At 48.8% G+C, this 142,857-nt stretch overlaps 3 protein-coding genes across 5 annotated transcripts; all 3 read right to left on the bottom strand.

Annotated features, from left to right (window-relative positions):
- Positions 1–10,794: 10,794 nt before the first annotated feature.
- On the bottom strand, positions 10,795–40,207 carry LOC132070517 (interferon-induced very large GTPase 1-like). The gene is made up of 3 exons (XM_059467300.1): positions 40,116–40,207; positions 37,002–37,190; positions 10,795–21,281 (listed from the first exon to the last, which is right to left on the bottom strand). The coding sequence occupies exon 3, from the start codon at positions 21,277–21,279 to the stop codon at positions 13,948–13,950; it is 7,332 nt and encodes a 2,443-aa protein (XP_059323283.1). The 5' UTR covers positions 21,280–21,281; positions 37,002–37,190; positions 40,116–40,207; the 3' UTR covers positions 10,795–13,947.
- Positions 40,208–54,690: 14,483 nt separating this feature from the next.
- LOC132071869 (interferon-induced very large GTPase 1-like) lies at positions 54,691–80,901 on the bottom strand. Its single transcript, XM_059469694.1, has 3 exons — positions 80,810–80,901; positions 77,701–77,889; positions 54,691–61,982 (listed from the first exon to the last, which is right to left on the bottom strand). The coding sequence occupies exon 3, from the start codon at positions 61,978–61,980 to the stop codon at positions 54,691–54,693; it is 7,290 nt and encodes a 2,429-aa protein (XP_059325677.1). The 5' UTR covers positions 61,981–61,982; positions 77,701–77,889; positions 80,810–80,901.
- A 14,483-nt stretch (positions 80,902–95,384) lies between these two features.
- On the bottom strand, positions 95,385–141,035 carry LOC132070913 (interferon-induced very large GTPase 1-like). 3 transcript variants are annotated; one of them, XM_059468107.1, is made up of 2 exons: positions 140,845–141,035; positions 95,385–102,688 (listed from the first exon to the last, which is right to left on the bottom strand). In XM_059468107.1, the coding sequence occupies exon 2, from the start codon at positions 102,684–102,686 to the stop codon at positions 95,385–95,387; it is 7,302 nt and encodes a 2,433-aa protein (XP_059324090.1). In that variant the 5' UTR covers positions 102,687–102,688; positions 140,845–141,035. The 3 variants fall into 3 exon arrangements, with proteins under 3 accessions (XP_059324090.1, XP_059324089.1, XP_059324088.1); XM_059468106.1 differs by lacking the exon at positions 95,385–102,688 and adding an exon at positions 129,161–139,619 and having other exon boundaries at positions 140,845–141,029; XM_059468105.1 differs by lacking the exon at positions 95,385–102,688 and adding an exon at positions 129,161–139,798 and having other exon boundaries at positions 140,845–141,029.
- Positions 141,036–142,857: the final 1,822 nt, after the last annotated feature.

Consider the following 142,857-nt stretch of genomic DNA (forward strand, 5'->3'; position numbering starts at 1 on the left):
CTCCTCAGTGTCCCTTCAGGAGCAGCCAGAGAACCGTTCCCTCTCTGTCCCTGCCAGCCTGGCACAGCAGGAGCACACTCCTGCCTCGCCCCCAGCCAGCAGGAACGTGCACATTGCAAACTGAAACCATCTGCACTCCTGACTCCATGGCAGGAGTGACCCAGCCAGGGATGGAGAGGGCTGTATGAAGCTCCTCTGCTCCTTCTCTGTCAGCCCCAGGGACACCAGCTACTCTTCAAGGTCAGACTCCTTCTCTGTTGGGGACATGCTGTCTCCTGCACATCCCCCCAAATCCACTGTCTCTTCTCCAAATCAATGGTGTGTGGCCAGAGAGCCTCTGCCAGGCACAGCTCACAGGCTGAGGCACAGCCAGGGAATGGCACAGGTTTCTCGGAGGTGCTGTGACTGCCCCTGGATCCCTGGAAGTGTTCCAGACCAGGTTGGACTAGGCTTGCAGCAACCTGAGACAGTGGAATGTGTCCCTGCCTGTAGCAGCATCGTGATTTAGATGATGGATGCTGCTGGCAATTTCCCAATAAGCATCTCCTGTGGAAAGGCCTCTTGCAGAGGCATTCAGGCAAAGCAGTCAAGTGCACACACCACACTCAGACTTGACTCTCAGTGACAAGAGGCAGAAGGGCCTTTTGTATGATAAATTCCAGTGAAGGTCTATTCTAGCACGCCAAAGGGAAATCAGGGACAAAAGACTTGGCCATGTGGTGTGCACAAGGTTAAGTGGGGGTCAGCAGCCCATGATCTGAGGGCATGGGGGTGTTACAAAGGGCAGGACAAAGGCATTGCCCTATAGGGAAGACAGGACCAGCCTCCAGGGATACCATAACCAATGAGGAAACAGGGAAAGGACAAACCATGATAATTTGGGACACATGGGGAAAGTAACTGGGTGAATCATAGTGTTGGGAAGTCTCCATGGGGGAAGTCTTTCCTTTTAGCCTAGGTGGAGACTCTGTGGTATATTCTTGCAAGGCAAGGCCCAGGGGATTTCCCTGAGGAGTTCAAAGGATTCCACAAGGGCGATAGCAAGGACAGCAGGTTTTCATCCATATAAGAAGCTGTATGATTTTTCACTCCTGAATTTTGAAACAGTTTTCTCTCGCTATATGCAATCAACAGTCTTTAAAGAAAGCTTCCAGTTTACTTATATTGGTGTCCATCTTATGGGGAAATTTCCCATCCGCTCACAAGGCTAGCCTGTTCCTTAGCCAGTGGTGATAGGACTTCCTCAATGATCCCTGATGCCCACCTTCAGGGTATGGTTGAGATGTATTGCAGGTCTAGGATTGTTTTAGGAGATTGTAAGTCCCTGTTTGGGCACCGTTTCCAATGTATAAATGATGCACAGACCCAGATGTAGTGCATTCATAAACATTTATTAAATGCATACATGGCTTTAATAATATTTTCACTATCAGGTTAGAATAATGTGAGCCTGGATAGCCAATAGCATGAACATACAAATGTCTGCTAACCAACAATATCCATGATCAATTCCTTAGTAGCAACATCAGCTCTTTTTTCCATATGACAAGTGCTTGCATAAAAACTTTGTCTGAAAAACTACCCTGCTTCTGCTACTTGTTCCATTTCAGAAACTTGATTAAGTCTTTCCTGCCGTGACTAAAGAGTTCATTGTTTCCTAGCTAAAAGCTCTTTGTTCTCTTATTTTCCTTTTCCCACAGCCCTCCATACCACAGAGCTTCCAGGCTGGGAGAAGCCCATCCCAGCCCCTCTTTTTCCAGCCCTGGCTCTCGGGTGGTTGTGGGGTTCTCACCTCTGTTCCAGAGGCAGTGGGGTAATTCCAGGGAATCAGGTGTTTTACTTCAGCAGAATGCGAAAGTGGAACCGCTCTTTTGGGGTCAGATAATTGAATTAGGGTCAAAATTCCAAACCAGCTCACAGTCAGCACTCTTTTGTTGCAGACCTCTGACCCTTAACTACGTGCTGATTGCTGGTAATAATATTGTAAACTCTGATAGTGTGATTTGCATACATGTACAAAAAAGCAGGAGAGGGACTTTGGAGAAAGGCCTGGAGGGGTAGGACAATGGGGAATGGCTTTCCACTGCCACAGGGCAGGGATAGATGAAATATTGAGAACGAATTCATTCCTGGGAGAATAGTTAGGGTCTGGGGCAGAATTTCCATAGAAGCAGTGGCTGCCCCATTCCAAGACAGGAACACCTTCCACTGTCCCAGCTTGCTCCAGGCACTGTCCAATCCAGCCTTCCTTGGAAACGTCTCCAGCAGAGGAAGCAAAGCAGGAACAGGGCCTGGCTGCAGCTTTCTTGGCAGGGGACACCCCACACCTGACAGTAACAGTGCTGGGGTTTGGCAGAGGACATTCAACACCCAAGCAGAGCAGGGGGCCTGGATTGCTTTTCCCTGGGCGTGTGGACACACAAATGCTGCTCCATGGCCACAAAGCAAGCACTGGAGTTTGGATACTGAGACCTCCAGCCTGCCAGGAGCAGCCATCACCTGCCCCAGGCTGACAAGTCACAAGTGCTGGAGCAGACACAGCTGGCATTTGTCCGGCCTCAGGGGAAGCCCCAGCAGCTGCCAGGCAGGGCTGGGACACATCACCTACAGAGCATGGATTTGGTCCCTCTGTTCCCAGCTCAGCTGAGCCTGTCTCCAGAGGGATATTTCCTCCAGCCAAAGAATTCCCTGCTGCAGGAGTGTTACAGGCACAGAACCCCGGGATCACTGAGGTTGGAAAAGACCTCCCAGACCCACGAGTTCAACCTGTGCCTGATCCCCACCTTGTCCCCAGCCCAGAGCACCGAGTGCCTTGTCTAAGCATTCCTTAGACACCTCTGGGTATGAGATTCCACCATGTCCCTGGGCAGCCCCTGCCAAGGCCTGAGCACCCTTTCCATGCAGAAATTCCTCCTGATGTCCACCCTGAGCCTGCTCTGGCCCAGTCTGAGGCCATTTCCCCTTGTCCTGTCCCTGTTCCCTGGCAGCAGAGCCTGATCCCCCCGGCTGTGCCCTCCTGTCAGGGACTTGTGCAGAGCCACAAGGTCCCCCCGAGCCTCCTTTTCTCCAGGCTGAGCCCCTTCCCAGCTCCCTCAGCCTCTCCTGGGGCTCCATTCCCTTCCCAGCTCCCTCAGCCTCTCCTGGGGCTCCATTCCCTTCCCAGCTCCATTCCCTTCTCTGGACACGCCCCAGCCCCTCCAGGTCTCTCCTGTCAGAAGGGGCCCAGAGCTGCCCCCAGCACTGGAGGTGCCCCAGCAGTGCCAGCACAGGGGACGGGCACTGCCCTGGCCCTGCTGCCACCCCAGACCTGGAACAGCCCAGAGGGCTTTTGGCCACTGGCACACCTGGCAGACCTGAGCTCATGTCCACCACTGGCACCAGGAACCCCAGGAAATCTTACCCAGCACCATTAAACCATGACCCCCTCTCTGCCAGCACTGCACCTTGTGCTGGACGGCTTCCTCAGGCTCAGGAGCTCCTCAGTGTCCCTTCAGGAGCAGCCAGAGAACCGTTCCCTCTCTGTCCCTGCCAGCCTGGCACAGCAGGAACACACTCCTATTTCACCCCCAACCTGCAGGAACGTGCACACTGCAAACTGAAACCATCTGCACTCCTGACTCCATGGCAGCAGTGACCCAGCCAGGGCTGGAGAAGGCTGGGGATCATCCTGCATGAAGCTCCTCTGCTCCTGCTCTGTCAGCTCCAGGGACACCAGCTCCTCTCCAAGGACAGGCTCCTTCCCTTCTGGGGACATGATGCCTCCTCCACTGCCCCCCCAAATCCATTGTCTCTTCTCCAAATCCATGGTGTGTGGCCAGAGAGCTTTTTCCAGGCATATCTTACAGGCTGGAGCACAGCCAGGGACTGGCACAGGCTGCCCAGAGAAGCTGTGGCTGCCCCTGGAACCCTGGAAGTGTTCCAGACCAGGCTGCACTGGGCTTGGAGCAACCTGGGACAGTAGAAGGTGTCCCTGCCCATGGCAGGGGATGGCACTGGATGAGCTTTAAGGTCTCTTCCAGCCCCATTTGTGAGTCTGACAAGGTAACCCAGCTTTGGAAGCTGGAAAGGGTGAACACATCATGCCTCAATGCCTAAATCAAGGCTGGAATATCTGACTCAGTACCAAGATTTGTGCTGGATCAGCCACTTTCCCAAGGCTAAAATTGCCCGAACAAGATCTGGTTTGGCACAAGGAGACAGGAACAATGTGGGTCCCATGGATATGACTGTATGGAGCGGCCATGGGGCAGGAGAATGGCAGTTCTGAGGCCCATGGAGGCAGTTCCTGGGCTGGCCCTGCCCCAGGAAACCCAGAGCTCCCTCTGCAGTACTTTCATTTGAGGAACATCCCCAGAGCTCACTGTATGCATCAACAAGTGACCACTGTCTCCCTGGATCCCAGCCCAGGAGGAGGAGAAGCTCCCAGTGACACTGTGGCCCCATAAGAAAGGGTAGTGTTCCATGTTTCACATGGTCCCACCATTACCACACTGGTCCTTGCTGCACCCACAGCCCTCCCAATCCCAGGTTTCAATTCAAGCCTTTGCCACAAAATCCTGGTTCTCTCTGCAGTCCCCCCAACCCACAAACCTCGGGTCTCACTGCCGCTATCCTCCTAAACCCTGTGTTTTCCTGATACCACCCCTAATCTGGGGTCTCACAGCAGAACTCTCCATACCCTGAAACCCCAATGTCTCACTGGAATCTCGCACCAAAACCCTGGCTTTCTTGCAACCCCCTGCCATGGTTTGACACTGGCCAAAAACCAGGATACCCACGAAGAAAACTGCACTCATGCTCTTCTGCTGTAGTTGAGCAGAGGAGGGGGAAATGCGGAGGCTGGTCAATTGGCTGAGGAGAATCTTACCACACTCCCCTTGAGGGACAACCCTTAAGCAACAACCTCTCTAGTCATGGTGAGGACAAAAAGCTTCCCCCAGAAAGCATCGTTACTGTATGTTGGTTCTATTTATCCTATTGGTCCTTCCCCTTTGTTCCACCCCTGTGCCCTCATCTCATCCATTCTGATGTTCTGTCCCCTGCTTGCTATCCCTATATAAATCCCTGCTCTCTCTGCCTGGAGAGTTCTTAATCAGGACCCCTTTGCTGTAGGAGCTCCTTAAAGACCCTCTGTGGAACCCCATATGAAGACTCCGTCCCTTCCTTCTGTGCCGCTCTGGCTGAAATCACCCAAGAGCTGAAATCACTCAGCAAGAGCAAGATGTGTCTGTGCACCTAGGGCATCTTTTTTAAACATGCTTCTCTACCGTTTCCACCTGCCGTGACAAGTGGCGCCCGAACAGGGACCCTGTTTAGGGGGTCTCTGGAGAAGCATCTCCACCAGCCTTGTGCTGCTGGACACAAGCTGCTTTCAGGACAAGTCACTTCCTTAAAAAGAACCACTCACATTCTAGGGAGTGTTATCCGAAGGATGACCAGGACCCTCCAAAGAAGCTAGGAAAATCCTGAAAGCTGGTCAACAAGTGGCCACCCACCCAGTGGGTTTAGTTTGACCTGAAGAAAGACAGTGAGTTTCATATACATATATATTGGGGTCACCTTTTTCAATTTTTCCTTCTCCCCTTTTACTTCTGGGTGTGGGAGAGAAGCGTGAGTATGTGAAACCAACTTACCTGTCCTAAACTTACCCTTTCTTGAAGGGACATTTATCTCCAAGTTGTGGGTGCCCTTGTAGCAGGGAAATTCAAGTTTTCTAAGAGGAATCCTAAGAGATTTATATCCTTAACCATAAGTGTCTTCTTTCTAATTTGTTTGGGGAAGTTTTACTCTTTGTTTCACATTATTGTTAAGTCAATGGTAAAAATGGGGAATGATTCAGGGAATGATTTGGGAAAAGTTTCAGGTCTAGTTCAAAATTCCTTCCCCTCCATCCTCTTCCCAAGCCCCCAAACCCCCTTGCCCTCAAGAGGGGTAATCAGCTAGAGGGTCTTGCTACTCTGCACAGGCTTGCTACTGTCTCCCTGATGCTCCCCCATCCCTACTAGCCCATTGCCAGGACGACACTGGCCATGCCATCTTGTACCTTCCCCTCAACTTTGTCCCTATGCCCATGTACCTTGTTTCATCTCCCCATGCTGCTGTTATCCCACAAAATGGTGCTGGGAACACGGCCAACCTCACCATCTTGTCTTCTTCTCTTCCAAGTTTTCCCGCCCTCGTGTGTCAAAATGGCCCCTCTTATGCCTTTTCCATTCCTCTCCATGGCACTCGGCTCCTCCTTTCCCCCTGAGTCAACAGGTGTAACCATGTCAGGACCCTCCTGTCATGGTTTCAGTTCAAAACCAGACAGAAACAGTAATTTTGCATAGTGGTTTTGGTTTGCTAATGTCAGATTTCCCCAATTTTGAGATTTCCTAACTAATGAGTCCATGAGTGTGGTGGGCTTCAGTACTGGTTAATCACCAGTGCACTTATTTCCTGCTGTGAGACAGTAGTAGGAAAAAAAAGGCGAAATAGGCTCCAAACTTTAAAAGGGTGAAAAGAAAATTTTATTAAGAGTAACTAAAAGAAAAAAAAAAGTAGTAAGAATCAAAACAAACCCTTCAGAACATTTCTCCTCCCCCGGCAACCTCTTATTTTTCACTGATAATGTAAAGAAACAAAACTTAAAATTTCCAGTCAGTTTACCACCTTGAAAATAGTCTTTTTTCAGTTCATTTAGGGATAGAAGTCTCTCTTGTTAAGGTTATGGAGACTTCTCCACAAGAGGAAAAAACAGTTCTCTCATGGTTCTCAATTTCATCACAAACAACAGCCACCCAGAAAACCCTGCCATCAGGAAATCCTTCCCATTTTCACAAGCCTCCCCACAGCTTGTTGATGGGCCATGTCAACTTATGGAGTATTGTTTTAAAGATGAGCTGTTCAAAGGAAAAATTCTCATTATCTATCTCTAAAATAATCTCCATCCTTGGGAACAGAAATCTCCAGGAAGCACAGGTTTACTCTTCTCTCTCCATTTAAACTTCTCATGGGATCACTGCTATTTCAACATCTGTTTATCTTAGAATGGAGGCCTTTGCTCGATATCAATTTGAACACTTTCATCTCCCCATAGTTTCATACATTATAAGAAAAAAGAAGAGACTTTTCTCCGTAGTTTACAAGAGAATTTCAGCTCCAAAAACAAGGCATCTCCTCACCCCTTCCATCTGGGACTTAACTTCTCTTCACTGACCTCGATGTATTCATGCTGTTCCTTCACATGCTTGCATCTTGTTCTTTTCTCTCACTCAAAGGAGGATTGAAGCACTGAAAGGGTTAACATCACACCTGGGCTCTTCAAATGGCCACCTGAGACAGTTCCCAAGTTTTTTCATCTTTAACATGTGTGTTTGACAGAGGCATGTCCAGCTTCTTGGTGCTTCAACAGACTGTCAGTTACACAAAAATCTTTGCATCACTTCCCTGAATTTCCTCCCATTTCAAACCAGGACAGGGGCTAAACTGTGGCAGGATCCCCGGAGCAGTGGGCTGAAGCAGTGGAGTTGGGCAGACCCAGGGCAGAAAGCTAAATTGTAGCAATGTTCCTGCAGGAGCCAAATGCTGTCGATAGCATACACGACCACTATCCTCAACCGCTGAGCCAAAAAAGCGGCCATAAACCAGCCCCCACATCCCAGACAGAGTCCCAGAGTCCACCCCAGTACAACTCATGGTATTATGCCACCACTTCTGAAGAACCTACTCCTCCTTCCCCTGGCATGACTCCCAAACTCTTGTTCCCCTGGCCAAGCCACTACAGTGGTATGTGAGTGCTTGGCCATTTTTTTCTTTTTTAATTGCCCCCAATTTGTCTTCTGGATAACCTCCTTCCCTCACAGTGTCTTTCTTCCACATAACAAATGGGAGAAAATGCCCTGAAAAAACCCAAACCCACAACAGGAGAGGAAGAGGATTTCAAAATGTTGGTAGTTCCCCAATCCTGTGGATGAAGAGGAAGGAGGGCAGACACAGATTTAGAGGAATTTAGGCCAGTGGCAGGGACAATATGCTCAGGAGGAGAGAGAAAAAATGAGGAAAGGGGGAAATTCAAGCCCCTCTCAGGCAGGTACAGATGGACTGGTCCTGGTAACGATGCCTTTTTCAGAACCAAGTTGAGGTCCCGGAAGGACTTGGTAGGGACTTGCAGGGAAAATCCTCAGAAGGCAAGTAAGGCATTTGAGACCATTTTAAGGAACCAGGGTCCCGATTGGAATGATATTCAGGTGGTTTTAGATACACTGCTGAATGTACATGAGAAGACAGTGGTGGTAGCAAAGTCAAAGGAAGAAGTAGAATGAGTTCATGCTCAAAATGTGCAACCAGGAAAAGCAGATCAATGTTTTCCACCTGGTGATCCAAGACTGGATCCCAACTGTCATGAAAAATTAATCCACAAACATCAGATGTTCATGTCCAAAAAGGAGACAGAGGAGTCCAGCGGCTTTATTTGAATAAAGAGAAAGGTCACAGGTGTTGTATTGCACTAAACAGTTTATTTAGTAGTTGTTTTGCACTGGGTGATGGGAAGTTTGTACTGAGTATGGTATGTCATGTAGATTATTCTCCCTTTCTCATCACATGGTCTCTCCCCCATGAACCCCTTTCTACACACCTGGTGGTCTGTCCCATGCATACCCCTCCCCTTGCCCCTCCCCATTGTTATCCCATTGGCTGGGTCCTCTTTCCCCGCCCCCATCCTCGGGTATAAAACCCCACTGCAGGTGTGGTTCGCTCTCTTTTCTACCTGGGTGGTTGCCGGAAGCGGAGCATCCCATCCCAAGCCAATAAACAGGACTCTTGTCCCCACATGAAGAAGAGCGTCTCTTACTTTCTATCCATGCAAGGCCGTGTGGGCTTGGGTTCGAGCTAGCTGGAAAGAACCCATAGAAAGCCCAGAGAGCCACAGATTACTGCACATAGGCATTTCCCATGGGGTCTCTCAAGTTGTTGGAGGTTGCAGCCTCCTTTTTATCCTCATTTCCTGGCTTCATTTCCTTCTCTCTTTTCCCATTGGCTGAGATACTTGACAGGTACAGACTTCCAACATCACCTACTACAGAACCCCTTCTAATGTGTTCCTGCCCCTGCTTTCCTTCTTCCTTGTGTCCCTGTTATTTTTCTTTAAGTCCAGGGATTTAGTACAGCCTTCAGTGAATAACAGTCTGTGTCAATTAGTGGAATTCCTCTGGAATTTATGATTCACTGCATTGCTTCCTAAACCCTCTCAGTATCTGGCTTTATTCACCAGCAGGCCCAAAGTTTGTTTGTAAAGACACCTCCTTCTCATTCCTTTCACAACCAACCAGGACACAGGGATCTTCTGACTAGATATCAGAAATTGCATCAATTCATTGTGAACGACCCGCCATAATTTACCTAACTTCTTGGCAGTTTTATCACCATCTAAAGTAGCCTGCCATAATTCATCACCGAATTTACGCCACTCCGTTAACTCATGAACCGTATGGGGGTTAAGGAAAACCCCTCTATCATAACCATAAGATAAAAGTCCCAGTAAATCCTTCTGCAAATCTATCCCCTTAACCTGCCTTTTCTGCAAAAAAGCAATAAATAAATCATATGCTGCTTGCCTCTCCATACCTAAATCGTAAGCACTTTTGCAGCTCCTCGAGGTCGCGGCAGGACGTCTCGGCCAGGCTCGTCTTTACGATCACCTAGAGCACGGCGCATCTCGGCTTCTTTTTTATCCGCTTTTTTTTTCTTCGCGCTTTTGCTGTCCCGGCTGCTACGGAACCCGACCCGTTTCTTCACTCCCCGTGGTGCGTCGCAGTATCCCAATCAGGTGTCACCATTTGATGAAGTGAAGGGAGACGACCCATCCTCTGATCAGCATCAAACTCCGATTTATTGATCAACCATGCACATTTTATAACGGTGTTAATTAAGTTCATACATATTGCAAAACCCAAGCTCATCATACGTTACAGATTAGACATCAACCTCTCCTTTTGTTTTCAATACCTGTGGTTTGTTATTGAAACCAAGATTTGTCTTCTCACCCTGATATGAATGGTTCTCAAGGCCTTCATGTTTGTCACTTTTGCTTTCCCATACCTTATCCAAGGACAAGGAATTTACTTGTTATTGAAGACAGGCTTGAGAACTCTTGCTGTTTACAGAAACGTGCCTGAGAAACAGGCTTGAGAATTAGCTGCTTACAGCTGCCTTTCACTTTTCCATCAGCTGTATATTTTCAAGCCTTTTTTCCTTCAAGCCATGTCTGAGCAAAAATCTCCAACACTCTGCCTGGCCACAGACCTCAGAAAAAGCTGAACCAAGAAGAGAAAGGACCCTGAATCCGAGAGCTGCTGCAGAAGGTGCTTGTTGTCATTATATTACAAAGGTTCTATTGCCATTATACTGCAAGGGGTCCATATTGCTAGAGTTTTGTACCTCCTTGATGTTTCTTGAAGGCACCTCCTCTAGGCATTGACTCTTCCTTGTCCTTGCAGTTTCCAGCTGATGCCAGTTCTCTCTCAGCCAACCAATCTACTCTTTTATAACACTCTTCTTCTTATTTGCTACAGCTGCGGCCTGTTAAAATCAGGCCTGCTCCTAATCTTTATTAATTGGCTCAGCTGCCACTCTTTTGGGGGTAAGATTACTTTCTATACTACTTTTATTTACTTATATTCTATCCCACTTCAATTCCCCTTTTTTCTTTTAATTACAGAGTTTCTAGAAGGACATGTTCAAATACATTGACATTATGAGACATTTATACATTTCATTCGGAACTAATAGTTGTACAAATCTTCAGACAACATATTATAGTACAAATACATATACATATATATTTCTGAGTGTTGGTTCAGATTTGCAGCTTTTCTCAGTTTACAAAATACTTATCTTCAAAATCATTTATACTTACGTTTAACAAACATTAATAGCTGCAATTGATATATTTTACCAATAGTTAATAGTTTAATATTCAAGTCCTTTTCCCCGAATCCACAGGGTTATATAGTCGAGTCCTGTTTCTCTGAATCCACGGGGTTATATAGTCAAATCCTGTTTCCCCGAATCCACAGGGTTCCCAAATCCACAGGGTCATATAGCTTAGTGTTGGAGAGTTTTGTTCAGACATGGCTTGAAGAAAAAGGCCATGATCATATACAGCTGGTTAAGCAGTAAAAAGCAGCTGTAAGTAGTAAGTTCTCAGCCTTTTTCCTTATGAGAAAAACAACAACACTGCGTCCTTGATCAAATGCTGAGAAAAACAAGGTGAAAAACATGGAGTCCTTGAATGTAGTCAATAACAGTCAACAGCAGGATATAAAAACAAGTATTAGCCTCAACAAGGAAACCACAGGTATTAGCAACAAAGGAGGGGTTGGCATGTAATCTGTAACCAATGATGAGCTCGGTTTTTGCAATATGTATGAGCTTAATTAACACTACTATAGAAGTATGTAAGCTGGATCAATAAAGCGGAGACCAATGATCATCAATAGGATGTGCACGTCTCCCTTCACTTTCCTCAGCTTAGTCCTGAATCCATGGAGTCATCCCGAATCCATGTGGTTATATAGTTTAGCATTCAGATCCCTTTTCCCGACTCATGTCGGGGTCACCATTGGTTATCATTATATTACAAAGGTTCTATTGTCATTATATTGCAAAGGTTCCATATTGCTAGAGTTTCATACCTCCTTGATGTTTCTTGTAGGCACCTCCTCTAGGCACTAACTCTTCCTTGTCCTCACCGTAGTCACCTGACTCTAGTTCTCTCTCAGCCAACCAATCTACTCTTTTATAACACTCTTCTTCTTATTGGCTGCAGCTGTGGCCTGTTAAAATCAGGCCTGCTCCTGATCTTTAATAATTGGCTCAGCTGCAACTCTTTCAGGGGTAAGATTACTTTCTATACTACATTTATTTATGTGTATTCTATCCCCCTACAGGCGATGGCAGACATGATTCTCCACATGGGACATTCCAAAGACTTTGCTCAACAGTGAGGCCAAGGGCAGGAGCAGCTCTTGCTGGGGCTGAGGGCTGGAGGGAAGGGCAGCAGCCCCAGGCACCCGAGCAGGAGCAGCTTCCCTGGACAGAGACACAGCACCCCTGAGACAGGGAGTGAAAGCACTGCCTGAGCCTGGGGCGGTCGTGTCACTGCTTTCCTGAGCCTGCAGGCACAACAGCTCCTGCTGGGAGAACGGCCTCAGTTGATCCAGGAGGCTGCAATGAGGGAGGGAAGGATGACACCCAAAAGCCAAGCAGCCCAGCTTGCAGGCCACATGGAGCTGGCCTCAGGCCCTGCAGCCCCTTCTCCAAGCAGGACAGTTCCTTGCTGCAGGAAAACTGCCTCTGGGGTATCGGATATTAACCCTTCTCTCACCCAGAGAATGGGGCAAGTGAGCAGTGTTTTAAAAAGTTTTCATTCTATTTATCAGTCTCATATGAAGGATGAGACAGTACAGATGTTACAATTCATGCTATCACGATTAGAATCTGACTTTTTCCTAATTACAAAACATTATAAATGTTTCTTGCCTTATTAGTTTTTGCTACACCATGGTGTAGATGCCTTAAAGCCAATTATTTAAAACTACCTGTCATGGGTGCTCTTACAATGTATTGTTTATTGTTCTGTTTCTCTAAAGTATCTAATCTTATTTGCAAGGCCATCTTTCAAAACTTTTTTCTAGCTTTATTTCTCTCTCAACTATATCTGTCTTATTCTATGGCATTTCTAAGTCAGCATTTCTTATCTCAAAGTTTGCATGCAGATGCTTACTGTGCGGGTCTTTTGTCAGGCCTTGAGAACTCTCCACAAATCTATTTCTCACATCTCCCCTCTCTCTTGGATAGACAAAACTTTTTTGATGGCCTTGTTCATCATTTTTCATGCACAGTGAAGTACACAAGGCACTACCACTAACATTGCTATGATAACAATTAACATGTGTAAACCTATTTGGCCAAGTTCTTTTGTCTAAGTTGTAAAACTCATCCTTCAAACAAGGCGTCTAACTATGATCTATCATTTGTTTTCGTTTGATTTGTACAATCTCTCAGTTTTTGAAGTTGTTTGTGGATGGACTCTGAATGGTCAGACAAGTCCATACAACACAGTCCTTCCAAATCCTCCCAACTATGTTTACGTGCCAGTAAAGGAAGATCCATGGCAGCTCTGTTCTGTAAGGTTGCATTTTGACAGCACTAACATCTGTCATCAAATTACTAATTGCAATGGAAGTACTATTGACTTCTTTGCTCAGCCAACACCACAATTAGTTTAATTGTTTTAATGCCTCACCTGAGGGCATTAAAACTGAGGGAAGTTAAGGTAGAAATAAAGCTGATGTAACTCATTTTGCAGGGCTCTAGGGTTTGAAATTGCAGTTTTCTTAATAATGCTGGGTAAATCCTTTTTCTCTATGTTTTCTCTTGATGACTTTTTTTAACATTAGCTGTTATCATAGCAAAATGTCCAATGCTACATTGGCCATTTTAAACAAATGAGCTAATATCTTTTTGGCAACTGCTGTGGGGACTCATCTAGGTCTGCCATTTCACACTAAAGGGCACTGGGGTAGTACAATTGCACCACAACTTTGAGTTTCTGTACACAGGATAATGGGGGGTAACATTTAATTGTGGATCTCCCTGGTATTGAAACTCAGCACAAAATTCCATTGCTAATGAAACAAGAATTTCTATTTCATGAGGTTCAGAAGGTGCTTTAAGAAGATCAGGCAAGAAGGCAAGAGCAATTTGGCTTTCTCATGAAGTGAGGCATTGCTGAGCAACGGCCACAATAACTTGCCTTATTTCACCAAATTTGGGAAATTTAGATGCCATTAGGTGAACATGGTTTGAGAGCGTCATCATTGTAACTGCATTTTGTTGAGAGCCTGGTACAAAGTTCTCCTAAACCACAAAGCTGTTGTGGTTCTTCCTCCCCACAGACGTGGCCTAACGCTTCTCCAGCTCAGACAGTGCTTCCTGCTTGGTAACTCTCAGCCACCCCTCCGGGATTTCTCCTTTGCCCTGAAATTTCCCATTGTACAAAGCTTCCAGCTGTGTCCTGAAATGAGACACAAACCATTTCCAGTACGCCTGCATGGATGAATCAGGAAGAATGTTCCAAGTGGAAACAGGAGGTCCAGCATTACGGTATGTTTTGTAAGGGATCCATGGGCCACCACCAAATCTGAATGTGCAGTCACTTGCAACAAGGCTGGAACAAATATCAATGATCAGTTCATGTGTATTATACTCAATGCCAGGGGAAACTTTCCACCATGTAGATCCCTTCAGAGCTTGTGGGCGATGGAAGACCAGCTGATGGTCTCCATCGTGATTCTGCATGGTGTTTGTGCAGACAGCCCCACAAAAGGGACACTGTGCCCAGCACCCTGCAAAGTGCTCTGCCAGGATGGTGTGAGGTTGCCTTGGAAACAAGCTCAGGTCAGCCCCAGCCAATTCTTTCATGAGCCTTTCCTTCAGGTCATCCAGAGCTTTTGTCATGGCACTGCTCAGAAACTCAATGTCTGTGACCTCCAGGTGCTCAATGCCCTTCAGGTCACTTCTGGGCAAGTTGATCACCTCTGTTAGTTCCCTGCAAAATTCATCCAACCAGAGAGAGACTTTGTCTTCTCTGTCTTTTCTGTCCTTGACAGTTTGGGTTGATAAAGAAACAGCTGAAAGGATGTTTTTATAGAGAATATCAAGGGAGGAATCTAAAAACACCCTGAGCCTCCTACTCCCATCTAAACAGTGACTCCTCACTCGTGTCTCAATGTAACTCTCACAAAACTGTTTGGGAAACCAAAGGTACTCCTTGAAATACTCAAAATTTTCCTGTTCTGCCAGGTATCTCAGGATGCAAACTTCCAGATTGGCTCTGTTACCCTGGAAATCTGGGAATTTGCCCTGCATGTCCTCAGCGATGGCTTTAGCTGTCCTCTTACAGACTGCCTGGTAAAGAGGTGAATCAATCCTGTGACAAAGGAAACCAGCAAAAGTTGTGACAGAAGTGGCTCCTTGGCAGGAAATCTGGAAACATTGGAAGAAATCTTCTCTCTTGCTACTCAGGTACACAACGGGGTCATTTGCCTTTCGGAATGCTTCGTGCATAGTTTTAAACCTTTCTGCTGCCATTGTGCACAGATACAGAGACAAATCTATGCTGTAATCTCTGTTAAAACTACATTTCGTATTGCTGGGGACAGAGTTCACACCTTTCTGTACTTCACTGAGTATTTCATGAATAAAATTTCTATTGTAATCGCGTTTCTCCTCTTCCTTCTTAGCAATGTTTGTCTTCACACATGCTATGATGTTGTCTGTGATGCACTGAAAGTTGATCACATCAGCATTGGAAATGCTCCTGGGATCTGAGATAAAGCCTAAATACTTTTTCTTCATGATGTGTTTCTCAGGATCAAAAGAAAACCCTCTGCCTCTGGGAAATGACCTGATCCGTGCATGGATACCCGGCTCCTTAAAGTGCTCTACAAGGACATCTTCAATTTCTGCATCAATATCCACCCGTTCCAGAGGACGAGCAGCACGGGAGACTTCGGCAATCCACTGGGTCCAGACAAGAGTGAAGTTGTCCTTCAGTTCTCTCTCACTGATGCTCTTCCCTTTTAGAGTCACAGCCAGTTCCCGACTCCTTGTCAGAAGCTCATCTTCATACTCCAACTTCCTCGCATCCAGTTTCCTCTGCTCCTTCTGCAGCTCAATAAGATTCTCACATTTCTTTTTTGTTTCATGAAGAAGAGTCTCTTTCAGTTCTTTCAGCTTCAGCTCCGTGCTTGATTTCCACTGGACCAGTGTCTCACGGTCTTTGTCCTCCCTGAAATACTTTTCCACTTCTTTCTCAATGGCATCACTTGTCTCTTGCACCAGCCCTTCAAGGTGCTGTCTGGTGACATTCTGCCAGTCCCCATTCCGAATTTTGTTGTCGAGTCTCATCTGCACATCTAAGATATGACTCCTCAGCCTCCAGGTCCACTGACTAAAGGCAGTTTCCAGTTTCCTGTACACAGCGATCTCCAGGGAATTCTTGAAGCTGAACACAAAGTTTTCATTCAGCAAAGCATTCCAGAGGTCACCAATACGATCTTTCAGGCTCGAGAACCTCAAAATGCTGCGCTGCGACTGCTTCTTGGCAGCCTGGAGGATTTTGCTCTTGAGTTGCTGGACATTCTGGCTGTATTTGGGATTTGGTGGTGCCATTGGGGGGTTTCCTTCCCACAGGTGAGCAAAGTAGTGAATGTGGGTGTTCACATCAAAGCCAATGACATCGCTGAAGGAGGAGACATCACAGAATTCCTGCTGAGCAGCTACCACAGTCATTTCATCCAGCTTTTCCTGCAAACGCCTTCGTCCTTCCATGTTCTGCTCCTTGGCAGTTGCTTCTCCCACGTTTTGGTGGACAAAGAGGCAGCTTGGGGAAAGATTGACTTGCTTCATCCTCAGGAAAGCCTGCACAGCGATCTGGAGAACATCTTGCATTTCTGATGGATTTTCTCCAAAGATATTGATCACAGTCAAGTTGCCAACACCAATGACAAAGGTGGCCAGCTCGTTGTCATGGTTCAGAGAGTGTTTATTTGCCATCTCGATGGCACGAAGTCCCTCAGTGTCAACCACCAGCACAAAATCAAAGCCCAAGTCTTGCTGCAGCTCCTCGGCCACTGGGATGAGCTGCATGAAGGCTCCGCGGGTGCATCTCCCTGCGCTGACGTTGAACTGCAGACCAAACATGGCATTCAGCAGGGTGGACTTGCCTGTGCTCTGGATGCCGAGCACGGAGAGCACAAACACTCGTTTGTCCCCCAGCCTCTCAATTAAGCTGTCAAAGATTGCTCCCACCCAGCGCAAGGGCAGGTAAGAAGAGTCCCCATCCATCAGCTCCACGGAGTGCCCTGAAACCATCAGATCTGCTGCAATTTTCACCAATTTGACAAAATTGTCTTTCTCGCAGTTCAGTAATTCCAGAGCTTCATAAATCTGCCCTACCTCTCTCAGAAGGTGCTCCAGGCCGATGGATGAATCGTTGATTTCATCAGAGAGGGCATCCAAGCGACTCAGCAACTCATTATTGCCACTGTTTTTTTTCTTGCTTTTCTTTCTTGATAGGATTTCAGACCATAATTTGTGATAGTCCTTCCTCAGTTCTTCAAGGAGACCACAAGACAGCTCATCCATAAAGACCTTCATCCAGTGCAGGAAGTATTTCTTGGTATCTGCTGGCTGGGCCTGGAGAAAGCCAAGGAATGATTTCATCAGTGTGTTGAGAGGGAAAGCTTGGTCAAGTTGCTTTTTTCTTATTGCTTTCTTCTCATATTCAATTTGGCTCCGATGATGCTCAATGCTCTTGTTCCTCTTCTCCTGCAAGCGAGTGAGTTCTTTGTCCTTTTGGCACCACTGGTACCACAGTTTTCCTTGAAGTGGCAGCAGCTTGGATTTGATCTCAGACAGCTTCTCTTTCTTCAGAAGCTCCACCAGCTCCTTTGCCTTTGCTTTGGCTGTCACACACGCATCTCGATCTGCATCCACTATGAATCCGTGCTGGCGAGCTTTGTCCACGCAGGCCTCCAGGCTAAAACATGGATTAGAACCTTCCAGGAGATCCCCAATTGTCTTGGTCAGTTGGTCCATCATTTCTGCTTCATTTCTGTTCTTGATCCCTATTGTTATGTTTTTGTTTGCTTGTCCAGCTGCAACGTTCTCTTTTTCTGTGAGAAGACAAATGAAAGGCCTTTGTGACTGCCACAGGTCCTGCAGAAGCTTTCTCCCCCTGTTGTCCATGTGCTCCCAATCAGACACAAGAGCCACATTGACAGCAGATATCTCCTGCAGGAACTGCAGCTGTGCTCCGTGATCCCTGGCATCTCCATGCAGGTTACAGAAAGCCACGCAGCGCTCAAAGGTGTCATTGGGGCTTCCACCAGGGCAGTACCAGGCGATCTCCACCAGCCCTTCCATCAGCAAACGCTCTCTGGTGCTGCCTCTGCAGTGGCGGTGGAAGAAAGTGTCGTGTTTGTGTTTGCTGAGCAGAGCATTGAGGATCTGGGACTTGGAATAGGAGGCCGAGCTGCCAATGCGGATGAAGGACACAATGGGTGTGTGTGCCTGAAAGATGAGTTTGTTGCTGAAACTCTTTGTTTGGGCCTGCTTTCCTGACTTGTCCACCTCTTTCCAGCTCCTTTGGATTTGACTGAAGGTGTAAAATGGGAACTCGATGCGTGAAGTGCTCGGGTTGGGCACCAGCAGAGGCAGCGCCAGTTGGCAGAACGCCAGCTTGGTTGCCAGGGTCTGTCTCAGGAAGTCATCAGCACAATGGAAAATGGCCATCTGCAGGTCCATAGGGTGCACATGGCTTTCCCTGCTTGCACATATAGGAGCTGCTTCCATCAGCTTATCAAGAAAGTTTTGAAAGGAATCTGATTGTTGGAGTTCTTGCTCTCTGCTTTGTGGCATGGGTACAAGGCCGGGATTTCTCCTTTCCCAGCAAGTCAGGTACCTCACCTGGTAATCCACCATTAATAGTTTTTTTAAGAAGTAAAATGGCAGTTCCTTGTCCTGGCTGGGCTGGCCGTCCTGCAGAGATGTCTTGCAGATGGTGCGGAAATCTCCCATCCCCATTTTCCTTGGATAGTGACTTTCCAGTCCAAGGCGCTTGAGCAGCTGGAGGAACTCTTGGTTTGCAATGTCTTCATTTTCTTTGGACTTGCTGCTGTCTGACTCGGACTGGGACTGACTGGGGAACTCAGGTGTTGGAAAAGTGTCTTCCAGGTCTCTGTGTATATTCAGCATCCTCTGTTCATCCCATTTTTCATCCAAGCCCCCACTGATCAAAGAGTCCAAGTCGTGTTCCAGCCTCTCCCAGTCTTCATCTCCACTGTGCTTTTGGAGGAGATTCTTTATCCGTGGGGACCATAAGCCTTTCATGTGATCTTCCATGAAAACCAAACGCTCCCTCTTCTGCTCAGGGGACAGCTCTTGACATTCTGGTGTCACAGTCAGACCCGTCAGCAGGAGGGAGGCCTCAGCTCTGTCAGCATCTTGCTCCTTCAGGTTCATGTACTCTGCATGTGCCGCTTCCATTTCCTTGGCCATGTAGTGAATTTCTGGGTGTCCAAGGAGGTGCTGAAAAGTGCTGCTTTCCACCTGGTATCCTGTGCTGGTCACAATCAAGAGCACCAACAGCTCCATGTCCTTCTGAGCCTGTTCCTGGAGAGACTGGAGTAAGGAATAAATGGCCAGGCTGCTGGTCTGGGTGGCTTCTATCTTTGCTTCATGAACATCAGAAGCAGAGCTTCCTGGTGTGTAGGTGACAGCATGGATGTGCTCCTGCATTTGCTGCAGTGTTTTGATGAGCTCTTGAAGCTCAGAGACTTTGGGAGATCTGGGAAGTGGGTGCTCAGTCTGGAAGACCCATTGCATAATGAAGGAAGCCTCAGGGAAGTCCTTGACAGAGTAGATATGAGGATTCAGGAGACTCCTCAACATTGCCTTGATGGAGGTGGTGTTTTCTGGAGGTGACTCCTGGCAGCTTCGCACGGTGTTCACCAGGAAGTCCTGCAGGGCTTTGTCTGACAGGCACACGTTGATCCACACACTGGGGTTTTTGGTTTTTTCATTCAGATCATCTTTAAGATCCATCAGCATGAGCAGCTTCTTGTCATCCACTTTCGTCACCTCCCAGGCCTTCACAGATGCCATGAAGTCTCTGGCCTCTTGCACTGCACTGCCCAGTTCCTGTCCAAAAACAGTGCCAATGCTCTGATTTGTCAGCTCTTTGTACCCAGCCCTGAGTGCTCTGCTCATCTTATCTACGGATTTAAAATCCTTGCAGTGATTGCGCAGGATGATATCCCACACTGGGATCAGCTCAAAGCCACGGTCGATAACGCACCACGTTGTGTTATCAGACACAAGCCCCGTTTTCCACTGAGGAAGGGAAGATGTGTCTGCTGGGCCCCCTGTGTTGACCACGTAGAGCTGAATTCCTGTATGAGAACTCTCTCTGTCTCTCCCCAGGACAGAAGCCTTTGAGCTGGATTTGGAAACATCCAGGGTCCCTCCTACACTGGCCCCGAAGCCACCCCAGCTGGCCCCAACAAAGCTGTTCAGTGCTTCAGATGTTTGTCGTTTCACCTCTTCCCGCTGCTCAGCTCGGAATCCTTCTGTAGATGCCTTCCACCAGAATATGCCCCCAAAGTGGAGGGGACCCTGGTTTATGTGGGACCCAAACCTGCTGAAGAAGCTCTCACACATCTTCACCAAGGTGGGGTTGTCTTCTTCCCAGCTGAAGCTCAAAAGCTGCTCCATTTCTTGCAGCTCCCGCAGAGCCGCATCGGAGAGGCGAAGCTGATGCCTTTGGAAGTAGCAGGAGGCCAGAGGGATGTACTGGTACTTGGTGGTGCAAAAGTAGCTCTGCTCAGAGTGGGACTGGTGGGTGTCCTCTGACTGTGAGGAGCTGCTGTGATCTACACTCCCTCCCAGATTAATCCCCCAGAATGAGGATTTGGCAGAAACGCTCACACTGAAGCCCAGCTGCTCCATGGACTTGGTGAAAGTGGATTCTGCTGCAGAGGAGGAGAACTCCTTCCTCTCAAGCAGCGATCCTTGCTCTGGACCAGCAAGTTGGAACCCCTCAGGAACCCTGAGGAGCTGCTCTCGCTTTGCCAGCACATCTTCAGGTCTGCTGGTTCTGTAGATGCCCTGCAGGGCCAATCCCCCTGACGCCTGCCTCAGCACCTCCGTGTCAGGGATGTTCTCCCCACTGCCTCCTGACTGCTCCTGCTGCTCCAGCTGCTTCTGGATGCTCTCCAGCATATCTGCCAAGGGTTTCTTTGGCGGTGGCCAGAACTCTTTGGGAATCTCCATGGCTTGCCGCAGAGTCTCTGATTTCTCCCTCAGAGCATCCTGGCTGTGACTGTGGCTGTTGAGCATTTCTGTCAGATCCTTCAGAGCTTGTTTGGCCATATTTTGTCTCTGCTTTGTCTTCTCCATGCATTGTTCCTGCAGATCTTTAGCGGCTGTTTTGTCATCTGTTATGTTCAGGAGTTTCTGGAGTGCCTTTTTCTCCCAGGGGTGCTGTACCTCACACTCCAGCCTGAGGTAATCTTTATATTCCAGATGTTGCAGGGCTTCTCGGCACTTGATTCCCAGGATCTGTGAAGCTTTGGGCAGCCAGTATCCAGCATCCAGTCCTTCCTTCTCAAATGCCTCTGCCAAGAGCTGTGTCTTTGCATCCTCCTCCTGTGTGTCCTCCTGCAAAGCCATGGCTGTGGAGGAAGAAAAGAGACATTCCCTAAGGTGTTGTCAGAGGCCCCAGGCTCCTGGCAGAGGCTGTGCAGCAGCAGCAGCCCTGGGGATTGCTCCCACCTGGCTGCTGCATCCCTGCCTCGGGTGGCACAGGAGCCAGGGTCTCCTTCCCAGCACCCTGGATGTGCCTGTTGCTTTCCTGTTTGCAGGATCAACCCTGAAGCTGAGTGTGTATCCCAGAGACAGCAATGACACACAGAGACACAAACACAGACGCACACAGACTCACCCAGCCACACAACCTACCCTGGACAAGGTGCTGCCTTCACCATCACCCACATCCTCCCAGCACAACTCCTCCATCCACAAGTGCAGACAGCCGGGGCCATTCCTGGCTCCCTGGAGCACTGGCACAGCCCTTCTGCCCATCCAACAGCCCTGCCTGCATCCTGCACCCTCTGCCCAACCCACGGCTGCCCTGCTCGCTCCCTGGCCCAGCCTGCTGCTCCCAGCACCCGGAGGCAGCGCTCACACACTCCCCCCATGGCACCCAACACTCCCCAGACACACTCCCCCCATGCCCCCCAGGGGCTCTGAGCTGTGCTCCTGCTCCAGCTGCCAGCGCAGCCCCTCCCTCACCCCTCTCTGGCCTCTTCCCAGGAGCTGCTTCCTGGAACCCTCAGGGGCCCACCCCAGTGCAGGGGAAAATCCACCTTGTCCCCGCTCACAGCTGTGGCTGGAACATCCTGGTGGCCCTTCAGGAGAGATTGGAGATGCTGGGAGCAGACTCAGAGAGGTGCCCTCTGTGATCTGCTGCTCATTAGCACAGATGATCTTGTCAGCCAAGTGCTCATTTGATTTAGTCTTGGCTTCAGCCACCACAGAGCCACTGAGCTTAAAATCTCTAGTTGCAGGAGGAAAAGTGCCAGCAAACCTTCAATCCTGGCCTTGAGGGGAGCAGACTTCAGGCTGCTCCGGGGCAAGTTACAGAGGGCCCCAGGGAAACGGCTCTGGAAGGTGCTCGGGTCCTGTCTGGGGGTTTGTTCTTATCCCATAGCCAGTTTGGTTTTTAATTTGGTTTGTGTCTGGAGATTTTACTGTCCCCCCTCTGATTCAGGAGTATCACAATGCATGAAGGGTGGCCCAGGTTTCTGTGTGGGGTTGGAGACCAGGGGCTGCTCTTCCTTCCAGCAGGGGTGATCAACACAGGGGCCATGCAATACAGTTGGTCTGACCTGAGATCTAGTTGCCCTATGTTTTTTTCCTTTCTTTCCCCTCTTCCTTTTATCTTGTTTCAACACTGCGACCAGGGCTTGCCAGCTTGCTTCTCTGCTCCTCTGCTGCTTGGGACCTGGGAGCACCCCCAGCCCCAACAAGCCCAACCTTAGGCCCAGCCATCACTGTTAGGCTGTGCAAAGGAGGGATCACCAGCCAGCCCCTACTGCTTTGGGGTTTTTTGCTACACTTCGATTCGCCACCCCAGGTGTGCAGTGCCATTGAGAGCAGCTGCTCCCTGTGGGCTCTCCAGGGGAAGCCAACTCTCCTGTCCCCTGTCGCCAGAGCCGCCATTGCCAGCAGAAAGGCGGCCTAGCTTGTGCCATAGTGCCCCCTGCAGCCGCGGGGTAATCATCGCACCCACACGGCCCGGCCGGTAGCCAGCAATGCCCCTGCTGGCTGTGCCCGGAACTGCACTGCAGGGGCGGTGCCTGACAGGTGAGACAAGGCTGGGATTGGGTTTCTGCTTTTGGTTGTTTGTTTATTGCTGCTGCTCTTTGTTTCTCTTAGTATATATATATATATATATATGTATATGTATATATATACACACACATACTCTAGTAAATACCTGTTATTCCTTTCCCTGTATCTTTGCCTAAAAGCCCCATAATTTCAAAGTTACAATAAAATGGAGAGAAGGCAGTCATATTCTCTATTCCAGGAATGTTCCCACCTTCCTTGACAGACACCTGTCTTTTAAACCAGTACAGGTCCATCTCTCCTGGTCAACTTTTATTGAAAAATCCCTGAAGCACAAGACAGTCATGGGTCACAGTCACTATGGACTTGTAAGTCTCTGTCCAAAGTTTCTCTCATCAGCCTCAGGATCGTCATGAAAGGACAGAAACTGGGACCACCGAAAAGACCCTAGTCGGAATTCTGGACTTGTTTGAGATGGTTGCTCACCATCCTGACAACCCTGCTGGTTTGCCAAGCTCTTGTTTGCGGGTGTGTTTGCTGCTGTGGAACACTGAGCCTGGTGAAAAGAGGAGGGGTAGCTCGCCCTACGTGCTTGCACCTGCTTCACAACAATAGCCCAGGAATTCCCCCACCTCTTGGACTGGTTGGACTTTTCTGGGGTCACCATTGGTGGTCCCCAAGGAAGACCCTTCATCTGCTTCACAGCCACTGTGATGGATGGACTGAGGTGGGAGAAGCCTCTCTCTCAAGGACTGAGACATGAAACCCCTATATGGAAAAGCTCCCCCCTCCCAAGGACTGAGACTGAAACCCCATGGGGGAGGTATGTGGGGGAGCCAACCTGAAAAAAGTGAGATGTTTGCCTGTGGGTGTGTTCACTGGGCCCAGACTGGTTTCCCCTAGAAACCAGTCCTGAAACAATGGGTCCCGCTCACTGCCGATACTGATTTATCCTGCTGAGAACATGGAATGTCTGTACCTATCTCCAATGCCTTCTTTCCCCTCAGTAATTTCAATAGACATATTCTTTACTGTATCTGTTCTCCCTCAGTGACTTCAAGACTTGTTCTGCCCTCAGTAATGGACCATAATAAAACCTTGAGTTGACCAGGACTTCAAGATCTCCCCCTACGTGACTAGGCAAACTCCATCAACTGGACTTTGAGGACTTTGTTTTTCAATGTTTGGTAGCTTCACTCACTTTCTTTTTCTCCCTTTCTTTCCCTGTTCTTTTCCTTTTCACCCAATTCCTGCAACACATTAGCTGTGGTCATTCAATAAAGGTGCATTCGTTTTGACTGATACTGCAATCCCCTTTCCGTGTTGGTTTTTTGCACTCTGACATCAGCAAAACGATCCATCATGACTCTCATTCATAGAGAGGATCGTTGAGACAGAGTAGAAATTCTCCAGAGTAGAAATCCATTTTGATTTAGGTGAAATGTACATCTTTGAGTCTGTGGTTAGAAAACATAGCTATGTAGCCTGACTGCAAAGCCTAGGCTCAGGGAAACTGATTCAGTGAAGGACAGAGATAAGGGGGGGAGAGACAGAGGGTGATAAAGAGAGACAGAGAGACTGCTGTGAAAGCAGGTCAACCTGACCTAGGAGTTCTTTCTGATAAAGAAAATGTCATGTGAAATTTGTAAAAATGAATATGTATGAACCTATTGTGAAATTCTATGTATATGTATTTGAGAGGGGGATAAAAAGGAACCTGAAGTTCCCAGAGGTACGCATGTCTTTTAAGGAGAGTAATCTCCACATGTGCCTGGCGCTGTAATAAACATACCGGCTTTACAACTTTCACAAAGTTGTGGAGGTTTTGGCTATCTCCGCAAAACATTCTGGCGAAGCCAGCCAGAAGGAACTGTCTCTGTCTCTGCAGAGGCAGGGGAGAACAGATGGACTCCTAGGCACGCCCCGGGATTTTCCTGGAGAGCTCCGCTCGTCTCAGCTTGCCTCCTGCAGAGACAGACAAGGACCTGCTGGCATGCGGAGGATACGGTATGTATTGAGGGACCCCCGGGGGAAAAGAGAGATAGGATGGCTGAGTAAGTCACTCAGAGACATCTGAGTGCTTGGCCCGTGGTTGCAGCCAATAGAGCAGTTAAACTGGAGACAGGGGTTCACTGTCTGGTAGAGTGGACCACTAGTGACTCTGGGGGTGGATCAAGTTAACATGTGTGTGTGTATGTGTGTCCGGTGGTGGTGTCCGGACACTGTATCATTGTATGGTTAATGCATTTGTAATTGTGAAAGTGCATGGTGTACAAAAGAGAGTATATCTACAGTGCGGGGTGGTTTCTACCCGCAACTGAAGGGGCCAAGTGAGGCCTGAGGCGCTGGTGGGGCAGGCTGTGGGCGCAGGGAGTGCCTGGCAGAGTAGAGCAATTAGTGGAGGAGCGTGGGTGAGGACGTTCATTGAGTAAAGGTGGTGAATTGTGGTGTGGACTGTGCACACTCCTACTGTGGCTAGATGAACCCAAGGGGTTCCTTTGCCCCGGTGGTTTGGACTCGACCCCTGGGAGTTTGTGAATCCTGTGAATTATTGGATAGATAGAGGAGACGAACGAGTTCATTTAGAGGGGCTTTACTGGACTTCAGCTGGTACAACAGTAAGTCTGGACTGGGAAAAACCTGCCATAGAGGATTTAGAGTTCCCTGTAATAAATGGAATAGCCTGCCTTTGCAGGCAAATCCTGAGAGCCTTTGGTGCATCAAGAGGCTGGCACGCTGCATGGGTATTATTGCAGTGTGGAGTTTGTGAGAGACGCTGGTATTGCTGTTCTAATAAGTGACAGGGCACATGTCCCGAGTGTAAATTAAAGTTTCCTGATCAAGATGATTCAGAACCTAAGATCTTAAAGCTTGTCTGTGAGAAATCACATCTGATACCTGCCACCTGGAGCTGTGTGTGGGAGGAAGATTTGGAAACGACTGTGAAGTTCTGTGAAGAGAGGTTTGGGTGGAAGTGAGATAGCGCAAGGAGAAGGAGATAATGGGAACTAACCAGAGCAAGGAAGTTCCTCGGGCTAGCCCCTTGGGGTGCATCTTGGCCCACCGGAAAGAAGTCACCAGTAGGGGGCCTCTGAGAATAAAAAGGATCTAATCCCATATTGCACATGCTGGTGGACATTGTACAGGTTAGAGGACGGAGAGAAGTGGCCGCCCACTGGAACTTAAGATTACAATACTTTACTGCAGTTAATGCTGTTTTTAAGATGGGAAGTTAAATGGGATGAGGCTTCGTATGCTGATATGTTTTTTGTTTTAAGAAATAACCAAGAATGGCAAAAGGACTGTGAGCTCAGACCACCTTCAGATCCACTGGTCTTAGCCCTTGAAAAGGAAAACAAGGCAAAGAGAGGGCAAATCAACTGTTGCTATTCAGCATGCAGTATAGGACAACAGTGTATGAGATCAGACAAGGTTTATTATTCTGAGGAGCAAGAACAAGAGACATTTGAGTGGATGAAAGCTCCTCCTAGGAGGAGGGACGTTGAGGATTAGGATGAAGAGGAAAGGGACTTCCCCAAAAAGGAGGAGGACTCAGGCTGGGAAGGCACATCCACTAGAATCTACCCGCCCCCCGACAGTCCAGTTGCATCTAGAACTGGGAGGCAAGCAGTGTTACAGGCCCCTCTACGAGAGGCAATGGGACCAGAAGGAGGGAGATTAATGATTAAAGTGCCATTTACCACTCTTGATTTAGAGGCATGGGAAAGGATTGCTAGGAATTATCGTATCGATCCGATAGTTACTGCCAAATATCTACGATATGTTATCAAGCAACACAGTTCAGATTGGGCTGGCATCCAGTTACTACTGGATGCTTTCACTGAAACGGAAAAACAGCTGATCTTAAAGACAGCAGGGACTTTGGCAGAGGATTACTGCAAGAGCAAGCAGCTAGATGTAAAAGAATATTTCCCCCTACAAGACCCAGAATGGGATCCTAATGTATCAGCAGGGGTAAAGAAATAGCAGAGTATCAAGAGTGGATAGAAACAGGGGTGGAAAGAGATGTTCCAAAAACCATAAATTGGTCTGCCTTAGATTCACTTAAGCAGGGGCCTTCTGAGACTCCATCTGAGTTTCTAGAGCGTTTAAGGAATGCTATGCATCATCATACATCATTAGATCCGGGGTCTGAGATAGGGATGAATCAACTAGTTAATTCATTTTTGGGGCAGTCTGCTGGAGATATTTGACGTAAACTTCAGAAAATCCGGGGACCAGAAGGGGGAAATCTCAAAGTCTTGGTAGAGGAGGCCTGGAGGGCATTCAGTAACCAGGAAGAAGGATATAAACAAGGAATGAAAAAGTTGGTGGCAGTGGTACAGGAGAAAAGGCAAAGAAAACGCAACCAGGGACCACCCAGACAAGGACCACCTCGGCTTGGCAGGAAGCAGTGTGCAATCTGCAAAAGAATTGGTCACTGGAAAGATCAATGCCTAGAACGGAGAAGGGATGACCAACAAATGGCTGCACACGTACAAAACAACTGAGGAGGACCGGGGGATTCTGCCCCAGCGGATCCACTGGTTATAACAATGAGGCTGGGGGAAGAAGGGAAAAGGGGGGGATTTTTGGTAATACAGGGGCTACATATTCACTTTTAAATAAAGCTTAGTACCTGTGGAAAATGATTATGTTGTAGTGCAGGGGGCAACTGGCCAGTCTGAAAGGGCATATTTTTGCAAACCTTTGAGGTATAATTTGGGAAAAAAATGGGGTATTCATAAATTCTTGTACATGCCCAATTCACCAAAGGCACTTTCAGGCAGAGATTTATTGGAACAGTTACAAGCAGCCATTACATTCAAAAACGGAGAGGTTACTCTGGAGGTGAATGACAAAAAGTGCATAGAGGTATTAAGTTTAACCTTAACAGCTACTGAAATCGAGGAGGAAATTGATGAAGAGATACTAAGTCAAGTATTTCCCAGGTTGTGGATCTCTGATGTACCAGGGACGGCAAAAAACACCTCCCCTACAGTAATTAAACTCAAGGAAGGGACACAACCAGTGGGAATTAAGCAGTACCCCCTAAAGAAAGAAGACAGGGAAGGAATCAGCCCAATAATTGAAAATTTTCTGCGGTTAGGGTTACTGAAAGAATGCCAATCTGATTTCATTACTCCCATTTTACCTGTTCAGAAATCTGATGGGTCATACCGGATAGTACAGAATTTGAGGGCTGTCAATAAAGTAACAGAAGATTTGTATCCGGTGGTAGCCAATCCATATACTTTATAAACTTGTCTAACACCTGCACTAACCTGGTTTACTGATTTAGACCTAAAAGATGCCTTCTTTTGCCTCCCCATCCATGAAGCCAGCCAGAAAATTTTTGCATTTGAATGGGAAAGCCCTAAAAGTGGGTGCAAAACCCAGCTCACATGGTCGAGATTGCCCCAAGTCTTCAAAAATTCCCCCACTCTGTTTGGGGAACAACTTGCAAAAGATCTGGAGTCCTGGGAAGCTCCACAGGAGGAAGGAAGGCTTTTGCAGTATGTGGATGATCTTCTAGTGGCCACTCGATGAGAGAAGCATGTGTGGCCTGGACAGTAAGCCTTTTGAATTTCCTAGGACTCCAAGGACACAGAGTATCAAAGAAAAGGCACAGGCAGTGAAAGAGAAAGTAATCTACCTGGGGTACCAGGTGAGTGCTAGGCAATGGACTTTAGGGCAGGCTCGCAAGGAAGCCATATGCCAAACTCCAAAACCCCAGACAATAAAGGAACTCCAAACCTTCTTAGGCATGGCAGGCTGGTGCCGGCTGTGGGTTTATAATTATGGACTGCTTGTCAGACCCCTCTATGCTCTTATTGCTGATGGAAACAGAGATCTCCAGTGGGCAAAAGAAGCCACAGGGGCCTTTCACCAGCTAAAGAGTGCTCTCATGTCAGCTCCAGCTTTGGGACTTCCAGATGTAAGTAAACCATTCTTTCTATTTTCCCATGAAAGACAGGGAATTGCCCTGGGAATACTGGCTCAGGACTTGGGTCCATATGGGAGGGCAGTTGCTTACTTCTCCGAGCAACTAGATGCAACAACCAAGGGATGGCCAGGTTGCCTCAGAGCGGTAGCAGCAGTTGTGCTGAATATTCAAGAGGCACGCAAGTTTACCCTCAGACAGAAAATGACTGTACTGGTATCCCACACAGTGTCCGCAGTACTGGAAGTAAAGGGTGGCCACTGACTTTTACCACAGAAGTTTCTGAAATACCAGGCCATCATGGTAGAGCAAGATGATGTAGAGATAGTGGTGACTAATATTGTCAACCCAGCTTCTTTTCTCATTGGAAATCAAGGAGAAGCGGTACACCACGATTGCCTAGAGACCATTGAAGCTACCTACTCCAGCCGCCCAGACTAAAAGGACACTCCTTTGCATGATGCAGAGACCTGGTTCACTGATGGAAGGAGCTACGTTGCCAACAGAAAGCGACATGCTGGGTATGCAGTAACCACCTGCAGAGAGGTAATCGATTCTAGACCCTTACCAACAGGTACATCTGTGCAGAAGTCTGAGATAATTGCCCTCACCTGTGCCTTGGAAATGGCAAAAGGAAACAGAATAAACATCTACATAGACTCGAGGTATGCATTCGGAGTCGTACATGCACATGGAGCCATCTGGAAAGAGAGGGGACTGCTAACCTCACAGAGAAAGAACATCAAACCTGTACAAGAGATAATCCGGCTGCTGGAAGCAGTTCAGCTGCCTGAAAAGGTAGCGATTATGCATATTAAGGCACACCACAGAGTGAGCTCAGAATTGGAGGAAGGAAATGAGCTGGCGGATGGAAAGGCAAAGAAAGCAGCAAAAGGTGAGGTAATTATGGGCAGATTTCCCTTGAAGGTAAGCCAGAATATAATAATACTAATCAAAAGGGACATACAACCACGTACCATTGAAAGGGAGCTGGTAATCCCTTTCCATTTGCATGGTCACTAGTAAGGAGGAGCACCAGAAAACACACTGGGGCCTAACTACTTAAAAGCTTTTATAAAGTGTGGCTCCTTTCCCAGAATGACCAAGACTGCCAGTGTTACAGAGTGCATTGAAATGAAGTGTTGACTTTTAAGCAGTAGTTTCCACAGGCTTTCTAGAACACATATCTGATTGAAAGAATCATTGACAGGAATTTATATGCCACTATTACTCAGATAAACTGACAGTGAGATCCTTGCCTCCAGACTAACCCCAAAAATACCCTCAGACCAAAACTAGGTCAGATTGGGAAGGGTCATGGAACCGGACAGCAGTGGCAAATTGACTTTTCAGAATTCCCATGGAAAGGGGGGTTGTCAGTATTTATGAGTATTGACAAATACATTTTAAGGGTGGCCAGAAGTGTTCCCCTCCAGAACTGCCAAGGCTTGAGAAGTGACCAGAGTAAACAATACTGCTTTCAGAGTTCCAGCCACAATACCTATATGGTGGCTTTAAGTAGACAGCTCAGAGAAAATGGAAAACATGTGACTGGAACTCGGAGAAGGGAGCTAGATGGACCAGTACATAACATACAGCCTGGGGATTATGTATATGCTAAGTCTCTTACAGAAAAATTTTGGAACCACAGTGGGATGGACCATTCCGGGTGCCCCTCACCACCTTCACCGCAATCAAGATCAAGGAGCAGAATGCCTGGATTCATCACTCTCGAGTGAAGAAGGCCCGAGAAGCCCCTTAGAGAGTGACATCAGGAGACAATGAACTGAGACTAAAACTTACTCAGGCAAAATGAGTATATTGCAGCTGGGAGTAGTTTGTAATTTCATTTACAGAATTGTTTTGTATATAATTATAACTGGAGTCTTAGAATTAGAGAGTACCTCTATCCAAAGCAGTGCTGAATAGCTTTGGTCCCAGGCTTTTTATCAGTATACTGGATCCATGGGAGAACTTTCTGAGATAAAAGATTTAAACCTATCCACTGTAGAAATTCATGGGGATCAGGTATATGAGGACCAGGTCTGGCTGGAACGGGAACTGTGGACACTTCAAGGGATCAGAGGAGAAGAAATCAAGGTAGTGTGCTGGGTAGTCAATGAGAAGGCTCATGAGAGATCAGATGCTGTTTAGTGTCTCAACCTGTCTACAAGCACCAGGAAGTTTGTGATAGCCCAAGCGAATCAGACTGTTGGTGTAATTTCACCTTAATACAGCCTGTAGAAGTGACTTGCCTTTGGGCTCATGATGCTATCGGGTTTTCATTTAAATTTAAAATAGATACTATACTTTTTACAATATATACAGCTTATACAACTCACACCAGTACTCAAGCAGTTCAGACCCAACCCAAACTTGAACCTGAAGTGTATGAAATAGGCCCATACGTAGTAAGGAATATGGGTGAACAACAAATGTTGTTCAATCGAGAATGGTCTCTCAAACTTGTTGAGTTGCTAATGCAAATTAACATGTCAGAAATCCAACCAGCCTGCTCCTCTTTCCTAACAACATCCTTTGAGAACTGGACAACATGGTTACAAAGACAAGTATACCTCAGGAGCAGAATAAGAAAGGATCTAACTGGGATATTAGGGACACGATTGAGAGTTTTAAATGGAAATGATTCAAAAATATTGATGAATAAGCTGGCCACTTCAACAGGTGGCCTACCAAAATTGAATCAGCCTTTACAGTCATCTCTATTGGCATTAGGAACTAGCCAGCGGCAGATTACAAAAGTACTGCCAAAGTGGGAAAAGGCCAGGGACCAAGACCACAAGTTAATAGAAGAAGCACTTACTGCAGTTCAAGATAACGTGTCTTTAGTTTTCAGTTGTATACAAGCACAGTTATGGATGCAAGCAACAGCAGCTCTGATCATATGGGAAGGGGGTGAAGGTAATTTTCCAAATGAAATTAAGAAAATTGTCTGGGATAATGTGATTGATTTTGAAAGGAAGTTTCAATCCTGGTGGACTATGGTAAATTTCACCTATGATTCTGCTTCTAATGTGGCCACTGTCTTTGTGCTTACCATACCTAATGCCAGTGTTTACGTTATCCACTCCATCATTGCACTAGGATTAAACCATGAAAAAACAGTGCTCTACCCTTCAGAACATAGAGTGTGGGCACAAAAGGTGAATGAAAAGTGGCAAACAGTAACTAAGAATCCTGCATTACTAGAGAACAGATGGGATTCATTTGTGAAAGCAATACTATTAATGCTCAGGATGTGTGTTTCGATGGTGAACAGAGTATTTGCCACTTCCAAGTTCATCCAGTCACTGACCAGAAAACTGTGCTCATATACACTGGAAAAGGCTGTGTGTGCTTGAGAACTGCTTGTGCTGCTGTAAAAATTTATAACAACGATGTTATTTTGTCTAGTAGAAATCATTCTAATTTTTGTATTTGTAATTTTGTTAAGATTATCAAGTGTGATTATTCGTACATGGCCCCAGTGACATCTCACCAGTTGATTAAAACCAGTTATACAATGTATCACAGACTATCACCTACTCCTATTGGAATGGACCTCACATTGCTAAAACAATTAATTAAACACCAAGGCCTACTGGAAATCTTGAAGAAAATCCAAAAAAGCGGAGAGAAAATCCTAATTACTGTCCAACATGATACAAAAGAAATAACCAGAATTCTGCAAAGAATAAAACAAAGTGCAGATCATCACTGGTTGGATGTAATCTTTGGGTGGTCACCAACTGCAAATGGAAACTTTAATAAGTTGTGTCATCCCATTGTAGTTTTTTTAATATTAGTTGGAGTAAGTTTAGGGTTATCCTTTATATTGTTAATTTGGAATTGGAAAATACTACAGCGAGTAGCTGTGTTAACCTCCTGTGAGACTGTTTGAAGTTCTTCTCATCTGCCTCTTGATCGTCATTGGGGACCACTGAAGAAAAAGACCCCAATCTGAAATGGTTGGAATCCATAAAGTTAGAGGATTTTTAGGAAATGGTTAAAAAAAGTATGTAGGCCTCAGACTGAAGTTCTGTTAGCATTGCAGATACAGCAGAAAAGTTTCCCAAGCAAGCAGAAAAGTTTCCCAAGCAGTAGAGCATACGTGACAAATAACAATAGGCCTCTGTAGAATTGGCTTTAGGATGGCAACAAGGTTATTTAATGTATATCTTTAGAAGGTTAGCATGAATAGAGCTCTGTTCTTTGTCTCTTATGAACCAGTCTTTGTTTTAACTACCATTACGTGTGTTTTATAAGATTAGATAGAACGCTTGTCAATATGTGTTTTTCTATGTATGATTGGCTGAAATCTAGACTGAGATGATTTTATGTCTTTCTGTATCACCCCACCCTTGGGGGACATTTTGTGTGGATCAGTCAGCTGTTAACATCATGTCTCCATTGTATTTCTTGAGACTGATGTGCTGGAAATAAAAGCAAAAATCTCTTCACTGGTCTGGTTCCAACGTTGTCCATATCTGGACGTTGTTACAGCGGTCCATGGTTTCCTTGGTAATGCGTGGGTTCCTGACACAATTGGACCTATATCTACCCTTTAACCCGATAGAAATCTCTAGCCCTGTTGAAGAAAGTTACATGCCAAAGGCCCCAAGACCTGAGCACATTGCTAAGCTATTGTTCACAGGTGTGTTTGCTGTAGGCTACACTGAACCCAATGAAAAGGAGAAGGGGCCACCTTGCCCTTTTTGCTACAATAGCCTTGGAAGTTGTCCCACCTCAGAGCCTGGCTGAACCTCTCCTGAGTTTTGGGTGGTCCCCCACAGAAGACCCCTCTCACTCGTTTGCAACCACCATGACAGACAGACTGAAATGTAAGAAGACTCTCCATCGAAAACCAAGACATGAAATCCCTATGTGAAAAGGTCTCCCCCTACTCTTTCCAAGGACTGGGACTGAAACCCCCAACCCACGGGAGGTGTGTGGGGCGAGCCAAGCTGACCAAAGCAAGATGGATGTTGCAGGCGTGAGCAGTGGACCAAGAAGACAATGGTTCTTGCCCACTGCTGAGAACATGGACTGTGTGTACCCTTCTTAAACACCATTCTTTCCCCGCAAAGATACAATAGACTACCTTTGATTTGCTTTCAAGATTCATCCCCTTCCCCCACCAAAAAAGAGTATAATAAGATTTCAGATGAACTGCACTCCTGAGATCTCCCTGGACATGACGTGGTGAACTACATCAGTTGAACATCGAAGGGCTTCGCCGTTCTATATTTGGTAACGATATACCTTCCTTTTTCTCTTCCTCCCTCTTTTCCTTATTTTTCCTTTTTTCCCCAATTCCTCCCTAATTTGCGGTGGTTATTCAATAAAGATGCATTTGTTTTGATTATCACTGCAAACCCTCTTGTGCCGTGTTGATTTTTTGCACCCTGAGATCTAATCCACGAACCATCATGCAACCCATCTGTAAGGATGGATCGTGACATCTCCTTATCAAATGTACAAGGTAAAGCACTAAGGCCCACTTATTGTCATAGGAATTTGCATGAAGTAAAAGAATTTACTTTTTCCTTGTAGGAAAGGGGGAAATGAGAAAGAGCGGAAATTTTCCAGAGTAGAAATCCATTTTGATTTAGGTGAAATGTACATCTTTAAGTCAAGTCTGTAGCTTGCAGTTTAGTCTGACTGCCTGTTCTCTTAAAGAGCCTGTGTTTGGAGGAACTGCTTTAGCCAAAGAATTCGAGGCAAGTACCATGTGAAATCAGTGGAATGAATATGTATGAACCTATTGTGAAATTGCATTCGTATGTATTTGAGAGGGAGATAAAAGGGGATCTGGAGTTCCCAGAGGTACTCATGTCATTTTAGGGGAATGATTCCCACATGCGTCCAGCCCTGTAATGAACCTACCAGTTTCACAACTTCCACAAAAGTTGTGGAGTTGTTTGTTTCCACAGATCAACACACTCCCCCCGCAAAGGCACACCACACTCCCCAGACACACTCCCCCCACGGGCTCTGAGCTTTGCTCCTGCTCCAGCTGTTAGTGCAGCCCCTCCCTCGCCCCTCTCTGGCCTCTTCCCAGGAGCTGCTTCCTGGCACACTCAGGGGCCCACCCCAGTGCAGGGGGAAAATCCACCTTGTCCCTGCCCACAGCTGTGCCTGGGACATCCTGGTGGCCCTTCAGGGGAGACTGAAGATGCTGCGAGCCAACTCAGAGAGGTGCCCTCTGTGATCTTCTGCTCGTTAGCACAGAGGGTCTCATCAGGCAGGTGCCCATTGGTGGCAGTCTTGGCTTCAGCCACCACAGAAGCACCAAGTTCAAAATCTCTGGTGACAGGAGGAAAAGTGCCTGCGAACCTTCAGCTGGGCACCTGCCCTTAAACCTTTGGGGGTATTACGGGCACTGTCACACAACTCTGAAGATTGTCCCAGTCTCAGTTCACTTGGATGTACTGGATGAGAGATTTATTCCCTGCAAAAAATTCTTCTGAGCATTCAGCTTCTGTCCTGTTGCAGTACAAGTTGATTTGTATGGCATTTTAATCAAGTTTTAAATAAGAAACCCAGCCCAGTTCCATAAACCAGCCTCCAGACTGACTGACAGAGGTTTCAACAAATAACAAGTCTCCTCAAGTACCGCCATTTGACTGGTTCAGAGTCTAGGTGGCATGGAGATTAGACCAAGGGCTGTTTCAAGCAGGGAGCTTTGAACTTCTTATAAAAGCCAGCCCTGAACAATAAAACAGGCTGTTTGGCTGATGAACAATGGAGGTCTGTCATGTGTCACATCTCAGACACACAAACAGCACGTGTCACAGTCCCACAAAGGTCACAAAACTGTCACCAGTACAGGGACTGACCCAGGGGCTTGGACTGGACTCCTGCACCCTTCCAGAGCCTTCAGGGGCAGCTTTTCTGCTGCAGTTAGTGTTTGAGTTAACCCAATTTTCATTTTTGTAATCAGGATTCTATGATAATGGTTGCTTCCAAAGCCATCCCTATGTTGTTCCAAGTTGGTATCTCCCGAAATTGTATCTACCCCGATGTAAACCACACCCTTTTCTCCTCCCCTTTGCTCTCATTGGAACTGCCTCTATAAACCACTCCACTTACTCCTCCTCTATGGTTATCCCACTGGCTGGCTGTTTGTATCTGCCCACCAGTTTTGGCCTGTATATAAACCACTGCAGATCTTTGCTCCTTCTCTTTTACTTCTGAATCTCTGGATTAAAGACTTTCTGCACTATCAGGCAGAGAGCATCTGTCAACTCCTTTACTTTTCTCCCTGACACTGGAACAGCTAATCCCTCTGTAGAGCCACAGCTCTAAAGTTCAGCTCCTGGTGAATTCATCCGGTGAGTTGTTCCAGACACCTTGGCATGGCTGCTGGTGTTCTAAAAGAGCTAGCTAAAGACTCCAGTGGTTGCGTCACTTTCCCTAGGAAGTCCATGCATGTGAGAAATGAAACCCTGACAATGGGAGCTCTTTTTCAGAGTGGAAACTGCTAGTTGATGTTGATGAAGTTGATAGGGTCTTAATTTGAAGTGTTGGTCTGTTGTTGAATATTGAATGTTAGAGTTCTGGGATTTGCCTTTGGTTGCCACTGTTAAGTGTTACTATCTTACCCTGTATTTGTATCCCTTTCCATAGGGAAGCCCTTCACCTGCTCCCAGAAGGACTCACACCCGGACTGAATTTAATGAGGGGCTGCTGGTACTATATGGACCCTCTCAAAAACATCAAACCAGCACATAAATTATGATTTTAACCTGAAAGAACCACAGAAATCACCCAGCATTGACCAGAGCTGGATTACATCCTATCACCATAAGTTTAATGGCACTCAGTTTAGATGACTAGATGACACCCCTAACCTACGAGCCAACTTTGTCTTCCGAAGGACTCCTATGAGTACGGAAGCTCCAGCTCTGCCAATAGACAAAGCTGCACTCCTCCTCCTCAGTGGTGTGGTGTGGTGTGCACAACCGCTCAGGTTCCCCATACAGGGCTGTTTTTAATAAAGGCCTTTTTAAAGGAGCTGGTATCCTGGCCCTGTCTATTACAGTGCAGATTTGGGCAATGCGTGCAAGGGCTGTGGGCTCTGATTCCCCTCACCCACCTCACAGCAGATGCTCCTGTTGCTCCCAGCCTTGGCTTCCCAGCAGACACCAGCAGCTGAGGGCCCAAGCTCAGGGGGCACAGCACAGCACCAGGGGCAGGCCTGGGGTACACGGTGGGTGTGGAGAAGAAGATGAGAAGCCCTTGAGAACGCAGGAGAAAGAACACCAGGAATGACAAGCCCAAAGTCCTAAAGGAATAGAGCAGACAGTCAGGAGAAAGCAACCCACGGAGGATTCATTCCAGGGAGCACTGGAAGCCAACCCTTCTCTGTAGCAGGCACAGGGACTGCAATGCCTCCATGGCGTTCAGCAGCCTAAGAAATGCCGAGTCATGATGACTGGACCTTAGAAGCCCCTCTTCTGCCTCCGGACGCTTACTTGTCTCTCTGTAAGTTTATGGGTTACTTGACCTTTGACCCTTACAACTGGACAATTTATAAAACTCCTGTACTCTATATAAAGACCTACTTTTGCCCAGTTTGACAGAAGTATTGTCACCAAGAACCTTTGCAGAAGACAACAATAAAGGACATCTCTGTGGAACCTCATACAACCTCCTCCTCTCCCTGCGTCTGCCAAAGGAATTTAGCAAGCAAAGAGCTACAATTCACTAAAGAGGTGAACTGCTTCCTAAGGTTGCCTGCGGCTGGGAGCTGCCTGGGAGCTCAATCAGGCTGTGCTGAACAGGACTAAATGAGCCTTGCTTGGTCTTATCCTATGCAAGGTGTTACAGCTCCAGAGCTCAGTCCCCAAGGGGACTGGGTGCCAGAAGCCAGCTCGCTCTCAGACCAAGGCCGCGGGACAGCCCTAGCAAGCAGGGAATATTCAGCTCTTAGTGATTAGGCAGCTCTTATGATTTCAGCTTTGCTTGCTAGGTAGCTTTTCCCTTAGCCTAAGGCTCCAGCAGACAGTAGAGAGAGGAGAAGCAGAAGACGCCAGCTGTTCCACGAGTTTGGCTTTATTGGAGGGTCTGTGAAGGGTCTCAGCTCTTCTTCTTCCAAGTTAGTAGGGATACAGTATGCTACTTTTATACCCTTGGCCCGGATCCAATCCTGACCAATGGCAAAGGTGTTAGAGTGATCATAAGTGACCAATAGTAGGGTTAACAACATATTGCCTTACATGGCTATAGGGATAAGGTACAAGGCGGATGTCCCTGGAGACAGGAAACTTCTTTGCCGCTGTGTCAGCATTCTATTCTCCAAGGGGCCCTGGCTAAACCTGAGGGGTTTACTACACAGGACAGCACTTTTGGACTAGAGGCAGCCAGCCGGGGATACCCTGAAACCCAGCTGAGGTATGCCCTATATTTCTCCTCCCCTATCAACTCCCCAGGCAGCAAAGACTCCTCAGGGCTCTTCTGGGGAGGTGACCAGAGCAGGGTTTCACCTGCAACCTACATCCATGTTCCCCCCACCAGAAGGAAGCTGGACATGCTGGAGAGGTGGGACAGAGCAAAGCCCCTGAAGGTCACCAAGGCCAAGTGCAGGTGCTGCCCCTGGGTCTGGGCAATTCCAGGCCCAGACACAAGCTGGGAAGAGACTGAATTGAGAGCAGCCCTGAGGAGAAGGGCGTGAGGGTGATGATGGGTGAGAGGCTGTGTGGGAACATCTGTGCTCTGGGGGCAGCAGACAAGGTGAGGAGGGGGCAGAGCCAGGGGAACAGCACTGCCAGTGGGGCAGCAGGGCCCTGTCCCACCCCTGCCCACATCACGCAGCTGCTGCTGGGGGGAAGCTCAGGGCCCCGCAGAGGGGGGAGAAGCAGCGCTGGGCTCGGATCCCAGCAGGCACTGAGCCCCCCCAGCAGCTCCTGTGCTCCCACCAGCATGATGGGGACAGGATGGGGACAGCACAAACAGGAAAAGCCTCTGGCTCGAGATAAGGGCAGTTCAGCAGCAGAGGAAAGCTGGGTGTGCTTGCAGAGCACAGGAGAATTTCAGACACCAATTGATTTCTGTGGGCACATGTCCAGCTGCTCCCTGGGCAGGAGAGCCTCAGTGCAGGACAGCTCTGCTGGCTCAGGGTCACAGCTGGAGCTTGTCCTCTTGAGCCATTTGTCCCAGCCCTCTCCTCTCCCACATTCTCTCCCACTGGAGCACTGCCAGCGCTGGTTCAGGCTCAGGAGCCAGAGGCTGCCCTGGACAGCATCAACTCCAGCCCAGCCACACCCCGAACCTGCCCCCAGGCACCCTTGGCAGTCCCTGCACGGCTTCCCAGTGCTTCAGGAATAGGGGAAAAGCCCCATGCGACTGTGTCAGTGCTCGCAGAGAGACACTGAGCATATTCAGGGCATAACTCGGGACCGAGTTCCTCCTTGGAAGCACAGGAGGGAAGCGGCAAGGCTGGTACCAGGACCTGCCATGGGAATGCCTGCACCCCGTTTCACAGGAACAGCCCCCCGAGAGTGTTTTCCGCAGCCCTGGCCCAGGGAAAGGGGCTCTGGGAACACTGCTGCCTTTGTGGGGCTGTCCCATGGACCAGAGCGCTCGGGGTGGTGATGCTTAGACTGCAAGAGAGGAGAATCCCACCCTCCCTGCAGGGGCAGGAAAAGGAATGATCCCCCCGGCTCCTGCCCTCAGGGGAGCGCAGCCATCCGGCCCCGCCGCGGGGCTGGGGCTGCCCGGGCCGGGCAGGGTCGGCCCCGCCTGCGGGGAGCGTTTCCCGGCCGGGCACGGGCTGGCGGCAGGGAAGGGGCTCCGCTCGCCATCTGTGCCCGGCCAGCCCCGCTGCCGGCTCTCGGGACAGCCTTTGGCCTCTGCAGCCTTCCCTGTGCCCCTCCATCCCCGCATCCATCCCTCCTCCTTCCCCCGCCGCTCCGCTCCCACCGCTCTGAGCCCGGGGCCCTCCCAGCTCAGCCCCCGCAGCGCACACGGCTCCCCCGAGCTGCCCAAAGCGGTGCCAGCAAAGGCGGCTCCCTGCAGCCCACGCTCGGAGCGCACAGCGCCCGCCCGTGCCCTCAGCCCCCTCTGCTCCTGCCCTGCCATCTCCCCATCCCTGGCAAAGCACAGGGAACAGGAGGCAGGAGAGCAACAAGATCCCGCTCCCACCTGCTCCCGGCTCCCAGCCCCACAGCTCATCCCCATCCCCATCCCCATCCCCATCCCCATGCCCTACCTTCTCCCTCCGGCCCCGTAGCTCCCAGGCTGGCAGAAGCCCATTCCCAGGCCCTGTTTTTATAGCCCTGGCTCTCGGGTGGGTGTGGGGTTCCCACCTCTGTTACATACCAGTGGAGTAATTCCTGGAAATCAGGCTTTTTACTGCTGCAGAGAGTGAAAGTGAAACCATCCTTTCGGAGTCAGATAATTAATATAGGCTAAAAATTCCACACCAATTCACAGTCTACATTTGTCTGTTGCAGATCACTGACCCTTAACTCCTGTGCTGACTGCTGGTAATAATATTGTAAACTGTGAGAGTTGGATATTCACACATGTGAAAAAAGGACGAGAGGGACTTTGTAGAAAGACCTGAAAGGATGGGAAAAGGGGGAATGTCTTTCCGCTGCCACAGGGCAGGGATAGATGAGACATTTGAAAGGAATTCTACCCTGGGAGAGTTGCAAGGGGCTGGGATGCTATTCCCAGATAAGCAGTGGTGGCCCGATTCCAAGACAGGGACACCTTCCACTGTCCCAGATTGCTCCAGGCACCATCCAACCTGGCCTTCTTGGAAACCTCTCCAGCAGAGGAAGCAAAGCAGGAACAGGGCCTGGCTGCAGCTTTCTTGGCAGGGGACACCCCACACCTGACAGTAACAGTGCTGGGGTTTGGCAGAGGACATTCAACACCCAAGCAGAGCAGGGGGCCTGGATTGCTTTTTCCTGGGCATGTGGACACACAAATCCTGCTCCACAGCCGCAAAACAACCACTGCAGTTTGGATACTGAGACCTCCAGCCTGCCAGGACCAGCCATCACCTGCCCCAGGCTGACAAGTCACAAGTGCTGGAGCAGACACAGGTGGCATTTGTCCGGCCTCAGGGGAAGCCTCAGCAGCTGCCAGGCAGGGCTGGGACACATCACCTACAGAGCATGGATTTGGTCCCTCTGTTCCCAGCTCAGCTGAGCCTGTCTCCAGAGGGATATTTCCTCCAGCCAAAGAATTCCCTCCTGCAGGAGGGTTACAGGCACAGAACCCCAGGATCACTGAGGTTGGAAAAGACCTCCCAGACCCACGTGTGCCTGATCCTGATCAACCTGTGCCTGATCCCCACCTTGTCCCCAGCCCAGAGCACCGAGTGCTGTGTCTAAGCATTCCTTAGACACCTCTGGGTATGAGATTCCACCATGTCCCTGGGCAGCCCCTGCCAAGGCCTGAGCACCCATTCCATGCAGAAGTTCCTCCTGATGTCCACCCTGAGCCTGCCCTGGCCCAGCCTGAGGCCATTTCCCCTTGTCCTGTCCCTGTTCCCTGGCAGCAGAGCCTGATCCTCCCGGCTGTGCCCTCCTTTCAGGGACTTGTGCAGAGCCACAAGGTCCCCCCGAGCCTCCTTTTCTCCAGGCTGAGCCCCTTCCCAGCTCCCTCAGCCCCTCCTGGGGCTCCATTCCCTTCCCAGCTCCATTCCCTTCTCTGGACACGCTCCAGCCCCTCCAGGTCTCTCCTGTCAGAAGGGGCCCAGAGCTGCCTCCAGCACTGGAGGTGCCCCAGCAGTGCCAGCACAGGGGACGGGCACTGCCCTGGCCCTGCTGCCACCCCAGACCTGGAACAGCCCAGAGGGCTTTTGGCCACTGGCACACCTGGCACACCTGTGCTCATGTCCACCACTGGCACCAGCACCCCCAGGAAATCTTACCCAGCGCCATGAAACCATGACCCCCTCTTTGCCAGCACTGCACCTTGTGCTGGACGGCTTCCTCAGGGTCAGGAGCTCCTCAGTGTCCCTTCAGGAGCAGCCAGAGAACCATTCCCTCTCTGCCCCTGCCAGCCTGGCACAGCAGGAGCACACTCCTGCCTCACCCCAGCCAGCAGGAACCTGCACACTGCAAACTGAAACCATCTGCACTCCTGACTCCATGGCAGCAGTGACCCAGCCAGGGATGGAGAGGGCTGGGGATCATCCTGCATGAAGCTCCTCTGCTCCTGCTCTGTCAGCTCCAGGGACACCAGCTCCTCTCCAAGGACAGACTCCTTCCCTTCTGGGGACATGTTGCCTCCTCCACTGCCCCCCCAAATCCATTGTCTCTTCTCCAAATCCATGGTGTGTGGCCAGAGAGCTTTTTCCAGGCATATCTTACAGGCTGGAGCACAGCCAGGGACTGGCACAGGCTGCCCAGAGAAGCTGTGGCTGCCCCTGGAACCCTGGAAGTGTTCCAGACCAGGCTGCACTGGGCTTGGAGCAACCTGGGACAGTAGAAGGTGTCCCTGCCCATGGCAGGGCATGGCACTGGATGAGCTTTAAGGTCTCTTCCAGCCCCATTTGTGAGTCTGACAAGGTAACCCAGCTTTGGAAGCTTGAAAGGGTGCACACATCAAGCCTCAATGCCTAAATCAAGGCTGGAATATCTGACTCAGTACCAAGATTTGTGCTGGATCAGCCACTTTCCCCAGGCTAAAATTGCCCGAACAATATCTGGTTTGGCACAAGGAGACAGGAATTATGTGGGTCCCATGGATATGACTGTATGGAGCAGCCATGGGGCAGGAGAATGGCAGTCCTGAGGTCCATGGCGGCAGTTCCTGGGCTGGCCCTGCCCCCAGGAAACCCAGAGCTCCCTCTGCAGTACTTTCATTTGAGGGACATCCCCAGAGCTCACTGGATGCATCAACAAGTGACCACTGTCTCCCTGGATCCCAGCCCAGGAGGAGGAGAAGCTCCCAGTGACACTGTGGCCCCATAAGAAAGGGTAGTGTTCCATGTTTCACATGGTCCCACCATTACCACACTGGTCCTTGCTGCACCCACAGCCCTCCCAATCCCAGGTTTCAATTCAAGCCTTTGCCACAAAATCCTGGTTCTCTCTGCAGTCCCCCCAACCCACAAACCTCGGGTCTCACTGCCGCTATCCTCCTAAACCCTGTGTTTTCCTGATACCACCCCTAATCTGGGGTCTCACAGCAGAACTCTCCATACCCTGAAACCCCAATGTCTAGCTGGAGCCTCGAACCAAAACCCTGGCTTTCTTGCAACCCCCTGCCATGGTTTGACACTGGCCAAAAACCAGGATACCCATGAAGAAAACTGCACTCATGCTCTTCTGCTGTAGTTGAGCAGAGGAGGGGGAAATGCGAAGGCTGGTCAATTGGCTGAGGAGAATCTTACCACACTCCCCTTGAGGGACAACCCTTAAGCAACAACCTCTCTAGTCATGGTGAGGACAAAAAGCTTCCCCCAGAATGCATCGTTACTGTATGTTGGTTCTATTTATCCTATTGGTCCTTCCCCTTTGTTCCACCCCTGTGCCCTCATCTCATCCATTCTGATGTTCTGTCCCCTGCTTGCTATCCCTATATAAATCCCTGCTCTCTCTGCCTGGAGAGTTCTTAATCAGGACCCCTTTGCTGTAGGAGCTCCTTAAAGACCCTCTGTGGAACCCCATATGAAGACTCCGTCCCTTCCTTCTGTGCCGCTCTGGCTGAAATCACCCAAGAGCTGAAATCACTCAGCAAGAGCAAGATGTGTCTGTGCACCTAGGGCATCTTTTTTAAACATGCTTCTCTACCGTTTCCACCTGCCGTGACAAGTGGCGCCCGAACAGGGACCCTGTTTAGGGGGTCCCTGGAGAAGCATCTCCACCAGCCTTGTGCTGCTGGACACAAGCTGCTTTCAGAACAGCCACTTCCTTGAGACGAACCACTTATGTTCTAAGGAGTGTTATCCGAAGGGTGACCAGGACCCTCCAAAGAAGCTAGGAAAATCCCGAAAGCTGGTCAACAAGTGACCACCCACCCAGTGGGTTTAGTTTGACCTGAAGAAAGACAGTGAGTTTCATACATATACATACATATATACACACACACACACACACACACACACACACACACACACACACACACATATATATATATATATATATATATATTGGGGTCACCTTTTTCAAGTTTTCTTTCTCCCCTTTTACTTCTGGTTGTGGGAGAGAAGCCTGAGTACGTGAAACCAACTTACCTGTCCTAAACTTAGTCTTCCTTGAAGGGACATTCATCTCCAAGTTGTGAGTGCTCTTGTAGCAGGGAAATTCAAGTTTTCTAAGGGGAATCCTAAGAGGTTTATATCCTTAACCATAAGTGTCTTCTTTCTAATTTGTTTGGGGAAGTTTTACTCTTTGTTTCACATTATTGTTAAGTCAATGGTAAAAATGGGGAATGATTCAGGGAATGATTTGGGAAAAGTTTCAGGTCTCTCGTTCAAAATTCCTTCCCCTCCATCCTCTTCCCAAGCCCCCAAACCCCCTTTCCCTCAAGAGGGGTAATCAGCTAGAGGGTCTTGCTACTCTGCACAGGCTTGCTACTGTCTCCCTGATGCTCCCCCATCCCCTCTATCCCATTGCCAGGACAACACTGGCCATGCCATCTTGGACCTTCCCCTCAACCTTGTCCCTATGCCCATGTACCTTGTTCCATCTCCCCATTCTGCTGTTATCCCACAAAATGGTGCTGGCAACACGGCCAACCTCGCCATCTTGTCTTCTTCTCTTCCAAGTTTTCCTGCCCTCGTGTGTCAAAATGGCCCCTCTTATGCCTTTTCCATTCCTCTCCATGGCGCTCGGCTCCCCCCTTCCCTCTGAGTCAACAGGTGTAACCATGTCTGAACCCTCCTGTCATGGTTTCAGTTCAAAACCAGACAGAAACAGTAATTTTGCATAGTGGTTTTGGTTTGCTAATGTCAGATTTCCCCAATTTTGAGATTTCCTAACTAATGAGTCCATGAGTGTGGTGGGCTTCAGAACTGGTTAATCACCAGTGCACTCATTTCCTGCTGTGAGACAGTATTAGGGAAAAAAAGGCAAAGTAGGCTCCAAACTTTAAAAGGGTAAAAAGAAAATTTTATTAATAGTTACTAAAAGGAAAAAAAAAGTAGTGAGAATCAAAACAAACCCTTCAGAACATTTCTCCTCCCCCGACAACCTCTTATTTTTCACTGATAATGTAAAGAAACAAAACTTAAAATTTCCAGTCAGTTTACCACCTTGAAAATAGTCTTTTTTCAGTTCATTTAGGGATAGAAGTCTCTCTTGTTAAGGTTATGGAGACTTCTCCACTAGAGGAAAAAACAGTTCTCTCGTGGTTCTCAATTTCATCCCAAACAACAGCCGCCTAGGAAACCCTGCCATCAGGAAATCCTTCCCATTTTCACAAGCCTCCCCACAGCTTGTTGATGGGCCATGTCAACTTATGGAGTATTGTTTTAAAGATGAGCTGTTCAAAGGAAAAATTCTCATTATCTATCTCTAAAATAATCTCCATCCTTGGGAACAGAAATCTCCAGGAAGCACAGGTCTACTCTTCTCTCTCCATTTAAACTTCTCATGGGATCACTGCTATTTCAACATCTGCTTATCTTAGGATGGAGGCCTTTGCTTGATATCAATTTGAACACTTTCATCTCCCCATAGTTTCATACATTATAAAAAAAAAAAAAGAGTCTTTTCTCCATAGTTTACAAGAGAATTTCAGCTCCAAAAACAAGGCATCTCCTCACCCCTTCCATCTGGGACTTAACTTCTTCTTCACTGACCTCGATGTATTCATGCTGTTCCTTTACATGCTTGCATCTTGTTCTTTTCTCTCACTCAAAGGAGGATTGAAACACTGAAAGGGTTAACATCACACCTGGGCTCTTCAAATGGCCACCTGAGACAGTTCCCGAGTTTTTTCATCTTTAACATGTGTGTTTGACAGAGGCATGTCCAGCTTCTTGGTGCTTCAACAGACTGTCAGTTACACAAAAATCTTTGCATCACTTCCCTGAATTTCCTCCCATTTCAAACCAGGACAGGGGCTAAACTGTGGCAGGATCCCCGGAGCAGTGGGCTGAAGCAGTGGAGTTGGGCAGACCCAGGGCAGAAAGCTAAATTGTAGCAATGTTCCTGCAGGAGCCAAATGCTGTCGATAGCATACACGACCACTATCCTCAACCGCTGAGCCAAAAAAGCGGCCATAAACCAGCCCCCACATCCCAGACAGAGTCCCAGACTCCATCCCAGTACAACTCATGGTGTTATGCCACCACTCCTGAAGAACCTACTCCCCCTTCCCCTGGCATGACTCCCAAACTCTTGTTCCCCTGGCCAAGCCACTACAGTGGTATGTGAGTGCTTGGCCATTTTTTTCTTTTTTAATTGCCCCCAATTTGTCTTCTGGATAACCTCCTTCCCTCACAGTGTCTTTCTTCCACATAACAAATGGGAGAAAATGCCCTGAAAAAACCCAAACCCACAACAGGAGAGGAAGAGGATTTCAAAATGTTGGTAGCTCCCCAATCCTGTGGATGAAGAGGAAGGACGGCAGACACAGATTTAGAGGAATTTAGGCCAGTGGCAGGGACAATATGCTCAGGAGAAGAGAGAAAAAATGAGGAAAGGGGGAAATTCAAGCCCCTCTCAGGCAGGTACAGATGGACTGGTCCTGGTAACGATGCCTTTTTCAGAACCAAGTTGAGGTCCCGGAAGGACTTGGTAGGGACTTGCAGGGAAAATCCTCAGAAGGCAAGTAAGGCATTTGAGACCATTTTAAGGAACCAGGGTCCCGATTGGAATGATATTCAGGTGGTTTTAGATACACTGCTGAACATAGATGAGAAGACAGTGGTGGTAGCAAAGTCAAAGGAAGAGGTAGAATGAGTTTATGCTCAAAATGTGCAACCAGGAAAAGCAGATCAACGTTTTCCACCTGGTGATCCAAGACTGGATCCCAACTGTCACGAAAATTAATCCACAAACACCAGATGTTCATGTCCAAAAAGGAGACAGAGGAGTCCAGCTGCTTTATTTGAATAAAGAGAAAGGTCATAGGTGTTGTATTGCACTAAACAGTTTATTTAGTAGTTGTTTTGCACCGGGCGATGGGAAGTTTGTACTGAGTATGGTATGTCATGTAGATTATTCCCCCTTTCTCATCACGTGGTCTCTCCCCATGAACCCCTTTCTACACACCTGGTGGTTTGTCCCATGGATACCCCTCCCCTCACCCTCCCCAGTGTTATCCCATTGGCTGGGTCCTCTTTCCCCGCCCCCATCCTCGGTTATAAAACCCCACTGCAGGCATTGTTAGCTCTCTTTTCTACCTGGTGGTTGCTGGAAGCGGAGCGTCCCATCCCAAGCCAATAAACAGGACTCTTGTCCCCACGTGAAGAAGAGCGCTTCTCGTCTCTTACTTTCTGTCCATGCAAGGCCGTGTGGGCTTGGGTTCGAGCTAGCTGGAAAGAACCCATAGAAAGCCCAGAGAGCCACAGATTACTGCACATAGGAATTTCCCATGGGGTGTCTCAAGTTGTTGGAGGTTGCAGCCTGTCGCAGACATTTTTTCATAGAAATTCTTTCCTTTGGGATTTGTGCATCTTCTGGGAAGCAAGGGCCCCAGAAGAGGAATGTAAACAATTGTTGTCGGCTGCTGTGGCATGCAATAGGATGCACCTTTGATTGGTTCATGTTCCGTGTTTATAGTTGAGGGCTAATCACAGGAGCAAGCTGGGGATGGAGTCCCCTGACACAGAACTTTGTTATAGATTCTTTCTATTCTATTCTTAGCTTAGCAAGCCTCTTCAACTTCTCTCTTTACTCCTATTAGTATAGTAATAATGTATTATATAGCATATATCAATAAATCCAGCCTTCTGATCATCAAACAAGATTCTTGTCCTTCTCTCTCACCCCAGTGACCTCCTCAGATCACTGTAATAGTTGGTGACCCCTCGTGTCAGAGCAAAAATTAATTTGATAAGACCAGAGGAGCAAATTGCTGCACTGGGTAAAATCCTGTATGTGTAGCATTTGATGGTTGCTTTGAAGTGACCACAGAAGTGGATTCAAGCCAGGAGCTGAAGAACTGAAGATCCTGATTTGGACAGAGTTCACAGCCAAGGCTGACCACAAGTGAACCTTCTTCGGGAAAACCTTCAGGAAACACGGTAGACAAGAGCAGCATACCCGCGGAGCTGACCAGAGCAATCTGGACTCTTTCAAAAGGTACTGTTCGTTTTTCTATCCCTCAGGATTCAGCCCTTCGTAGTTTGTGGCTGTTCGTATGGCAGACACATGCCTTGCAGGAAGAGGTTCGTTTTTCTCCTTCAGAGGAGAACCTTATTGCCCTCTGGCAAGAATGGTGTAGAGAAGATGATTTTTTTCTGTCAGAAATAGATCTCTATGAGTTCTTTCGATGGGCAGAGCTTTTTGGGTTCTTTACTGATGCCCTATACGCTTTGGATGTTTTCGTCTGGGAGTGCATGAATTCCATCTTTTATTTCGTCGACAGTCAGGGACGTCTTTTGCCTCCTGTATACCCAGCATTTATAAAGCTCTTCCCAGTTTTGAAAAGGAGAGCAGCTGTTTTTCCATGGATTTCTAACTGCTATGGGCAGACCTCGTTTCCACCGTCCCCAGTGGGAGAAGACCTGGTGGGGGATGAGATTCTGCTTCCCAGCCCCCCCTGCTTCTCGGCGGGGGGGGGAACGAAACTTTGCCGCGCGAAGAAGTTTTTTTTACTCTTTCTCCAGAGCCTGCACAGATGGAGCCTTCTCTTCCCCCCCCCTTCTCCCCTGCAGGGGGGATGGGAGTGGACGGTGCTCCCCCAGCCGGCTTCTTGGACCCTGCCCCGCTCAGAGATGGGGGTGGTACCGGTCCCAAAGGCCCCCCCGCCCCTGCCAGTGCCGCCTCTCTGCGTGATCCCATCTCCGCCTCTCCAAGCAGTCCAGCCCATGGCTTCACAGGCCTACCTGCCCCTGCCAGCACCTGCGTCTGAGAATGCAGGAGCAGCACTTCCTGTGCCTGAGTTGCTAGACGACGACAACGCGTCTCCAGCTTCCGACTCAGCGGAGGAGTTCTCTGCAGCCCCTTCAGCCCCCCCCGCCGCTTCCATCGGCCTACTCTGTGTGAGGGCGTACGTCGCCCTGAGGTCCGGCTGGCTTGGGTGAAGGCGGCCGACGCCTCCGCGCATCTGAGGTCCAGCCCCCCTCGGCGTCCTGGCCTCGGGCTGGGCTGGATTGCGGACGTGGATGGAATCGCGCCTATGAGCCGAGGAAAGGAGGCGGCCACTTGCTGGGGTGAAAACGTAGGTTTATTGAAGGTGGACAGAACCAACCACAGGGAGGGCACTGACCAGCAAATGGCGAGGAACAGGGGGTGCAACAAGGTTTTAAAGAAGAGGGGTGGGGAAAGGAGGGACGCCCAGCTAGCCAATAACAGAAAAACGTGGGAGGTACAGAACTTAATGGACATACAAGAACAACCAATAAATACAAAGTATAGGAGGGGTCCTGGGACCACAGCCACCACAACCCCCGGAGAGAAGAAGCCTCTAGAACTGAGGGAGGAGCAGGGGTGATTGACTGGGCACAGGGAGGAGAAAAACTTGACTTATAAGGATAGGAAGGGGGAGGAGAAATTACATAACCTAGGAGCTTCACAGCTAAGGGGGAGGGGGTAACCATGGAAACTAAACTGGCAGGAGAACAGTGGCGGGAAAACTGTGAGGGGAAGAACCTCACAAGAACTTTTACAAGAACATAGGGGGGGATACACCAACTGGGGGAGCAAGCAGAAAAACTTAAAAAACACACCACAACACTACTCACTGCCTCAAGCCAAGATGGTCCCTGTTCAGGATGGTGTTGAAGATGGCGCCGAACCTGCGGGAACCTTGGAGCAGCCCACGGCTGCTCCTACATCTAGCATGATTCCCTCCCCGGTTCTGGCTTGCCCCCCGCTGCCTTCACAGGCTGCCCCAGCAGTTCTGCCGCTGTCGGAGACTCTGTCCTCCGTGTCGGCATCAGAGACTGCCCTGGAACCGGTGGCTTGTTCGAGCTCAGGTCATACCGGTCCAGTTGCCTCTGTAGCAGCGGCCCCGGAGGCTGGCCTCCCTTTCCGTGGAGTGGGGAGTACTCGACAGCTGACTGTTGAGGCAGTCCGGCTGCCTGCTTTCAAGATCAGCGTTCTCGGCGGGTTGGGGGGTGTTTTTTCCGGGATTGTCCCATGGAGGCTGCCATCTCTGCCACCTCTCTTGCGCCCTAGTGGCGGGGGGTGGGTGCATCCCGAGAGCTCTGCCTCTGATCCCCAGCCCAGAGGGGGTGGGATGAAGCCATGGGGCAGATGAGAGACAAACCCAATGCATTATTTGCATTGCAGGCGAAGAGGGCACAGATGAGGAGACCATAGCTGGTTTGCTGTGGGAAACAAACATCTCCAGACCCCAGATGGGATTTCTGGGGAAGGCTTCTATTTCCCTGCTGCTGGCATGCCTCAGTGGTTTTGGGAAAAGGAAGCGTGTCACCACCTGTGCTGCCATTGCACTGGCAGCAGGGTGCAGGCCTGTGGGAATGCAGAGCCTGCCTCATGGGTTTGGCCTGGGCTGTTGGGCTCAGGAAGTTCCTGGGCCAGGCCCACTGCTTGGCCTCTTGATGTTTCTGGGAGTTGTGGTTTCTCCTACTGGTCCTGGTCCCCCTTTTTGGGCCAGTTTTGGGGTTCCTGGTCCATCATGGGCCAGGACCCCCCAGGGCCTTACCTTCTCTAGCACTGCTCTGCTCGGTGCTGCTCTTTTCCTTTTCAATCAAAAAAAAAAAAAAAAAATTAAATAAAAAAGATTGAAAATAGTGGGCAGCAGCTCTGAAGCACTGAAGCAGCAGCTCTGAAGCACTGAAGCATTGAAGGGCCAGAAAAGGACATTCTAAAAGTTGTTCACATTGTTTGAAATTGTTGTAAGACTGTCAATGGTTTGTGATAACTATTGATGGGACCTTTGCAGAAGTCTGTTTTCAGGACCAAAAAGGATTCTCAGATATCCCAAGAGAAACAACTTCAGCTCATGGACTGTTCCTGAAACTCAGCGGCTTGGACTTGAACTTTCTTTGCATTGTTTTTTGCATTTTCTTAGATTGTAGGATTGTTTTAGTGATTTGTTAGTATGGTATATTTTACAGGTGAAGAAATTTCCTGTTCATTTCACATCAGCATTTTTCTTTTCATTTATACAATTTAGAAAGGTGAGATGTCGCAGACATTTTTTCACAGAAATCCTTTCTTTGGGATTTGTGCATCTTCTGGGAAGCAAAGGCCCCAGAGGAAGAATGTAAACAATTGTTATCGGCTGCTGTGAAATGTAGCAGGTGCTCCTGTGATTGGATCATGTTCCGTGTTTACAGTTGAGGGCCAATCACAGAACCAAGCTTGGGGACAGACTCCCTGGATACAGAACTTTGTTATTCATTCTTTAATATTCTATTCTTAGCTTAGCAGCCTCTGCAACTTCTCTCCTTATTCTTTGTAGTATAGTAATAATGTATTATATATCATATATCAATAAATCCAGCCTTCTGATCATGAACTAAGATTCTCGTCCTTCTCTCTCACCATGAAGACCTCATCGCTGTAATAGGATCCCAAAAGCACACCAATTAACTGAAAACAATTTTCATATATACTTTTTCATTACATTGGTCAAGTTCATATTCATGAGGATTATACATATTCAAACATTCCTTTGAGTTTACATGTTCCAGGAATTCTCGTGCTTGGTTCGACACTTGATCCATCTTCTTAAAGCATGTGTCACTCTGCAGATGAAATTTTTATTTTATTTCCTCACCAGACACCCTGTTCCATGGTTTGACAGTTCTTGATAGCCTGGTTCTTTTCAGTGGTATCTTATCATATGGATAAGATACTCCACAAGTACATGAAATCAATATTATCTGTTTCACACTGTTATCTGAGTTATACTCACCACTGTCAGTTAGTTACACCAAAAAAATAAAAACCTGTCGCTACTTCAGCGTCCCCAACATCTTTTCATAAAAATCCTTTCTTTGGGATTTTTCCCCCTTCTGAGAAGCTGTGGCCTCAGCAACAAAATGTAAACAACGCTTATATGTTGGTGTGGAATGCAACAGGTGGATCCGTGATTGGTCTCTGGTGGATGTTTGGATGAGCTGGGTCTCAATCTCTGCTGGGACACAGACCTTTGTTCTTGATTCATTTTCTATTCTTAGCTTAGCTAGCCTTCTGAGAACTTTTCCCTCTATTCTTTTTAGTATAGTCATAATGTAATATAGATCATAAAATAATAAATCAAGCCTTCTGAACATGAGGTCAACATTCTCGTCTCTCTCTTCATCCTGCAACCCTTGTGACCACTGTGACACTTCTGCAACAGTTATTGTGATAATAAACAGAAAATAGTCTCTATTTTAGTGTTTTGCAGGAGCCTAAAGTATATTTATCACACAAAAATATATAATCTACACCGGGATTATGGTAAAAAGGCTGACAAATTATACTGTACAAAAAGCGGTTAAAAAGTGATTACAAACTGTACTATACCAAAATAATTTGGAAAAGCCAATATGACAGTGAAGGGCAATGACTACATCGTTATTTCTTACAGACCATGGCAGCAACACAGCAAGGCCAGGTGTCCCCAGTCCCTGGCACTCACCTGTGCAGCACACGCTCACATGGCCCAGCTCTGGCTCCTGTCACCGGCTCTGGGTCTGCTTGGCCAGGGCTGGGCTTGGCAAGGTTTGGGTCCATTCCCCGTTGGTCCTGCAGGTTCCCAGCTGAGCAGCTCCAGAGCAGAGAACCTCGCTGGGATCCACCTTCTCAGCCCTCCCTGTGTGTGACAGGCCAGGCTTGGTTCCCAGCCCTGCCTCCCTTGGCACCTGCCACCGACATTGGTTTCCCTGCATGTTGTGGTTTGGGGCTTCCTGCCCTCTCACTGTCCCTGCAGACAGTGAAGCTGCTCCTGGAGCAGAGACCCTGAATGGAGCAGAGCCTCTGCTGTCACATCCCCTTCCCCAGTGCCACCCCCTGTCCCCTGCCTGTCTGCAGCACACAGAGCTGTGGCTCCCCTGAACACAAAGGAGACACAGAGCAGTCCAAATCAACTCCTTTATTAGCAGAGTGGGAGAACCAGCAATCACTTGTTTTAAAATTTTAAAAGTTTAATAGTAATGAAATACCTATGAAAATAGTAATAACAAATTAGAGCAATAAGCATTTGGACAATCAGAGTAGGACAATAGAAGACAATAAAAAGCAAAGAGTTACAGATGTCTGGGTGCATTTTACTCCTTCTGCCAAGCAAAAGCCCATCTTACTAACAAAGGATTAATCCTTAAAAGCAATAGCATATTGCATATTCATATATCTCATACATGATGCAAAAATTATTTTCAAACAAAGGGTATTTTCTGGTTATTGTCAACTCTCCTCTTCATCTTGTAAATCAATCGTCTTGGTCGCTCAAAGTCTGGTTCTTCCCAAGAAGGAGGCAGTAATTTTTCTATTGGGTTTTTGGTGTCTTGTTGCTGTTATCTCTATGCGAAGAATTTCTTGATTCTCTTATCCATTCCTTGAGCTACTTAGAAAAGTATCATCCATCACATAGTTTCTATTTTGTATTATGCTATAGCCTAAAATTTATACTTACCACACTACTTAAAAGAGATTAATACAACATAATTTTCCAACATAACATATGTAGTATTCATTTTAATATTTGCAAAGAGCCAAGCATGTAATATGCATTTTTCACATAGAGCCTGCAGGGTATGAGGCTGAAGCAGCCCTTCAGCAGCTCTCCAGGAAGGCCTTGGCCCTCCCATTGCCAGCAGGGTTTCAGCACCTGCACAGCAAAAGCCCCCACAGCTCCCTGGGGCAGAGCCAGCTGGTGCCACCTTCTCCAGAGCACGGCTCTGGTGCCACCAGCCTGCCCGGGCAGCACCAGCACTGCCCCGAGGGCTGCTGCTGAAAGTGCTGGCACACAGGATTCTCCACATGGGCCATTCCAAAGGATTTTGCTCAGCAGAAGGGCCAAGGGCAGGAGCAGCTCCTGCTGGGGCTGAGGGCTGGAGGGAAGGGCAGCAGCCCCAGGCACCTGAGCAGGAGCGGCTGCCCTGGATGGAGACACAGCACCCCTGAGACAGGGAGTGACAGCACTGCCTGAGCCTGGGGCAGTCGTGTCACTGCTCTCCTGAGCCTGCAGGCACAACAGCTCCTGCTGGGATAACAGCCTCAGTTGATCCAGGAGGCTTCAATGAGGGAGGGAAGGATGACACCCAAAAGCCAAGCAGCCCAGCTTGCAGCCAGTGTAGAGCTTGCATCAGGTTCCGCAGGCCTTTCTCCAAGCAGGACAGCTCCTTGCTGCAGGAAAACTGCCTCTGGGGCACTGTCCCTTCTTGTCTCACAGAAGTTGTTTCAAGGGGTGCTCTGAGTGCTGCCCTTTGCCCTATCCCTGGCCCTTGGCTCAGCCTTGGCCACAAGGCCAATTGTCCAAAGGAGGGGATTTGGTTTGTCTCTAGGACAAAGCTGAGGGAAATGTTTATGGTAAACAGGCAAGAGTATTCTGCCTTCCTCATGAAACAAAGGAGTTGCTAAGTGATGGGTGAAGTAATGCACCTTATTTCATCAAATTTGGGAGCAATTGGATACCATTGTCTTTCCTGGACTTGAGAGCATCATCATTGTAACTGCTTTTTTTCAAAAGACTGGTACAAAGTTTTCCTAAACTGCAAAGCTGTTGTGGTTCTTCCTTCCCATGGACATGGCCTAACGCTTCTCCAGCTCAGACAGTGCTTCCTCCTTGGTAATTCTCTGCCACGCCTCAGGGATTGCTCCTCTACCCTGAAACTTCCCATTGTACTGAGCTTCCAGCTGTGTCCTGAAATGAGACACAAACCATTTCCAGTACGCCTGCAAGGATGAATCAGGAAGAATTTTCCAAGTGGACTTAGGAGGTCCAGCATCCCGGTATCTCTTGTAGGGGATTCGTTTACTGTCAGAAAGTACTAAATAGCAGTCACTTGCAACAAGGCTGGAACAAATATCAATGACCAGGTGGTCTGTTCTATACCATTTGATTCCCATCAAAGCTTGTGGGCGATGGAAGACCACCTGATGGTCTCCATCGTGATTCTGCATTGTGTTTGTGCAGACAGCCCCACAAAAGGGACACTGTGCCCAGCACCCTGCAAAGTGCTCTGCCAGGATGGTGTGAGGCTGCCTTGGAAACGAGCTCAGGTCAGCACCAGCCAATTCTTTCATGAGCCTGTTCCTCAGGTCATTCAGAGCTTCTGTCATGGCCCTGCTCAGGAACTCAATGTCTGTGACCTCCAGGTGCTCAATGCCCTTCAGGTCACTTCTGGGCAAGTTGATCACCTCTGTCAGTTGCCTACAAAATTCATCCAGCCAGAGAGAGACTTTGTCTTCTCTGTCTTCTTTGTCTTTGACAGTTTGGGTTGATAAAGAAACAGCTGAAAGGATGTTTTTATAGAGAATATCGAGAGAGGAATCTAAAAACATCCCCAGCCTCCGATTCCCATCTAAAGAGTGACTCCTAACTAGTGTCTCAATATAATTCTCAAAAAACTTTTTTGGAGACCTAAGGTACTGCTTGAAATACTCAAAATTTTCCTGTTCTGCCAGGTATCTCAGGATGCAAACTTCCAGATTGGCTCTGCTGCCCTGGAAATCTGGGGATTTCTGCATGTCCTCAGCGATGGCTTTAGCTGTCCTCTCATAGACTGCCTGGCGAAGAGCTGGTTCAATCTTGTCACAAAGGAAAACAGCAAAAGTTGTGACAGAAGTGGCTCCTTGGCAGGAAATCTGGAAACATTGGAAGAAATCTTCTCTCTTGCTGTTCAGGTACACAACTGGGTCATTTGCCTTTCGGAATGCTTCGTGCATAGTTTTAAACCTTTCTGCTGCCACTGTACACAGATACAGAGACAAATCCATGCTGTACTCTTTGTTAAGAGTATATTTTGCATTGCTTGGGACAGAGTTGACAGCTTCCTGCACTTCATTGAGTATTTCATGAATAAAATTTCTACTGTAATCACGTTTCTCCTCTTCCTTCTTAGCAATGTTTGCTCTCACACACGCTATGATGTTGTCTGTCATTTGCTCAAATTTGATCAAATCAGCATTGAAAATGCTCCAGAAAACTACCGTTATGCCAAAATACCTTTTCTTCATGATGTGTTTTTTTGGATCAAAAGAAAACCCTCTGCCTCTAGCAAATGACCTCATCCGTGCATGGAAACCTGGCTCCTTAAAGTGCTCTAGAAGGACATCTTCAATTTCTGCATCAATATCCACCCGTTCCAGAGGAGGGGCAGCACGGGAGACTTCAGCAATCCACTGGTTCCAGACAAGAGTAAAGTTGTCTTTCAGTTCTCTCTCACTGAGGCTCTTCCCTTTCAGACTCACAGCCAGCTCCCGACTCCTTCTCAGGAGCTCATCTTCATAGTCCAACTTCCTTGCATCCAGTTTCCTCTGCTCCTTCTGTAGCTCAATAAGATTCTCACATTTCTTTTTTGTTTCATGAAGAAGAGTCTCTTTTAGTTCTTGCAGCTTCCGCTCTGTGCTTGATTTCCACTGGACAAGTGTCTCACAGTCTGTGTCTTCCGTGAAATACTTTTCCACTTCCTTCTCAATGGCATCACTTGTCTCTTGCACCAGCCCTTCAAGGTGTTTTATGGTGACATTCTGCATCTCCCCATTCCGAATTTTGTTGTCCAGTCTCATCTGTACATCTAAGATGTGACTCCTCAGCCTCCATGTCCACTGACTGTAGGCACTTTCCAGTCTCCTGTACACAGCAATCTCCAGGGAATTCTTGAAGCTGAACACAAAGTTTTCATTCAGCAAAGCATTCCAAAGGTCACCAATACGATCTTTCAGGCTTGAGAGCCTCAAAATGCTGCGCTGAGACTGCTTCTTGGCAGACTGGAGGATTTTGCTCTTGAGTTGCTGGACATTCTGGCTGTAGGTGGGGTTGGGTGGTGCCATTGGGGGATCTCCTTCCCACAGGTGAGCAAAGTAGTGAATGTGGGTGTTCACATCAAAGCCAATGACATCACTGAAAGAGGAGACATCACAGAATTCCTGCTGAGCAGCGATCATGGTAATTTCATCCAGCTTTTCCTGCAAGCGCCTTCGTCCTTCCATGTTCTGCTCCTTGGCATTTGCTTCTCCCACGTTTTGGTGGACAAAGAGGCAGCTTGGGGAAAGATTGACTTGCTTCATCCTCAGGAAAGCCTGCACAGCGATCTGGAGAACATCCTGCATTTCTGATGGATTTTCTCCAAAGATATTGATCACAGTCAAGTTGCCAATACCAATGACAAAGGTGGCCAGCTCGTTGTCATGGTTCAGGGACTGTTTATTTGCCATCTCGATGGCACGAAGTCCCTCTGTGTCAACCACCAGCACAAAATCAAAGCCCAAGTCTTGCTGCAGCTCCTCGCCCACTGGGATGAGCTGCATGAAGGCTCCGCGGGTGCATCTCCCTGCGCTGACGTTGAACTGCAGACCAAACATAGCATTCAGCAGGGTGGACTTGCCTGTGCTCTGGATGCCGAGCACGGAGAGCACAAACACTCGTTTGTCCCCCAGCCTCTCAATTAAGCTGTCAAAGATTGCTCCCACCCAGCGCAAGGGCAGGTAAGAAGCATCCCCATCCATCAGCTCCATGGGGTACCCTGAGACCATCAGCTCTGCTGCAATATCTGGCAGTTTGTAAAAATTGTCTTTCTCGCAGTTCAGTAATTCCAGAGCTTCATAAATCTGCCCTACCTCTCTCAGAAGGTGCTCCAGGCCAATGGATGAATCATTGATTTCATCGGAGAGGGCATTCAAATGACTCAGAGACTCAGCATTCACCCTGGGTTCTTTCTTGCTTTTCTTTCTTGACAGGATTTCAGACCATAACTTGTGATAGTCTCTCCTCAGTTCTTCAAGGCGACCACAAGACAGCTCGTCCATAAAGACCTTCATCCACTGCAGGAAGTATTTCTTGGTATCTGCTGGCTGGGCCTGGAGAAAGCCAAGGAATGATTTCATCAGTGCGTTGAGAGGGAAAGCTTGCTCAAGTTGCTTTCTTCTTATTGCTTTCTTGTCATATTCAATTTGGCTGCGATGATGCTCAATGCTCTTGTTCCTCTTCTCCTGCAAGCGAGTGAGTTCTTTGTCCTTTTGGCACCACTGGTACCACAGGTTTCCTTGAAGCGGCAGCAGCTGGGATTTGATCTCAGACAGCTTCTCTTTCTTCAGAAGTTCCACCAGCTCCTTTGCCTTTGCTTTGGCTGTCACACACGCAGCTCGATCTGCATCCACTACGAATCCGAGCTGGCGAGCTTTGTCCATGCAGGCCTCCAGACTGAAACGTGGATTAGAACCTTCCAGGAGATTTCTAATTGTGTTGGTCAGCTCGTGCATCAGTTCTGCTTCGTTTCTGTTCTTGATCCCTATTGTTATGGTTTTGCTTGCTTGTCCAGATGCAGCATTGTCATTTTCCGTGAGAAGACAAACCAAAGGCCTTTGTGACTGCCACAGGCCCTGCAGAAGCTTTTTCCCTCTGTTGTCCATGTGCTCCAACTCAGATATGAGAGCCACGTTGACGGCAGATATCTCCTGCAGGAACTGCAGCTGTGCTCCATGATCCCTGGCATCTCCATGCAGGTTACAGAAAGCCACGCAGCGCTCAAAGGTGTCATTGGGGCTTCCACGGGGGCAGTACCAGGCGATCTCCACCAGTCCTTCCATCAGCAAACGCTCTCTGGTGCTGCCTCTGCAGTGGCGGTGGAAGAAAGTGTCGTGTTTGCGTTTGCTGAGCACAGCGTTGAGGAGCTGGGACTTGGAAGAGGAGGCCGAGCTGCCAATGCGGATGAAGGACACGATGGGTGTCTGTGCCTGAAAGATGAGTTTGTTATTGTAACTCTTTGTTTGGGCCTCCTTTCCCGCCTTCTCCACCTCTTTCCAGCTCCTTTGGATTTGGCTGAGGGCGTAGAGTGGGAACTCAATGTGTGAAGTGCTTGGGTTGGGCACCAGCAGAGGCAGCGCCAGTTGGCAGAACGCCAGCTTGGTTGCCAGGGTCTGTCTCAGGAAGTCATCGGCACAATGGAAAATGGCCATCTGCAGGTCCATAGGGTGCACATGGCTGTCCGTGCTTGCGTGTTTAGGGCCTGGTTCTGTCAGCTTGTCAAAAAACTGTTCAAAGGCATCTGAGTGTTGGTGCTCTTTAACTGTGGTTTGTGACACATGTGCAAGGCCTGGGTTGCTGTCATCCCAGCAAGTCAGGTACCTAAGTGTAGAATCCACAGTTAACAGCTTCTGCAAGAAGTATAGGGGCAGTTCCTTGTCCTGGCTGGGCTGGCTGTCCTGCAGACATCTCTTGCAGATGGTGTGGAAATCTCCCATCCCCATTTTCCTTGGATAGTGACTTTCCAGTCCAAGGCGCTTGAGCAACTGGAGGAAATCCTGGTTTGAAATGGTTTCATTTTCTCTGGATTTGTTGCTGTCTGACTTGGACTGGGACTGACTGGAGAACTCAGGAGTTGGAAGAGTGTCATCCAGGTCTCTGAGTATGTTCTGCGTCCTCTGTTCATCCCATTTGTCATCCAAGCAACCACTGATCAAAGAGTCCAAGTCCTGTTCCAGCCTCTCCCAGTCTTCGTCTCCACTGTGCTTTTGGAGGAGATTCTTTATCCGTGTGGACCACAAGCCTTTCATGTGATCTTCCATGAAAACTAAACGCTCCCTCTTCTGCTCAAGGGACAGCTCTTGACTTACAGGTGTCACAGTCAGACCTTTCAGCAGGAGGGAGGCCTCAGCTCTGTTGGCATCTTGCTCCTTCAGGTTCACGTACTGCTCACATGCCGCTTCCATTTCCTTGGCCATGTACTGAATTTCTGGGTGTCCAAGGAGGTGCTGAAAAGTGCTGCTTTCCACCTGGTATCCTGTGCTGGTCACAATCAAGAGCACCAACAGCTCCATGTCCTTCTGAGCCTGTTCCTGGAGAGACTGGAGTAAGGAATAAATGGCAAGGCTGCTGGTCTGGGTGGCTTCTATCTTTGCTTCATGAACATCAGAAGCAGAGCTTCTTGGTGCGTAGGTGACAGCATGGATGTGCTCCTGCATTTGCTGCAGTGTTTTGATGAGCTCTTGAAGCTCAGAGACTTTGGGAGATCTGGGAAGTGGGTGCTCAGTCTGGAAGACCCATTGCATAATAAATGAAGCCTCAGGGAAGTCCTTGACAGAGTAGATATGAGGATTCAGGAGACTCCTCAACATTGCCTTGATAGTGGTGGTGTTTTCTGGAGGTGACTCCTGGCACCTCCGCACAGTGTTCACCAGGAAGTCCTGCAGGGCTTTATCTGACAGGCACACATTGATCCACACACTCGGGTTCCTGGTTTTTGCTCTCAGATCCTCTTTTAGCTCCATCAGCATGAGCAGCTTTTCATCCACTGTCACCTCCCAGGTCTTCACAGTCCCCATGAAACTTTTGGCCTCTTGCACTGCACTGCCCAGTTCCTCTCCAAAAATGGTGCCAAAGCTCTGATTTGTCAGCTCTTTGTACCCAGCCCTGAGGGCTGTGCTCATCTGACCAACAGACTTAAAATCCCCACAGTGATTGTACAGGATGACGTCCCACACTGGGATCAGCTCAAAGCCACGGTCGATAACGCACCACGTTGTGTTATCAGACACGAGCCCCGTTTTCCACAGAGGAAGGGAAGATGTGTCTGCTGGGCCCCCTGTGTTGACCACGTAGAGCTGAGTCACTGTATGAGAACTCTCTCCAGCTCTCCCCAGAACAGAAGCCTGTGAGCTGGATTTGGAAACATCCAGGGTCCCTTCTACATTGGCCCTGAAGCCACCCCAGCTGGCCCCAACAAAGCTGTTCAGTGCTTCAGATGTTTCTCGCTTCACCTCTTCCCGCTGCTCAGCTCGGAATCCTTCTGTAGATGCCTTCCACCAGAATATGCCCCCAAAGTGGAGGGGACCTTGGTTTATGTGGGACCCAAACCTGCTGAAGAAGCTCTCACACATCTTCACAAAGGTGGGGTTGTCTTCTTCGCAGCTGAAGCTCAAAAGGTGCTCCATGCCTTGCAGCTCCCGCAGAGCCGCATCCGAGAGGCGAAGCTGATGCCTTTGGAAGTAGCAGGAGGCCAGAGGGATGTACTGGTACTTGGTGATGCAAAAGTAGCTCTGCTCAGAGCGGGACTGGTGGGTGTCCTGTGACTGCGAGGAGCTGCTCTGATCTACACTCCCTCCCAGATTAATCCCCCAGAATGAGGATTTGGCAGAAACGCTCATGCTGAAGCCCAGCTGCTCCATGGACTTGGTGAAAGTGAATTCTGCTGCAGAGGAGGAGAACTCCTTCCTCTCAAGCAGCGATCCTTGCTCTGGACCAGCAAGTTGGAACCCCTCAGGAACCCTGAGGAGCTGCTCTCGCTTTGCCAGCACATCTTCAGGTCTGCTGGTTCTGTAGATGCCCTGCAGGGCCAGTCCCCCTGATGCCCGCCTCAGCACCTCTGTGTCAGGGATGTTCTTCCCACTGCCTGCTGACAGCTCCTGCTGCTCCAGCTGCTGCTGGATGCTCTCCAGCACATCTGCCAAGGGTTTCTCTGATGGTGGCCAGAACTCTTTGGGAATCTCCATGGCTCGCCACAGAGTCTCTGCTTTCTCCCTCAGAGCATCCTGGCTGTGGCTGTTGAGCATTTCTGTCAGATCTTTAAGAGCTTGTTTGGCCTCATCTTGTCTCTGCTTTGTCTTCTCTGAGTTATGCTTTTGCATCTCCTCGCACGTTTTGTCATCTCTTATGTTCAAGAGTTTCTGGAGTGCCTTTTTCTCCCAGGGGTGCTGTACCTCACACTCCAGCCTGAGGTAATCTTTATATTCCAGATGTTCCAGGGCTTCTTTGTACTTGATTCCCAGGATCTGTGAAGCTTTGGGCAGCCAGTATCCAGCATCCAGTCCTTCCTTCTCAAATGCCTCTGCCAAGAGCTGTGTCTTTGCATCCTCCTCCTGTGTGTCCTCCTGCAAAGCCATGGCTGTGGAGGAAGAAAAGAGACATTCCCTAAGGTGTTGTCAGAGGCCCCAGGCTCCTGGCAGAGGCTGTGCAGCAGCAGCAGCCCTGGGGATTGCTCCCACCTGGCTGCTGCATCCCTGCCTCGGGTGGCACAGGAGCCAGGGTCTCCTTCCCAGCACCCTGGATGTGCCTGTTGCTTTCCTGTTTGCAGGATCAACCCTGAAGCTGAGTGTGTATCCCAGAGACAGCAATGACACACAGAGACACAAACACAGACGCACACAGACTCACCCAGCCACACAACCTACCCTGGACAAGGTGCTGCCTTCACCATCACCCACATCCTCCCAGCACAACTCCTCCATCCACAAGTGCAGACAGCCGGGGCCATTCCTGGCTCCCTGGAGCACTGGCACAGCCCTTCTGCCCATCCAACAGCCCTGCCTGCATCCTGCACCCTCTGCCCAACCCACGGCTGCCCTGCTCGCTCCCTGGCCCAGCCTGCTGCTCCCAGCACCCGGAGGCAGCGCTCACACACTCCCCCCATGGCACCCCACACTCCCCAGACACACTCCCCTCATGCCCCCCAGGGGCTCTGAGCTGTGCTCCTGCTCCAGCTGCCAGCGCAGCCCCTCCCTCGCCCCTCTCTGGCCTCTTCCCAGGAGCTGCTTCCTGGCACCCTCAGGGGCCCACCCCAGTGCAGGGGAAAATCCACCTTGTCCCCGCTCACAGCTGTGGCTGGAACATCCTGGTGGCCCTTCAGGAGAGATTGGAGATGCTGGGAGCAGACTCAGAGAGGTGCCCTCTGTGATCTGCTGCTCATTAGCACAGATAATCTTGTCAGCCAAGTGCTCATTTGATTTAGTCTTGGCTTCAGCCACCACAGAGCCACTGAGCTTAAAATCTCTAGTTGCAGGAGGAAAAGTGCCAGCAAACCTTCAATCCTGGCCTTGAGGGGAGCAGACTTCAGGCTGCTCCGGGGCAAGTTACAGAGGGCCCCAGGGAAACGGCTCTGGAAGGTGCTCGGGTCCTGTCTGGGGGTTTGTTCTTATCCCATAGCCAGTTTGGTTTTTAATTTGGTTTGTGTCTGGAGATTTTACTGTCCCCCCTCTGATTCAGGAGTATCACAATGCATGAAGGGTGGCCCAGGTTTCTGTGTGGGGTTGGAGACCAGGGGCTGCTCTTCCTTCCAGCAGGGGTGATCAACACAGGGGCCATGCAATACAGTGGGTCTGACCTGAGATCTAGTTGCCCTATGTTTTTTTCCTTTCTTTCCCCTCTTCCTTTTTTCTTGTTTCAACACTGTGACCAGGGCTTGCCAGCTTGCTTCTCTGCTCCTCTGCTGCTTGGGACCTGGGAGCACCCCTAGCCCCAACAAGCCCAACCTTAGGCCCAGCCATCACTGTTAGGCTGTGCAAAGGAGGGATCACCAGCCAGCCCCTACTGCTTTGGGGTTTTTTGCTACACTTCGATTCGCCACCCCAGGTGTGCAGTGCCATTGAGAGCAGCTGCTCCCTGTGGGCTCTCCAGGGGAAGCCAACTCTCCTGTCCCCTGTCGCCAGAGCCGCCATTGCCAGCAGAAAGGCGGCCTAGCTTGTGCCATAGTGCCCCCTGCAGCCGCGGGGTAATCATCGCACCCACACGGCCCGGCCGGTAGCCAGCAATGCCCCTGCTGGCTGTGCCCGGAACTGCACTGCAGGGGCGGTGCCTGACAGGTGAGACAAGGCTGGGATTGGGTTTCTGCTTTTGGTTGTTTGTTTATTGCTGCTGCTCTTTGTTTCTCTTAGTATATATATATATATATATGTATATGTATATATATACACACACATACTCTAGTAAATACCTGTTATTCCTTTCCCTGTATCTTTGCCTAAAAGCCCCATAATTTCAAAGTTACAATAAAATGGAGAGAAGGCAGTCATATTCTCTATTCCAGGAATGTTCCCACCTTCCTTGACAGACACCTGTCTTTTAAACCAGTACAGGTCCATCTCTCCTGGTCAACTTTTATTGAAAAATCCCTGAAGCACAAGACAGTCATGGGTCACAGTCACTATGGACTTGTAAGTCTCTGTCCAAAGTTTCTCTCATCAGCCTCAGGATCGTCATGAAAGGACAGAAACTGGGACCACCGAAAAGACCCTAGTCGGAATTCTGGACTTGTTTGAGATGGTTGCTCACCATCCTGACAACCTTGCTGGTTTGCCAAGCTCTTGTTTGCGGGTGTGTTTGCTGCTGTGGAACACTGAGCCTGGTGAAAAGAGGAGGGGTAGCTCGCCCTACGTGCTTGCACCTGCTTCACAACAATAGCCCAGGAATTCCCCCACCTCTTGGACTGGTTGGACTTTTCTGGGGTCACCATTGGTGGTCCCCAAGGAAGACCCTTCATCTGCTTCACAGCCACTGTGATGGATGGACTGAGGTGGGAGAAGCCTCTCTCTCAAGGACTGAGACATGAAACCCCTATATGGAAAAGCTCCCCCCTCCCAAGGACTGAGACTGAAACCCCATGGGGGAGGTATGTGGGGGAGCCAACCTGAAAAAAGTGAGATGTTTGCCTGTGGGTGTGTTCACTGGGCCCAGACTGGTTTCCCCTAGAAACCAGTCCTGAAACAATGGGTCCCGCTCACTGCTGATATTGATTTATCCTGCTGAGAACATGGAATGTCTGTACCTATCTCCAATGCCTTCTTTCCCCTCAGTAATTTCAATAGACATATTCTTTACTGTATCTGTTCTCCCTCAGTGACTTCAAGACTTGTTCTGCCCTCAGTAATGGACCATAATAAAACCTTGAGTTGACCAGGACTTCAAGATCTCCCCCTACGTGACTAGGCAAACTCCATCAACTGGACTTTGAGGACTTTGTTTTTCAATGTTTGGTAGCTTCACTCACTTTCTTTTTCTCCCTTTCTTTCCCTGTTCTTTTCCTTTTCACCCAATTCCTGCAACACATTAGCTGTGGTCATTCAATAAAGGTGCATTCGTTTTGACTGATACTGCAATCCCCTTTCCGTGTTGGTTTTTTGCACTCTGACATCAGCAAAACGATCCATCATGACTCTCATTCATAGAGAGGATCGTTGAGACAGAGTAGAAATTCTCCAGAGTAGAAATCCATTTTGATTTAGGTGAAATGTACATCTTTGAGTCTGTGGTTAGAAAACATAGCTATGTAGCCTGACTGCAAAGCCTAGGCTCAGGGAAACTGATTCAGTGAAGGACAGAGATAAGGGGGGGAGAGACAGAGGGTGATAAAGAGAGACAGAGAGACTGCTGTGAAAGCAGGTCAACCTGACCTAGGAGTTCTTTCTGATAAAGAAAATGTCATGTGAAATTTGTAAAAATGAATATGTATGAACCTATTGTGAAATTCTATGTATATGTATTTGAGAGGGGGATAAAAAGGAACCTGAAGTTCCCAGAGGTACGCATGTCTTTTAAGGAGAGTAATCTCCACATGTGCCTGGCGCTGTAATAAACATACCGGCTTTACAACTTTCACAAAGTTGTGGAGGTTTTGGCTATCTCCGCAAAACATTCTGGCGAAGCCAGCCAGAAGGAACTGTCTCTGTCTCTGCAGAGGCAGGGGAGAACAGATGGACTCCTAGGCACGCCCCGGGATTTTCCTGGAGAGCTCCGCTCGTCTCAGCTTGCCTCCTGCAGAGACAGACAAGGACCTGCTGGCATGCGGAGGATACGGTATGTATTGAGGGACCCCCGGGGGAAAAGAGAGATAGGATGGCTGAGTAAGTCACTCAGAGACATCTGAGTGCTTGGCCCGTGGTTGCAGCCAATAGAGCAGTTAAACTGGAGACAGGGGTTCACTGTCTGGTAGAGTGGACCACTAGTGACTCTGGGGGTGGATCAAGTTAACATGTGTGTGTGTATGTGTGTCCGGTGGTGGTGTCCGGACACTGTATCATTGTATGGTTAATGCATTTGTAATTGTGAAAGTGCATGGTGTACAAAAGAGAGTATATCTACAGTGCGGGGTGGTTTCTACCCGCAACTGAAGGGGCCAAGTGAGGCCTGAGGCGCTGGTGGGGCAGGCTGTGGGCGCAGGGAGTGCCTGGCAGAGTAGAGCAATTAGTGGAGGAGCGTGGGTGAGGACGTTCATTGAGTAAAGGTGGTGAATTGTGGTGTGGACTGTGCACACTCCTACTGTGGCTAGATGAACCCAAGGGGTTCCTTTGCCCCGGTGGTTTGGACTCGACCCCTGGGAGTTTGTGAATCCTGTGAATTATTGGATAGATAGAGGAGACGAACGAGTTCATTTAGAGGGGCTTTACTGGACTTCAGCTGGTACAACAGTAAGTCTGGACTGGGAAAAACCTGCCATAGAGGATTTAGAGTTCCCTGTAATAAATGGAATAGCCTGCCTTTGCAGGCAAATCCTGAGAGCCTTTGGTGCATCAAGAGGCTGGCACGCTGCATGGGTATTATTGCAGTGTGGAGTTTGTGAGAGACGCTGGTATTGCTGTTCTAATAAGTGACAGGGCACATGTCCCGAGTGTAAATTAAAGTTTCCTGATCAAGATGATTCAGAACCTAAGATCTTAAAGCTTGTCTGTGAGAAATCACATCTGATACCTGCCACCTGGAGCTGTGTGTGGGAGGAAGATTCGGAAACGACTGTGAAGTTCTGTGAAGAGAGGTTTGGGTGGAAGTGAGATAGCGCAAGGAGAAGGAGATAATGGGAACTAACCAGAGCAAGGAAGTTCCTCGGGCTAGCCCCTTGGGGTGCATCTTGGCCCACCGGAAAGAAGTCACCAGTAGGGGGCCTCTGAGAATAAAAAGGATCTAATCCCATATTGCACATGCTGGTGGACATTGTACAGGTTAGAGGACGGAGAGAAGTGGCCGCCCACTGGAACTTAAGATTATAATACTTTACTGCAGTTAATGCTGTTTTTAAGATGGGAAGGTAAATGGGATGAGGCTTCGTATGCTGATATGTTTTTTGTTTTAAGAAATAACCAAGAATGGCAAAAGGACTGTGAGCTCAGACCACCTTCAGATCCACTGGTCTTAGCCCTTGAAAAGGAAAACAAGGCAAAGAGAGGGCAAATCAACTGTTGCTATTCAGCATGCAGTATAGGACAACAGTGTATGAGATCAGACAAGGTTTATTATTCTGAGGAGCAAGAACAAGAGACATTTGAGTGGATGAAAGCTCCTCCTAGGAGGAGGGACGTTGAGGATTAGGATGAAGAGGAAAGGGACTTCCCCAAAAAGGAGGAGGACTCAGGCTGGGAAGGCACATCCACTAGAATCTACCCGCCCCCCGACAGTCCAGTTGCATCTAGAACTGGGAGGCAAGCAGTGTTACAGGCCCCTCTACGAGAGGCAATGGGACCAGAAGGAGGGAGATTAATGATTAAAGTGCCATTTACCACTCTTGATTTAGAGGCATGGGAAAGGATTGCTAGGAATTATCGTATCGATCCGATAGTTACTGCCAAATATCTACGATATGTTATCAAGCAACACAGTTCAGATTGGGCTGGCATCCAGTTACTACTGGATGCTTTCACTGAAACGGAAAAACAGCTGATCTTAAAGACAGCAGGGACTTTGGCAGAGGATTACTGCAAGAGCAAGCAGCTAGATGTAAAAGAATATTTCCCCCTACAAGACCCAGAATGGGATCCTAATGTATCAGCAGGGGTAAAGAAATAGCAGAGTATCAAGAGTGGATAGAAACAGGGATGGAAAGAGATGTTCCAAAAACCATAAATTGGTCTGCCTTAGATTCACTTAAGCAGGGGCCTTCTGAGACTCCATCTGAGTTTCTAGAGCGTTTAAGGAATGCTATGCATCATCATACATCATTAGATCCGGGGTCTGAGATAGGGATGAATCAACTAGTTAATTCATTTTTGGGGCAGTCTGCTGGAGATATTTGACGTAAACTTCAGAAAATCCGGGGACCAGAAGGGGGAAATCTCAAAGTCTTGGTAGAGGAGGCCTGGAGGGCATTCAGTAACCAGGAAGAAGGATATAAACAAGGAATGAAAAAGTTGGTGGCAGTGGTACAGGAGAAAAGGCAAAGAAAACGCAACCAGGGACCACCCAGACAAGGACCACCTCGGCTTGGCAGGAAGCAGTGTGCAATCTGCAAAAGAATTGGTCACTGGAAAGATCAATGCCTAGAACGGAGAAGGGATGACCAACAAATGGCTGCACACGTACAAAACAACTGAGGAGGACCGGGGGATTCTGCCCCAGCGGATCCACTGGTTATAACAATGAGGCTGGGGGAAGAAGGGAAAAGGGGGGGATTTTTGGTAATACAGGGGCTACATATTCACTTTTAAATAAAGCTTAGTACCTGTGGAAAATGATTATGTTGTAGTGCAGGGGGCAACTGGCCAGTCTGAAAGGGCATATTTTTGCAAACCTTTGAGGTATAATTTGGGAAAAAAATGGGGTATTCATAAATTCTTGTACATGCCCAATTCACCAAAGGCACTTTCAGGCAGAGATTTATTGGAACAGTTACAAGCAGCCATTACATTCAAAAACGGAGAGGTTACTCTGGAGGTGAATGACAAAAAGTGCATAGAGGTATTAAGTTTAACCTTAACAGCTACTGAAATCGAGGAGGAAATTGATGAAGAGATACTAAGTCAAGTATTTCCCAGGTTGTGGATCTCTGATGTACCAGGGACGGCAAAAAACACCTCCCCTACAGTAATTAAACTCAAGGAAGGGACACAACCAGTGGGAATTAAGCAGTACCCCCTAAAGAAAGAAGACAGGGAAGGAATCAGCCCAATAATTGAAAATTTTCTGCGGTTAGGGTTACTGAAAGAATGCCAATCTGATTTCATTACTCCCATTTTACCTGTTCAGAAATCTGATGGGTCATACCGGATAGTACAGAATTTGAGGGCTGTCAATAAAGTAACAGAAGATTTGTATCCGGTGGTAGCCAATCCATATACTTTATAAACTTGTCTAACACCTGCACTAACCTGGTTTACTGATTTAGACCTAAAAGATGCCTTCTTTTGCCTCCCCATCCATGAAGCCAGCCAGAAAATTTTTGCATTTGAATGGGAAAGCCCTAAAAGTGGGTGCAAAACCCAGCTCACATGGTCGAGATTGCCCCAAGTCTTCAAAAATTCCCCCACTCTGTTTGGGGAACAACTTGCAAAAGATCTGGAGTCCTGGGAAGCTCCACAGGAGGAAGGAAGGCTTTTGCAGTATGTGGATGATCTTCTAGTGGCCACTCGATGAGAGAAGCATGTGTGGCCTGGACAGTAAGCCTTTTGAATTTCCTAGGACTCCAAGGACACAGAGTATCAAAGAAAAGGCACAGGCAGTGAAAGAGAAAGTAATCTACCTGGGGTACCAGGTGAGTGCTAGGCAATGGACTTTAGGGCAGGCTCGCAAGGAAGCCATATGCCAAACTCCAAAACCCCAGACAATAAAGGAACTCCAAACCTTCTTAGGCATGGCAGGCTGGTGCCGGCTGTGGGTTTATAATTATGGACTGCTTGTCAGACCCCTCTATGCTCTTATTGCTGATGGAAACAGAGATCTCCAGTGGGCAAAAGAAGCCACAGGGGCCTTTCACCAGCTAAAGAGTGCTCTCATGTCAGCTCCAGCTTTGGGACTTCCAGATGTAAGTAAACCATTCTTTCTATTTTCCCATGAAAGACAGGGAATTGCCCTGGGAATACTGGCTCAGGACTTGGGTCCATATGGGAGGGCAGTTGCTTACTTCTCCGAGCAACTAGATGCAACAACCAAGGGATGGCCAGGTTGCCTCAGAGCGGTAGCAGCAGTTGTGCTGAATATTCAAGAGGCACGCAAGTTTACCCTCAGACAGAAAATGACTGTACTGGTATCCCACACAGTGTCCGCAGTACTGGAAGTAAAGGGTGGCCACTGACTTTTACCACAGAAGTTTCTGAAATACCAGGCCATCATGGTAGAGCAAGATGATGTAGAGATAGTGGTGACTAATATTGTCAACCCAGCTTCTTTTCTCATTGGAAATCAAGGAGAAGCGGTACACCACGATTGCCTAGAGACCATTGAAGCTACCTACTCCAGCCGCCCAGACTAAAAGGACACTCCTTTGCATGATGCAGAGACCTGGTTCACTGATGGAAGGAGCTACGTTGCCAACAGAAAGCGACATGCTGGGTATGCAGTAACCACCTGCAGAGAGGTAATCGATTCTAGACCCTTACCAACAGGTACATCTGTGCAGAAGTCTGAGATAATTGCCCTCACCTGTGCCTTGGAAATGGCAAAAGGAAACAGAATAAACATCTACATAGACTCGAGGTATGCATTCGGAGTCGTACATGCACATGGAGCCATCTGGAAAGAGAGGGGACTGCTAACCTCACAGAGAAAGAACATCAAACCTGTACAAGAGATAATCCGGCTGCTGGAAGCAGTTCAGCTGCCTGAAAAGGTAGCGATTATGCATATTAAGGCACACCACAGAGTGAGCTCAGAATTGGAGGAAGGAAATGAGCTGGCGGATGGAAAGGCAAAGAAAGCAGCAAAAGGTGAGGTAATTATGGGCAGATTTCCCTTGAAGGTAAGCCAGAATATAATAATACTAATCAAAAGGGACATACAACCACGTACCATTGAAAGGGAGCTGGTAATCCCTTTCCATTTGCATGGTCACTAGTAAGGAGGAGCACCAGAAAACACACTGGGGCCTAACTACTTAAAAGCTTTTATAAAGTGTGGCTCCTTTCCCAGAATGACCAAGACTGCCAGTGTTACAGAGTGCATTGAAATGAAGTGTTGACTTTTAAGCAGTAGTTTCCACAGGCTTTCTAGAACACATATCTGATTGAAAGAATCATTGACAGGAATTTATATGCCACTATTACTCAGATAAACTGACAGTGAGATCCTTGCCTCCAGACTAACCCCAAAAATACCCTCAGACCAAAACTAGGTCAGATTGGGAAGGGTCATGGAACCGGACAGCAGTGGCAAATTGACTTTTCAGAATTCCCATGGAAAGGGGGGTTGTCAGTATTTATGAGTATTGACAAATACATTTTAAGGGTGGCCAGAAGTGTTCCCCTCCAGAACTGCCAAGGCTTGAGAAGTGACCAGAGTAAACAATACTGCTTTCAGAGTTCCAGCCACAATACCTATATGGTGGCTTTAAGTAGACAGCTCAGAGAAAATGGAAAACATGTGACTGGAACTCGGAGAAGGGAGCTAGATGGACCAGTACATAACATACAGCCTGGGGATTATGTATATGCTAAGTCTCTTACAGAAAAATTTTGGAACCACAGTGGGATGGACCATTCCGGGTGCCCCTCACCACCTTCACCGCAATCAAGATCAAGGAGCAGAATGCCTGGATTCATCACTCTCGAGTGAAGAAGGCCCGAGAAGCCCCTTAGAGAGTGACATCAGGAGACAATGAACTGAGACTAAAACTTACTCAGGCAAAATGAGTATATTGCAGCTGGGAGTAGTTTGTAATTTCATTTACAGAATTGTTTTGTATATAATTATAACTGGAGTCTTAGAATTAGAGAGTACCTCTATCCAAAGCAGTGCTGAATAGCTTTGGTCCCAGGCTTTTTATCAGTATACTGGATCCATGGGAGAACTTTCTGAGATAAAAGATTTAAACCTATCCACTGTAGAAATTCATGGGGATCAGGTATATGAGGACCAGGTCTGGCTGGAACGGGAACTGTGGACACTTCAAGGGATCAGAGGAGAAGAAATCAAGGTAGTGTGCTGGGTAGTCAATGAGAAGGCTCATGAGAGATCAGATGCTGTTTAGTGTCTCAACCTGTCTACAAGCACCAGGAAGTTTGTGATAGCCCAAGCGAATCAGACTGTTGGTGTAATTTCACCTTAATACAGCCTGTAGAAGTGACTTGCCTTTGGGCTCATGATGCTATCGGGTTTTCATTTAAATTTAAAATAGATACTATACTTTTTACAATATATACAGCTTATACAACTCACACCAGTACTCAAGCAGTTCAGACCCAACCCAAACTTGAACCTGAAGTGTATGAAATAGGCCCATACGTAGTAAGGAATATGGGTGAACAACAAATGTTGTTCAATCGAGAATGGTCTCTCAAACTTGTTGAGTTGCTAATGCAAATTAACATGTCAGAAATCCAACCAGCCTGCTCCTCTTTCCTAACAACATCCTTTGAGAACTGGACAACATGGTTACAAAGACAAGTATACCTCAGGAGCAGAATAAGAAAGGATCTAACTGGGATATTAGGGACACGATTGAGAGTTTTAAATGGAAATGATTCAAAAATATTGATGAATAAGCTGGCCACTTCAACAGGTGGCCTACCAAAATTGAATCAGCCTTTACAGTCATCTCTATTGGCATTAGGAACTAGCCAGCGGCAGATTACAAAAGTACTGCCAAAGTGGGAAAAGGCCAGGGACCAAGACCACAAGTTAATAGAAGAAGCACTTACTGCAGTTCAAGATAACGTGTCTTTAGTTTTCAGTTGTATACAAGCACAGTTATGGATGCAAGCAACAGCAGCTCTGATCATATGGGAAGGGGGTGAAGGTAATTTTCCAAATGAAATTAAGAAAATTGTCTGGGATAATGTGATTGATTTTGAAAGGAAGTTTCAATCCTGGTGGACTATGGTAAATTTCACCTATGATTCTGCTTCTAATGTGGCCACTGTCTTTGTGCTTACCATACCTAATGCCAGTGTTTACGTTATCCACTCCATCATTGCACTAGGATTAAACCATGAAAAAACAGTGCTCTACCCTTCAGAACATAGAGTGTGGGCACAAAAGGTGAATGAAAAGTGGCAAACAGTAACTAAGAATCCTGCATTACTAGAGAACAGATGGGATTCATTTGTGAAAGCAATACTATTAATGCTCAGGATGTGTGTTTCGATGGTGAACAGAGTATTTGCCACTTCCAAGTTCATCCAGTCACTGACCAGAAAACTGTGCTCATATACACTGGAAAAGGCTGTGTGTGCTTGAGAACTGCTTGTGCTGCTGTAAAAATTTATAACAACGATGTTATTTTGTCTAGTAGAAATCATTCTAATTTTTGTATTTGTAATTTTGTTAAGATTATCAAGTGTGATTATTCGTACATGGCCCCAGTGACATCTCACCAGTTGATTAAAACCAGTTATACAATGTATCACAGACTATCACCTACTCCTATTGGAATGGACCTCACATTGCTAAAACAATTAATTAAACACCAAGGCCTACTGGAAATCTTGAAGAAAATCCAAAAAAGCGGAGAGAAAATCCTAATTACTGTCCAACATGATACAAAAGAAATAACCAGAATTCTGCAAAGAATAAAACAAAGTGCAGATCATCACTGGTTGGATGTAATCTTTGGGTGGTCACCAACTGCAAATGGAAACTTTAATAAGTTGTGTCATCCCATTGTAGTTTTTTTAATATTAGTTGGAGTAAGTTTAGGGTTATCCTTTATATTGTTAATTTGGAATTGGAAAATACTACAGCGAGTAGCTGTGTTAACCTCCTGTGAGACTGTTTGAAGTTCTTCTCATCTGCCTCTTGATCGTCATTGGGGACCACTGAAGAAAAAGACCCCAATCTGAAATGGTTGGAATCCATAAAGTTAGAGGATTTTTAGGAAATGGTTAAAAAAAGTATGTAGGCCTCAGACTGAAGTTCTGTTAGCATTGCAGATACAGCAGAAAAGTTTCCCAAGCAAGCAGAAAAGTTTCCCAAGCAGTAGAGCATACGTGACAAATAACAATAGGCCTCTGTAGAATTGGCTTTAGGATGGCAACAAGGTTATTTAATGTATATCTTTAGAAGGTTAGCATGAATAGAGCTCTGTTCTTTGTCTCTTATGAACCAGTCTTTGTTTTAACTACCATTACGTGTGTTTTATAAGATTAGATAGAACGCTTGTCAATATGTGTTTTTCTATGTATGATTGGCTGAAATCTAGACTGAGATGATTTTATGTCTTTCTGTATCACCCCACCCTTGGGGGACATTTTGTGTGGATCAGTCAGCTGTTAACATCATGTCTCCATTGTATTTCTTGAGACTGATGTGCTGGAAATAAAAGCAAAAATCTCTTCACTGGTCTGGTTCCAACGTTGTCCATATCTGGACGTTGTTACAGCGGTCCATGGTTTCCTTGGTAATGCGTGGGTTCCTGACACAATTGGACCTATATCTACCCTTTAACCCGATAGAAATCTCTAGCCCTGTTGAAGAAAGTTACATGCCAAAGGCCCCAAGACCTGAGCACATTGCTAAGCTATTGTTCACAGGTGTGTTTGCTGTAGGCTACACTGAACCCAATGAAAAGGAGAAGGGGCCACCTTGCCCTTTTTGCTACAATAGCCTTGGAAGTTGTCCCACCTCAGAGCCTGGCTGAACCTCTCCTGAGTTTTGGGTGGTCCCCCACAGAAGACCCCTCTCACTCGTTTGCAACCACCATGACAGACAGACTGAAATGTAAGAAGACTCTCCATCGAAAACCAAGACATGAAATCCCTATGTGAAAAGGTCTCCCCCTACTCTTTCCAAGGACTGGGACTGAAACCCCCAACCCACGGGAGGTGTGTGGGGCGAGCCAAGCTGACCAAAGCAAGATGGATGTTGCAGGCGTGAGCAGTGGACCAAGAAGACAATGGTTCTTGCCCACTGCTGAGAACATGGACTGTGTGTACCCTTCTTAAACACCATTCTTTCCCCGCAAAGATACAATAGACTACCTTTGATTTGCTTTCAAGATTCATCCCCTTCCCCCACCAAAAAAGAGTATAATAAGATTTCAGATGAACTGCACTCCTGAGATCTCCCTGGACATGACGTGGTGAACTACATCAGTTGAACATCGAAGGGCTTCGCCGTTCTATGTTTGGTAATGATATACCTTCCTTTTTCTCTTCCTCCCTCTTTTCCTTATTTTTCCTTTTTTCCCCAATTCCTCCCCAATTTGCAGTGGTTATTCAATAAAGATGCATTTGTTTTGATTATCACTGCAAACCCTCTTGTGCCGTGTTGATTTTTTGCACCCTGAGATCTAATCCACGAACCATCATGCAACCCATCCGTAAGGATGGATCGTGACATCTCCTTATCAAATGTACAAGGTAAAGCACTAAGGCCCACTTATTGTCATAGGAATTTGCATGAAGTAAAAGAATTTACTTTTTCCTTGTAGGAAAGGGGGAAATGAGAAAGAGCGGAAATTTTCCAGAGTAGAAATCCATTTTGATTTAGGTGAAATGTACATCTTTAAGTCAAGTCTGTAGCTTGCAGTTTAGTCTGACTGCCTGTTCTCTTAAAGAGCCTGTGTTTGGAGGAACTGCTTTAGCCAAAGAATTCGAGGCAAGTACCATGTGAAATCAGTGGAATGAATATGTATGAACCTATTGTGAAATTGCATTCGTATGTATTTGAGAGGGAGATAAAAGGGGATCTGGAGTTCCCAGAGGTACTCATGTCATTTTAGGGGAATGATTCCCACATGCGTCCAGCCCTGTAATGAACCTACCAGTTTCACAACTTCCACAAAAGTTGTGGAGTTGTTTGTTTCCACAGATCAACACACTCCCCCCGCAAAGGCACACCACACTCCCCAGACACACTCCCCCCACGGGCTCTGAGCTTTGCTCCTGCTCCAGCTGTTAGTGCAGCCCCTCCCTCGCCCCTCTCTGGCCTCTTCCCAGGAGCTGCTTCCTGGCACACTCAGGGGCCCACCCCAGTGCAGGGGGAAAATCCACCTTGTCCCTGCCCACAGCTGTGCCTGGGACATCCTGGTGGCCCTTCAGGGGAGACTGAAGATGCTGCGAGCCAACTCAGAGAGGTGCCCTCTGTGATCTTCTGCTCGTTAGCACAGAGGGTCTCATCAGGCAGGTGCCCATTGGTGGCAGTCTTGGCTTCAGCCACCACAGAAGCACCAAGTTCAAAATCTCTGGTGACAGGAGGAAAAGTGCCTGCGAACCTTCAGCTGGGCACCTGCCCTTAAACCTTTGGGGGTATTACGGGCACTGTCACACAACTCTGAAGATTGTCCCAGTCTCAGTTCACTTGGATGTACTGGATGAGAGATTTATTCCCTGCAAAAAATTCTTCTGAGCATTCAGCTTCTGTCCTGTTGCAGTACAAGTTGATTTGTATGGCATTTTAATCAAGTTTTAAATAAGAAACCCAGCCCAGTTCCATAAACCAGCCTCCAGACTGACTGACAGAGGTTTCAACAAATAACAAGTCTCCTCAAGTACCGCCATTTGACTGGTTCAGAGTCTAGGTGGCATGGAGATTAGACCAAGGGCTGTTTCAAGCAGGGAGCTTTGAACTTCTTATAAAAGCCAGCCCTGAACAATAAAACAGGCTGTTTGGCTGATGAACAATGGAGGTCTGTCATGTGTCACATCTCAGACACACAAACAGCACGTGTCACAGTCCCACAAAGGTCACAAAACTGTCACCAGTACAGGGACTGACCCAGGGGCTTGGACTGGACTCCTGCACCCTTCCAGAGCCTTCAGGGGCAGCTTTTCTGCTGCAGTTAGTGTTTGAGTTAACCCAATTTTCATTTTTGTAATCAGGATTCTATGATAATGGTTGCTTCCAAAGCCATCCCTATGTTGTTCCAAGTTGGTATCTCCCGAAATTGTATCTACCCCGATGTAAACCACACCCTTTTCTCCTCCCCTTTGCTCTCATTGGAACTGCCTCTATAAACCACTCCACTTACTCCTCCTCTATGGTTATCCCACTGGCTGGCTGTTTGTATCTGCCCACCAGTTTTGGCCTGTATATAAACCACTGCAGATCTTTGCTCCTTCTCTTTTACTTCTGAATCTCTGGATTAAAGACTTTCTGCACTATCAGGCAGAGAGCATCTGTCAACTCCTTTACTTTTCTCCCTGACACTGGAACAGCTAATCCCTCTGTAGAGCCACAGCTCTAAAGTTCAGCTCCTGGTGAATTCATCCGGTGAGTTGTTCCAGACACCTTGGCATGGCTGCTGGTGTTCTAAAAGAGCTAGCTAAAGACTCCAGTGGTTGCGTCACTTTCCCTAGGAAGTCCATGCATGTGAGAAATGAAACCCTGACAATGGGAGCTCTTTTTCAGAGTGGAAACTGCTAGTTGATGTTGATGAAGTTGATAGGGTCTTAATTTGAAGTGTTGGTCTGTTGTTGAATATTGAATGTTAGAGTTCTGGGATTTGCCTTTGGTTGCCACTGTTAAGTGTTACTATCTTACCCTGTATTTGTATCCCTTTCCATAGGGAAGCCCTTCACCTGCTCCCAGAAGGACTCACACCCGGACTGAATTTAATGAGGGGCTGCTGGTACTATATGGACCCTCTCAAAAACATCAAACCAGCACATAAATTATGATTTTAACCCGAAAGAACGACAGAAATCACCCAGCATTGACCAGAGCTGGATTACATCCTATCACCATAAGTTTAATAGCACTCAGTTTAGATGACTAGATGACACCCCTAACCTACGAGCCAACTTTGTCTTCCGAAGGACTCCTATGAGTACGGAAGCTCCAGCTCTGCCAATAGACAAAGCTGCACTCCTCCTCCTCAGTGGTGTGGTGTGGTGTGCACAACCGCTCAGGTTCCCCATACAGGGCTGTTTTTAATAAAGGCCTTTTTAAAGGAGCTGGTATCCTGGCCCTGTCTATTACAGTGCAGATTTGGGCAATGCGTGCAAGGGCTGTGGGCTCTGATTCCCCTCACCCACCTCACAGCAGATGCTCCTGTTGCTCCCAGCCTTGGCTTCCCAGCAGACACCAGCAGCTGAGGGCCCAAGCTCAGGGGGCACAGCACAGCACCAGGGGCAGGCCTGGGGTACACGGTGGGTGTGGAGAAGAAGATGAGAAGCCCTTGAGAACGCAGGAGAAAGAACACCAGGAATGACAAGCCCAAAGTCCTAAAGGAATAGAGCAGACAGTCAGGAGAAAGCAACCCACGGAGGATTCATTCCAGGGAGCACTGGAAGCCAACCCTTCTCTGTAGCAGGCACAGGGACTGCAATGCCTCCATGGCGTTCAGCAGCCTAAGAAATGCCGAGTCATGATGACTGGACCTTAGAAGCCCCTCTTCTGCCTCCGGACGCTTACTTGTCTCTCTGTAAGTTTATGGGTTACTTGACCTTTGACCCTTACAACTGGACAATTTATAAAACTCCTGTACTCTATATAAAGACCTACTTTTGCCCAGTTTGACAGAAGTATTGTCACCAAGAACCTTTGCAGAAGACAACAATAAAGGACATCTCTGTGGAACCTCATACAACCTCCTCCTCTCCCTGCGTCTGCCAAAGGAATTTAGCAAGCAAAGAGCTACAATTCACTAAAGAGGTGAACTGCTTCCTAAGGTTGCCTGCGGCTGGGAGCTGCCTGGGAGCTCAGTCAGGCTGTGCTGAACAGGACTAAATGAGCCTTGCTTGGTCTTATCCTATGCAAGGTGTTACAGCTCCAGAGCTCAGTCCCCAAGGGGACTGGGTGCCAGAAGCCAGCTCGCTCTCAGACCAAGGCCGCGGGACAGCCCTAGCAAGCAGGGAATATTCAGCTCTTAGTGATTAGGCAGCTCTTATGATTTCAGCTTTGCTTGCTAGGTAGCTTTTCCCTTAGCCTAAGGCTCCAGCAGACAGTAGAGAGAGGAGAAGCAGAAGACGCCAGCTGTTCCACGAGTTTGGCTTTATTGGAGGGTCTGTGAAGGGTCTCAGCTCTTCTTCTTCCAAGTTAGTAGGGATACAGTATGCTACTTTTATACCCTTGGCCCGGATCCAATCCTGACCAATGGCAAAGGTGTTAGAGTGATCATAAGTGACCAATAGTAGGGTTAACAACATATTGCCTTACATGGCTATAGGGATAAGGTACAAGGCGGATGTCCCTGGAGACAGGAAACTTCTTTGCCGCTGTGTCAGCATTCTATTCTCCAAGGGGCCCTGGCTAAACCTGAGGGGTTTACTACACAGGACAGCACTTTTGGACTAGAGGCAGCCAGCCGGGGATACCCTGAAACCCAGCTGAGGTATGCCCTATATTTCTCCTCCCCTATCAACTCCCCAGGCAGCAAAGACTCCTCAGGGCTCTTCTGGGGAGGTGACCAGAGCAGGGTTTCACCTGCAACCTACATCCATGTTCCCCCACCAGAAGGAAGCTGGACATGCTGGAGAGGTGGGACAGAGCAAAGCCCCTGAAGGTCACCAAGGCCAAGTGCAGGTGCTGCCCCTGGGTCTGGGCAATTCCAGGCCCAGACACAAGCTGGGAAGAGACTGAATTGAGAGCAGCCCTGAGGAGAAGGGCGTGAGGGTGATGATGGGTGAGAGGCTGTGTGGGAACATCTGTGCTCTGGGGGCAGCAGACAAGGTGAGGAGGGGGCAGAGCCAGGGGAACAGCACTGCCAGTGGGGCAGCAGGGCCCTGTCCCACCCCTACCCACATCACGCAGCTGCTGCTGGGGGGAAGCTCAGGGCCCAGGAGAGGGGGAGAAGCAGCGCTGGGCTCGGATCCCAGCAGGCACTGAGCCCCCCCAGCAGCTCCTGTGCTCCCACCAGCATGATGGGGACAGGATGGGGACAGCACAAACAGGAAAAGCCTCTGGCTCGAGATAAGGGCAGTTCAGCAGCAGAGGAAAGCTGGGTGTGCTTGCAGAGCACAGGAGAATTTCAGACACCAATTGATTTCTGTGGGCACATGTCCAGCTGCTCCCTGGGCAGGAGAGCCTCAGTGCAGGACAGCTCTGCTGGCTCAGGGTCACAGCTGGAGCTTGTCCTCTTGAGCCATTTGTCCCAGCCCTCTCCTCTCCCACATTCTCTCCCACTGGAGCACTGCCAGCGCTGGTTCAGGCTCAGGAGCCAGAGGCTGCCCTGGACAGCATCAACTCCAGCCCAGCCACACCCCGAACCTGCCCCCAGGCACCCTTGGCAGTCCCTGCACGGCTTCCCAGTGCTGCAGGAATAGGGAAAAGCCCCATGCGACTGTGTCAGTGCTCGCAGAGAGACACTGAGCATATTCAGGGCATAACTCGGGACCGAGTTCCTCCTTGGAAGCACAGGAGGGAAGCGGCAAGGCTGGTACCAGGACCTGCCATGGGAATGCCTGCACCCCGTTTCACAGGAACAGCCCCCCGAGAGTGTTTTCCGCAGCCCTGGCCCAGGGAAAGGGGCTCTGGGAACACTGCTGCCTTTGTGGGGCTGTCCCAGGGACCAGAGCGCTCGGGGTGGTGATGCTTACACTGCAAGAGAGGAGAATCCCACCCTCCCTGCAGGGGCAGGAAAAGGAATGATCCCCCCGGCTCCTGCCCTCAGGGGAGCGCAGCCATCCGGCCCCGCCGCGGGGCTGGGGGTGCCCGGGCCGGGCAGGGTCGGCCCCGCCTGCGGGGAGCGTTTCCCGGCCGGGCACGGGCTGGCGGCAGGGAAGGGGCTGCGCTCGCCATCTGTGCCCGGCCAGCCCCGCTGCCGGCTCTCGGGACAGCCTGTGCGCCTCTGCAGCCTTCCCTGTGCCCCTCCATCCCCGCATCCCTCCTCCTTCCCCCGCCGCTCCGCTCCCACCGCTCTGAGCCCGGGGCCCTCCCAGCTCAGCCCCCGCAGCGCACACGGCTCCCCCGAGCTGCCCAAAGCGGTGCCAGCAAAGGCGGCTCCCTGCAGCCCACGCTCGGAGCGCACAGCGCCCGCCCGCTGCCCTCAGCCCCCTCTGCTCCTGCCCTGCCATCTCCCCATCCCTGGCAAAGCACAGGGAACAGGAGGCGGGAGAGCAACAAGATCCCGCTCCCGGCTGACCCCGGCTCCCAGCCCCACAGCTCATCCCCATCCCCATCCCCATCCCCATCCCCATGCCCTACCTTCTCCCTCCGGCCCCGTAGCTCCCAGGCTGGCAGAAGCCCATTCCCAGGCCCTGTTTTTATAGCCCTGGCTCTCGGGTGGGTGTGGGGTTCCCACCTCTGTTACATACCAGTGGAGTAATTCCTGGAAATCAGGCTTTTTACTGCTGCAGAGAGTGAAAGTGAAACCATCCTTTCGGAGTCAGATAATTAATATAGGCTAAAAATTCCACACCAATTCACAGTCTACATTTGTCTGTTGCAGATCACTGACCCTTAACTCCTGTGCTGACTGCTGGTAATAATATTGTAAACTGTGAGAGTTGGATATTCACACATGTGAAAAAAGGACGAGAGGGACTTTGTAGAAAGACCTGAAAGGATGGGAAAAGGGGGAATGTCTTTCCGCTGCCACAGGGCAGGGATAGATGAGACATTTGAAAGGAATTCTACCCTGGGAGAGTTGCAAGGGGCTGGGATGCTATTCCCAGATAAGCAGTGGTGGCCCGATTCCAAGACAGGGACACCTTCCACTGTCCCAGATTGCTCCAGGCACCATCCAACCTGGCCTTCTTGGAAACCTCTCCAGCAGAGGAAGCAAAGCAGGAACAGGGCCTGGCTGCAGCTTTCTTGGCAGGGGACACCCCACACCTGACAGTAACAGTGCTGGGGTTTGGCAGAGGACATTCAACACCCAAGCAGAGCAGGGGGCCTGGATTGCTTTTTCCTGGGCATGTGGACACACAAATCCTGCTCCACAGCCGCAAAACAACCACTGCAGTTTGGATACTGAGACCTCCAGCCTGCCAGGACCAGCCATCACCTGCCCCAGGCTGACAAGTCACAAGTGCTGGAGCAGACACAGCTGGCATTTGTCCGGCCTCAGGGGAAGCCTCAGCAGCTGCCAGGCAGGGCTGGGACACATCACCTACAGAGCATGGATTTGGTCCCTCTGTTCCCAGCTCAGCTGAGCCTGTCTCCAGAGGGATATTTCCTCCAGCCAAAGAATTCCCTGCTGCAGGAGGGTTACAGGCACAGAACCCCAGGATCACTGAGGTTGGAAAAGACCTCCCAGACCCACGTGTGCCTGATCCTGATCAACCTGTGCCTGATCCCCACCTTGTCCCCAGCCCAGAGCACCGAGTGCTGTGTCTAAGCATTCCTTAGACACCTCTGGGTATGAGATTCCACCATGTCCCTGGGCAGCCCCTGCCAAGGCCTGAGCACCCATTCCATGCAGAAGTTCCTCCTGATGTCCACCCTGAGCCTGCCCTGGCCCAGCCTGAGGCCATTTCCCCTTGTCCTGTCCCTGTTCCCTGGCAGCAGAGCCTGATCCTCCCGGCTGTGCCCTCCTTTCAGGGACTTGTGCAGAGCCACAAGGTCCCCCCGAGCCTCCTTTTCTCCAGGCTGAGCCCCTTCCCAGCTCCCTCAGCCCCTCCTGGGGCTCCATTCCCTTCCCAGCTCCATTCCCTTCTCTGGACACGCTCCAGCCCCTCCAGGTCTCTCCTGTCAGAAGGGGCCCAGAGCTGCCTCCAGCACTGGAGGTGCCCCAGCAGTGCCAGCACAGGGGACGGGCACTGCCCTGGCCCTGCTGCCACCCCAGACCTGGAACAGCCCAGAGGGCTTTTGGCCACTGGCACACCTGGCACACCTGTGCTCATGTCCACCACTGGCACCAGCACCCCCAGGAAATCTTACCCAGCGCCATGAAACCATGACCCCCTCTTTGCCAGCACTGCACCTTGTGCTGGACGGCTTCCTCAGGGTCAGGAGCTCCTCAGTGTCCCTTCAGGAGCAGCCAGAGAACCATTCCCTCTCTGCCCCTGCCAGCCTGGCACAGCAGGAGCACACTCCTGCCTCACCCCAGCCAGCAGGAACCTGCACACTGCAAACTGAAACCATCTGCACTCCTGACTCCATGGCAGCAGTGACCCAGCCAGGGCTGGAGAAGGCTGGGGATCATCCTGCATGAAGCTCCTCTGCTCCTGCTCTGTCAGCTCCAGGGACACCAGCTCCTCTCCAAGGACAGACTCCTTCCCTTCTGGGGACATGTTGCCTCCTCCACTGCCCCCCCAAATCCATTGTCTCTTCTCCAAATCCATGGTGTGTGGCCAGAGAGCTTTTTCCAGGCATATCTTACAGGCTGGAGCACAGCCAGGGACTGGCACAGGCTGCCCAGAGAAGCTGTGGCTGCCCCTGGAACCCTGGAAGTGTTCCAGACCAGGCTGCACTGGGCTTGGAGCAACCTGGGACAGTAGAAGGTGTCCCTGCCCATGGCAGGGCATGGCACTGGATGAGCTTTAAGGTCTCTTCCAGCCCCATTTGTGAGTCTGACAAGGTAACCCAGCTTTGGAAGCTTGAAAGGGTGCACACATCAAGCCTCAATGCCTAAATCAAGGCTGGAATATCTGACTCAGTACCAAGATTTGTGCTGGATCAGCCACTTTCCCCAGGCTAAAATTGCCCGAACAATATCTGGTTTGGCACAAGGAGACAGGAATTATGTGGGTCCCATGGATATGACTGTATGGAGCAGCCATGGGGCAGGAGAATGGCAGTCCTGAGGTCCATGGCGGCAGTTCCTGGGCTGGCCCTGCCCCCAGGAAACCCAGAGCTCCCTCTGCAGTACTTTCATTTGAGGGACATCCCCAGAGCTCACTGGATGCATCAACAAGTGACCACTGTCTCCCTGGATCCCAGCCCAGGAGGAGGAGAAGCTCCCAGTGACACTGTGGCCCCATAAGAAAGGGTAGTGTTCCATGTTTCACATGGTCCCACCATTACCACACTGGTCCTTGCTGCACCCACAGCCCTCCCAATCCCAGGTTTCAATTCAAGCCTTTGCCACAAAATCCTGGTTCTCTCTGCAGTCCCCCCAACCCACAAACCTCGGGTCTCACTGCCGCTATCCTCCTAAACCCTGTGTTTTCCTGATACCACCCCTAATCTGGGGTCTCACAGCAGAACTCTCCATACCCTGAAACCCCAATGTCTAGCTGGAGCCTCGAACCAAAACCCTGGCTTTCTTGCAACCCCCTGCCATGGTTTGACACTGGCCAAAAACCAGGATACCCACGAAGAAAACTGCACTCATGCTCTTCTGCTGTAGTTGAGCAGAGGAGGGGGAAATGCGGAGGCTGGTCAATTGGCTGAGGAGAATCTTACCACACTCCCCTTGAGGGACAACCCTTAAGCAACAACCTCTCTAGTCATGGTGAGGACAAAAAGCTTCCCCCAGAATGCATCGTTACTGTATGTTGGTTCTATTTATCCTATTGGTCCTTCCCCTTTGTTCCACCCCTGTGCCCTCATCTCATCCATTCTGATGTTCTGTCCCCTGCTTGCTATCCCTATATAAATCCCTGCTCTCTCTGCCTGGAGAGTTCTTAATCAGGACCCCTTTGCTGTAGGAGCTCCTTAAAGACCCTCTGTGGAACCCCATATGAAGACTCCGTCCCTTCCTTCTGTGCCGCTCTGGCTGAAATCACCCAAGAGCTGAAATCACTCAGCAAGAGCAAGATGTGTCTGTGCACCTAGGGCATCTTTTTTAAACATGCTTCTCTACCGTTTCCACCTGCCGTGACAAGTGGCGCCCGAACAGGGACCCTGTATAGGGGGTCCCTGGAGAAGCATCTCCACCAGCCTTGTGCTGCTGGACACAAGCTGCTTTCAGAACAGCCACTTCCTTGAGACGAACCACTTATGTTCTAAGGAGTGTTATCCGAAGGGTGACCAGGACCCTCCAAAGAAGCTAGGAAAATCCCGAAAGCTGGTCAACAAGTGACCACCCACCCAGTGGGTTTAGTTTGACCTGAAGAAAGACAGTGAGTTTCATACATATACATACATATATACACACACACACACACACACACACACACACACACACACACACACATATATATATATATATATATATATATATATATTGGGGTCACCTTTTTCAATTTTTCTTTCTCCCCTTTTACTTCTGGTTGTGGGAGAGAAGCCTGAGTACGTGAAACCAACTTACCTGTCCTAAACTTAGTCTTCCTTGAAGGGACATTCATCTCCAAGTTGTGAGTGCTCTTGTAGCAGGGAAATTCAAGTTTTCTAAGGGGAATCCTAAGAGGTTTATATCCTTAACCATAAGTGTCTTCTTTCTAATTTGTTTGGGGAAGTTTTACTCTTTGTTTCACATTATTGTTAAGTCAATGGTAAAAATGGGGAATGATTCAGGGAATGATTTGGGAAAAGTTTCAGGTCTCTCGTTCAAAATTCCTTCCCCTCCATCCTCTTCCCAAGCCCCCAAACCCCCTTGCCCTCAAGAGGGGTAATCAGCTAGAGGGTCTTGCTACTCTGCACAGGCTTGCTACTGTCTCCCTGATGCTCCCCCATCCCCTCTATCCCATTGCCAGGACAACACTGGCCATGCCATCTTGGACCTTCCCCTCAACCTTGTCCCTATGCCCATGTACCTTGTTCCATCTCCCCATGCTGCTGTTATCCCACAAAATGGTGCTGGCAACACGGCCAACCTCGCCATCTTGTCTTCTTCTCTTCCAAGTTTTCCTGCCCTCGTGTGTCAAAATGGCCCCTCTTATGCCTTTTCCATTCCTCTCCATGGCGCTCGGCTCCCCCCTTCCCTCTGAGTCAACAGGTGTAACCATGTCTGAACCCTCCTGTCATGGTTTCAGTTCAAAACCAGACAGAAACAGTAATTTTGCATAGTGGTTTTGGTTTGCTAATGTCAGATTTCCCCAATTTTGAGATTTCCTAACTAATGAGTCCATGAGTGTGGTGGGCTTCAGAACTGGTTAATCACCAGTGCACTCATTTCCTGCTGTGAGACAGTATTAGGGAAAAAAAGGCAAAGTAGGCTCCAAACTTTAAAAGGGTAAAAAGAAAATTTTATTAATAGTTACTAAAAGGAAAAAAAAAGTAGTGAGAATCAAAACAAACCCTTCAGAACATTTCTCCTCCCCCGACAACCTCTTATTTTTCACTGATAATGTAAAGAAACAAAACTTAAAATTTCCAGTCAGTTTACCACCTTGAAAATAGTCTTTTTTCAGTTCATTTAGGGATAGAAGTCTCTCTTGTTAAGGTTATGGAGACTTCTCCACTAGAGGAAAAAACAGTTCTCTCGTGGTTCTCAATTTCATCCCAAACAACAGCCGCCTAGGAAACCCTGCCATCAGGAAATCCTTCCCATTTTCACAAGCCTCCCCACAGCTTGTTGATGGGCCATGTCAACTTATGGAGTATTGTTTTAAAGATGAGCTGTTCAAAGGAAAAATTCTCATTATCTATCTCTAAAATAATCTCCATCCTTGGGAACAGAAATCTCCAGGAAGCACAGGTCTACTCTTCTCTCTCCATTTAAACTTCTCATGGGATCACTGCTATTTCAACATCTGCTTATCTTAGGATGGAGGCCTTTGCTTGATATCAATTTGAACACTTTCATCTCCCCATAGTTTCATACATTATAAAAAAAAAAAAAGAGTCTTTTCTCCATAGTTTACAAGAGAATTTCAGCTCCAAAAACAAGGCATCTCCTCACCCCTTCCATCTGGGACTTAACTTCTTCTTCACTGACCTCGATGTATTCATGCTGTTCCTTTACATGCTTGCATCTTGTTCTTTTCTCTCACTCAAAGGAGGATTGAAACACTGAAAGGGTTAACATCACACCTGGGCTCTTCAAATGGCCACCTGAGACAGTTCCCGAGTTTTTTCATCTTTAACATGTGTGTTTGACAGAGGCATGTCCAGCTTCTTGGTGCTTCAACAGACTGTCAGTTACACAAAAATCTTTGCATCACTTCCCTGAATTTCCTCCCATTTCAAACCAGGACAGGGGCTAAACTGTGGCAGGATCCCCGGAGCAGTGGGCTGAAGCAGTGGAGTTGGGCAGACCCAGGGCAGAAAGCTAAATTGTAGCAATGTTCCTGCAGGAGCCAAATGCTGTCGATAGCATACACGACCACTATCCTCAACCGCTGAGCCAAAAAAGCGGCCATAAACCAGCCCCCACATCCCAGACAGAGTCCCAGACTCCATCCCAGTACAACTCATGGTGTTATGCCACCACTCCTGAAGAACCTACTCCCCCTTCCCCTGGCATGACTCCCAAACTCTTGTTCCCCTGGCCAAGCCACTACAGTGGTATGTGAGTGCTTGGCCATTTTTTTCTTTTTTAATTGCCCCCAATTTGTCTTCTGGATAACCTCCTTCCCTCACAGTGTCTTTCTTCCACATAACAAATGGGAGAAAATGCCCTGAAAAAACCCAAACCCACAACAGGAGAGGAAGAGGATTTCAAAATGTTGGTAGCTCCCCAATCCTGTGGATGAAGAGGAAGGACGGCAGACACAGATTTAGAGGAATTTAGGCCAGTGGCAGGGACAATATGCTCAGGAGAAGAGAGAAAAAATGAGGAAAGGGGGAAATTCAAGCCCCTCTCAGGCAGGTACAGATGGACTGGTCCTGGTAACGATGCCTTTTTCAGAACCAAGTTGAGGTCCCGGAAGGACTTGGTAGGGACTTGCAGGGAAAATCCTCAGAAGGCAAGTAAGGCATTTGAGACCATTTTAAGGAACCAGGGTCCCGATTGGAATGATATTCAGGTGGTTTTAGATACACTGCTGAACATAGATGAGAAGACAGTGGTGGTAGCAAAGTCAAAGGAAGAGGTAGAATGAGTTTATGCTCAAAATGTGCAACCAGGAAAAGCAGATCAACGTTTTCCACCTGGTGATCCAAGACTGGATCCCAACTGTCACGAAAATTAATCCACAAACACCAGATGTTCATGTCCAAAAAGGAGACAGAGGAGTCCAGCTGCTTTATTTGAATAAAGAGAAAGGTCATAGGTGTTGTATTGCACTAAACAGTTTATTTAGTAGTTGTTTTGCACCGGGCGATGGGAAGTTTGTACTGAGTATGGTATGTCATGTAGATTATTCCCCCTTTCTCATCACGTGGTCTCTCCCCATGAACCCCTTTCTACACACCTGGTGGTTTGTCCCATGGATACCCCTCCCCTCACCCTCCCCAGTGTTATCCCATTGGCTGGGTCCTCTTTCCCCGCCCCCATCCTCGGTTATAAAACCCCACTGCAGGCATTGTTAGCTCTCTTTTCTACCTGGTGGTTGCTGGAAGCGGAGCGTCCCATCCCAAGCCAATAAACAGGACTCTTGTCCCCACGTGAAGAAGAGCGCTTCTCGTCTCTTACTTTCTGTCCATGCAAGGCCGTGTGGGCTTGGGTTCGAGCTAGCTGGAAAGAACCCATAGAAAGCCCAGAGAGCCACAGATTACTGCACATAGGAATTTCCCATGGGGTGTCTCAAGTTGTTGGAGGTTGCAGCCTGTCGCAGACATTTTTTCATAGAAATTCTTTCCTTTGGGATTTGTGCATCTTCTGGGAAGCAAGGGCCCCAGAAGAGGAATGTAAACAATTGTTGTCGGCTGCTGTGGCATGCAATAGGATGCACCTTTGATTGGTTCATGTTCCGTGTTTATAGTTGAGGGCTAATCACAGGAGCAAGCTGGGGATGGAGTCCCCTGACACAGAACTTTGTTATAGATTCTTTCTATTCTATTCTTAGCTTAGCAAGCCTCTTCAACTTCTCTCTTTACTCCTATTAGTATAGTAATAATGTATTATATAGCATATATCAATAAATCCAGCCTTCTGATCATCAAACAAGATTCTTGTCCTTCTCTCTCACCCCAGTGACCTCCTCAGATCACTGTAATAGTTGGTGACCCCTCGTGTCAGAGCAAAAATTAATTTGATAAGACCAGAGGAGCAAATTGCTGCACTGGGTAAAATCCTGTATGTGTAGCATTTGATGGTTGCTTTGAAGTGACCACAGAAGTGGATTCAAGCCAGGAGCTGAAGAACTGAAGATCCTGATTTGGACAGAGTTCACAGCCAAGGCTGACCACAAGTGAACCTTCTTCGGGAAAACCTTCAGGAAACACGGTAGACAAGAGCAGCATACCCGCGGAGCTGACCAGAGCAATCTGGACTCTTTCAAAAGGTACTGTTCGTTTTTCTATCCCTGAGGATTCAGCCCTTCGTAGTTTGTGGCTGTTCGTATGGCAGACACATGCCTTGCAGGAAGAGGTTCGTTTTTCTCCTTCAGAGGAGAACCTTATTGCCCTCTGGCAAGAATGGTGTAGAGAAGATGATTTTTTTCTGTCAGAAATAGATCTCTATGAGTTCTTTCGATGGGCAGACCTTTTTGGGTTCTTTACTGATGCCCTATACGCTTTGGATGTTTTCGTCTGGGAGTGCATGAATTCCATCTTTTATTTCGTCGACAGTCAGGGACGTCTTTTGCCTCCTGTATACCCAGCATTTATAAAGCTCTTCCCAGTTTTGAAAAGGAGAGCAGCTGTTTTTCCATGGATTTCTAACTGCTATGGGCAGACCTCGTTTCCACCGTCCCCAGTGGGAGAAGACCTGGTGGGGGATGAGATTCTGCTTCCCAGCCCCCCCTGCTTCTCGGCGGGGGGGGGAACGAAACTTTGCCGCGCGAAGAAGTTTTTTTTACTCTTTCTCCAGAGCCTGCACAGATGGAGCCTTCTCTTCCCCCCCCCTTCTCCCCTGCAGGGGGGATGGGAGTGGACGGTGCTCCCCCAGCCGGCTTCTTGGACCCTGCCCCGCTCAGAGATGGGGGTGGTACCGGTCCCAAAGGCCCCCCCGCCCCTGCCAGTGCCGCCTCTCTGCGTGATCCCATCTCCGCCTCTCCAAGCAGTCCAGCCCATGGCTTCACAGGCCTACCTGCCCCTGCCAGCACCTGCGTCTGAGAATGCAGGAGCAGCACTTCCTGTGCCTGAGTTGCTAGACGACGACAACGCGTCTCCAGCTTCCGACTCAGCGGAGGAGTTCTCTGCAGCCCCTTCAGCCCCCCCCGCCGCTTCCATCGGCCTACTCTGTGTGAGGGCGTACGTCGCCCTGAGGTCCGGCTGGCTTGGGTGAAGGCGGCCGACGCCTCCGCGCATCTGAGGTCCAGCCCCCCTCGGCGTCCTGGCCTCGGGCTGGGCTGGATTGCGGACGTGGATGGAATCGCGCCTATGAGCCGAGGAAAGGAGGCGGCCACTTGCTGGGGTGAAAACGTAGGTTTATTGAAGGTGGACAGAACCAACCACAGGGAGGGCACTGACCAGCAAATGGCGAGGAACAGGGGGTGCAACAAGGTTTTAAAGAAGAGGGGTGGGGAAAGGAGGGACGCCCAGCTAGCCAATAACAGAAAAACGTGGGAGGTACAGAACTTAATGGACATACAAGAACAACCAATAAATACAAAGTATAGGAGGGGTCCTGGGACCACAGCCACCACAACCCCCGGAGAGAAGAAGCCTCTAGAACTGAGGGAGGAGCAGGGGTGATTGACTGGGCACAGGGAGGAGAAAAACTTGACTTATAAGGATAGGAAGGGGGAGGAGAAATTACATAACCTAGGAGCTTCACAGCTAAGGGGGAGGGGGTAACCATGGAAACTAAACTGGCAGGAGAACAGTGGCGGGAAAACTGTGAGGGGAAGAACCTCACAAGAACTTTTACAAGAACATAGGGGGGGATACACCAACTGGGGGAGCAAGCAGAAAAACTTAAAAAACACACCACAACACTACTCACTGCCTCAAGCCAAGATGGTCCCTGTTCAGGATGGTGTTGAAGATGGCGCCGAACCTGCGGGAACCTTGGAGCAGCCCACGGCTGCTCCTACATCTAGCATGATTCCCTCCCCGGTTCTGGCTTGCCCCCCGCTGCCTTCACAGGCTGCCCCAGCAGTTCTGCCGCTGTCGGAGACTCTGTCCTCCGTGTCGGCATCAGAGACTGCCCTGGAACCGGTGGCTTGTTCGAGCTCAGGTCATACCGGTCCAGTTGCCTCTGTAGCAGTGGCCCCGGAGGCTGGCCTCCCTTTCCGTGGAGTGGGGAGTACTCGACAGCTGACTGTTGAGGCAGTCCGGCTGCCTGCTTTCAAGATCAGCGTTCTCGGCGGGTTGGGGGGTGTTTTTTCCGGGATTGTCCCATGGAGGCTGCCATCTCTGCCACCTCTCTTGTGCCCTAGTGGCGGGGGGTGGGTGCATCCCGAGAGCTCTGCCTCTGATCCCCAGCCCAGAGGGGGTGGGATGAAGCCATGGGGCAGATGAGAGACAAAACCAATGCATTATTTGCATTGCAGGCGAAGAGGGCACAGATGAGGAGACCATAGCTGGTTTGCTGTGGGAAACAAACATCTCCAGACCCCAGATGGGATTTCTGGGGAAGGCTTCTATTTCCCTGCTGCTGGCATGCCTCAGTGGTTTTGGGAAAAGGAAGCGTGTCACCACCTGTGCTGCCATTGCACTGGCAGCAGGGTGCAGGCCTGTGGGAATGCAGAGCCTGCCTCATGGGTTTGGCCTGGGCTGTTGGGCTCAGGAAGTTCCTGGGCCAGGCCTACTGCTTGGCCTCTTGATGTTTCTGGGAGTTGTGGTTTCTCCTACTGGTCCTGGTCCCCCTTTTTGGGCCAGTTTTGGGGTTCCTGGTCCATCATGGGCCAGGACCCCCCAGGGCCTTACCTTCTCTAGCACTGCTCTGCTCGGTGCTGCTCTTTTCCTTTTCAATCAAAAAAAAAAAAAAAATTAAATAAAAAAGATTGAAAATAGTGGGCAGCAGCTCTGAAGCACTGAAGCAGCAGCTCTGAAGCACTGAAGCATTGAAGGGCCAGAAAAGGACATTCTAAAAGTTGTTCACATTGTTTGAAATTGTTGTAAGACTGTCAATGGTTTGTGATAACTATTGATGGGACCTTTGCAGAAGTCTGTTTTCAGGACCAAAAAGGATTCTCAGATATCCCAAGAGAAACAACTTCAGCTCATGGACTGTTCCTGAAACTCAGCGGCTTGGACTTGAACTTTCTTTGCATTGTTTTTTGCATTTTCTTAGATTGTAGGATTGTTTTAGTGATTTGTTAGTATTGTATATTTTACAGGTGAAGAAATTTCCTGTTCATTTCACATCAGCATTTTTCTTTTCATTTATACAATTTAGAAAGGTGAGATGTCGCAGACATTTTTTCACAGAAATCCTTTCTTTGGGATTTGTGCATCTTCTGGGAAGCAAAGGCCCCAGAGGAAGAATGTAAACAATTGTTATCGGCTGCTGTGAAATGTAGCAGGTGCTCCTGTGATTGGATCATGTTCCGTGTTTACAGTTGAGGGCCAATCACAGAACCAAGCTTGGGGACAGACTCCCTGGATACAGAACTTTGTTATTCATTCTTTAATATTCTATTCTTAGCTTAGCAGCCTCTGCAACTTCTCTCCTTATTCTTTGTAGTATAGTAATAATGTATTATATATCATATATCAATAAATCCAGCCTTCTGATCATGAACTAAGATTCTCGTCCTTCTCTCTCACCATGAAGACCTCATCGCTGTAATAGGATCCCAAAAGCACACCAATTAACTGAAAACAATTTTCATATATACTTTTTCATTACATTGGTCAAGTTCATATTCATGAGGATTATACATATTCAAACATTCCTTTGAGTTTACATGTTCCAGGAATTCTCGTGCTTGGTTCGACACTTGATCCGTCTTCTTAAAGCATGCGCCACTCTGCAGATGAAATTTTTATTTTATTTCCTCACCAGACACCCTGTTCCATGGTTTGACAGTTCTTGATAGCCTGGTTCTTTTCAGTGGTATCTTATCATATGGATAAGATACTCCACAAGTACATGAAATCAATATTATCTGTTTCACACTGTTATCTGAGTTATACTCACCACTGTCAGTTAGTTACACCAAAAAAATAAAAACCAGTCGCTACTTCAGTGTCCCCGACATCTTTTCATAAAAATCCTTTCTTTGGGATTTTCCCCCTTCTGAGAAGCTGTGGCCTCAGCAACAAAATGTAAACAACGCTTATATGTTGGTGTGGAATGCAACAGGTGGATCCGTGATTGGTCTCTGGTGGATGTTTGGATGAGCTGGGTCTCAATCTCTGCTGGGACACAGACCTTTGTTCTTGATTCATTTTCTATTCTTAGCTTAGCTAGCCTTCTGAGAACTTTTCCCTCTATTCTTTTTAGTATAGTCATAATGTAATATATATCATAAAATAATAAATCAAGCCTTCTGAACATGAGGTCAACATTCTCGTCTCTCTCTTCATCCTGCAACCCTTGTGACCACTCTGACACTTCTGCAACAGTTATTGTGATAATAAACAGAAAATAGTCTCTATTTTAGTGTTTTGCAGGAGCCTAAAGTATATTTATCACACAAAAATATATAATCTACACCGGGATTATGGTAAAAAGGCTGACAAATTATACTGTACAAAAAGCGGTTAAAAAGTGATTACAAACTGTACTATACCAAAATAATTTGGAAAAGCCAATATGACAGTGAAGGGCAATGACTACATCGTTATTTCTTACAGACCATGGCAGCAACACAGCAAGGCCAGGTGTCCCCAGTCCCTGGCACTCACCTGTGCAGCACACGCTCACATGGCCCAGCTCTGGCTCCTGTCACCGGCTCTGGGTCTGCTTGGCCAGGGCTGGGCTTGGCAAGGTTTGGGTCCATTCCCCGTTGGTCCTGCAGGTTCCCAGCTGAGCAGCTCCAGAGCAGAGAACCTCGCTGGGATCCACCTTCTCAGCCCTCCCTGTGTGTGACAGGCCAGGCTTGGTTCCCAGCCCTGCCTCCCTTGGCACCTGCCACCGACATTGATTTCCCTGCATGTTGTGGTTTGGGGCTTCCTGCCCTCTCACTGTCCCTGCAGACAGTGAAGCTGCTCCTGGAGCAGAGACCCTGAATGGAGCAGAGCCTCTGCTGTCACATCCCCTTCCCCAGTGCCACCCCCTGTCCCCTGCCTGTCTGCAGCACACAGAGCTGTGGCTCCCCTGAACACAAAGGAGACACAGAGCAGTCCAAATCAACTCCTTTATTAGCAGAGTGGGAGAACCAGCAATCACTTGTTTTAAAATTTTAAAAGTTTAATAGTAATGAAATACCTATGAAAATAGTAATAACAAATTAGAGCAATAAGCATTTGGACAACCAGAGTAGGACAATAGAAGACAATAAAAAGCAAAGAGTTACAGATGTCTGGGTGCATTTTACTCCTTCTGCCAAGCAAAAGCCCATCTTACTAACAAAGGATTAATCCTTAAAAGCAATAGCTTATTGCATATTCATATATCTCATACATGATGCAAAAATTATTTTCAAACACAGGGTCTTTTCTGGTTATTGTCAACTCTCCTCTTCATCTTGTAAATCAATCGTCTTGGTCGCTCAAAGTCTGGTTCTTCCCAAGAAGGAGGCAGTAATTTTTCTATTGGGTTTTTGGTGTCTTGTTGCTGTTATCTCTATGCGAAGAATTTCTTGATTCTCTTATCCATTCCTTGAGCTACTTAGAAAAGTATCATCCATCACATAGTTTCTATTTTGTATTATGCTATAGCCTAAAATTTATACTTACCACACTACTTAAAAGAGATTAATACAACATAATTTTCCAACATAACATATGTAGTATTCATTTTAATATTTGCAAAGAGCCAAGCATGTAATATGCATTTTTCACATAGAGCCTGCAGGGTATGAGGCTGAAGCAGCCCTTCAGCAGCTTTCCAGGAAGGGCTTGGCCCTCCCATTGCCAGCAGGGTTTCAGCACCTGCACAGCAAAAGCCCCCACAGCTCCCTGGGGCAGAGCCAGCTGGTGCCACCTTCTCCAGAGCACGGCTCTGGTGCCACCAGCCTGCCTGGGCAGCACCAGCACTGCCCCGAGGGCTGCTGCTGAAGGTGCTGGCACACAGGATTCTCCACATGGGCCATTCCAAAGGATTTTGCTCAGCAGAAGGGCCAAGGGCAGGAGCAGCTCCTGCTGGGGCTGAGGGCGGGAGGGAAGGGCAGCAGCCCCAGGCACCTGAGCAGGAGCGGCTGCCCTGGATGGAGACACAGCACCCCTGAGACAGGGAGTGACAGCACTGCCTGAGCCTGGGGCAGTCGTGTCACTGCTCTCCTGAGCCTGCAGGCACAACAGCTCCTGCTGGGATAACAGCCTCAGTTGATCCAGGAGGCTTCAATGAGGGAGGGAAGGATGACACCCAAAAGCCAAGCAGCCCAGCTTGCAGCCAGTGTAGAGCTTGCATCAGGTTCCGCAGGCCTTTCTCCAAGCAGGACAGCTCCTTGCTGCAGGAAAACTGCCTCTGGGGCACTGTCCCTTCTTGTCTCACAGAAGTTGTTTCAAGGGGTGCTCTGAGTGCTGCCCTTTGCCCTATCCCTGGCCCTTGGCTCAGCCTTGGCCACAAGGCCAATTGTCCAAAGGAGGGGATTTGGTTTGTCTCTAGGACAAAGCTGAGGGAAATGTTTATGGTAAACAGGCAAGAGTATTCTGCCTTCCTCATGAAACAAAGGAGTTGCTAAGTGATGGGTGAAGTAATGCACCTTATTTCATCAAATTTGGGAGCAATTGGATACCATTGTCTTTCCTGGACTTGAGAGCATCATCATTGTAAATGCATTTTGTAAAAGACTGGTACAAAGTTTTCCTAAACTGCAAAGCTGTTGTGGTTCTTCCTTCCCATGGACATGGCCTAACGCTTCTCCAGCTCAGACAGTGCTTCTTGCTTGGTAACTCTCTGCCACGCCTCAGGGATTTCTCCTTTGCCCTTAAATTTCCCATTATACAAAACTTCCAGCTGTGTCCTGAAATGAGACACAAACCATTTCCAGTACGCCTGCATGGATGAGTCAGGAAGAATTTTCCAAGTGGAATAAGGGGGTCCAGCATCCCGGTATCTCTTGTATGGGAACCATTCATTGCGATGATCATTGAAAGAGACATCACTTACAACAGCGTTGGAACAAATATCAATGACCAGCTGGTCTGTCCCATGCCACTGGCGTCCCGTCAAAGCTCGTGGGCGATGGAAGACCAGCTGATGGTCTCCATCGTGATTCTGCATGGTGTTTGTGCAGACAGCCCCACAAAACGGACACTGCTCCCAGCACCCTGAAAAATGCTCTGCCAGGATGGTGTGAGTCTGCCCTGAAAATGAGCTCAGGTCTGCACCAGCAAATTCTTTCTTGAGCCTTTCCTTCAGGTCAGGCAGAGCTTCTGTCATGGCCCTGCTCAGGAACTCAATGTCTGTGACCTCCTGGTGCTCAATGCCCTTCAGGTCACTTCTGGGCAAGTTGATCACCTCTGAGAGTTCCCTGCAAAATTCATCCAGCCAGAGAGAGATTTTATCTTCTCTGTCTTTTCTGTCTTTGACAATTTTGGTTGATAAAGAAACAGCTGAAAGAATGTTGTTATAGAGAATATCAAGGGAGGACCCTAAAAAGTCCCCCCGACTCCGACTCCCATCTAAACAGTGCTCCCTAATTCGTGTCTCAATGTAAGTCTGAAAAAACTGTCTTGGGGTCCTAACGTACTGCTTGAAATACTCAAAATTTTCCTGTTCTGCCAGGTATCTCAGGATGCAAACTTCCAGATTGGCTCTGTTACCCCTGAAATCTGGGGATTTCTGCATGTCCTCAGCTATGGCTTTGGCTGTCCTCTCATAGACTGCCTGGCGAAGAGCTGGCTCAATCTTGTCACAAAGGAAAACAGCAAAAGTTGTGACAGAAGTGGCTCCTTGGCAGGAAATCTGGAAACATTGGAAGAAATCTTCTCTCTTGCTGTTCAGGTACACAACTGGGTCATTTGCCTTTTGGAATGCTTCGTGCATGGCTTTAAACCTTTCTGCTGCTATTTTGCACAGATAGAGAGACAAATCCATGCTGTAATCTCTGTTGAAATTATATTTCCCATTGCTGGGGACAGAGTTCACACCTTTCTGTACTTCATTCAGTATTTCATGAATAAAATTTCTATTGTAATCGCGTTTCTCTTCTTCCTTCTTAGCAATGTTTTCCTTAACACATGCTATGATGCTGTCTGTGATGTGCTGAAAGTTGATAACATCAGCATTGGAAATGCTCCTGGGATCTGAGATAAAGCCTAAATACTTTTTCTTCATGATGTGTTTCTCTGGATCAAAAGAAAATCCTCTGCCTCTGGGAAATGACCTCATCCGTGCATGAAAACCTGGCTCCTTAAAGTGCTCTAGAAGGACATCTTCGATTTGTGCATCAATATCCACCCGTTCCAGAGGACGAGCAGCACGGGAGACTTCAGCAATCCACTGGTTCCAGAGGAGAGTAAAGTTGTCCTTCAGTTCTCTCTCACTGAGGCTCTTCCCTTTCAGAGTCACAGCCAGGTCCTTACTCTTTTTCAGGAGCTCATCTTCATAGTCCAGCTTCCTTTCATCCAGTTTCTTCTGCTCCTTCTGAAGCTCAATAAGATTCTCACATTTCTTTTTTGTTTCATTAAGAAGAGTCTCTTTTAATTCCTTCAGCTTAAGCACTGTGCTTAATTTCCACTGGACCAGTGTCTCACAGTCTTTGTCTTCCCTGAAATACTTTTCCACTTCTTTCTCAATGGCATCACTTGTCTCTTGCACCTGCCCTTCTAGGTATTCTCTAGTGACATTCTGCCAGTCCCCATTCCGAATTTTGTTGACCAGTCTCATCTGTATATCTAAGATGTGACTCCTCAGCCTCCAGGTCCACTGACTAAAGGCACTTTCCAGTCTCCTGTACACAGCAATCTCCAGGGAATTCTTGAAGCTGAACACAAAGTTTTCATTCAGCAAAGCATTCCAGAGGTCACCAATACGATCTTTCAGGCTCGAGAGCCTCAAAATGCTGCGCTGTGACTGCTTCTTGGCAGCCTGGAGGATTTTGCTCTTGAGTTGCTGGGCATTCTGGCTGTATTTGGGATTTGGTGGTGCCATTGGGGGGTTTCCTTCCCACAGATGAGCAAAGTAGTGAATGTGGGTGTTCACATCAAAGCCAATGACATCGCTGAAGGAGGAGACATCACAGCACTCCTGCTGAGCAGCTACCACAGTCATTTCATCCAGCTTTTCCTGCAAACGCCTTCGTCCTTCCATGTTCTGCTCCTTGGCAGTTGCTTCCCCCACGTTTTGGTGGACAAAGAGGCAGCTTGGGGAAAGATTGACTTTCTTCATCCTCAGGAAAGCCTGCACAGCGATCTGGAGAACATCCTGCATTTCTGATGGATTTTCTCCAAAGATATTGATTACAGTCAAGTTGCCAACACCAATGACAAAGGTGGCCAGCTCGTTGTCATGGTTCAGAGAGTGTTTATTGGACATCTCGATGGCACGAAGTCCCTCTGTGTCAACCACCAGCACAAAATCAAAGCCCAAGTCTTGCTGTAGCTCCTCACCCACTGGGATGAGCTGCATGAAGGCCCCACGGGTGCATCTCCCTGCGCTGACGTTGAACTGCAGACCAAACATGGAATTCAGCAGGGTGGATTTGCCTGTGCTCTGGATGCCGAGCACAGAGAGCACAAACACTCGTTTGTCCCCCAGCCTCTCAATTAAGCTATCAAAGATTGCTCCCACCCAGCGCAAGGGCAGGTAAGAAGCGTCCCCATCCATCAGCTCCATGGGGTGCCCTGAAACCATCAGATCTGCTGCAATTTCTGGCAGTTTGACAAAATTGTCTTTCTTGTACTTCATTATTTCCAGAGCTTCATAAATCTGCCCTAACTCTCTCAATAGGTTCTCCAGGCCGATGGATGAATCATTGATTTCATCAGAGAGGGCATCCAAATGACTCAGCAACTCATCGTTGCCCCTGGGCTTTTCCTTGCTTTTCTTTCTTGACAGGATTTCAGACCATAATTTGTGATAGTCCTTCCTCAGTTCTTCAAGGCGACCACGAGACAGCTCATGCATAAAGACCTTCATCCAGTGCAGGAAGTATTTCTTGGTGTTTGCTGGCTGGACCTGGAGAAAGCCAAGGAATGATTTCATCAGTGTGTTGAGAGGGAAAGCTTGCTCAAGTTGCTTTTTTCTTATTGCTTTCTTCTCATATTCAATTTGGCTCCGATGATGCTCAACGCTCTTGTTCCTCTTCTCCTGCAAGCGAGTGAGTTCTTTGTCCTTTTGGCACCACTGGTACCACAGTTTTCCTTGAAGTGGCAGCAGCTGGGATTTGATCTCAGACAGCTTCTCTTTCTTCAGAAGCTCCACCAGCTCCTTTGCCTTTGCTTTGGCTGTCACACACGCATCTCGATCTGCATCCACTATGAATCCGTGCTGGCGAGCTTTGTCCATGCAGAACTCCAGGCTAAAACATGGATTAGACCCTTCCAGGAGATTCCCAATTGTCTTGGTCAGTTGGTCCATCAGTTCTGCTTCATTTCTGTCCTTGATCCCTATTGTTATGTTTTTGCTGGCTTGTCCAGCTGCAGCATTGTCATTTTCTGTGAGAAGACAAACCAAAGGCCTTTGTGACTGCCACAGGTCATGCAGAAGCTTTCTCCCCCTGTTGTCCATGTGCTCCCAGTCAGACACAAGAGCCACGTTGACAGAAGATATCTCCTGCAGGAACTGCAGCTGTGCTCCGTGATCCCTGGCATCTCCATGCAGGTTACAGAAAGCCACACAGCACTCAAAGGTGTCATCAGGGCTTCCACCAGGGTAGTACCAGGCGATCTCCACCAGTCCTTCCATCAGCAAACGCTCTCTGGTGCTGCCTCTGCAGTGGCGGTGGAAGAAAGTGTCGTGTTTGCGTTTGCTGAGCACAGCGTTGAGGAGCTGGGACTTGGAAGAGGAGGCCGAGCTGCCAATGCGGATGAAGGACACAATGGGTGTGTGTGTCTGAAAGATGAGTTTGTTGCTGAAACTCTTTGTTTGGGCCTGCTTTCCTGACTTCTCCACCTCTTTCCAGCTCCTTTGGATTTGGCTGAGTGCATAGAGCGGGAATTCGATGCGTGAAGTGCTTGGGTTGGGCACCAGCAGAGGCAGCGCCAGTTGGCAGAACGCCAGCTTGGTTGCCAGGGTCTGTCTCAGGAAGTCATCAGCACAATGGAAAATGGCCATCTGCAGGTCCATGGGGTGCACATGGCCATCCCTGTTTGCACGTTCAGGGGCTGCTTTCATCAGCTTATCAAAAAAGTTTTCAAAGGAGTCTGATTGCTGGTGCTCTTGCTCTCTGGTTTCTGGCATGGATGCAAGGCCTGGGTTGCTCCTTTCCCAGCAAGTCAGGTACCTCACCTGGTAATCCACCGTTAATAGTTTTTTCAAGAAGTATAGTGGCAGTTCCTTGTCCTGGCTGGGCTGGCTGTCCTGCAGAGATGTCTTGCAGATGGTGCGGAAATCTCCCATCCCCATTTTCCTTGGATAGTGATTTTCCAGTCCAAGGCGCTTGAGCAACTGGAGGAATTCCTGGTTTGAAATGGCTTCATTTTCTTTGGCTTTGCTGCTTTCTGACTTGGACTGGGACTGACTGGGGGCTTCATGTGTTGGAAAAGTGTCTTCCAGGTCACTGAGTATGTTCTGCATCCTCTCCTCATCCCATTTGTCATCCAAGAACCCATTGATCAAGGAGTCCAAGTCCCGTTCCAGCCTCTCCCAGTCTTCATCTCCAGTGTGCTTTTGGAGGAGATTCTTTATCCGTGTGGACCATAAGCCTTTTATGTGATTTTCCATAAAAACCAAACGCTCCCTCTTCTGCTCAGGGGACAGCTTTTGACTTTCGGGTGTCACAGTCAGACCCGTCAGCAGGAGGGAGGCCTCAGCTCTGTCAGCATCTTGCTCCTTCAGGTTCACATACTGCTCACATGCCACTTCCATTTCCTTGGCCATGTACTGAATTTCTGCGTGTCCAAGGAGTTGCTGAAAAGTGCTGCTCTCGACCTGGTACCCTATGCTGGTGGCAATCAAGAGCACCAGCAGTTCCATATCCTTCTGAGCCTGTTCCTGGAGAGACTGGAGTAAGGAATAAATGGCAAGGCTGCTGGTCAGGGTGGCTTCTATCTTTGCTTCATGAACTGCAGAAGCAGAGCTTCCTGGTGCATAGGTGACAGCATGGATGTGCTCCTTCATTTGCTGCAGTGTTTTGATGAGCTGTTGAAGGTCAGAGACTTTGGGAGATCTGGGAAGTGGGTGCTCAGTCTGGTAGATCCATTGCATAATGGAGGAAGCCTCAGGGAAATCCTTGACAGAGTAGATATGAGGATTCAGGAGGCTCCTCAACATTGCCTTGATAGAGGTGGTGTTTTCTGGAGGTGACTTCTGGCAGCTCCGTACAATGTTCACCAGGAAGTCCTGCAGGGCTTTGTCTGACAGGCACACATTGATCCACACACTGGGGTTCCTGGTTTTTGCACTCAGATCATCTTTTAGCTCCATCAGCATGAGCAGCTTCCTTTCATCCACTTTTGTAACCTCCCAGGCCTTCACAGTTGCCATGAAATCTCTGGCCTCTTGCACTGCACTGTCCAGTTCCTCTCCAAAAACCATGCCAACGCTCTGATTCGTCAGTGCTTCGTAAGCAGCCCTGAGGGCTCTGCTCATCTGGCCTGCAGACTTAAAATCCTTGCAGTGATTGCGCAGGATGACATCCCACACTGGGATCAGCTCAAAGCCACGGTCGATAACGCACCACGTTGTGTTATCAGACACGAGCCCTGTTTTCCACTGAGGAAGGGAAGATGTGTCTGCTGGCCCCCCGGTGTTGACCACGTAGAGCTGAATTGCTGTATGAGAACTCTCTCTGGCTTTTCCCTGGACAGAAGCCTGTGAGCTGGATTTGGAAACATCCAGGGTCCCTCCTACACTGGCCCCAAAGCCACCCCAGCTGGCCCCAACAAAGATGTTCAGTGCTTCAGATGTTTCTCGCTTCACCTCTTCCCGCTGCTCAGCTCGGAATCCTTCTGTAGACGCCTTCCACCAGAATATGCCCCCAAAGTGGAGGGGACCCTGGTTTATATGGGACCCAAACCTGCTGAAGAAACTCTCACATATCTTCACCAAGGTGGAGTTGTCTTCTTTCTGACTGCAGCTCAAAAGCTGCTCCATGTCTTGCAGCTCCTGCAGAGCCGCATCCGAGAGGCGAAGCTGATGCCTTTGGAAGTAGCAGGAGGCCAGAGGGATGTACTGGTACTTGGTGGTGCAAAAGTAGCTTTGCTCAGAGCGGGACTGGTGGGTGTCCTCTGACTGCGAACTGCGGCTGTGATCTACACCCACTCCCACATTAATCCCCCAGAATGAGGATTTGGCAGAAACGCTCATGCTGAAGCCCAGCTGCTCCATGGACTTGGTGAAAGTGCATTCTGCTGCAGAGGAGGAGAACTCCTTCCTTTCAAGCAGCGATCCTTGCTCCGGACCGGTGAGCTGGAATCCCTCAGGAACCCTGAGGAGCTGCTCTCGCTTTGCCAGCACATCTTCAGGTCTGCTGGTTCTGTAGATGCCCTGCAGGGCCAATCCCCCTGATGCCCGCCTCAGTACCTCCGTGTCAGGGATGTTCTTCCCACTGCCTGCTGACTGCTCCTGCTGCTCCAGCTGCTTCTGGATGCTCTCCAGCATATCTGCCAAGGGTTTCTCTGGTGCTGGCCAGAACTCTTTTGGAATTTCCATGGCTCGCCACAGAGTCTCTGCTTTCTCCCTCAGAGCATCCTGGCTGTGGCTGTGACTGTTGAGCATTTCTGTCAGATCCTTCAGAGCTTGGTTGGCCTCATCTTGTCTCTGCTTTGCCTTCTCCAATTTATGCTTTTGCATCTCCTCACGCGTTTTGTCATCTGTTATTTTCAGGAGTTTCTGCAGTGCCTTTTTCTCCCAGGGATGCCGTACCTCACACTCCAGCCTGAGATAATCTTTATATTCCAGATGTTCCAGGGCTTCTCTGCACTTGATTCCCAGGATCTGTGTCACTTTGGGCAGCCAGTATCCAGCATCCAGTCCTTCCTTCTCAAATGCCTCTGCCAGGAGCTGTGTCTTTGCTTCCTCTTCCTGTGTGTCCTCCTGTGAAGCCATGGCTGTGGAGGAAGAACAGAGACTTTCCCTGAGGTGTTGTCAGAAACCCCAGACTCCTGGCAGAGGCTGTACAGCAGCTGCAGCCCTGAGGATTGCTCCCACCAGGCTGCTGGAGCCAGGCCTGGGATGGCACAAGAGCCAGGGTCTCCTTCCCATCACCCTGGATGTGCCTGTTGCTTTCCTGTTTGCAGGATCAACCCTGAAGGTGAGTCTTTATCCCAGAGACTGCACAAACAGAAAGAGATACACAGACACAGAGACACAGAGACACACACACACACAGACAAATGTTGTACACACACACACACAGACACACACACAGACAAATGTGCACACACACAGACGGACACAGAGACAGAAGCACAGGCACACACAGACTCACCCAGCCACACAACCTGCCCTGGACAAGGTGCTGCCTTCACCATCACCCACATCCTCCCAGCACAACTCCTCCATCCACAAGTGCAGACAGCCGGGGCCATTCCTGGCTCCCTGGAGCACTGGCACAGCCCCTCTGCCCATCCAGCAGCCCTGCCTGCATCCTGCACCCTCTGCCCAGCCCACGGCTGCCCTGCTCGCTGCCTGGCCCAGCCTGCTGCTCCCAGCACCCGGAGGCAGCGCTCACACACTCCCCCCATGGCACCCCACACTCCCCAGACACACTCCCCCCATGCCCCCCAGGGGCTCTGAGCTGTGCTCCTGCTCCAGCTGCCAGCGCAGCCCCTCCCTCGCCCCTCTCCGGCCTCTTCCCAGGAGCTGCTTCCTGGCACCCTCAGGGGCCCACCCAAGTGCAGGGGGAAAATCCACCTTGTCCCCGCCCACAGCTGTGCCTGGGACATCCTGGTGGCCCTTCAGGAGAGACTGGAGATGCTGGGAGCAGACTCAGAGAGGTGCTCTCTGTGATCTGCTGCTCATTAGCACAGATGATCTTGTCAGCCAAGTGCTCATTTGATTTAGTCTTGGCTTCAGCCACCACAGAGCCACTGAGCTTAAAATCTCTGGTGGCAAGAGGAAAAGTGCCAGCAAACCTTCAACCCTGGCCTTGAGGGGAGCAGACTTCAGGCTGCTCAGGGGCAACTTACAGAGGGCCCCAGGGAAACGGCTCTGGAAGGTGCTCGGGTCCTGTCTGGGGGTTTGTTCTTATCCCATAACCAGTTTGGTTTTTAATTTGGTTTGTGTCTGGAGTTTTTACTGTCCCCCCTCTGATTCAGGAGTATCACAATGCGTGAAGGGTGGCCCAGGTTTCTGTGTGGGGTTGGAGACCAGAGGCTGCTCTTCCTTCCAGCAGGGGTGATCAACACAGGGGCCATGCAATACAGTTGGTCTGACCTGAGATCCAGTTGCCCTATGTTTTTTTCCTTTCTTTCCCCTCTTCCTTTTTTCTTGTTTCAACACTGTGACCAGGGCTTGCCATCTTGCTTCTCTGCTCCTCTGCTGCTTGGGACCTGGGAGCACCCCTAGCCCCACTAGGCTCGACCTCAGGCCCAGTCATCACCGGTGAGCCATGCAAAGGAGCGGGCCCCCACCCCGCCCCTACTGCTTCAGGGGTTTTTGCTACACTTCAATACACCGCCCTGAGTTTTCAGTGGCACTGAGAGCAGCTGCTCCCTGTGGACTGTCCAGGGGAAGCCAACTCCCCTGTCCCCTGTCACCAGGGCCGCCTCGTCAGAGCCGCCATTGCCAGCGGAGAGGCGGCCGAGCTTGTGCCACAGTGCCCTCTGCAGCCGTGGAGGAATCATCGCACCTGCCCTGCCCAGCCGGGAGCCAGCAGCGCCCCTGCTGGCTGTGCCCGGAACTGCACCGCAGGAGCAGTGCGTGATGGGTGAGACAAGGCTGGGATTGGGTTTCTGGTTTTGGTTGTTTGTTTGTTGCCACTGCTGTTGTTGCTTGTTTCTCTTGGTAAATACATACGTATATATACACGCGCTAGTAAATACCTGTTATTCCTTTCCCTATATCTTTGCCTAAAAGCCCCATCATTTCAAAGTCATAATGATATGGAGAGAAGGGAGTCATATTCTACATTCCAGGGAGGTTCCTGCCTTCCTTGCTGGACACCTGTTTTTAAACCAGTACAGGTCCATCACTGCGAGTCACTTTTCATTGAAAAAGCCCTGAAGGATAGGGCAGTCATGGGTGACAGTCAGTACGGACTCAGGAGAAAAAATCCTGCTTGTCACCCTAAATTTCCTTTCACAACACATTAACACATGGAGTTGATCAAGGACAGCCAGTTAATCAGAGCTTTATGGATTTCAGGAAAGCTTTTGATCCTGCCTCTCCTAGGACCATGGTGTGTCCCTTCCAACTCAGGCCATTCCATCATTCCACAATTCTGTACCTAACAGACCTTGTGCTTTCACTGGGCACCTACCTTTAAATCTTTGGGATTTCTGACTCTTTCACACAACTCCAAGAATTGCCCAAGTCTCAGTTCCATTGGATACTGGAGAGATTTATTCCTTGCAAAAAATCCTTATGAGCATTCACCTTCCATCCCACCAAAGCCACAACACTCTTACCAGAACAGGAATTGACCTGAGGGGCTTGGACTCAGGTCCAATAGAGCCAAGGGCTCCTGCACCCTTCCAGAGCCTTCAGGGGCAGCATTCCCTTGGGAATCCCCGCAGATTTGGGCAATCTGAGCAAGGGCTGTGGGCTCAGATTCCACTCACCCAACTCACAGGAGAGGCTCCCGTCACTCCCTTGGCTTCCCAGCAGACACCAGCAGCTGAGGGCCCCAGCTCAGGGGACACAGCACCGCAGAAGGAACAGGCCTGGGGTACACGGTGGGTGTGGAGAAGAATATGGGAACCCCTTGAGAACTGAGGAGGAAGAGCACCAGGAAGGAAAGGCCCAAAATCCTAAAGAAGAAAAACAGACAGTCAGGAGTAAGCGACCCATGAGCATGGCAGATTGTATTGCGTTGTACTGTGCTGTTATATCTTTTGTTGCATTAAGTTGTACTTTCGTTTATCCGAGTTTCCCCGTTAGAATGGTTCTGCCCCTGCTACCTCCTCCCATCCTTTTAATGTCAACCTCCCTACCCCCTCCCCCTTTTCCCCAAAAGTGGCTGAACCCTTCCCTCAACCCCTCCCCGGTGTCCTGTCGTGTCACTTCCTGTCCAGCCCATCCCCTCCCTCTAGAAACTTCTACCAAAGGCGTTGAGTGATAGGTTCAGGCACTAGGGCCCCTCCCTTGGGTGGCCCTTATTGGTCCCCCTACCTGCCTGTTTCCCTCATCCTCACGTCCTCCTGTATCCCCATTGATAGGTGGGCAAACCCCTCCCTGGTTTACCCACCCCACCCCCCCCCTTATAACACCCTGCAGACCCCATTCTGGCTGTCTCCAGCTGGCTGGTTCCCCTGAGTAAAGAATCTAGTTAGAGCTCCAGAATAAACCTGGACTTTGCCCCCAACTGGAGTCCACTCTCCTTCTTCTACCAATGTCATGCTAGTGTCTTGTCTGAAAGGCCAAAACCTTAGCTGCTCTCCCGACCTCCCGAGGAACGAGAGAGTGTCCCTCGCTGCCTGCAGTGCCAGAGCAAGCCGGGGTGACTCCGAGCACACACTCGAAGAGGTGCTGCGACAAGATTCATTCCAGGGAGCACTGGAGGCCAACCCTTCACTGGGGACCACAGAAGCAGGAAAAGCCTCTGGCTTGAAACAAGGGCAGTTCAGCAACAGAGGAGAGCTGGGCGTGTGCTTGCAGAGCACAGGAGGGATTTCAGACCCCAGTTGTTTTCTTTGGGCTCATGTCCAGCTGCTCCCTGGGCAGCAGAGCCTCAGTGCAGGACGGCTGCTCAGGATGGGAACTGCTGGCTCAGGGTCACTGCTGGACCTTGTCCACTTGAGCCATTTGTCCCAGCCATGTCCTCTCCAACATTGTCTCCCACTGGAGCACTGTGAGGAGCGGTTAAGTCTCAGGAGCCAGAAGCTGTCCTGTACAACATCAATTCCAGCCCAGCTACACCCTGTAACCTGCCCCCAGGCATCCTTGGCACTCCCTGAACAGCCTCCCGAGAGTGTTTTCCGCAGCCCTGCCCCAGGAAAAGGGGCTCTGGGAACTGCTGCCTTTGTGGGGCTGTCCCAGGGACCAGAGCGCTCAGGGTGGTGATGCTTAAGAGTGTAAGAGAGAAGAATCCCACCCTCCCTGCAGGGGCAGGAAAAGGAATGATCCCCCCGGCTCCTGCCCTCAGGGGAGCGCCGCCATCCGGCCCCGCCGCAGGGCTGGGGGTGCCCGGGCCGGGCAGGGTCGGCCCCGCCTGCGGGGAGCGTTTCCCGGCCGGGCACGGGCTGGCGGCAGGGAAGGGGCTGCGCTCGCCATCTGTGCCCGGCCAGCCCCGCTGCCGGCTCTCGGGACAGCCTGTGCGCCTCTGCAGCCTTCCCTGTGCCCCTGCATCCCCGCATCCATCCCTCCTCCTTCCCCCGCCGCTCCGCTCCCACCGCTCTGAGCCCGGGGCCCTCCCAGCTCAGCCCCCGCAGCGCACACGGCTCCCCCGAGCTGCCCAAAGCGGTGCCAGCAAAGGCGGCTCCCTGCAGCCCACGCTCGGAGCGCACAGCGCCCGCCCGCTGCCCTCAGCCCCCTCTGCTCCTGCCCTGCCATCTCCCCAGCCCTGGCAAAGCACAGGGAACAGGAGGCAGGAGAGCAACAAGATCCCGCTCCCGGCTGCTCCCGCTCCCGGCCCAGCAGCTCATCCCCATCCCCATTCCCATCCCCATCCCCATCCCCATCCCCATCCCCATCCCCATCCCCATCTCCTACCTTCTCCCTCCCGGCCCCGCAGCTCCCAGGCTGGCAGAAGCCCATCTCAGCCCCTTTTTATCCAGCCTTGGTTCTCCAGTGGGTGCAGCTTCACCTGTTCAGTGGAAGTGGGTTAATTCCAGGGAATCACGTGTTTTACTTCAGCAGAATGCGAAAGTGGAACCGCTCTTTTGGGGTCAGATAATTGAATTACGGTCTAAATTCCACACCAACTGTAATTCCATTGACTCCATCACGGTTATCACTCGTCTGTTGCGGGCCTCTGACCTTGAACTCCTGTGCTGACTGCTGCTAATAATATTGTAAACTGTGATAGTTGGATTTGCATACATGTAAAAAAAAGAGGAAAGGATCCTTGGGTAAGGGCCTGGAGGGACAGAAGAAGGGGGAATGGATTTCCACAGCCATAGGGCAGGGATGGATGAGATATGGGGAAGGAATTCCTCACTGGGAGATTTGTGAGGGGCTGGGATATATTCCCAGAGAAGCAGTGGCTGCCCCATTCCAAGACAGGAACACCTTCCACTGTCCCAGCTTGCTCCAGGCACCATCCAACCCAGCCCAACCATACCAGCAGAGGAAGCAAAGCAGGAACAGGGCCTGGCTGCACCTTTCTTGGCAGGGGACACCCCACACCTGACAGTAACAGTGTTTGGGTTTGGCAGAGGACATTCAACACCCAACCAGAGCAGGGTACCTGGATTGCTTTTCCCTTGGCATGTGCAAACACAAATCCTGCTCCATGGCCTCAAAACAAGCACTGCAGTTTGGATACTGAGACCTCCAGCCTGCCAGGACCAGCCATCACCTGCCCCAGGCTGACAAGTCACAAGTGCTGGAGCAGACACAGGTGGCATTTGTGCAGCCTAGGGGGAAGCCTCAGCAGCTGCCAGGCAGGGCTGGGACACATCACCTACAGAGCATGGATTTGGTCCCTCTGTTCCCAGCTCAGCTGAGCCTGTCTCCAGAGGGATATTTCCTCCAGCCAAAGAATTCCCTGCTGCAGGAGGGTTACAGGCACAGAACCCCAGGATGACTGAGGCTGAAAAAGACCTCCCAGGACATGGAGTCCAGCCTGCAACTGATCACCACCTTGTCCCCAGCACAGACCACTGAGGGCCACATCCAGTCCTTCCTTGGACACCTCCAGGAATGTGACTTCACCTCCCCTTGGGCAGCCCCTTCCAAGGCCTGAGCACCCTTTCCATGTAGAAATTCCTCCTGATGTCCACCCTGAGCCTGCCCTGGCCCAGCCTGAGGCCATTTCCCCTTATCCTGTCCCTGTTCCCTGGGAGCACAGCCCGACCCCCCCCAGCCTGTCCCATCTTGTCAGGGACTTGTGCAGAGCCACAAGGGCCCCCCTGAGCCTCCTTTTCTCCAGGCTGAGCCCCTTCCCAGCTCCCTCAGCCCCTCCTGGGGCTCCATTCCCTTCCCAGCTCCATTCCCTTCCCTGGACACGCTCCAGCCCCTCCAGGTCTCTCCTGTCAGGAGGGGCCCAGAGCTCCCCCCTGTTTTGCGGAGAAAAGAAGAAACCTCACAACTTTATATAAGTTGTAAAGCCCGGTATGTTTATTTACGGCGCCAGAGGCATACAGAGAAAATTCTCCTCAAAAGGCATGCCTACCCCTGAAGATCTCAAGTCTCCTTTTATCCCCCTTCCAAATGCATATGCATACAGTTTCACAATAGGTTCACACATATTCATTCCGCGTGACATTTATCGCCAGTTCTTCTTTATCAAAGGAATTCCTAGGTCGGGGGCAAATTGACCTCGTGGTCTTTTCTGTTTTTCTTTCTCTGTCTCCTTGCTGTCTCGGCATGCGAGTTTTTCCTTCAGCTTTGGCCTCACAGACTTTTCACCGCTGCTAGACACTTCACCTAATTCAGAATGGATCTCTACTCTGTCTCATTCTTCCCTTTCCTAGGAAATAAGTAAATTGTTTTACTTAATGAAAACCTCCATGACAATAAGTGTCTTTTAATGCTTCACTATGTACGTTTGATAAAGAGGTTAGCACAGCCATTCGTTGTAGTATTCTCCAGTTCCAAATTAACAATATAATAGGTACTCTTAAGCTTATCTCAACTAATATTAGTAAAACTACAATGGGGTGGCACAACTTATTAAAGATTCCATTTGCAGTTGGTGACCACCCGAAGATCACATCTCACCAGTGATGATCTATATTTTGTTTTATTCTTTGTAGAACTCTGGTTATCTCCTTTGTATCCTGTTGGACAGTAATTAAGGTTTTCTTTCCATTTTCTTGGATTTCTTTCAAGACTTCCAGTAGGTCTTGCTGCTTAATTAATTGTTTCACTAATGTACGGTTCATCTCAATAGGGGTAGGTGGTAGTCTGTGATACATTGTGTAATTGGCTTTAATCAGCTGGTGGGATGTTACTGGTACCAATTACGAAGAATCACACCAAATAATCTTAACAAAATTACAAATACAGAGATTAGAATTGTTTCTATTAGACAGAATAACATCATTGCTATCAATTTGTACAGCAGCACAAGCAGTTCTCAAGCATACACCCTTTTCCAGTATATACGAGCACAGTTTTCTGGTCAGTGACTGGATGAATTTCAAAGTGGCAAATACTCTGTTCAGTGTCCAAACACATCAGTTTACTGTCTGCCACTTTTCATTCATCTTTTCATGCCCACACTCTATGTTCTGAAGGATAGAGTATTGTTTTTTCATGGTTTAATCTTAGGGCAATGATGGGATGGATAACATAAACAGTGGCATTACGTATGGTAAGCACAAAGGCAGTGGCCACATTAGAAACAGGATCATAGGTGAAATTCACCATAGTCCACCAGGATTGAAACTTCCTTTCAATATCAATTGCATTATCCCACACAATTTCTTGAATTTCAGTTGGAAAATTACCTTCACCCCTTTCCCATATGATCAGAGCTTCTGTTGCTTTATCCATAACTGTGCTTGTATACAACTAAAAACTAAAGACACGTTTTCTTGAACTGTACTAAGTGCTTCTACTATCAACTTGTGATCTTGGTCCCCGGCCTTTTCATACTTCCTTGCTTTGGCAGTACTTTTGAAATCTGTCACTGGCTAGTTCCTAATGCCAATAGAGATTACTATTAAGGGTGCTTCAATTTTGTTAGGCTACCTGCTGCAGTGGCCAGTTTATTTATCAGTATTTCTGAATCAATTCCATTTAAAACTCCTAATCTTGTCCCTAATATGCCAGTTAGATGTTTGTTATGGGGAACAGGAACTGCTTTATGTCCATGACCATCCCTCCCTGCCAGAGGGATGTGCTGGGCTCACACTGCAAATTCAGACACACTTTACAAGTGTATCTGACAGAGGTTTAGGTCATACTTGAGGCAGATGTTTGTTCTGAAATGTAGAGACCTCAGGGAATCTAACCTCTCCTTCCCCCTCCAAAGCACCTGATTTCCCAGATGTGTGGCAAGCAGGAATGTCTCTCCTGGTCTACAAAACCTCACCCACCTTGCCCCTAGCTAAGATCAAGCTGTGGACTGTGTTCAGGGCAGAAGATAACAGTATTTGTCAAACAGATGAGAATAAAACTGGCTGGAACATATGGGATTTGGGTAGAAAGATTTCAGGTCCAAGCCTCAAGTAAATAATGAAGGGGAAATCTGAGAGAAGAGCCTAAATTCATTGCAGTGCCTCAGAAGAAACTGGGATCAGGTTTCTGCTACTTGAAACACTCAGCACAAAAGTGATGCTCAAAATCCTACAGCCTACTGCTGAGCTCTGAGGGGGGAGTCTCTCTCTACCTCTTTTAAGCAGAATCCAACTGCCTCAGACTGGGACAATCACTGATCCAGATCTCAGTAGGAAAAGGGATAGCTATAAATAAAGAAAATCACCTTCCTTGCTTGGGTTAATTCACCACCTGCAGTTCAGCACCCTTTACCAGCCATTGCCTGGGTGTTCAGCCAACCAGCTTGGAAAATGACCTAAGGAAACTGATTAGGTTATCACAGACTTCCTGGTGTTCGTATACACCAGGGGAGGTTCAGACACTAATTACATCTGGTGTCTCACAAGCTACCCTCTTGATGACCTGGTACCCTACTTTGATTTCTTCTCCTCTGATTCCTTGAAGTGTCCACAGTTCCTGTTCCTGCCATTCTTGCTCCTCACATACCTGATTCTCATGGATTACTACAGTAGATATGTTTAAATATTTTATCTCAGAAGGTTTTCCCATGAATCCAGTATAGTGATTAAACACCTGGGACCAAGGCCATTCAGCATTGCTTTGGATAGAGGTACTCTCTAGTTCTAAAACTTCAGTTCTAATTACATACAAAACAATTCTGTACACTAAAGTATGAGCTACTCCCGACCGCAATATACTCATTTTGCCCAAGTAAGTTTTAGTCTCAGTTCATTGTCTCCTGGCGTCACTCCTGAAGGGGCTTCTGGGCCTTCTTCACCCAAAAGTGATGGATCCAGGCATTCTGCTCCTTGATTTTGATTGCAGTGAAGGTGGTGAGAAGTACTTGCAGTGGTCTCTCCCACTGTGGTTCCGAAGTCTTCTCTGTAAGAGACTTAACACATACATCATCCCCAGGCTATCTAACTCCCTGCTCTGAGTTCCAGCCACATGTTTCTCAATTACTCTGAGCTGTTTGCTTAATGCCACCATGTAGGTGGACATTCTGGACATTCTGGACATTGCCCTTGTATTCTATATGGTCTTCTATAAGGCATTCCAAAAGGATTCAGCATTCCTTTAGCTCAAGGTTTAGTTTGAATTTGCAACGGTGCTAGTGGAAGAGCTTGGGCTAGGGTAGATTAACTTCTTGCCCCAGTCTTATGATTTGCTGCTTAATCAAATAATTCATTCTCTCCACCTGGCTGCATGATTGGGGGCGGTATGGGGTGTGAAGTTCCTAATCTGTGCCCAGATGGCTACTAATCTGTTGCACTATTTTGGAAATGAAATGTGATTCTTTATCTGAGGATATTGTGGCTGGAACTCTGAAGCGTGGTATTATTTCTTGTAAAAATAATCTGGTCACCTCTTGAGCTTTGACAGTTCTGGTGGGGAATGTTTCTGGCCACCCTGAAAATGTATCTATTAATACCAGTAAATACTGATACCCCCCTTTCCTTGGGAGTTCTGAAAAGTTGATTTGCCACTGCTGTACAGCCCATGGCCTCTCCCGGTCTGACCGAGTTTTGGCCGGGGGGTATTTTGGGGTTAGTCTGGAGGCAAGGATCACATTATCAGCTTACCTGAGTGATAGTGGCATATAAATTCCTGATAACGATACAACGATTCTTTCCATCAGATGTGTGTTCTAGAAAGCCTGTGGAAATTACTGCTTCAAAGTCAACACTTCATTTCAATGCACTCTGTAACACTCGCAGCCTTGGTCATTTTGAGAAAGGAGCCACACTCTATAAAAGGCTTTTAAGTAGTTAGGCCCTAGTGTGTTTTCTAGTGCCCTTCCTTCACTAGTAACCACAAAAATGAATGAGAAGGGATTACTAGCTCTCTTTCAATGGTAGCCCACCCCTTGCAGTTGTACGTCTCTTTTGATTAGTATTATTGTATTATGGCTTACCTTCGAGGAAAATCTGTACCTCACCCTTTGCTGCTTTCTTTGCCTCTCCATCCGCCAGCTCATTTCTTTCCTCCAATTTTAAGGTCACTCTCTAGTGTGCCTTAATATGCTTTTTCAGGTAGCTGAACTGCTTCCAGCAGCTGGATTGTCTCTTCTTTCCCTGTGAGGTCAGCAGTCCCCTCTCCTTCCAGATGGCTCCATGTGCATGCACAACTCTGAATGCCTTTTGCTGTTTCTAAGGCACGGATCAATGCATTTATCTCAGCATTCTGTGCAGAGGTCCCTGTTGGTAAGAGTCCAGACTCTATTACCTCTCTGCAGGTAGTCACTGTGTACTTTGCAATGTTGCGTTCCACTGGCAATGTAGCTGCTCCTGTCAGTGAACCAGGTCTCTGCATCGTCCAAAGGAGTGTCCTTTAAGTCTGGGCGGCTGGAGTAGGTAGCTTCAATGGTCTCTAGGCAATAGTGGTGTACTGCTTCTCCTTGATTCCACTGAGAAAAGAAGCTGGGTTGACAATATTAGTCACCACTATCTCTACATCATCTTGCTCTACCATGATGGCCTGGCATTTCAGAAACCTCTGTGGTGAGAGCCAGTGGCCGCCCTTTACTTCCAGCACTGCGGACACTGTGTGGGACACTAGCACAGTCATTTTTGTCCCAGGGTAAACTTGCGTGCCTCTTGAATATTCAGCACAACTGCTGCTACAGCTCTGAGGCAACCAGGCCATCCTTTGGCTGTTGCATCTAGTTGCTTAGAAAAGTAAGCAACTACCCTCTGGTATGGACCCAAGTCTTGAGCCAGTATTCTCTGGGCAATTCATTGCGTGGAAAAATAGAAAGAATGGTTTACTTACATCTGGAAGTTTCAAAGCTGGAGCCGACATGAGAGCACTCTCTAGCTGGTGAAAGGCCCGTGTGGCGTCTCTTGTCCACTGGAGATCTCTGTTTCCATTGGCAATAAGAGCATAGAGGGGTCTGGCGAACAGTCCATAATTATAAACCTACAGCTGGCACCACCCTGCCATGCCTAAGAAGATTCGGAGTTCTTTCATTGTCTGGGGTTTCAGGGTTTGGCATATGGCTTCCCTGCCTTAAAGTCTGCTGCTCAGCACTCACTTCTTACCCCAGGTAGATTACCTTCTGTTTCACTACCTGTGCATTTTTCTTTGAGACTCTGCGTCCTTGGAGTCCTAGGAAATTCAAAAGGCTTACTGTCCAGGCTTCTCTTGCTTCCCTCATCTGAGTGGCTACTAGAAGATCATCCACGTACTGCAACAGCCTCCTTTCCTCTTGTGGAGCTTCCCGGAACTCTGGGTCTTTGCAAGCTGTTCTCCCCTCGAAGTGGGGAATCTTGAAGCCTTCAGGCACATGGACTATGTGAGCTTGTGTTTGAATGCAAAAATTTTCTGGCTGGCTTTGTGGATAGGGAGGCAAAAGAAGGCATCTCTTAGGCCTAAAACAGTGAACCAGGTTAGCTCAGGTGTTAAACAAGTTAGTAAGGTATATGGATTTGCTACCACAGGGTATAAATTCTGTGTTATCTTATTGACAGCCCTTAGTCCAGTACTATCAGTTATTGGGCTGATTCCTTCCTTATCTTCCTTTTGAGGGTACTACTCAGTTCTCACTAGTTGTGTTCTTTCCTTAAGCTTGATGCTCACAGGGGAGCATCTTTCAGTCTCCCTGGTACAGCAGAGACCCATACCCTTGAAAACACTTATTTACTTATTCTAATATCTCCTTACTAATGTCTTTCTTAATTTCAGTGTCTGGTAATGTTAAGCCTAACATCTTTACATTATTTGCCTCCAGAGTAACCTTTCTCATTTGAGAATGTTTAGCAAATTGAGCGAATTGTACAAAAGATTTTAGGTACACATAGTACACATGTTACTTTAAAGGTTTGCACAAGTATGCCTTCTCAGACTGGCCAGTTGTTCATTCCCCACACTACAACATAAACATTCTCCACAGGTACTAAGGCTTTATTTAAAAGTGAATATATGACCCTTGTATCGACAAAATTCTTCCCTTTGGGGAGGTCATCTTTACCCTTCCTCCCTTACCTTGGGAGGAGCCTTTAACAAATCATATGTAGTCATTTTCCAAACTGTGATTGCTTTGCATTTCAGCATGATAATCTTTGCCTGATTTCATACATTGCTTTCTTATGCTGCGTGCTGAACAACATGTTTGATTTGCTTTCTCTTTGCCTTGTTTTCCTTTTTAAGGGCCAAGACCAGAGGGCAGTCTGATCTCACAGTCTCTTTGCCATTCTGGGTGATTTCTTAAAACAAAAAGACATTTCAGCATACAAAACCTCTATCCCATTTATCTTCCTATTATACAACAGTACTAACAGCAATGAAGTATTAATAATCTTTTTATTTTCTCAGCTGCTCTTACTGGCAACCTCCTCCCAGTGAGCCCCTCCCAAAAGGGGCTAATTTAGGAACCTGTTTGCGTTTGCTCTGGTCAGTTCTCATTATTTATTTCTCCTTGCCCTATCTCGCTTCCACTCAGACCTTTTTACAGACCTTCACAGTAGTTTCTCAATTTTCCTCCTATACACACAGCTCCAGCTGGCAGGTATCAGATGTGATTCCCACACACAAGCTCTAAGACCTTAGGTTCTGAATCTGCTTGACCAGAAACCTCTAATTTACACTCGGGGCATGTGCCCTGACACTTATTAGAACAGCAAAACAGCAATACCAGTGTTTCTCATAAACACCGCACTGCAATAATACCTGCACATCCAGCTTTTGCCCATAGGCCATTCCCGTGTTCCCTGGGGAGACGGGGCAGCCAGAGCTGGCCCTGTGCCCAGGGGACAGCCACTGTCACCTCACACAGCATGCTAGCCTCTTGATGCACCAAAGGCTCCCTGAAATTGCCCACAAAGGCAGGCTCTTCTGTTTGTTACAGAGAACTTTAAATTCCTACAGCAGATTGTTTCCAGTCCAGACTTACTGCAGTACCAACTGAAGTCTCATAAATCTCATAAGTCTCATTAACTAATTCATCTCATTAATCTCTTCTATATAAACTCTGTTTTACAAAATACCAGTCTTTTCTAGTTCTCTTCTTGCACAATCTAATTAAGCACTGTGTCTACTTACACTAGTTTTACTGCTTTGCAAAAAGGCTGTGCTTGTCACAGCCGAAACTCTGATATGCCCACAGACACACGCACCCCCCCCCCCTTCTCTCAAATTCACTAGAGCCAAGGCTTGAATTGCTGTGAGGGGGAGAATTCTTGGAATTCCTTTAACTTGCTTTATCGTAGTTAAGCATAAATCACCGTACTATAGGTCTCCTGTGTAAAATGCTACTCTTGTTGCAACAAAATCTTAAAATCTCCACAAACACTACTATACAATCTGAGAATCAAATTACCACAATGTAGCGGAAGAAAATCACCACACAAAATCACTGGGAAAGGGCATATTTCTCAAAGTGCTTACTTTTCTCAACACAACAAAGCATACCAAAATTCGGCATTTACTCACATCAATTTTTCCTGGACACAATCAAAATAACAGCACACAGTCTAGAGATCAAGTCCAAATATCCAAGGCAAAGGAACTCTCTGAGCTCATACTCACGGTTAAAATGTACCAAATCTACACAAATCACTACATTTAAACACGATAAATACCATCACTGACATTCCTCCACTCGCTTCTCCACAGGGCACTTCTTCCCTGCCCCCGCAGTCTGCTGCAGCCGGCGCCTCAGGCCTCACTCGGCTGCTTCAAACACTGGTAGTACTGACCCCCCCACACTGTAGGGCACTGTAGATTTGCTCTCTTTTATACACCATACACTTATACACTTGCATGATTACAAACACAGTGCACTGACCACACAATGCATTGACCATACAGCAACACAGTGTCTGGACATCACACACACACACAAACAAAACACACACGGGCTCAGCAGTTCTGCTCTATCAGAATAATCAACCCCCAATACAAACATACACAGGTTCACCCAACTCACCCCCAGAGCCACTAGTGGTTCCGCTCTATCAGAACGATGAACCGCCAACACACATACACGGGTTCACCCAGCTCACTCCCAGAGCCTCTAGCGGTTCCGCTCTATCAGAACGATGAATCCCATCTCTAATACAGCTGCTCCATCAGCTGAACCCAGACATCTCTGGGTGGTTTAATCCCTTGCTCTCCTTTCCCTCCCCTGGGGGCCTCTCATTACATACCGTATCTTCCTCTGCAGGGCAGCGGGTCGTTGTCTGTCCTCGCAGGTGGCAAGTTGAGACAAGCGGAGCCCCACCAGGAAAAAATATCCTAGGGCGCGCCTTGGAGATCCGTCTATCCCCCCTGCCCCTGCGGGGACAGAGAACTTCTGGCTGGCTCGCCATAATGTTTTGTGGAGAAAAGAAGAAACCTCAAACTTTATATAAGTTGTAAAGCCCGGTATGTTTATTTACAGCGCCAGAGGCATACAGAGAAAATTCTCCTCAAAAGGCATGCCTACCCCTGAAGATCTCAGGTCTCCTTTTATCCCCCTTCCAAATGCATATGCATACAGTTTCACAATAGGTTCACACATATTCATTCCGCGTGACATTTATCGCCAGTTCTTCTTTATCAAAGGAATTCCTAGGTCGGGGGCAAATTGACCTCGTGTCTTTTCTGTTTTTCTTTCTCTGTCTCCTTGCTGTCTCGGCATGTGAGTTTTTCCTTCAGCTTTAGCCTCACAGACTTTTCACCGCTGCTAGACACTTCACCTAATTCAGAATGGATCTCTACTCTGTCTCATTCTTCCCTTTCCTAGGAAATAAGTAAATTGTTTTACTTAATGAAAACCTCCATGACAATAAGTGTCTTTTAATGCTTCACTATGTACGTTTGATAAAGAGGTTAGCACAGCCATTCGTTGTAGTATTCTCCAGTTCCAAATTAACAATATAATAGGTACTCTTAAGCTTATCTCAACTAATATTAGTAAAACTACAATGGGGTGGCACAACTTATTAAAGATTCCATTTGCAGTTGGTGACCACCCGAAGATCACATCTCACCAGTGATGATCCGTATTCTGTTTTATCTCTACTCTGTCTCACCCCAGCACTGGAGGTGCCCCAGCAGTGCCAGCACAGGCGACGGGCACTGCCCTGGCCCTGCTGCCACCCCGGAGCTGGCACAGCCCAGGGACCATTGGCCTCTGGCACACCCAGGCTCATTTCCAGCTGCTGGCAGAGCACACCCAGGAAATCCTCTCTGGCACCATGAAACCATGACCCCCTCTCTGCACCTTGTGCTGCATGGCTTCCTCAGGGTCAGGAGCTCCTCAGTGTCCCTTCAGGAGCAGCCAGAGAACCGTTCCCTCTCTGTCCCTGCCAGCCTGGCACAGCAGGAGCACACTCCTGCCTCGCCCCCAGCCAGCAGGAACGTGCACATTGCAAACTGAAACCATCTGCACTCCTGACTCCATGGCAGGAGTGACCCAGCCAGGGATGGAGAGGGCTGTATGAAGCTCCTCTGCTCCTTCTCTGTCAGCCCCAGGGACACCAGCTACTCTTCAAGGTCAGACTCCTTCTCTGTTGGGGACATGCTGTCTCCTGCACATCCCCCCAAATCCACTGTCTCTTCTCCAAATCAATGGTGTGTGGCCAGAGAGCCTCTGCCAGGCACAGCTCACAGGCTGAGGCACAGCCAGGGAATGGCACAGGTTTCTCGGAGGTGCTGTGACTGCCCCTGGATCCCTGGAAGTGTTCCAGACCAGGTTGGACTAGGCTTGCAGCAACCTGAGACAGTGGAATGTGTCCCTGCCTGTAGCAGCATCGTGATTTAGATGATGGATGCTGCTGGCAATTTCCCAATAAGCATCTCCTGTGGAAAGGCCTCTTGCAGAGGCATTCAGGCAAAGCAGTCAAGTGCACACACCACACTCAGACTTGACTCTCAGTGACAAGAGGCAGAAGGGCCTTTTGTATGATAAATTCCAGTGAAGGTCTATTCTAGCACGCCAAAGGGAAATCAGGGACAAAAGACTTGGCCATGTGGTGTGCACAAGGTTAAGTGGGGGTCAGCAGCCCATGATCTGAGGGCATGGGGGTGTTACAAAGGGCAGGACAAAGGCATTGCCCTATAGGGAAGACAGGACCAGCCTCCAGGGATACCATAACCAATGAGGAAACAGGGAAAGGACAAACCATGATAATTTGGGACACATGGGGAAAGTAACTGGGTGAATCATAGTGTTGGGAAGTCTCCATGGGGGAAGTCTTTCCTTTTAGCCTAGGTGGAGACTCTGTGGTATATTCTTGCAAGGCAAGGCCCAGGGGATTTCCCTGAGGAGTTCAAAGGATTCCACAAGGGCAATAGCAAGGACAGCAGGTTTTCATCCATATAAGAAGCTGTATGATTTTTCACTCCTGAATTTTGAAACAGTTTTCTCTCGCTATATGCAATCAACAGTCTTTAAAGAAAGCTTCCAGTTTACTTATATTGGTGTCCATCTTATGGGGAAATTTCCCATCCGCTCACAAGGCTAGCCTGTTCCTTAGCCAGTGGTGATAGGACTTCCTCAATGATCCCTGATGCCCACCTTCAGGGTATGGTTGAGATGTATTGCAGGTCTAGGATTGTTTTAGGAGATTGTAAGTCCCTGTTTGGGCACCGTTTCCAATGTATAAATGATGCACAGACCCAGATGTAGTGCATTCATAAACATTTATTAAATGCATACATGGCTTTAATAATATTTTCACTATCAGGTTAGAATAATGTGAGCCTGGATAGCCAATAGCATGAACATACAAATGTCTGCTAACCAACAATATCCATGATCAGTTCCTTAGTAGCAACATCAGCTCTTTTTTCCATATGACAAGTGCTTGCATAAAAACTTTGTCTGAAAAACTACCCTGCTTCTGCTACTTGTTCCATTTCAGAAACTTGATTAAGTCTTTCCTGCCATGACTAAAGAGTTCATTGTTTCCTAGCTAAAAGCTCTTTGTTCTCTTATTTTCCTTTTCCCACAGCCCTCCATACCACAGAGCTTCCAGGCTGGGAGAAGCCCATCCCAGCCCCTCTTTTTCCAGCCCTGGCTCTCGGGTGGTTGTGGGGTTCTCACCTCTGTTCCAGAGGCAGTGGGGTAATTCCAGGGAATCAGGTGTTTTACTTCAGCAGAATGCGAAAGTGGAACCGCTCTTTTGGGGTCAGATAATTGAATTAGGGTCAAAATTCCAAACCAACTCACAGTCAGCACTCTTTTGTTGCAGACCTCTGACCCTTAACTACGTGCTGATTGCTGGTAATAATATTGTAAACTCTGATAGTGTGATTTGCATACATGTACAAAAAAGCAGGAGAGGGACTTTGGAGAAAGGCCTGGAGGGGTAGGACAATGGGGAATGGCTTTCCACTGCCACAGGGCAGGGATAGATGAAATATTGAGAACGAATTCATTCCTGGGAGAATAGTTAGGGTCTGGGGCAGAATTTCCATAGAAGCAGTGGCTGCCCCATTCCAAGACAGGAACACCTTCCACTGTCCCAGCTTGCTCCAGGCACTGTCCAATCCAGCCTTCCTTGGAAACGTCTCCAGCAGAGGAAGCAAAGCAGGAACAGGGCCTGGCTGCAGCTTTCTTGGCGGGGGACACCCCACGCCTGACAGTAACAGTGTTTGGGTTTGGCAGAGGACATTCAACACCCAACCAGAGCAGGGTACCTGGATTGCTTTTCCCTGGGCGTGTGGACACACAAATGCTGCTCCATGGCCACAAAGCAAGCACTGGAGTTTGGATACTGAGACCTCCAGCCTGCCAGGACCAGCCATCACCTGGGCCAGGCTGACAAGTCACAAGTGCTGGAGCAGACACAGCTGGCATTTGTCCGGCCTCAGGGGAAGCCCCAGCAGCTGCCAGGCAGGGCTGGGACACATCACCTACAGAGCATGGATTTGGTCCCTCTGTTCCCAGCTCAGCTGAGCCTGTCTCCAGAGGGATATTTCCTCCAGCCAAAGAATTCCCTGCTGCAGGAGTGTTACAGGCACAGAACCCCGGGATCACTGAGGTTGGAAAAGACCTCCCAGACCCACGAGTTCAACCTGTGCCTGATCCCCACCTTGTCCCCAGCCCAGAGCACCGAGTGCCTTGTCTAAGCATTCCTTAGACACCTCTGGGTATGAGATTCCACCATGTCCCTGGGCAGCCCCTGCCAAGGCCTGAGCACACTTTCCATGCAGAAATTCCTCCTGATGTCCACCCTGAGCCTGCTCTGGCCCAGTCTGAGGCCATTTCCCCTTGTCCTGTCCCTGTTCCCTGGCAGCAGAGCCTGATCCCCCCGGCTGTGCCCTCCTGTCAGGAACTTGTGCAGAGCCACAACGTCCCCCCTCAGCCTCCTCTTCTCCAGGCTGAGCCCCTTCCCAGCTCCCTCAGCCTCTCCTGGGGCTCCATTCCCTTCCCAGCTCCCTCAGCCTCTCCTGGGGCTCCATTCCCTTCCCAGCTCCATTCCCTTCTCTGGACACGCTCCAGCCCCTCCAGGTCTCTCCTGTCAGAAGGGGCCCAGAGCTGCCCCCAGCACTGGAGGTGCCCCAGCAGTGCCAGCACAGGCGACGGGCACTGCCCTGGCCCTGCTGCCACCCCAGACCTGGAACAGCCCAGAGGGCTTTTGGCCACTGGCACACCTGGCAGACCTGAGCTCATGTCCACCACTGGCACCAGGAACCCCAGGAAATCTTACCCAGCACCATTAAACCATGACCCCCTCTCTGCCAGCACTGCACCTTGTGCTGGACGGCTTCCTCAGGCTCAGGAGCTCCTCAGTGTCCCTTCAGGAGCAGCCAGAGAACCGTTCCCTCTCTGTCCCTGCCAGCCTGGCACAGCAGGAACACACTCCTATTTCACCCCCAACCTGCAGGAACGTGCACACTGCAAACTGAAACCATCTGCACTCCTGACTCCATGGCAGCAGTGACCCAGCCAGGGCTGGAGAAGGCTGGGGATCATCCTGCATGAAGCTCCTCTGCTCCTGCTCTGTCAGCTCCAGGGACACCAGCTCCTCTCCAAGGACAGGCTCCTTCCCTTCTGGGGACATGATGCCTCCTCCACTGCCCCCCCAAATCCATTGTCTCTTCTCCAAATCCATGGTGTGTGGCCAGAGAGCTTTTTCCAGGCATATCTTACAGGCTGGAGCACAGCCAGGGACTGGCACAGGCTGCCCAGAGAAGCTGTGGCTGCCCCTGGATCCCTGGAAGTGTTCCAGACCAGGCTGCACTGGGCTTGGAGCAACCTGGGACAGTAGAAGGTGTCCCTGCCCATGGCAGGGGATGGCACTGGATGAGCTTTAAGGTCTCTTCCAGCCCCATTTGTGAGTCTGACAAGGTAACCCAGCTTTGGAAGCTGGAAAGGGTGAACACATCATGCCTCAATGCCTAAATCAAGGCTGGAATATCTGACTCAGTACCAAGATTTGTGCTGGATCAGCCACTTTCCCAAGGCTAAAATTGCCCGAACAAGATCTGGTTTGGCACAAGGAGACAGGAACAATGTGGGTCCCATGGATATGACTGTATGGAGCAGCCATGGGGCAGGAGAATGGCAGTTCTGAGGCCCATGGAGGCAGTTCCTGGGCTGGCCCTGCCCCAGGAAACCCAGAGCTCTCTCTGCAGTCCTTTCATTTGAGGAACATCCCCAGAGCTCACTGTATGCATCAACAAGTGACCACTGTCTCCCTGGATCCCAGCCCAGGAGGAGGAGAAGCTCCCAGTGACACTGTGGCCCCATAAGAAAGGGTAGTGTTCCATGTTTCACATGGTCCCACCATTACCACACTGGTCCTTGCTGCACCCACAGCCCTCCCAATCCCAGGTTTCAATTCAAACCTTTGCCACAAAATCCTGGTTCTCTCTGCAGTCCCCCCAACCCACAAACCTCGGGTCTCACTGCCGCTATCCTCCTAAACCCTGTGTTTTCCTGATACCACCCCTAATCTGGGGTCTCACAGCAGAACTCTCCATACCCTGAAACCCCAATGTCTCACTGGAATCTCGCACCAAAACCCTGGCTTTCTTGCAACCCCCTGCCATGGTTTGACACTGGCCAAAAACCAGGATACCCACGAAGAAAACTGCACTCATGCTCTTCTGCTGTAGTTGAGCAGAGGAGGGGGAAATGCGGAGGCTGGTCAATTGGCTGAGGAGAATCTTACCACACTCCCCTTGAGGGACAACCCTTAAGCAACAACCTCTCTAGTCATGGTGAGGACAAAAAGCTTCCCCCAGAATGCATCGTTGCTGTATGTTGGTTCTCTTTATCCCATTGGCCCTTCCATTTTGTTCCACCCCTGTGCCCTCATCTCATCCATTCTGATGTTCTGTCCCCTGCTTGCTATCCCTATATAAATCCCTGATATCTCTGCCTGGAGAGTTCTTTGTGTCTGGACCCCTTTGCTGTAGGAGCTCCTTAAAGACCCTCTGTGGAACCCCATATGAAGACTCTGTCCCTTCCTTCTGTGCCGCTCTGGCTGAAATCACCCAAGAGCTGAAATCACTCAGCAAGAGCAAGATGTGTCTGTGCACCTAGGGCATCTTTTTTAAACAAGCTTCTCTACCATTTGCACCTGCCGTGACAAGTGGCGCCCAAACAGGGACCCTGTATAGGGGGTCTCTGGAGAAGCATCTCCACCAGCCTTGTGCTGCTGGACACAAGCTGCTTTCAGGACAAGTCACTTCCTTAAAAAGAACCACTCACATTCTAGGGAGTGTTATCCGAAGGATGACCAGGACCCTCCAAAGAAGCTAGGAAAATCCTGAAAGCTGGACAACAAGTGGCCACCCACCCAGTGGGTTTAGTTTGACCTGAAGAAAGACAGTGAGTTTCATATACATATATATTGGGGTCACCTTTTTCAATTTTTCCTTCTCCCCTTTTACTTCTGGGTGTGGGAGAGAAGCGTGAGTATGTGAAACCAACTTACCTGTCCTAAACTTACCCTTTCTTGAAGGGACATTTATCTCCAAGTTGTGGGTGCCCTTGTAGCAGGGAAATTCAAGTTTTCTAAGAGGAATCCTAAGAGATTTATATCCTTAACCATAAGTGTCTTCTTTCTAATTTGTTTGGGGAAGTTTTACTCTTTGTTTCACATTATTGTTAAGTCAATGGTAAAAATGGGGAATGATTCAGGGAATGATTTGGGAAAAGTTTCAGGTCTAGTTCAAAATTCCTTCCCCTCCATCCTCTTCCCAAGCCCCCAAACCCCCTTGCCCTCAAGAGGGGTAATCAGCTAGAGGGTCTTGCTACTCTGCACAGGCTTGCTACTGTCTCCCTGATGCTCCCCCATCCCTACTAGCCCATTGCCAGGACGACACTGGCCATGCCATCTTGTACCTTCCCCTCAACTTTGTCCCTATGCCCATGTACCTTGTTCCATCTCCCCATTCTGCTGTTATCCCACAAAATGGTGCTGGGAACACGGCCAACCTCACCATCTTGTCTTCTTCTCTTCCAAGTTTTCCCGCCCTCGTGTGTCAAAATGGCCCCTCTTATGCCTTTTCCATTCCTCTCCATGGCACTCGGCTCCTCCTTTCCCCCTGAGTCAACAGGTGTAACCATGTCAGGACCCTCCTGTCATGGTTTCAGTTCAAAACCAGACAGAAACAGTAATTTTGCATAGTGGTTTTGGTTTGCTAATGTCAGATTTCCCCAATTTTGAGATTTCCTAACTAATGAGTCCATGAGTGTGGTGGGCTTCAGTACTGGTTAATCACCAGTGCACTTATTTCCTGCTGTGAGACAGTAGTAGGAACAAAAAGGCGAAATAGGCTCCAAACTTTAAAAGGGTGAAAAGAAAATTTTATTAAGAGTAACTAAAAGAAAAAAAAAAAGTAGTAAGAATCAAAACAAACCCTTCAGAACACTTCTCCTCCCCCGGCAACCTCTTATTTTTCACTGATAATGTAAAGAAACAAAACTTAAAATTTCCAGTCAGTTTACCACCTTGAAAATAGTCTTTTTTCAGTTCATTTAGGGATAGAAGTCTCTCTTGTTAAGGTTATGGAGACTTCTCCACAAGAGGAAAAAACAGTTCTCTCATGGTTCTCAATTTCATCACAAACAACAGCCACCCAGAAAACCCTGCCATCAGGAAATCCTTCCCATTTTCACAAGCCTCCCCATAGCTTGTTGATGGGCCATGTCAACTTATGGAGTATTGTTTTAAAGATGAGCTGTTCAAAAGAAAAAGTTCTCATTATCTATCTCTAAAATAATCTGCTTTCCTGGGAACAGAAATCTCCAGGAAGCACAGGTCTACTCTTCTCTCTCCATTTAAACTTCTCATGGGATCACTGCTATTTCAACATCTGTTTATCTTAGGATGGAGGCATTTGCTCGATATCAATTTGAACACTTTCATCTCCCCATAGTTTCATACATTATAAGAAAAAAGAAGAGACTTTTCTCCGTAGTTTACAAGAGAATTTCAGCTCCAAAAACAAGGCATCTCCTCACCCCTTCCATCTGGGACTTAACTTCTCTTCACTGACCTCGATGTATTCATGCTGTTCCTTCACATGCTTGCATCTTGTTCTTTTCTCTTACTCGAAGGAGGATTGAAGCACTGAAAGGGTTAACATCACACCTGGGCTCTTCAAATGGCCACCTGAGACAGTTCCCAAGTTTTTTCATCTTTAACATGTGTGTTTGACAGAGGCATGTCCAGCTTCTTGGTGGTTCAACAGACTGTCAGTTACACAAAAATCTTTGCGTCACTTCCCTGAATTTCCTCCCATTTCAAACCAGGACAGGGGCTAAACTGTGGCAGGATCCCCGGAGCAGTGGGCTGAAGCAGTGGAGTTGGGCAGACCCAGGGCAGAAAGCTAAATTGTAGCAATGTCCCTGCAGGAGCCAAATGCTGTCGATAGCATACACGACCACTATCCTCAACCGCTGAGCCAAAAAAGCGGCCATAAACCAGCCCCCACATCCCAGACAGAGTCCCAGAGTCCACCCCAGTACAACTCATGGTATTATGCCACCACTCCTGAAGAACCTACTCCTCCTTCCCCTGGCATGATTCCCAAACTCTTGTTCCCCTGGCCAAGCCACTACAGTGGTATGTGAGTGCTTGGCCATTTTTTTCTTTTTTAATTGCCCCCAATTTGTCTTCTGGATAACCTCCTTCCCTCACAGTGTCTTTCTTCCACATAACAAATGGGAGAAAATGCCCTGAAAAAACCCAAACCCACAACAGGAGAGGAAGAGGATTTCAAAATGTTGGTAGTTCCCCAATCCTGTGGATGAAGAGGAAGGAGGGCAGACACAGATTTAGAGGAATTTAGGCCAGTGGCAGGGACAATATGCTCAGGAGGAGAGAGAAAAAATGAGGAAAGGGGGAAATTCAAGCCCCTCTCAGGCAGGTACAGATGGACTGGTCCTGGTAACGATGCCTTTTTCAGGACCAAGTTGAGGTCCCGGAAGGACTTGGTAGGGACTTGCAGGGAAAATCCTCAGAAGGCAAGTAAGGCATTTGAGACCATTTTAAGGAACCAGGGTCCCGATTGGAATGATATTCACGTGGTTTTAGATACACTGCTGAATGTACATGAGAAGACAGTGGTGGTAGCAAAGTCAAAGGAAGAAGTAGAATGAGTTCATGCTCAAAATGTGCAACCAGGAAAAGCAGATCAACGTTTTCCACCTGGTGATCCAAGACTGGATCCCAACTGTCATGAAAAATTAATCCACAAACATCAGATGTTCATGTCCAAAAAGGAGACAGAGGAGTCCAGCGGCTTTATTTGAATAAAGAGAAAGGTCACAGGTGTTGTATTGCACTAAACAGTTTATTTAGTAGTTGTTTTGCACTGGGTGATGGGAAGTTTGTACTGAGTATGGTATGTCATGTAGATTATTCTCCCTTTCTCATCACATGGTCTCTCCCCCATGAACCCCTTTCTACACACCTGGTGGTCTGTCCCATGCATACCCCTCCCCTTGCCCCTCCCCATTGTTATCCCATTGGCTGGGTCCTCTTTCCCCGCCCCCATCCTCGGGTATAAAACCCCACTGCAGGTGTGGTTCGCTCTCTTTTCTACCTGGGTGGTTGCCGGAAGCGGAGCATCCCATCCCAAGCCAATAAACAGGACTCTTGTCCCCACATGAAGAAGAGCGTCTCTTACTTTCTATCCATGCAAGGCCGTGTGGGCTTGGGTTCGAGCTAGCTGGAAAGAACCCATAGAAAGCCCAGAGAGCCACAGATTACTGCACATAGGCATTTCCCATGGGGTCTCTCAAGTTGTTGGAGGTTGCAGCCTCCTTTTTATCCTCATTTCCTGGCTTCATTTCCTTCTCTCTTTTCCCATTGGCTGAGATACTTGACAGGTACAGACTTCCAACATCACCTACTACAGAACCCCTTCTAATGTGTTCCTGCCCCTGCTTTCCTTCTTCCTTGTGTCCCTGTTATTTTTCTTTAAGTCCAGGGATTTAGTACAGCCTTCAGTGAATAACAGTCTGTGTCAATTAGTGGAATTCCTCTGGAATTTATGATTCACTGCATTGCTTCCTAAACCCTCTCAGTATCTGGCTTTATTCACCAGCAGGCCCAAAGTTTGTTTGTAAAGACACCTCCTTCTCATTCCTTTCACAACCAACCAGGACACAGGGATCTTCTGACTAGATATCAGAAACTGCATCAATTCATTGTGAACGACCCGCCATAATTTACCTAACTTCTTGGCAGTTTTATCACCATCTAAAGTAGCCTGCCATAATTCATCACCGAATTTACGCCACTCCGTTAACTCATGAACCGTATGGGGGTTAAGGAAAACCCCTCTATCATAACCATAAGATAAAAGTCCCAGTAAATCCTTCTGCAAATCTATCCCCTTAACCTGCCTTTTCTGCAAAAAAGCAATAAATAAATCATATGCTGCTTGCCTCTCCATACCTAAATCGTAAGCACTTTTGCAGGTCCTCGAGGTCGCGGCAGGACGTCTCGGCCAGGCTCGTCTTTACGATCACCTAGAGCACGGCGCATCTCGGCTTCTTTTTTATCCGCTTTTTTTTTCTTCGCGCTTTTGCTGTCCCAGCTGCTACGGAACCCGACCCGTTTCTTCACTCCCCGTGGTGCGTCGCAGTATCCCGATCGGGTGTCACCATTTGATGAAGTGAAGGGAGACGACCCATCCTCTGATCAGCATCGAACTCCGATTTATTGATCAACCATGCACATTTTATAACGGTGTTAATTAAGTTCATACATATTGCAAAACCCAAGCTCATCATACGTTACAGATTAGACATCAACCTCTCCTTTTGTTTTCAATACCTGTGGTTTGTTATTGAAACCAAGATTTGTGTTCTCACCCTGATATGAATGGTTCTCAAGGCCTCCATGTTTGTCACTTTTGCTTTCCCATACCTTATCCAAGGACAAGGAATTTACTTGTTATTGAAGACAGGCTTGAGAACTCTTGCTGTTTACAGAAACATGCCTGAGAAACAGGCTTGAGAATTAGCTGCTTACAGCTGCCTTTCACTTTTCCATCAGCTGTATATTTTTAAGCCTTTTTTCCTTCAAGCCGTGTCTGAGCAAAAATCTCCAACACTCTACCTGGCCACAGGCCTCAGAAAAAGCTGAACCAAGAAGAGAAAGGACCCTGAATCCGAGAGCTGCTGCAGAAGGTGCTTGTTGTCATTATATTACAAAGGTTCTATTGCCATTATACTGCAAGGGGTCCATATTGCTAGAGTTTTGTACCTCCTTGATGTTTCTTGAAGGCACCTCCTCTAGGCATTGACTCTTCCTTGTCCTTGCAGTTTCCAGCTGATGCCAGTTCTCTCTCAGCCAACCAATCTACTCTTTTATAACACTCTTCTTCTTATTTGCTACAGCTGTGGCCTGTTAAAATCAGGCCTGCTCCTAATCTTTATTAATTGGCTCAGCTGCCACTCTTTTGGGGGTAAGATTACTTTCTATACTACTTTTATTTACTTATATTCTATCCCCCTTCAATTCCCCTTTTTTCTTTTAATTACAGAGTTTCTAGAAGGACATGTTCAAATACATTGACATTATGAGACATTTATACATTTCATTCGGAACTAATAGTTGTACAAATCTTCAGACAACATATTATAGTACAAATACATATACATATATATTTCTGAGTGTTGGTTCAGATTTGCAGCTTTTCTCAGTTTACAAAATACTTATCTTCAAAATCATTTATACTTACGTTTAACAAACATTAATAGCTGCAATTGATATATTTTACCAATAGTTAATAGTTTAATATTCAAGTCCTTTTCCCCGAATCCACAGGGTTATATAGTCGAGTCCTGTTTCTCTGAATCCACGGGGTTATATAGTCAAATCCTGTTTCCCCGAATCCACAGGGTTCCCAAATCCACAGGGTCATATAGCTTAGTGTTGGAGAGTTTTGTTCAGACATGGCTTGAAGAAAAAGGCCATGATCATATACAGCTGGTTAAGCAGTAAAAAGCAGCTGTAAGTAGTAAGTTCTCAGCCTTTTTCCTTACGAGAAAAACAACAACACTGCGTCCTTGATCAAATGCTGAGAAAAACAAGGTGAAAAACATGGAGCCCTTGAATGTAGTCAATAACAGTCAACAGCAGGATATAAAAACAAGTATTAGCCTCAACAAGGAAACCACAGGTATTAGCAACAAAGGAGGGGTTGGCATGTAATCTGTAACCAATGATGAGCTCGGTTTTTGCAATATGTATGAGCTTAATTAACACTACTATAGAAGTATGTAAGCTGGATCAATAAAGCGGAGACCAATGATCATCAATAGGATATGCACGTCTCCCTTCACTTTCCTCAGCTTAGTCCTGAATCCATGGGGTCCTCCCGAATCCATGTGGTTATATAGTTTAGCATTCAGATCCCTTTTCCCGACTCATGTCGGGGTCACCATTGGTTATCATTATATTACAAAGGTTCTATTGTCATTATATTGCAAAGGTTCCATATTGCTAGAGTTTCATACCTCCTTGATGTTTCTTGTAGGCACCTCCTCTAGGCACTAACTCTTCCTTGTCCTCACCGTAGTCACCTGACTCTAGTTCTCTCTCAGCCAACCAATCTACTCTTTTATAACACTCTTCTTCTTATTGGCTGCAGCTGTGGCCTGTTAAAATCAGGCCTGCTCCTGATCTTTAATAATTGGCTCAGCTGCAACTCTTTCAGGGGTAAGATTACTTTCTATACTACATTTATTTATGTGTATTCTATCCCCCTACAGGCGATGGCAGACATGATTCTCCACATGGGACATTCCAAAGACTTTGCTCAACAGTGAGGCCAAGGGCAGGAGCAGCTCTTGCTGGGGCTGAGGGCTGGAGGGAAGGGCAGCAGCCCCAGGCACCCGAGCAGGAGCAGCTTCCCTGGACAGAGACACAGCACCCCTGAGACAGGGAGTGAAAGCACTGCCTGAGCCTGGGGCGGTCGTGTCACTGCTTTCCTGAGCCTGCAGGCACAACAGCTCCTGCTGGGAGAACGGCCTCAGTTGATCCAGGAGGCTGCAATGAGGGAGGGAAGGATGACACCCAAAAGCCAAGCAGCCCAGCTTGCAGGCCACATGGAGCTGGCCTCAGGCCCTGCAGCCCCTTCTCCAAGCAGGACAGTTCCTTGCTGCAGGAAAACTGCCTCTGGGGTATCGGATATTAACCCTTCTCTCACCCAGAGAATGGGGCAACTGAGCAGTGTTTTAAAAAGTTTTCATTCTATTTATCAGTCTCATATGAAGGATGAGACAGTACAGATGTTACAATTCATGCTATCACGATTAGAATCTGACTTTTTCCTAATTACAAAACATTATAAATGTTTCTTGCCTTATTAGTTTTTGCTACACCATGGTGTAGATGCCTTAAAGCCAATTATTTAAAACTACCTGTCATGGGTGCTCTTACAATGTATTGTTTATTGTTCTGTTTCTCTAAAGTATCTAATCTTATTTGCAAGGCCATCTTTCAAAACTTTTTTCTAGCTTTATTTCTCTCTCAACTATATCTGTCTTATTCTATGGCATTTCTAAGTCAGCATTTCTTATCTCAAAGTTTGCATGCAGATGCTTACTGTGCGGGTCTTTTGTCAGGCCTTGAGAACTCTCCACAAATCTATTTCTCACATCTCCCCTCTCTCTTGGATAGACAAAACTTTTTTGATGGCCTTGTTCATCATTTTTCATGCACAGTGAAGTACACAAGGCACTACCACTAACATTGCTATGATAACAATTAACATGTGTAAACCTATTTGGCCAAGTTCTTTTGTCTAAGTTGTAAAACTCATCCTTCAAACAAGGCGTCTAACTATGATCTATCATTTGTTTTCGTTTGATTTGTACAATCTCTCAGTTTTTGAAGTTGTTTGTGGATGGACTCTGAATGGTCAGACAAGTCCATACAACACAGTCCTTCCAAATCCTCCCAACTATGTTTACGTGCCAGTAAAGGAAGATCCATGGCAGCTCTGTTCTGTAAGGTTGCATTTTGACAGCACTAACATCTGTCATCAAATTACTAATTGCAATGGAAGTACTATTGACTTCTTTGCTCAGCCAACACCACAATTAGTTTAATTGTTTTAATGCCTCACCTGAGGGCATTAAAACTGAGGGAAGTTAAGGTAGAAATAAAGCTGATGTAACTCATTTTGCAGGGCTCTAGGGTTTGAAATTGCAGTTTTCTTAATAATGCTGGGTAAATCCTTTTTCTCTATGTTTTCTCTTGATGACTTTTTTTAACATTAGCTGTTATCATAGCAAAATGTCCAATGCTACATTGGCCATTTTAAACAAATGAGCTAATATTTTTTGGCAACTGCTGTGGGGACTCATCTAGGTCTGCCGTTTCACACTAAAGGGCACTGGGGTAGTACAATTGCACCACAACTTTGAGTTTCTGTACACAGGATAATGGGGGGTAACATTTAATTGTGGATCTCCCTGGTATTGAAACTCAGCACAAAATTCCATTGCTAATGAAACAAGAATTTCTAATTCATGAGGTTCAGAAGGTGCTTTAAGAAGATCAGGCAAGAAGGCAAGAGCAATTTGGCTTTCTCATGAAGTGAGGCATTGCTGAGCAACGGCCACAATAACTTGCCTTATTTCACCAAATTTGGGAAATTTAGATGCCATTAGGTGAACATGGTTTGAGAGCGTCATCATTGGAACTGCATTTTGTTGAGAGCCTGGTACAAAGTTCTCCTAAACCACAAAGCTGTTGTGGTTCTTCCTCCCCACAGACGTGGCCTAACGCTTCTCCAGCTCAGACAGTGCTTCCTGCTTGGTAACTCTCAGCCACCCCTCCGGGATTTCTCCTTTGCCCTGAAATTTCCCATTGTACAAAGCTTCCAGCTGTGTCCTGAAATGAGACACAAACCATTTCCAGTACGCCTGCATGGATGAATCAGGAAGAATGTTCCAAGTGGAAACAGGAGGTCCAGCATTACGGTATGTTTTGTAAGGGATCCAGGGGCCATCATCAAATCTGAATGTACAATTACTCGCAACGAGACTGGAACAAATATCGATCGTGAGATGGTCTGTCCCATGCCACTTCATTCCCGTCAAAGCTTCTGGGCGATGGAAGACCAGCTGATGGTCTCCGTCATGTTTCTGCATGGTGTTTGTGCAGACAGCCCCACAAAAGGGACACTGTGCCCAGCACCCTGAAAAATGCTCTGCCAGGATGGTGTGAGGCTGCCTTGGAAACGAGCTCAGGTCAGCACCAGCCAATTCTTTCGTGAGCCTTTCCTTCAGGTCATCCAGAGCTTCTGCCATGGCCCTGCTCAGGAACTCAATGTCTGTGACCTCCTGGTGCTCGATGCCCTTCAGGTCACTTCTGGGCAAGTTGATCACCTCTGTCAGTTCCCTGCAAAATTCATCCAACCAGAGAGAGACTTTGTCTTCTCTGTCTTTTCTGTCTTTGACAATTTTGGTTGCTAAAGAAACAGCTGAAAGGATGTTTTTATAGAGAATATCAAGGGAGGAACCTAAAAAAGTCTCCAGCCTCCGACTCCCATCTAAACAGTGACTCCTAACACGTTTCTCAATGTAACTCTCACAAAACTGTTTTGGAGACATAAGGTACTGCTTGAAATACTCAAATTTTTCCTGTTCTGCCAGATATCTCAGGATGCAAACTTCCAGATTGCCTCTGCTGCCCTGGAAATCTGGGGATTTCTGCATGTCCTCAGCAATGTCTTTAGCTGTCCTCTCATAGACTGCCTGGTGAAGAGCTGGCTCAATCTTATCACAAAGGAAACCAGAAAAAGTTGTGACAGAAGTGGCTCCTTGGCAGGAAATCTGGAAACATTGGAAGAAATCTTCTCTCTTGCTGTTCAGGTACACAACTGGGTCATTTGCCTTTTGGAATGCTTCGTGCATGGCTTTAAACCTTTCTGCTGCCATTGTGCACAGATACAGAGACAAATCCATGCTGTACTCTTTGTTAAAAGTATATTTTGCATCACTGGGGACAGAGTTGACAGCTCCCTGTACTTCATTGAGTATTTCATGAATAAAATTTCGACTATAATCGCGTTTCTCCTCTTCCTTCTTAGCAATGTTTGCCACCACACGCGCTATGATGTTGTCTGTCATTTGCTCAAACTTGATCAAATCAGCATTGGAAATGCTCCTCAAAAGTGACCTAATGTCAAAAGACATTTTCTTCATGATGTGTTTTTTTGGATCAAAAGAAAACCCTCTGCCTCTGGGAAATGACCTCATCCGTGCATGGAAACCTGGCTCCTTAAAGTGCTCTAGAAGGACATCTTCGATTTGTGCATCAATATCCACCCGTTCTGGAGGAGGAGCAGCACGGGAGACTTCAGCAATCCATTGGTTCCAGAGGAGATTAAAGTTGTCCTTCAGTTCTCTCTCACTGAGGCTCTTCCCTTTCAGACTCACAGCCAGGTCCTTACTCTTTTTCAGGAGCTCATCTTCATAGTCCAGCTTCCTTTCATCCAGTTTCTTCTGCTCCTTCTGGAGCTCAATGAGTTTCTCACATTTCTTTTTTGTTTCATGAAGAAGAGTCTCTTTTAGTTCTTTCAGCTTAAGCGCTGTGCTTAATTTCCACTGGACCAGTGTCTCACAGTCTTTGTCCTCCCTGAAATACTTTTCCACTTCTTTCTCAATTGCATCACTTGTCTCTTGCACCAGCCCTTCAAGGTGCTGTCTGGTAACATTCTGCCAGTCCCCATTCCGAATTTTTTTGTCCAGTCTCATTTGAACATCTAAGATGTGACTCCTCAGCCTCCAGGTCCACTGACTAAAGGCAGTTTCCAGTCTCCTGTACACAGCAATCTCCAGGGAATTCTTGAAGCTGAAAACAAAGTTTTCATTCAGCAAAGCATTCCAGAGGTCACCAACACGATCTTTCAGGCTTGAGAACCTCAGAATGCTGCACTGCGATTGCTTCTTGGCAGCCTGGAGGATTTTGCTCTTGAGTTGCTGGACATTCTGGCTGTATTTGGGATTTGGTGGTGCCATTGGGGGGTTTCCTTCCCACAGGTGAGCAAAGTAGTGAATGTGGGTGTTCACATCAAATCCAATGACATCACTGAAGGAGGAGACATCACAGCATTCCTGCTGAGCAGCTACCACAGTCATTTCATCCAGCTTTTCCTGCAAACGCCTTCGCCCTTCCATGTTCTGCTCCTTGGCAGTTGCTTCCCCCACGTTTTGGTGGACAAAGAGGCAGCTTGGGGAAAGATTGACTTGCTTCATCCTCAGGAAAGCCTGCACAGCGATCTGGAGAACATCCTGCATTTCTGATGGATTTTCTCCAAAGATATTGATCACAGTCAAGTTGCCAACACCGATGACAAAGGTAGCCAGCTCATTGTCATGGTTCAGAGAGTGTTTATTGGACATCTCGATGGCACGAAGTCCCTCAGTGTCAACTACCAGCACAAAATCAAAGCCCAAGTCTTGCTGCAGCTCCTCGCCCACTGGGATGAGCTGCATGAAGGCTCCGCGGGTGCATCTCCCTGCACTGACGTTGAACTGCAGACCAAACATGGCATTCAGCAGGGTGGACTTGCCTGTGCTCTGGATGCCGAGCACGGAGAGCACAAACACTCGTTTGTCCCCCAGCCTCTCAATTAAGCTGTCAAAGATTGCTCCCACCCAGCGCAAGGGCAGGTAAGAAGCATCCCCATCCATCAGCTCCATGGGGTACCCTGAGACCACCAGATCTGCTGCAATTTCTGGCAGTTTGACAAAATTTTCTTTCTTGTAGTTCATTATTTCCAGAGCTTCATAAATCTGCCCTAACTCTCTCAAAAGGTTCTCCAGGCCGATGGATGAATCATTGATTTCATCAGAGAGGGCATCCAAATGACTCAGCAACTCATCGTTGCCCCTGGGCTTTTCCTTGCTTTTCTTTCTTGACAGGATTTCAGACCATAATTTGTGATAGTCCTTCCTCAGTTCTTCAAGGCGACCACGAGACAGCTCATGCATAAAGACCTTCATCCAGTGCAGGAAGTATTTCTTGGTGTTTGCTGGCTGGACCTGGAGAAAGCCAAGGAATGATTTCATCAGTGTGTTGAGAGGGAAAGCTTGCTCAAGTTGCTTTTTTCTTATTGCTTTCTTCTCATATTCAATTTGGCTCCGATGATGCTCAACGCTCTTGTTCCTCTTCTCCTGCAAGCGAGTGAGTTCTTTGTCCTTTTGGCACCACTGGTACCACAGTTTTCCTTGAAGTGGCAGCAGCTTGGATTTGATCTCAGACAGCTTCTCTTTCTTCAGAAGCTCCACCAGCTCCTTTGCCTTTGCTTTGGCTGTCACACACGCATCTCGATCTGCATCCACTATGAATCCGTGCTGGCGAGCTTTGTCCACGCAGGCCTCCAGGCTAAAACATGGATTAGAACCTTCCAGGAGATCCCCAATTGTCTTGGTCAGTTGGTCCATCATTTCTGCTTCATTTCTGTTCTTGATCCCTATTGTTATGTTTTTGTTTGCTTGTCCAGCTGCAACGTTCTCTTTTTCTGTGAGAAGACAAATGAAAGGCCTTTGTGACTGCCACAGGTCCTGCAGAAGCTTTCTCCCCCTGTTGTCCATGTGCTCCCAATCAGACACAAGAGCCACATTGACAGCAGATATCTCCTGCAGGAACTGCAGCTGTGCTCCGTGATCCCTGGCATCTCCATGCAGGTTACAGAAAGCCACGCAGCGCTCAAAGGTGTCATTGGGGCTTCCACCAGGGCAGTACCAGGCGATCTCCACCAGCCCTTCCATCAGCAAACGCTCTCTGGTGCTGCCTCTGCAGTGGCGGTGGAAGAAAGTGTCGTGTTTGTGTTTGCTGAGCAGAGCATTGAGGATCTGGGACTTGGAATAGGAGGCCGAGCTGCCAATGCGGATGAAGGACACAATGGGTGTGTGTGCCTGAAAGATGAGTTTGTTGCTGAAACTCTTTGTTTGGGCCTGCTTTCCTGACTTGTCCACCTCTTTCCAGCTCCTTTGGATTTGACTGAAGGTGTAAAATGGGAACTCGATGCGTGAAGTGCTCGGGTTGGGCACCAGCAGAGGCAGCGCCAGTTGGCAGAACGCCAGCTTGGTTGCCAGGGTCTGTCTCAGGAAGTCATCAGCACAATGGAAAATGGCCATCTGCAGGTCCATAGGGTGCACATGGCTTTCCCTGCTTGCACATATAGGAGCTGCTTCCATCAGCTTATCAAGAAAGTTTTGAAAGGAATCTGATTGTTGGAGTTCTTGCTCTCTGCTTTGTGGCATGGGTACAAGGCCGGGATTTCTCCTTTCCCAGCAAGTCAGGTACCTCACCTGGTAATCCACCGTTAATAGTTTTTTTAAGAAGTAAAATGGCAGTTCCTTGTCCTGGCTGGGCTGGCCGTCCTGCAGAGATGTCTTGCAGATGGTGCGGAAATCTCCCATCCCCATTTTCCTTGGATAGTGACTTTCCAGTCCAAGGCGCTTGAGCAGCTGGAGGAACTCTTGGTTTGCAATGTCTTCATTTTCTTTGGACTTGCTGCTGTCTGACTCGGACTGGGACTGACTGGGGAACTCAGGTGTTGGAAAAGTGTCTTCCAGGTCTCTGTGTATATTCAGCATCCTCTGTTCATCCCATTTTTCATCCAAGCCCCCACTGATCAAAGAGTCCAAGTCGTGTTCCAGCCTCTCCCAGTCTTCATCTCCACTGTGCTTTTGGAGGAGATTCTTTATCCGTGGGGACCATAAGCCTTTCATGTGATCTTCCATGAAAACCAAACGCTCCCTCTTCTGCTCAGGGGACAGCTCTTGACATTCTGGTGTCACAGTCAGACCCGTCAGCAGGAGGGAGGCCTCAGCTCTGTCAGCATCTTGCTCCTTCAGGTTCATGTACTCTGCATGTGCCGCTTCCATTTCCTTGGCCATGTAGTGAATTTCTGGGTGTCCAAGGAGGTGCTGAAAAGTGCTGCTTTCCACCTGGTATCCTGTGCTGGTCACAATCAAGAGCACCAACAGCTCCATGTCCTTCTGAGCCTGTTCCTGGAGAGACTGGAGTAAGGAATAAATGGCCAGGCTGCTGGTCTGGGTGGCTTCTATCTTTGCTTCATGAACATCAGAAGCAGAGCTTCCTGGTGTGTAGGTGACAGCATGGATGTGCTCCTGCATTTGCTGCAGTGTTTTGATGAGCTCTTGAAGCTCAGAGACTTTGGGAGATCTGGGAAGTGGGTGCTCAGTCTGGAAGACCCATTGCATAATGAAGGAAGCCTCAGGGAAGTCCTTGACAGAGTAGATATGAGGATTCAGGAGACTCCTCAACATTGCCTTGATGGAGGTGGTGTTTTCTGGAGGTGACTCCTGGCAGCTTCGCACGGTGTTCACCAGGAAGTCCTGCAGGGCTTTGTCTGACAGGCACACGTTGATCCACACACTGGGGTTTTTGGTTTTTTCATTCAGATCATCTTTAAGATCCATCAGCATGAGCAGCTTCTTGTCATCCACTTTCGTCACCTCCCAGGCCTTCACAGATGCCATGAAGTCTCTGGCCTCTTGCACTGCACTGCCCAGTTCCTGTCCAAAAACAGTGCCAATGCTCTGATTTGTCAGCTCTTTGTACCCAGCCCTGAGTGCTCTGCTCATCTTATCTACGGATTTAAAATCCTTGCAGTGATTGCGCAGGATGATATCCCACACTGGGATCAGCTGAAAGCCACGGTCGATAACGCACCACGTTGTGTTATCAGACACAAGCCCCGTTTTCCACTGAGGAAGGGAAGATGTGTCTGCTGGGCCCCCTGTGTTGACCACGTAGAGCTGAATTCCTGTATGAGAACTCTCTCTGTCTCTCCCCAGGACAGAAGCCTTTGAGCTGGATTTGGAAACATCCAGGGTCCCTCCTACACTGGCCCCGAAGCCACCCCAGCTGGCCCCAACAAAGCTGTTCAGTGCTTCAGATGTTTGTCGTTTCACCTCTTCCCGCTGCTCAGCTCGGAATCCTTCTGTAGATGCCTTCCACCAGAATATGCCCCCAAAGTGGAGGGGACCCTGGTTTATGTGGGACCCAAACCTGCTGAAGAAGCTCTCACACATCTTCACCAAGGTGGGGTTGTCTTCTTCCCAGCTGAAGCTCAAAAGCTGCTCCATTTCTTGCAGCTCCCGCAGAGCCGCATCGGAGAGGCGAAGCTGATGCCTTTGGAAGTAGCAGGAGGCCAGAGGGATGTACTGGTACTTGGTGGTGCAAAAGTAGCTCTGCTCAGAGTGGGACTGGTGGGTGTGCTGTGACTGCAAGGAGCTGCTGTGATCTACACTCCCTCCCAGATTAATCCCCCAGAATGAGGATTTGGCAGAAACGCTCACACTGAAGCCCAGCTGCTCCATGGACTTGGTGAAAGTGCATTCTGCTGCAGAGGAGGAGAACTCCTTCCTCTCAAGCAGCGATCCTTGCTCTGGACCAGCAAGTTGGAACCCCTCAGGAACCCTGAGGAGCTGCTCTCGCTTTGCCAGCACATCTTCAGGTCTGCTGGTTCTGTAGATGCCCTGCAGGGCCAATCCCCCTGACGCCTGCCTCAGCACCTCCGTGTCAGGGATGTTCTCCCCACTGCCTCCTGACTGCTCCTGCTGCTCCAGCTGCTTCTGGATGCTCTCCAGCATATCTGCCAAGGGTTTCTTTGGCGGTGGCCAGAACTCTTTGGGAATCTCCATGGCTTGCCGCAGAGTCTCTGATTTCTCCCTCAGAGCATCCTGGCTGTGACTGTGGCTGTTGAGCATTTCTGTCAGATCCTTCAGAGCTTGTTTGGCCATATTTTGTCTCTGCTTTGTCTTCTCCATGCATTGTTCCTGCAGATCTTTAGCGGCTGTTTTGTCATCTGTTATGTTCAGGAGTTTCTGGAGTGCCTTTTTCTCCCAGGGGTGCTGTACCTCACACTCCAGCCTGAGGTAATCTTTATATTCCAGATGTTGCAGGGCTTCTCGGCACTTGATTCCCAGGATCTGTGAAGCTTTGGGCAGCCAGTATCCAGCATCCAGTCCTTCCTTCTCAAATGCCTCTGCCAGGAGCTGGGCCTTTGAATCCTCCTCCTGTGTGTCCTCCTGCAAAGCCATGGCTGTGGAGGAAGAACAGAGACTTTCCCTAAGGTTTTGTCGTAGGCCCCAGGCTCCTGGCAGAGGCTCTGCAGCAGCTGCCGCCCTGAGGATTGCTCCCACACGGCTGCTGGAGCCAGGCCCGGGATGGCACAAGAGCCAGGGTCTCCTTCGTAGCACCCTGGATGTCTCCGTCGCTTTCCTGTTTGCAGGACCAACGCTGAAGCTGAGTGTGTATCTCAGAGACAGCAATGACACACAGAGACACAAGCACAGAGATACACACAGACTCCCTCAGCCACACAACCTGCCCTGGACAAGGTGCTGCCTTCACCATCACCCACATCCTCCCAGCACAACTCCTCCATCCACAAGTGCAGACAGCCGGGGCCATTCCTGGCTCCCTGGAGCACTGGCACAGCCCCTCTGCCCATCCAACAGCCCTGCCTGCATCCTGCACCCTCTGCCCAGCCCACGGCTGCCCTGCTCGCTGCCTGGCCCAGCCTGCTGCTCCCAGCACCCGGAGGCAGCGCTCACACACTCCCCCCATGGCACCCCACACTCCCCAGACACACTCCCCCCATGCCCCCCACGGGCTCTGAGCTGTGCTCCTGCTCCAGCTGCCAGTGCAGCCCCTCCCTCGCCCCTCTCTGGCCTCTTCCCAGGAGCTGCTTCCTGGCACCCTCAGGGGCCCACCCCAGTGCAGGGGGAAAATCCACCTTGTCCCTGCCCACGGCTGTGCCTGGGACATGCTGGTGGCCCTTCAGGGGAGACTGGAGATGCTGGGACCCATCTCAGAGAGGTGGCCTTTGTAATCTGCTGCTCATTAGCACAGAGGATCTCATCAGCCAAGTGCCCACTGGTGGCCATCTTGGCTTCTGCCACCACAGAGCCACCAAGTTCAAAATGTCTGGTGACAGGAGGAAAAGTGCCCGCAAACCTTCAACTGGGCACCTGCCTTTAAACCTTTGGGGTTTTGACTCTTTCACACAACTCCAAGAATTGTCCCAGTCTCAGTTCCCTTGGATACTGGAGAGATTTATTCCTTACAAAAATCCCATCTGAGCATTCAGCTTCTGTCCCACCAAGGCCTCTGCACTCTTACCAGCACAGGAATTGATCCCAGGGACTTGGACTGGGCTCCGGCACCCTTCCAGAGCCTTCAGAGGCAGTTTTCCCTGTGCAGGGAATCACTGCAGATGTGGGCAATCTGAGCAAGGGCTGTGGGCTCTGGTTCCCCTCACTCACCTCACAGCAGATGCTCCCGTTGCTCCCAGCCTTGGCTTCCCAGCAGACACCGGCAGTCGAGGGCCCCAGCTCAGGGGACACAGCACAGCAGCAGGGGCAGGCCTGGAGTACACGGTGGGTGTAAAGAAGAAGATGGGAACCCCTTGGGAACTCAGGAGGAAGAGCAGCAGGAAGGAAAGGCCCCAAAACCTAAAGGAGAAGAGCAGACAGTCAGCACAAGGCAACCCATGAGCGGTGAGGATTCATTCCAGGGAGGACTGGAGGCCAACCCTTCACCTCCACTGACAAATGCCCAGGCAGCAAAGACTCCTCAGGGCTCTTCTGGGGAGGTGACCAGAGCAGGGTTTCACCTGGGACCTACATCCACATTCCCCCACCAGAAGGAAGCTGGACATGCTGGAGAGGTGGGACAGAGCAAAGCCCCTGGAGGTCACCAAGGCCAAGTGCAGGTGCTGCCCCTGGGTCGGGGCAATTCAGGCCCAGACACAAGCTGGGAAGAGAATGGATTGAGAGCAGCCCTGAGGAGAAGGACTTGGGGCTGCTGTAGGGTGAGAGGCTGTGCAGGGAACATCTGTGCTCTGGGGGCAGCAGACAAGGTGAGGAGGGGGCAGAGCCAGGGGAACAGCACTGCCAGTGGGGCAGCAGGGCCCTGTCCCACCCCTGCCCACATCACGCAGCTGCTGCTGGGGGGAAGCTCAGGGCCCCACAGAGGGGGGAGAAGCAGCGCTGGGCTTGGATCCCAGCAGGCCCTGAGCCCCCCCAGCAGCTCGTGTGCTCCCACCAGCAGGATGGGGACAGGATGGGGACAGCAGAAACAGGAAAAGCCCCTGACTCAAGACAAGGGCAGTTCAGCAGCAGAGGAAAGCTGGGTGTGCTTGCAGAGCACAGAAGGGATTTCAGACACCAATTGTTTTCTGTGGGCACATGTCCAGCTGCTCCCTGGGCAGCAGAGCCTCAGTGCAGGATGACTTCTCAGGATGGGAACAGCTGGCTCAGGGTCACTGCTGGAGCTCGTCCACTTGAGCCACTTGTCCCAGTCCTGTCCTCTCCCAAATTCTCTCCCACTGGAGCACTGCCAGTGCTGGTTCAGTTTCAGGAGGCAGAGGCTGCCCTGGACAACATCAACTCCAGCTCAGTCGCACCCTGAACCTGCCCCCAGGCAGCCTTGGCAGTCCCTGCACGGCTTCCCAGTGCTGCAGGAATAGGGGAAAAGCCCCATGTGACTGTGTCAGTGCCTGCAGAGAGGCTCTGAGCACATTCAGAGCATAACTCGGGACCGAGTTCATCCTTGGAAGCAAAGGCGGGAAGCAGCAAGGCTGGCAGCAGGCCCTGCCATGGGAATGCCTGCACCCCGTTTCACAGGAACAGCCCCCCGAGAGTGTTTTCCGCAGCCCTGGCCCAGGGAAAGAGGCTCTGGGAACACTGCTGCCTTTGTGGGGCTGTCCCAGGGACCCGAGCGCTCGGGGTGGTGATGCTTAGAGTGTAAGAGAGGAGAATTCCACCCTCCCTGCAGGGGCAGGAAAAGGAATGATCCCCCCGGCTCCTGCCCTCAGGGGAGCGCAGCCATCCGGCCCCGCCGCGGGGCTGGGGGTGCCCGGGCCGGGCAGGGTCGGCCCCGCCTGCGGGGAGCGTTTCCCGGCCGGGCTCGGGCTGGCGGCAGGGAAGGGGCTCCGCTCGCCATCTGTGCCCGGCCAGCCCCGCTGCCGGCTCTCGGGACAGCCTTTGGCCTCTGCAGCCTTCCCTGTGCCCCTCCATCCCCGCATCCATCCCTCCTCCTTCCCCCGCCGCTCCGCTCCCACCGCTCTGAGCCCGGGGCCCTCCCAGCTCAGCCCCCGCAGCGCACACGGCTCCCCCGAGCTGCCCAAAGCGGTGCCAGCAAAGGCGGCTTCCTGCAGCCCACGCTCGGAGCACACAGCGCCCGCCCGTGCCCTCAGCCCCCTCTGCTCCTGCCCTGCCATCTCCCCAGCCCTGGCAAAGCACAGGGAACAGGAGGCGGGAGAGCAACAAGATCCC

The sequence above is a fragment of the Ammospiza nelsoni genome, chromosome 3 (genome assembly GCF_027579445.1).
Source record: "Ammospiza nelsoni isolate bAmmNel1 chromosome 3, bAmmNel1.pri, whole genome shotgun sequence".
NCBI classification, from domain to species: Eukaryota; Metazoa; Chordata; class Aves; order Passeriformes; family Passerellidae; genus Ammospiza; species Ammospiza nelsoni.

Bases quoted from the DNA above. Each gene is read 5' to 3' on its own strand.
- LOC132070517 (XM_059467300.1), bottom strand. From the start codon at position 21,279: ATGGCTTTGCAGGAGGACACACAGGAGGAGGATGCAAAGACACAGCTC.
- LOC132070913 (XM_059468106.1), bottom strand. From the start codon at position 139,617: ATGGCTTTGCAGGAGGACACACAGGAGGAGGATTCAAAGGCCCAGCTC.
- LOC132071869 (XM_059469694.1), bottom strand. From the start codon at position 61,980: ATGGCTTTGCAGGAGGACACACAGGAGGAGGATGCAAAGACACAGCTC.